This window comes from Mytilus galloprovincialis, chromosome 10 (genome assembly GCF_965363235.1).
Source record: "Mytilus galloprovincialis chromosome 10, xbMytGall1.hap1.1, whole genome shotgun sequence".
NCBI classification, from domain to species: Eukaryota; Metazoa; Mollusca; class Bivalvia; order Mytilida; family Mytilidae; genus Mytilus; species Mytilus galloprovincialis.
The window spans coordinates 40,384,257-40,528,435 of record NC_134847.1 but is presented as its reverse complement, the minus strand read 5'-3'; the positions used below and the strand labels follow the sequence as shown (position 1 = coordinate 40,528,435).

The 144,179-nt window shown below is 31.9% G+C and overlaps 4 protein-coding genes across 6 annotated transcripts; 2 read left to right on the top strand and 2 right to left on the bottom strand.

Moving 5' to 3' along the window:
• The first annotated feature begins 42,472 nt into the window (after window positions 1-42,472).
• LOC143047560 (uncharacterized) lies at window positions 42,473-56,931 on the top strand. 3 transcript variants are annotated; one of them, XM_076220640.1, is made up of 9 exons: window positions 42,473-42,904; window positions 43,964-44,000; window positions 46,563-46,982; window positions 48,017-48,124; window positions 49,426-49,533; window positions 50,799-50,909; window positions 52,453-52,563; window positions 52,949-53,100; window positions 55,479-56,931. In XM_076220640.1, the coding sequence occupies exons 3-9, from the start codon at window positions 46,652-46,654 to the stop codon at window positions 55,644-55,646; spliced, it is 1,089 nt and encodes a 362-aa protein (XP_076076755.1). In that variant the 5' UTR covers window positions 42,473-42,904; window positions 43,964-44,000; window positions 46,563-46,651; the 3' UTR covers window positions 55,647-56,931. The 3 variants fall into 3 exon arrangements, with proteins under 3 accessions (XP_076076755.1, XP_076076756.1, XP_076076754.1); XM_076220641.1 differs by lacking the exon at window positions 43,964-44,000; XM_076220639.1 differs by lacking the exons at window positions 42,473-42,904; window positions 43,964-44,000 and adding an exon at window positions 44,701-45,031.
• A 28,752-nt stretch (window positions 56,932-85,683) lies between these two features.
• Window positions 85,684-101,988, bottom strand: LOC143049153 (perlucin-like). The gene is made up of 5 exons (XM_076222899.1): window positions 101,874-101,988; window positions 100,842-100,945; window positions 98,758-98,878; window positions 93,069-93,297; window positions 85,684-85,770 (listed from the first exon to the last, which is right to left on the bottom strand). The coding sequence occupies exons 1-5, from the start codon at window positions 101,908-101,910 to the stop codon at window positions 85,737-85,739; spliced, it is 525 nt and encodes a 174-aa protein (XP_076079014.1). The 5' UTR covers window positions 101,911-101,988; the 3' UTR covers window positions 85,684-85,736.
• Window positions 101,989-105,916: 3,928 nt separating this feature from the next.
• Window positions 105,917-121,765, top strand: LOC143049482 (uncharacterized). The gene is made up of 11 exons (XM_076223099.1): window positions 105,917-105,932; window positions 106,897-106,947; window positions 107,293-107,403; window positions 109,385-109,510; window positions 109,864-109,914; window positions 110,953-111,009; window positions 113,252-113,362; window positions 115,917-116,039; window positions 117,086-117,196; window positions 119,803-120,028; window positions 121,694-121,765. The coding sequence occupies exons 1-11, from the start codon at window positions 105,917-105,919 to the stop codon at window positions 121,725-121,727; spliced, it is 1,017 nt and encodes a 338-aa protein (XP_076079214.1). The 3' UTR covers window positions 121,728-121,765.
• Window positions 121,766-124,718: 2,953 nt separating this feature from the next.
• On the bottom strand, window positions 124,719-131,844 carry LOC143049151 (uncharacterized). The gene is made up of 2 exons (XM_076222898.1): window positions 130,704-131,844; window positions 124,719-126,639 (listed from the first exon to the last, which is right to left on the bottom strand). The coding sequence occupies exons 1-2, from the start codon at window positions 131,718-131,720 to the stop codon at window positions 125,227-125,229; spliced, it is 2,430 nt and encodes an 809-aa protein (XP_076079013.1). The 5' UTR covers window positions 131,721-131,844; the 3' UTR covers window positions 124,719-125,226.
• Between the last annotated feature and the right edge of the window lie 12,335 nt (window positions 131,845-144,179).

The window sequence follows — 144,179 nt, the reverse complement described above, 5'->3', positions numbered from 1 at the left end:
ACTTGATGGAAAATCTGGACCTTTGATTCTCTTTTTTTTACAATACAAGATGGAGGAAGACACCCATACCACCTTAACTTGACATATCAACGATATAAGGATTCGGCCCGAAACGGGGAAAAGCTCGACAGAGCCTTGCATTTCCCCGTTTCTAAGCCTCATCCTTATATCGTTGATATGTCAAGTCAATGCACTATTATTGTCTATTTAGTCTGCTTTTAATTTACTGAAAACGAAATCAATATAAATATCAATGAAACAATAATCAAAGATCATACTCATAGATTATTTAACAGTACAAAAACAAATATGCTATTAAAGTGGCGCAATAGACAACTTTCGAGTTAATCCGTTCCGTTGATTCTTTTGTACTGAGTCACGTGATATCAATGAATGTGGGGGCATGTCTATTTCCGGTTTGTATTATTTACATTGAATACCCGAGAAATTTGCATTTATAAAATACATGTATGTCAAAGTCTTAATATGAAACGGAAGGCTTCAATACCGACGACAGGAAACGCGGAAAATACGAATTTATGGTAGGCATACGTTTCGTCCAATTCCCTTCACCTACAAACCAAAAAAGGAATGGACTTGATTAGGCGAGAGAATTTTGTTCCGGGTAAGCTCTACCGTCTGTGTTCTCGTTATTTTATTGATGGAGAATCAAGTGTGATGCACCCCTAACCAAAACTTTTCGCCTACAACAACTACAAGGAAGTCAACGATCAGAGAAGGACATCTTCCATCTTGAAACGAGAAAACAGCACATTTACACCCAATTTACCCAGCAGTGATACTGATATTGAGATTTGAGAGGCACCCAATAAACAGACAACATCAAGATCATACCTGGTAACTACTTCCTTTAAGGTTTTAAAATTTTTGGTACAATTTGATTTTTCTTTCAACACTTTGAAACTAAGACACCAGGTAGAAATATTTATTAGTTTCTTATCTTTTTGGGGCCTATTATTATAACTTTCTATTTGTAATGGGTTCATTACTACATGTAACGTCTTTTATCTATGTATGTCAATCTCAAAAGCGATCATTTTCTTGATTATTGTTGAATTCTGGAAAAGTCAACCTAAATTGTTATCATTTAACATACATCATACAGAAACGCTCCATTGGATGTATTTGCAACTAATAATTCATTGGTAGACGTGTCATAATATAGAGCCTGTGGGTACATTAGTCCATCTTTACTTGATAAGAGTTGTCTGCAAATTTGTCCATTAGGAGATATTACGACCACATTGTGAGTATAATTCCCCGCTACATAAATGTTGCCATCAATGTCTACAGAGATACCTCGTGAAGACAGCAGAACATTTTTATCACAGAACGTCCACATTATGTTACCATGGTAATCACAGCAGGTTACGCTATCATTATCCCAGTTTGAGTAGAGCAATATGTAATCGAATGTTGTAACGTACGCAAAATCTTGAAATTTGGTGTTGCTAACAGTGGTAATGGTTTCGTCATTCAAACTGATCATCTGTATTCCTTTCTCCCCGGCACAATAAATCAAATGTCCATCCTCGTAAACTACTCCAGCAGTGAATGAATCAACTTTTGTTGATTTTTTCAGTTTCTGCTTCCCTATGTCGATTAAGCTAATCTGATTTGCCTCGCCGGATGTTACAGCAAAAGAATCATCACCAATAAATACCACATCAATCGTTGGACCAATGTTCTTTATTGCGAAATATTTTAATGCGTCAGGCGTGAGTACTCTTATTCTATTGTCCCTATAAGAGAAAATACCATCCTATCACCTGGAAGCCGGATGCAGCGAACAACAAAAGACATACGAAAACTTTGTATTGATACATTTCCGTAATGTCACAGTAATGGAGTCAATATTTCTGGTTACCAAAATCTGGGCTTGTTTGTCCTTGCGTTTTAGGATAGAAAAATGACATGGATCAGACTTGACATGAATGTCTCCAAACTTTTGCACGCTGTCCGTTATTTGCTGTAAAGACTTGTTAATCTGACAAGAAATATTGACTTGATTTGTGGAGTCACTTGTAGCAATCGATTGAATAAATTTTTCATCGACTGCAATATCTTTTTGGATATCTTTCATGTTTAAAAATGTTTGAAGTTCGGATGCATTCTGTTTAATACTAGCAAAATATTCTTGTAATTCAGTAATCTCGTTTTGCTTCTTTTTCAGAGTAGTCAGCAGTTTTTCTATTTTGTTTTTTTTCTTTTTGTTCAACTGTCAATAATTCTTTAATTAAGTCCTCCTGAAGTTTATCAAGGTAATGATTAACATTTGTCCTTGTTTGTTTTATTTCTCTTCAATTTCTCTTTTCTTGTATGATAGCGATTTTTAATTTTCTTTCCTGTTAGTGCTGATTCGTTTAATATTCTCGACGACTTCCAGCAAGTTTTGCTCAATTTCATGAAAGGCGTGTGAAGTTTAAATGTTTTTAATGATGTCATTTATGTCTGTAAAACCTTTACAATCGTTGTGAGATTTTAAAGATTTCTTTACTGACAAATTCTAGTTTAACATTGGTCTTCTTTTCATCAAAAGGAAAATGTCAGTTTTTATGCATGTTCAAGTCTAGCACAAACTAAAAAAATATAGGACAATTGTGGGACCTATAATGTTGATGGATAGGGATTACCAGCCAATAATTGAATGTATAATTTACTTTGTAAAATAACTTATGTTTTATACAATGTCATATTACTTATGTTTGTATTGCTGATTTTGTGAGATGTATAAAACACATGACTTTAAAACTATTTGTAATATGATAATTCAAATTATGTTAAAAAAATATTCTTGACATGGACGTACAGTCAAAGTTGCCATGACTTATGCAATGCCAAATACAAGTATCGACAAGCAGAAGTATAGTTAGGTTATGTTGTACATGCACCGTTGATTGTGAGTTATCTCATATGTTATTTTATTTTGCTATTTAAGTGAAATATTACATGAAATGAAATATTCTGAGTGAACTAAGTCTCCAAAACACATTTAATGAAACATTTTTCTTGAAATGACTCTACCATGATTATAAGTAGAAAGAAGAAGCCATACTTAGTGTTTTGGGGTGCTGTTTCTCCTTATTTCTTATATTCTGTAAATTATTTCTAAAGCCGTCACAACAAATTACACAGTGAAAGAGAAGATCTGTATGTCCTTCTCTAGAAGGTGGCGTAAATTAAAGTTTTATGTAAGAACTAACTAAAACCTCTTGAGACCTTAAACTTTTATATATATAGTTCATTCAGCTTGAATACTTCATCTACTTATTTATCATATCAGCTCTATCATAAATAACTGAAATTTATCTTAAATTTGTATTTATTGGCCTAAAACATTGAATTTAGAGAAAATGAGAGGTATAAATGGTGCAAAGAGATCTTATAAGGAAGACAGAGAGATCCATTAGTGGGGTTTATCTTCTTGAAGTCATCTTATGTATCATATTCAACTGTTAGTAGGCCGATGAGATAAATTTGTGATTATTGGCCCACACTATAGTCTATCATGATGCGGCTTGGTTTGGATTTTTCGAAGAAATTTTGCTGGAATCGCTGAAGATGTTGTCTCACATTCTTCTTGATTTTTCTCAAAGTATTGACCTGATCATGACAAAACTTGAAGCTTGTAAACAGAAAACAAAAGAGGTGAACATTTGATTTATTCATTTCCAGTGATGGTTATTTTCTTATATGCAATAAAATGTTATGTGAATTTTTTTCTATAGTGCTGGGCAGGATAAAACTATATTCATGCCAAGTATTTTTTTTTATTATTAAAACACAGATAAATTCTTCACAATATTTTGAAAAGTGAAAATTTAACAATGACTAATAAGGGAATATCGATGGTGGTTTTACACATTAAAGATCTTTTACAACCTTAATAAGATCAACTTTACGAATAAGTTTGTTTAAAGGTTCGATGAGTTGCATACACGTAAAACATAGTGATTATCGCTCTATAAGTATAAAAAATAAAATCACAAAAACACTGAACTTAGAGGAAAATCAATTCGGAAAGTCCATAATCACATGGCAAAATCAAATAACAAAACGCTTCAAAAACGAATGGACAAGAACAAAATAACCGTAACATTGAGGAAGTGAAATATCATTTTTAATAGAATTTCTACAGGTTCAACCAAATGTACGTATCTTTGAAAGATGTTATTATTTAGTGTTTTAAATAATTTAATAATTTATATATAGATCAATATTTTTGATGCAAGAAGGTTTATAATATCTTTCAAAATCTCTTTTTTTAGACGGTGCATGCAAAATATTGTTATGTACCTAACGTCAAATGAAAAATATTTCATGCTTTTTTTTTGGCCACTTAAATCATGCAATAAATCAAATAGGTCAATTCTATTTGGACGAAGGGTGGTAATTTGATTTTCCACTAGAACCTGTATTTGTCACGAACTGTTAATACAAGAGTTCTTGTGCGTACAGCGAGATTGCTATCTTGTTTTTTTAAACTTAAACCTAAACGAGATTGCTATCTTGTTTTTTTAAACTTAAACCTAAACGAAATTGCTATCTAGGATTTTTTGCAAATAAGTCACTTCCAATGTCCTGCAGTTTAAATTTTAACTTAAACAATAATATCTGAAGCTATTTTTGATGTGAAATAGAAATATTCTGATGAGAAAGGAGTAGGTCCGGTAAGGACAGATTTTGGCCTCAAATTTCAGATTCATCTGATGAAAGATGTTGTCCACTTTTTAAACACTTAAGTGTCTATTTTATTTGAATCAATTAGTTTATGTGGGAGATTTTAACTGATTTAGTCATAAAAAACGCACCGATTCAAGCTGAAATATGAAAAATCTATCAAATATGCCGAAAAATGTCACTTTCCAGATGGTTTTTGTCAAAAATGAAAGTGGCCGCATCCGTGTTCATCCTTAACCTTTATATATGTTATGTATTATAATAAAATACAACTTACATTTCAATATTAAGGATGAACACGAATGCGGCCAATTTCGTTTTACACGAAAACCGTCTAAAATTTAACTAAAATGCTAGAATTGTGAAGATTTAAGTAATTTAGCATGACTTAATGGTGCTGGTATCCGATATATGTGCATTATATTGACAAAAACAGCACATATTTATGTAGCAGAAGCATATTACTGTCCAATTAATAACTAAAAGTTTACATTTTAACAATTTTGTAAAACTGCTATATTTTGGGGCCAAAAAGGGGTCTTACTGGACCTACTCCTTTATTTTTGAAGTATAACTCCTGTTCTGTTTTCATTCAAATTCTTATGCTTTTTTGTGTACTATTATAATGCTCAATAAGAAAATTTAATCTTTAAATGCAAAATAGACAAAAGTCCTCAAAATTGTAGGAAAGGCATCACTTTTGTTTTTTATAAAATCTTATATATGTTGTGGTCTTACAGCATTGGTACAGATAAGTTAAAGCTGCCACCATGTGAGATAAGCGTAGGTTAAAATAACGTTGCTAGTGTCTATTTGCAAATATAATATCATAAGGCTTAAGTTTAAACGAAGATTGTGTGATTTCCGGTGTTAGACCTGTATGTCAGTTATAAAGCTGACAATATCAAGACGTATTCAATTAACTCCTTATATAATCAGTTATTTTGATAGGCAGAAATCAGTTCTCAATCCATCCAACCATTGTCAATACCGTGTTGGTTCCTTTTCCTAGAATAACCTCTCCTTTATCTGTTTCCAAAAAGGAACTAATTATTTCATACTCAATTGTTTCCTTTCTTTGCTTTACTTTTTTGGAGTTAACTGTATTGTATTTTAAGCTTGACATTCGTAAATCGTAGATTTCAATGGAGCAAATTCGGTTCACTCAGCGACGCGTATTTGCGCAGTAAAATCAGGTTTTACTAAGAACGAGCAGCTTAAAATACATTACAGTGAACGTATTCTAATGCCACATATTAAAATAAATTTCGTTTGATAGATATATGGGCTCTAAAATTCCATAGATGAAAAGTCGTCGAATCTTATGAATCGTCTTTACGTGTCAACCTGGACGAGAATATATACTGTAAACGAATTTAATTTCGCGAGCGATTTATTTTCGCGACTTTCGTGAGGAGATAAGAATATAAATCGTCGCGAAAGTTGGATTATTTCTTATTTAACTACATCAAATAAATTTGAGAATCACGAAATTTAATAGCCCCAAAATTGACTAGAAAGGGCTAAACGCGAAAATAAAGTATCCGCGAAAATAAGTTGGTTTACAGTATATATATGAGATATGAATACGAACACTGCTTTGTAATGGTTTGCTACAGATTTAACAAATATTATTCTGTATTAATTTGTTTTACTTATCAACTTCATACGCCTTTATTCTTTTTAAATGGTAATCGATATATGAATAAATTATGTTTATCTGAAGTATCAAACTAAAGTAGATGGAACGCCCAGATCAAAGGAAATGAATACACTTGTGAAAATTTTACTTATAACAAATGAAAAACACTTATCTATAGTACAAACGGAAGAAAATGACCGAATATTGACTCTCTTCCTATTTCTACAATTATAACCAGAAAAATATGAAATATATTATACATATATAAAATTAAATATGGAACTTCATAAAAGTTTCCTGTTTGGGTTTTACACTCTGGCATAAACTGTTAAAAAAAATAAATAAACTGGAATACAATATCAGCAGTCGACCAGATGTACTGCACAAAACGTTGAGCTAAATTAGCCAAATCATTGTTGTAAGTAAGTTATTTCTTATATTTTATATTGTTAAAGTACTTCGATGGATATTGTGGAACTTATAGAAACAAGTAATTTTGTTTTCGAGTGCATTTATTTAAAAATCAGTTTAATTTGTCAATATGACTTAATTATGGAATATATAAATACGCAGTCACGTACTGTTTATTTCCAAAACTGCAATCATGCAAAAATTCATTCATTTAAAACTACTTTTTTTTTAAATCGACAAGGAAGCAACCTCCGTATCAAACCTGACTTGACATTAATCCATCAATCTTTAAGTTCCTGTCCAAAGACAGGAGCCTTTAATTCAGTGGTTTTTAATAATAGTTTTTGTCTGCTGTGTTAGTTTTCATATTAATGTTTTGTCATAAATCAGGTCATTGTTTTGTTTGCTTAAGGTAGATCATAAGTGTATACTTTTTGAGACAGAATTTTCTTATAATTTTCCAAAATTAAGATTTTAATATGCTTTTTTCAAAAATATAATAAAAAGTATGGGTCACCGTGCTATTTTTCATGCTATGAGTCGTTGGAAATTGCCTAAATTTGGTTAGATTGTTCATGAAAAAACACGTTTGTGTGAATAAAAAAATTCCATGACATAGAATTTTGAAATAAATTTTGAGAATATAGGTTTTATTACATGTTTTAAGAAAATAAAATGAAAAAAGGGGGCCACCGAACTCGTTTTCTTGCTACAATTAAAAATAAAAATTTTCCCTATTAGTCCAGTATAATTTTTTTACAAAAGAGTAATCTCCCCTTAAATGGCTCATTTTGAAAAAAAATAATTCTAAATACAAAAGAAAATGATGTTTGTTTAGATATTTTGGATAATACAATAACTCACCAAGTTTTCCATATATAAATAAACAGTCTAACTATTAAATTGCAAATATGTCTCAAAATTTGTAGATTTGGGCAAATAACTAGACCGATTTTGTACTGTGATTGTACAATCCAAAATGGCGGTATACCATGTATCTATCTTAAACTGTTTACATTTTGTCTTGTCGGAGGCTTTTAAGTAAACTATACAGCATGAATTTTGTTTTTTTAAGGCCAACCAGTGACAAATATTTGATATGTTATAGAGATTCATTGACATTCATACCATACTTATCATGTTAGTTAGAAGATACTAATATAATTATTTATCTTTGTACATGCTGCATGTCAAGGAGTTCGGTTGTGACGTCACTTTAAAGGTGTTGCATTTCAATTGTGTTAAAAGGCCTCAATAATTTCACAAATATAATAATTTTACTTTTATGGCAATACAAAATTATAATAATATTCATTTGTCTGAATGTTAAACAACGGGATCGTCAATGATTAGTTAAAGTTTAATTTTGTTATAGTATTTACAAGGCTTAATAAGTCCAAAAGTAACTTGTACATGTTTAAAACAGGAAAAACTACAGAAGGTTATTATCAATCGTAATAGGTCAATTGTATTCAGTCTAACTATGAACCATTAAGAAGTATTTTTGAATTTGTATGCTTCAAATATATTCGAACCGGACGTGCGCTCACCATGCTTACGGTATTGAGAGTATTGTTTCAGGATCTACGACTGCATTCATTTAGGTTAGACTTACCTGTCATCCCTTTAATTACCCATAACAAGTAAAGGTTGTCATCTGTATCCCAAGACCACTTTAATTCCAAATTAGTTAACTTAGGGATTCATTTATTTTTGTGAAGGCCATTTTCCCAAGATTGAAGAAAATGTATTCCTATTTATGTTTGGATCTCGTAAATGAAGTTGTACCGTGTGCGTACGGTGTCTTCTTGTAATGGCTACATTTTGTATTTTATTATTCTGGCTATCCTACCTGGGAAATTGTAAGAAGAACACTAGGTGTTGTTGTAGCAAAATGTGTTGTTCTTCATTTGTGTCTGATTAGTTCATAGGTATATTTACCTGAGGGAATTAAATTAAAAATCATTATTTATATGAAAGGTAAAAGTTTGTCTTTTATTTGGTTTGGAAACATGTATCAAGCGTTATAACTAGTAATTTCTAATATGGAATTACTTGATTTTTTTTTATTTAAATGAACGTACCAAACTTTAACTTCAATAATTAATCACATTTGAATACATTATGAGTTACAACAAATACATAGGCAATAAAACGTACGTACACAATTCCAATGATATTTTTCATAAATCTTGGTGAACCTTTTTTAAATGGTTGATTGCTAGAGATAATTGCCCTTACATTTGTGGTTTACCTGCACCCACCAAAAAAAAAAACCAACACAATATATAAAAAAAACTAGACTTGCTATGATTTCAAATGAGACAACTATCCAACTGAAGATGAAATGCATAATATGAACCAATAATAAGCAACTGTACAGTTACTGACGAAAATTAATGACTCCATATCAATTGGCATATGCTAAATTTTTGACATAAGACAGTCCAGTAATCAATTAAAAAATTGAGAAGACTTCAACAGTGTGTTTCCTTATGCAATGAACGCCTATTGCAAAACATTCATGTATTATGATATATGACAATAATAAAACATTTACTTATGCCCTCTCTACAAGGAGTATAGACCGGATAAGATGACATACACATTGTTGCATTCGGAAATATAAAGACAACCTGAAAAAGGGTTGTCTAAGAGAACATTACTCATGGATTTGTTTTCATTCCTTCGAACATTCATTCAATGCAGCCTGAACAGCCCTACATGTACTATCATGAAGAGGTAAACGATACCTCTTTTTAAAGTAATGCCAATTTTAAGTGAACCAGAATATTAAGAAAATTTGGTTTGTAAGTGAAGCATAAGTTGAAACATGAAATGAATGTAACGAATAAAAGAAATGATACCAAAGATACGCTAAAAATCCCACATCGAAAATGTAAACTACTGATCAACACGAACTCAATTTGAAACGGGAGTTGAATAGACGTACGTCAGAAGAGGCACCCTATCTTATCTCACCAGTTGCATTGCTACCCATGGGTTGTGGTCTGTAGAAATATGGTGAAATGTCTCATCAATGTGTGATTACAAGGGAAAGAGTATATAAGTTATGAAAATGTCTGTGGGAAATAAAGAGAATTCGGAAGTTTAATGATTTTTCAAAATCTTCTGACGGTTTTTAGAAATTAAACAACAAATTTAAAATTCTGACTTTTTGTTAAGACTGCAGTATGTAGAAACTATTATTTAAGTGTATAAAGTATACATACACATTATATAATGATTAAACCCATAGCTTATAAGTTTACAAATATTGGTGACCGTTTATGGTGAGGTTAGGGTCATGTCTCATTGCCGATTTTAACAAACACTTAGTCATGTTAGTATTCATATAATTATATAATTTTATATGTTAATCTTTATATCGAAATTATTGTTATTTTAGTAATAAACAAGAATAGATTGAACAAAAGGCGTCTGTCTCCTTTTTAAACAACATGTGTTTAGCTTTGTATTAAACAGAAACTGTCCGAGATGTCGACAGCAAATCTAAATGTATATGTCAACAATATCGTCGATGAAGAATCAACACATAATGATGTAGTGTACATGGAATGTGTTGATGCTGAAGGTCAATATGCAGCTTATGAAAAAATGCCCCCGAACGCTGAAGAAACGTCACATATTGATGTAGAGTACACGGAATGTGTTGATGCTGAAGGTCAATCCGCTCATATAGAAATGTTCCCGGATGCCGAAGAAACGTCACATATTGTTGTAGTGTAAACGGAATGTTTTGATGCTAAAGGTCAATCCAATAATATAGAAATGTTCCCGGATGCTGAAGAAACGACATATATTGATGTAGTGTACAAGGAATGTTTTGATTCTGAGGGTCAATCCGCTTATATAGAAATGTTCCCGGATGCTAAAGAAACGTCATATATTGATGAAGTGTAAACAGAATGTTTTGATGCTGAAGGTCAATCCGCTTCTGCAGAAATTTTCCTAGGTACAATTACAAATCCGGAATATACAGAGCTCAATATTGCACATAATAGTCGAGATAATCAGTCCATTCAAACCCATTATAGCCGGAGTCAAAGAAAACACGTTCAATATCGGTTTACTGGTTTTCATAAGTTGCTTTTTGACCACATTAGTTGTAACAAATATCGTGACATTCATTACAACAAAAAATATATTTTCTGCAATAAAAAAAAATTGTAAGTACAAGTAAGAATATTTATTTTGTTTAATCAAATTTATCTAATTTTAATTAAGTGAGATATATACTTAACTTTAGTGTCAACGACCACGGGCTCAAACATAAACAAACATTACTCTAAATGCTAGCCAAAAACATCTGCACGGATATTCATGGAAATACAAAACATTGACATCTTTTTACCAAATGAACAATTCTTAAATATCAATATAAAAGGAACATCATTGTTGTTCAAAGCAGTGACTACCGGGTCATTGAAAATGTAGCCATTTTGCGTTTATCAGTCGAAAGTGTAGTTTTAATCATGTATAAGGCGTCTAACTTATCAATGAGTTTATTAATATTTCAAAAAATATACTTCAGAATCAGTTATAGCTTGTTTAGTGTTTAATACAATGTTTCAATGTTCATGCGATTCTGGCAATTCTGTGCGTCTTTGTGAAGGAAGAGGTGAAAGATATAGGAGGTACATTCAAGCTCTTAGGTCCAAAATAAAAAAAAAAAGAAAAATACCAATAAAAACATGAAAAGTCAACAGTACACAAAACACAACATAGAAAACTAAAGACGAAGCAACACAAACCTTACCATAAACTGGGGATGATCGCAATTGCTCCTGAAGGGTTAGAAAATCCTACTCCACATTTGACACCCGTCGTGTTGCTCATGTTAGTACAAACCCGTTAACAAGTCTAATTTTGTATGTCACATTCATGAAAAGGGTCTTGATCTTAGTCCAGACATGTGAAGGTTATCCTTTAAAAATTAACGCGAAAATGAATAGATAGTTTAAAAGAATTCATAAAAAAATACACTGACGGCAACAGATCATTATTATCGCTGAAACTAAATATTTCGCACAAATTGCGTTTTGTAAAAGAAAAATAACAGAACTATTTATTTTCAGACAAATTACAGCACACAATAACACTTTAGAAATAATGTTAAAAATAAACATGTTTAAGCATTCTTGAGCAAAATGTATTTCAGAGCTTCATTGAATCTAATTACGTTTTATCAGCGTTCCGTTATGAAATTCATAATAATAAATACTTTTCCTTTTTGACTTGAAATATGTATAACATCTCTATGAAAGGGTAGCTACTATATTTTAATAGATGTACTATATACCACGCGACGGTATGTGGCGGTAAGATTTCAGTTCAGCATATACCGTGACCTTCTTCACGGTTTAACCAAAGATTGAGTCCAGAAATGTATATTTTGTCATGATATCAATATAGATGTTAACTTAATTGTAATGGAATACTTAAGACTTGAAATATAAGCTGTTTTTTTTATTTCTTTTTTTATTATAATGACGACCCTTTTAAATTTTAGTGACACCTTGTACTGAACGTTACTGTTTGAACGGAGGATCAGGTAGAGTGTTGGATGGCTTGTTTTACTGTTCATGCGATTCTGGGTTTTCAGGACGTCTGTGCGAAGAAGGTATGCCTTTGAAAAAGATAGTTGTAGAAAAAAAAAATACAGTGAGATTTAAAGAAATTAAATATCATTATTGTTACTTCGGGCTTCTGAGAAACCAATTTTGATAGAAATTTCAAGGAATCATGGTAGTATTTCTAATTAATAACTATTTAGAAGACTTTCAGCTGATCATAATTTTGAAATAATGATAATAACAATCTTTACATTACGCATACATTCGAATGCATATAAAAATGGTGCATTCTTAAAACAATTGTTAAAAAAATGCAACATTTCATATTGTACCAAGAAGAAGTATAAACCATGATACTTCGTTATTTATCTATCTAACTTAATATTACTGAGGCAATGATTATAAAAGCAAGGCATGGTGAATTAATTATTGAAACAAAAATTACAAATCCCACACACCTGACATAACTTGTGTAAAAAAAAATCCAAAACAATTTTCTGCTGTTCTTCATCGTAAAGTTATAGTGAGGCTTTCATCAAAAAGGAAAACTTTCATCTCACAGCAGGTTTAAGACGGTGTTTAGCACCGGTTTCAGCGGATACATTTGCCTGATATCTACCACGAATACGGTATATCAGTGCATTGGAGAAACATAATATAGTGCAGGTGGTAGTATCAGCAAATACTTTAAATAATAACGACGGGTGCCAGATGTGGAGCGGGATCTGCTTACCCTTCCGGAGCATCTGAGATCACCCCTAGTTTTTGGTTCGTGTTGTTTATTCTTTAGTTTTCGATGAATGGTGTGTCATATGTACTATAGTCTGTGTGTTTGTCCTTTTCATTTTTAGACATGGCGTTGTCAGTTAATTTTCGATTTATGAGTTTGACTGTCCCTGTGGTATCTTTCGTCCCTCTTTTAAACATAGATAACGTAGAAAATTAAATATAGATAGCTGGGTTGTATAATTGTAAAGGATATATTATTGTTATACTTTTTTGCAACGCTATTTCAAATTTAAATCAATCTGGTGGTCACGGAGCTTTTTTTAGTTAAAAAACATTTAAATTAATGAAACTATTGATATATTATAGACTGATGTTATTGTAGGTAAAATGTCAATGAAATAATTACTTTTCGTGATTATTTCTGAAATACCGATTAAAAATAAAGGATCATGGACATTGTTTTCTTTAAAATGATAAAGAAAATGTAAAACCAACTTTCCCACCAAATTTAATATCATATTTTCTGCTTTTGATTTTGAAATAATTCTCCTAACGACACTTACTTGTTTTATCTTTAAGATTCCAGTTTAAGATGTTTTTGTTATATATTGACTGATACATGTTAAAATATTATAACCGAAAAAGTATGTTTGCAACATGACCAGACGAAATTTTTAGAAAAAGACAATCCACCTTAATGTCATAACAATGCCACTTCAATATTTCCGCTTTACATTATTCAAGGTTAAACAAGGAACATATATCTTCTATTTGAAGAGATCATGCTACAACATCCTATTTTTTTGATTATAAATTACTTTGTATTAGGTGAAGTGTTATCAAGGCAAATATTTAATAAACGGCAATAAAGGTTATAACGACAATTGTTTTTTTTTTTCTTCTTCTGATAACAAAATTCCAGAGTGGAAGGACAAATAATAAATTATAATATTGAAATTTACATATACTTCTTTAATTTACATGATGTTCCGGAAGCTGGACCATGCTTTTCAAATCCTTGTTTCAATTCTGGCTCTTGTACAGTATTAGGCAAAAATTACACCTGTAATTGTCAAAAGGGAACAGATGGCGAGCATTGTCAAGGTGAGATAAATTAAATGAAAAAAAAAAAAGATTGATCGTCGAAAGGTTTCAATACTATTATAATAAAAAGAAAGCAAAATCACTTCAACTTGTTTGTGAATATTGTTGAGGAATTTTATAAATACATATTGAACTGGTATGTTTTTTTTTACTTATACTCTCTCACAAATTAAGCCCAGCAATGGTTAATCTGATTTTTGTCGGATTAGAACCCTTGCTCTTCTATAACCTAGTTGGTCAAGTTGTAGAAGGCTCTGGACATATTACAACCGCGATGTTTACGAAGCAGGTGCTCGACTACATATAATATGTACCCCATTACCTTGAACATAAAGTTCTTAGAAAATCAAACATAGATCGATTTGTTTCTTTACTTACCTTTCAACCTGGACTTTGACCTGTATTTTCACTTATGATATCTACAGCAACACCGTTCATAATTGTATGTATGTACTACATCATTTTGTAATGTTTTGTCACTGCAGCAAGTTTATGAAATTTTTACAATTTTTAACTTAACTCATTACCCCTTCAATCTGTATATTTCCAAATGAATAGTTGGTTAGAGCAGAAACATTACTAAAATTAGTCCCGTTAGGTAGCTTGACGTTGCAATTTTGTCCTTTAGATTATACTGAAAACAGTTCAATCTTATTTTAATGGACCTTGAGCATTGGTTTTCAAATATGACAATATCGATTGAGAGTACATTTATTTCACACCCTGTCATATTTGTGATCATAACTAGATAAAAATGAATTGGCTTAGAGGACGAGCGCGAATCATAAGTATATTATAACATTGTTTCAAATCTTATAATATTTCAAAATATATTAAATTTACAGATGTTTTCAATGGAAAAATAACAATATCCGGATACCCGTCAAACTACAGAAACAACATTTATGACAAATGGACGATTGATGCTGGTCTTGGAAACACAGTTAGACTTAAGTTTACTCTTTTTGAACTTCAGGAAGATCATGATTATGTAAAGGTATGGTTATAACGATATAAAGTTAAAAATAATTGTTATGTCAAAATAGGAATGCATCTCTGCATAACATGTACAAAAACCTGAGTATGATTACAATTAAATCGAGTTAAACCGAAAACAAATATTATGTCAATACAACAGAACTGTAATATAGTACAAATCAACACAGCTGTTCTACGAAAAAATGACGTCGTGATTAGATTAAGAACATTAACCTGAAGATAAGGTAGAACAAAATATTTGTTTTACTGCAACATTCAATCTTTGTATATGAGGAATTCAACTCCCAAAGTTGTTAAAATAAGGAGAAATAACGAGACATCTGCGAATATATCATCCATAGGACTTCTTATTAGTTAATAGAAGGGTTGTATACTATTCTTTCACATGACTCGTTTGTAAATAGTGTGTCAAATGTTACAATACCGTTTTAAATATTTGGAAGACAATAGTAACAAAACACCAGGTATTTCACTTTACTAATATATTTTCTTTTTCTAAAGTACTGTGAATTCTAATGCTATCATATGAACATGAATTTTGCATTTGTATAACTATACAAATAATCGAATGGAAATCTAGTTATTTTACTCTTAAAACTAGTCAATTGAAACACGCCTGAACGGAAATGGATGAACCCAACTTTCTTATTTCGATAAGATTATTGCCAATGATTTAAATGTTTCCCCAATAAACCTTTTCCGGGGACAAAGCTGCAAACCAAAACTCAAAAGAGATAAAAAAAAATTTAGCTTTGAGTATATTTTTTTTCGGTGGAATTGATGGTCATGCATATTAAGATTAAAAATTATTTGCAAGTACAAATCATTTCCATTTCTTTTGCTGGATACCAGTTTAATTGTTTTGAGCATTACTATCATTTTCCTTATCAGAGTGTTTGCTTCATCCATATAGTTTAAATTTAGTAGCTTTTCTCACACAACATGTATTTAATTATAGATTTAGTGTTTCAAAGATTTATTTAATAAATAACACACAATAAAACACTATTAAATGGAGTAGTTTAAGGGTCTTAGTAAAAACACACAATGGTTAACTGCTTAATGGAGTGTTTAAAGATTAATGTCAATGAAATAGAAGGACACACTATTAAATGAAGTAGTTGAGAATGAGAGTTAATAACACACAAAAAAAACCCCTATTCAATGGAGTAGATTAGGATATAAGTAAATAACACACATTGAAAACCTGGTAAATTTAGTATTTAAAAGATTTAACGATTTTTTACACACACTGAAAACTGATTAATGGATTAGTTAAAATGTCTTATAGTTATCAAAGGTATCAGGATTATAACTTAATACGTCAGACGCGCGTTTCATCTTAGTAAAACTCATCAGTGAAGCTCAGATAAAAAGGTAAGAAAGCCAAACAAGAACAAAGTGAAGGAGATTGGAGGACCAAAAGTTCCAAAGAGTTGTGCCACATATGGCGAAGGTAATCTATTCCTGGGATAAGAAAATCCTTAGTTTTTCGAAAAATTAAAAATTTTTGTACACAGGAAATTTATAAAAATTACCATATAATTGATATTATATCTAAGTTAATAACAAACAATGAGAAACTATTTGTTGGAGTAGTTTAGAATTTAAGTTAATAACACACAATGAAAACCTATTTGTTGGAGTAGTTTGGAATTCAAGTTAATCATGTTAAAAACAAACGATGAAAAACTATTTGTTGGAGTAGTTTAGAATTTAAGTTACTAACACACAATAAAAACTATTTGTTGTAGTAGTTTAGAATTTAAGTTAATAAAACACGATGAAAAACTATTTGTTGGAATAGTTTAAAATTTAAGTTAATAACACACAATGAAAAACTATTTGTTGGAGTAGTTTAGAATTTAAGTTAATAACACACAATGAAAACCTATTTGTTGGGGTAGTTTATAATTTAAGTTAATAACACACGATGAAAAACTATTTGTTGGAGTAGTTTAGAATTTAAGTTAATAACACACAATGAAAATCTATTTGTTGGAATGGTTTAGAATTTGAATTTATAACACACAATGAAAAACTATTTGTTGGAGTAGTTTAGAATTCCAGTTAATCATGTTAATAACAAACGATGAAAAACAATTTGTTGGAGTAGTTTATAATTTAAATTAATAACACACAATGAAAAACTATTTGTTGGAGTAGTTTAGAATTTAAGTTAATAACACACAATAAAAACTATTTGTTGTAATAGTTTAGAATTTAAGTTAATAAAACACGGTGAAAAACTATTTGTTGGAGTAGTTTAGAATTTAAGTTAATAACACACAATGAAAAAAAATTTGTTGGAGTAGTCTAGAGTTGAAGTTAATAACACACAATGCAAATCTATGTGTGGGAGTAGTTTAGAATTCAAGTTAATCATGTTAATAACAAACAATGAAAAACTATTTGTTGGAGTAGTTTAAAATTTAAGTTAATAACACACAATGAAAAACTATTTGTTGGAATAGTTTAAAATTTAAGTTAAAAACACACAATAAAAACCATTTGTTGTAGTAGTTTAGAATTTAAGTTAATAAAACACGATGAAAAACTATTTGTTGGAGTAGTTTAGAATTTAAGTTAATAACATACAATAAAAAACTATTTAATGGATTTGATTCAGGATTTAGATAAATTTTCAAAGTGAGTTGTTTCAAGATTTAAGTCAATACATACGTATATATTTCAATGATATTTTCTTTTCATGTCAGATATATGATGGACGTTCAATAACGCGCGCTAGTTCTATAAAAAGTTTTACTGGAAATATTCTACCAAAAGATGTGACATCAACAGGAAGATATATGTTAATTGTAATTACTTCAGTCGGATCTAAAACAGGGCGGGGATTTCGAGTAGTTATTTATAAAAGACAATCAATTTAAACTTCTGAACTAACTTACTTTGTTGTGTTGGACAGGAGAGGATGCAATGAATGTTTATGGTCAAATGTGTTGAGACATTATACAATTCAAACTAGATTTTTATTGTACTATTTTTTTTTTGTATAGATGCTATTTGAAAATGGGTTTGGATTTTAGTTATTGTTTTGTTATAAAAGCTGATTAATGAATGTAAGTTACAGCGTTGATATGTGTAAATATAATCTACTAAAAAATTGGATATGCCTTCCTTAAAAGAGGGACGAAAGATACCAAAGGGACAGTCAAACTCATAAATCTAAAACAAACTGACAACGCCATGGCTAATATGAAAAAGACAAACAAACAACAGCACACATGACACAACATAGAAAACTAAAGAATAAGCAACACGAACCCCATAAAAAAACTAGGGGTGATCTCAGGTGCTCCGGAAGGGTAGGCAGATCCTGCTCCACATGTGGCACCCGTCGTGTTGCTTATGTGATAACAAATCCGGTAAATAGTCTATTTCGGTAGGTCAAATTCATGAAAGGGAAGGGGATTGTAGTTACGACGTAAAGAACATATCCGATATCATTTGTGAAACGGTTATTCCATAACGGTCAACCAACTCGTGATGGCGTCCGTAAAATTTACGAAGGGATGATTTCAACTTCACCGTTTTGAACTCTTGGTTTAATAGCTTCCTTGTGAGCAGCAACACTCTATCAAGAAAATCATGATAGAAAATGCAAGCACGGGAATATCGTATCAATTGGGAGATATATACCCCGTATGCAGGTGCTGCTTGAATGTTGCTACTTAGAAATGGAAAGTTCACAATTGGAAAGCTGAAATCATCTCTTTTGTCGTAAAGTTTTGTTTTCAACCAACCCTCATTGTCAATTTCTAGATGTAAGTCAAAATATGAGGCCGACTTAACTGTATCTGTAGTATCCTTTATCTCTTGCTCTAAGGGATAGATGCGTTCCAATAGTCACCAAATTTTGAATTATTTAGTGAAAGCACATCATCTATATAGCGGAAAGTAGAGTTAAAGGATATTACGAACTTCTTATCTTTCTTCCTAAGAAGTTTCTGCATGAAGTCATCCTCATAATAATAAAGAAACAAGTCGGCAAGTAGAGGGGCACAGTTTGTTCTCATTAGAATGCCGACAGTCTGTTGAAAAACACGTCCTCCGAACGTAACAAATATTTTGTCAATCAAGAAATCAAGCATCTTGATAATATCAGTTTCAGAGAATTTTATGTTTGAATCAGAGTGATCCTTTACAAAGTAGGATTTATCCCTCCCTAAGACAAGATACTTGTATCTACGTTTGCAATTCTTTTTTATGAAGCAAAGCAATACCAACTTTTTCAATTTGTCTCTTAGTTTGGAATGTGGAATACTTTTGTAAAGAGTAGAAACATGAAATGTTTTTAATACTGTTACGTATACAAGATTAAAGAGAGTTAGATTGTATGAACTCTAAAAGATCTTTGGAATTTTTAAGTATCCACATCTGATTCACGCCCCCTCTAGAATAGGCAGTTTCACAATAACATTGAAGTCATAAACTAAAGTAATAAACTTACAATTACCATAATCATAAAATGAGTATTAATATAAACGGTACCAATTTTCTGAACCATTTGCGCATTTCGAAAATCAATGTCTCTTCAATTACGCCCGAGGACTGAAAAGTGAAAGTCAGAGATTATAAAACAATTACGTGCTATAAAACAAAAACGATAAAATGTTTGAATACGCCGGGCAAGGAATCAGAACTTTGCATGAGGGAGTTACATACCTTATTCTTACAAAAATTCCAAAACTTTTAAAAACAAAGATTTATAGCACAAAATCCGTATCTGACGTAATACCAAAATATAATGGTGTCTGGGCTCGAAATACCCCCGGGACTACTAGTACAGCAGCAGAGACATATATCCAGTTGTCGCTATAACATTAACGGGACCAAAATGAAACTTCTGCAAACATAAGCGGTTGAGTTAAATGATTATTTCTTCGAATAAAAACTGCAAAAACGAAGAAAGATGGCTATATAAAAATCAAGTCAATAAAACACTTCTTAAGCAACATAAATCCTATAAAAAGCTTATATGATCTCGGGTATTCTGAAATAAAGTCTCAGTGACATTAAACCACCATCGCACAACGCTTACTGCGATCTAAACTAAATTAAGATCGTGGTGAGACCGCAGTATGAGCGGCATGAAAATGCAAACTTTCGTTTCAATCACGTTGCTACTACTTCCTCATTCCGCTTCTACTTCGATTCTCTACTATTATACCACGTTCTCACCACGCTTATTCTGCGACCTCACTACAATTATCACGATCTTTTTACGCTCGTCACATCCTCACTTAAACCATACTACGATGTATCGGATTGTAAAGGATCTTAACACGCGTCTACTGCGATTATAGCACGCTCTTACCATGACCATACTACGATCATACCACGTTCATGCTGCGATTTTACTACGCTCCCAGCAAAAACGTCAACATCGTGTTCCATATAATTACTGTATCATTCCTTCTTTATCTCATTGATACGTAGAGTTTCTCGGAAACAACGCAGTCATGCAAACAAAATATACGTAAGGGTAAGTGTAAAGGTAGAGGCAGTGGGAGATTTGACAGTAACGAATTATGTTCCAGTAGATATAAGTCGGACCGACCAATCCAACCTGAATCACAATCTATCACGATCAAATGCCAATACTTTAGTAGTGAACGATAGTAGGGATTACACAGATGATTGAGCCGTTAGAGATAAAGGAAAAGAGGTCCAAATTACATACAGACAAACAAAAGGTGGTGAGCTTTTATAAATTTTATATGACAATGAGCATGATTGTAGTACGTATGAACGTAGTCAAGTCGTAAGAAGAGCGTGTTGAGGACGACATGGGCGTGCTAAAATCGTACTATGGTCTTGAACAGCGTTGTATACACATAATATAAGTCAAAGATGTCCACGCAGATCACGATCACGAAGACCTCACCACGACTGTAGCACGAACTGCACGATCGCACAACAATTGTCATTATTTTCACTGATCGTAGTGCGATCGTGGCCTAGTGGGACTGTGGTATACGCAGATTATGAGGCTGACTTCATGCAGGAACTTCTTAGGAAGAAAGATAAGAAGTTAGCAATATCCTTTAACTCTACTTTTCGCTATATAGATGATGTTCTTTCACTAAATAATTCAAAATTTGGTGACTATGTGGAACGCATCTATCCAATCAAGCTAGAGATAAAGGATACTACAGATAAAGTTAAGTCGGCCTCATATCTTGACTTACATCTAGAAATTGACAATGAGGGTCGGTTGAAAACAAAACTTTACAACAAAAGAGATGATTTCAGCTTTCCAATTGTGAACTTTCCATTTCTAAGTAGCAACATTCCAGCAGCACCTGCATACGGGGTATATATCTCCCAATTGATACGATATTCCCGTGCGTGCACTTCCTATCATGATTTTCTTGATAGAGGTTTGCTGCTCACCAGGAAGCTATTAAACCAAGAGTTCCAAATGGTGAAGTTGAAATCATCCCTTCGTAAATTTTACGGACGCCATCACGAGTTGGTTGACTGTTATGGTATAACCGTTTCACAAATGATATCGGATATGTTCCTTACGTCGTAACTACAATCCCCTTCCCTTTCATGAATGTGACCTACCGAATAAGACTATTTACCGGATTTGTCATCACATAAGCAACACGACGGGTGCCGCATGTGGAGCAGGAGCTGCTTACCCTTCCGGAGCACCTGAGATCACCCCTAGTTTTTTTGTGGGGTTCGTGTTGTTTATTCTTTAGTTTTCTATGTTGTGTCGTGTGTGCTGTTGTTTGTTTGTCTTTTTCATTTTTAGCCATGGCGTTGTCAGTTTGTTTTAGATTTATGAGTTTGACTGTCCCTTTGGTATCTTTCGTCCCTCTTTTCCTACTCCACATGTGACACCTATGCGTTGCTAATATTTAGTCAATAAATCATGTGATAAGTTTCATTCGAGGAAAACAAGACAGGATTAGGTGTACAACTTTTTGAAAATATACATTGTTATCTGTGACAAAGATATCCCATAACGATCAATCATTTAATGGAAGACCCTCTTAAATCTTACTGCGTTTAATATATAACTACTAATTTATTTATAGTAGTTTTCCTAATCTTTTAATTACCAAACGTGACTTATTCCCGATTGTGACCGTTTTGCTGAATGTGAATTCGCATTACTATAAGACGTGTTTCTGTACTTGTTTATCCCAAGTTCATGTATTTAGTTTACATGTTTAATGTTATATTTGTAATTCTCATCAGATTTTGTCAAATGTGTTGACGTCTTCTTATTATATATTTAGGTATGACGTATAGAAAAATTAACCACCTCCTCTTTATTAATTATATTAAATTTTGTACGATTATTTACGTTTGAAGTTGGATTTATAACAAACTGGACATATATATATTACAGTTAATTGCTATTAATAAGTATTGCAATATGCATTTTGTTTAAATGAATTATCAGTATTTAGTTCTAAATCAATCCTAATTCTATCTCATTTTTGAATGATAGTTTTTCATATGTGACGTCATGCTGTTTCTAAATTTCATAAATTCAAATGTGACATAACGTTTCTGCCTTTTCGCCATCGTATGTGACGTCACAATTTTTTTAATTACGTTGACGCTTGGACTGATTCGGATGTGTGTCTATTTTGTGATAAACTTGGGTTTAGTTTTCTGTAATTAGTTAATATTTCAGTTTCATTATGTATATCTCTTTCATATTCATTTGTTAACATTTACTGTTTGCAATAGCATTAAGTATTCTATATAATAAGGATGTTCTTATCCCGTGCATAAAAACAATGCCGTATTTGTCAAAACCTTTTCAACTTTTAATCTTCAGTGCTGTACAACTTTGTACCTTTTTCACGTTCGATCTTTTATATCTAGGCGTTATGTATTCAGGTTTAGTTTTCTGTAATTAGTTAATACTTTAGTTCCTTTGTGTATATCTCTTTCATATTCATTTGATAAAATTTACTGTTTGCAATAGCATGAATTGTTCTATATAATAAGAATGTTCTTATCCCGGGCATAAAAGCAATGCCGTATTTTGCGAAACCTTTTCAACTTTTGATCTTCAGTGCTGTACAACTTTGTACTTTTTTCACTTTCGATCTTTTATATCTGGGCGTCACTGGTGAGTCTTGTGTGGGCAAGGCGCGTTTTTGGCGTATTGAATTTTAAACCTGATGCTTTTTGTTATCTATTAATCATGTTTTTCTGTGTCTAATATGTTCTCCTATTTATTTGTATTGTAGTCCTGTAATATTATGTTGTCATTTCAATGTTATATTTAACTTTGCCATTAAAGTGCGAGGTTTGGCATGCCTTAAAACCAGGTTCAACCCACCACTTTTATTCCCCTTTAAAAGTGTCCTGTACCAAGTCAGGAAGATGGTCATTGTTATATAGTGTTCGTTTCTCTTTGTGTTGCATTTTAACGTTGAGTCGTTTGTGTTTTCTCTTATTTTTGAGATATTGAGATAAGACGTGGCACGGTACTTGTCTATCCCAAATTCATGTATTTGGTTTTCATGTTACATTTGTTATTCTCGTGGTGTTTTGTCTGATGATTGGTCTGTTTCTGTGTGTGTTGCGTTTCGATGTTGTGTCGTTGTTCTCCTCTTATATTTAATGCGTTTCGCTCGGTTTTGGTTTGTTACCCCGATTTTGTTTTTTGTCCATGGATTTATGAGTTTTGAACAGCGGTATACTACTGTTGCCTTTATTTATTCAGCAGTACTATTAAGACTATTATTTTTTTAGTTAAGTAATTAAAATCTGTAAAATGAAACAAAAATACTTGACTAAGAGTGCATTAACATGTCGTTTCAGCAAAACAAAATGCTAGAAAAATTGTATTCACTTTTTTTCTGCATAATTGCTGTGCCCTGGGAATTTTTATTGCAGGTCATTGGTTCCACAGATAGAAAATGAGCTCAAGGTCAAAGTTTTTTATTTTGGCTTTTTTTCGGTCCTCCTAAATAACTATAAGATATCGACCAAATCTTTTTACTAAACTGTTAGTTTCGACATCTCGTTACACTTTCAAAAATTTGATTGAAACAGTTCGTTGACTTTAAATTTCTCTCCACCTTATAGCTACAACAAACTGTATGGTGATGGTACTCATAACCCATATGGTCCTAGCTTATCATATGTGCAATACACTAGAACTTTATATAGTTGGATTCAGTGTGAACTGGAAGTGAAATATTGAAACCGCAAGTGCCTACATTATTTTGTATAAATTTCTATGTAGAACATCCATTGTCTGATATTGCCAATATTGAACAAAAAATAATAAATGGTTCATAGTAAACTGTTAATGAGTCAAGAGGGATGAAGCGACCGTGCATACCTCTTACCAATTCACTTTCTACTTAATATACTTAATCTGACTTGGGATCGAGATGAACTAATTTTCAACAGGTCAATTTTCACCTCGTAGATCATGTGAAAAATAAACAGAAGAACCAAGGTAAGCAATTTAGTAGTTATCTTGTTGGTAGCTGAAATGTGTTACGGATGTAAAATGGAGTAAGTCCAGCAAAACGAGTGGCTACACAAAATAAGCCATCAGGTTGCAGGCGTGACCTGTTTTTAAAATATTAAACATTTTCATTCATATATGTATTATATCAATTATAGCAGAATAGATGGTTTTTAAATAATAGTTGAAAAACCGCTGCATTGGCCGAAATCTTTGACCACTTTCTTTCGCATGACAGGAAGAGAAAATGAATGTTGTCCTAAAAGTAAAACACACAAAGGAAATCCTTCCAAGTCTTGCTGTCATAATTGATATATTACATGCGTTTCTTGCAAGCAAGTTTTTATTGTCGCCAAGTTATTATGTCTTTAAAGAATAAAACAATCAAATTCAATCAAATAGTTTTATTAAATCTAAAGTCTAAACATTGGACTTCTGTCAATTAAGAATACATTCAGAGCACACAGACAAAAAATAACATGATGATATATAAAGACAAAGTGTTAACACGTATTTATAAGCAATTTCTGAATACAATAATGATAAGTGGTGTCATAACTGACACTTTTATTAGTGTTCACATGACCCTCACATTATATAAATTCCTCAAACATGTTGTAATACCTGACGCGTATCGAATGCAGTACAGACAAAGAAAAGGACAATTAAACATCAAGTTAACACTTTTTTACAAATTCTTTGTTCAATTTGCAGGCGTCAATAGCTTGCTCTCTCAAGTTTCTAAAACATTTCTAATATCAAAATTGTAAATTTGAACTTTTGAAAGGAAATACTTTTTCACACACATGCAAAATACGACATTCTTGTTGATAAAGTAGGAGAAGAACATTTTTGATATCATTTCATACTGGATAGGTTGTTATAAAAGAACTAGGTCTTTGTCAAACGCATCAATGCATATTCGCATAGCTCATATGCTAAAAATAAGTAAATTCATTAAGTACCATTTAAAAATTTTTACTCGATTCAAAAAACTGTTTTACAGATTTTTTGTTTGTTTTTAAAATTTCTCTCTATTTGTTATCCTTTTTTAATATGATAGCGAAAAAAAAAGTGTCAAGCGGATTAACAAATCGTCCTTAAAGGACAATCATTCGTACACAAAAGTAAAATCACTAAAATACTGAACTCTGAGGAAAATTCTAAATCAAAAGCTCAAACACATCAAATGAATGGACAATTATGGTCATATTCCTTACTTGGTACAGGCATTTTCTTAAGAAGAAATATATATATATATTGACAACGATATGTGAACTAAACAAACATAAATAATTGGTGAAAATGTCAAAAATAGGGGAACAGCAGTCAACATTATGTTATAATCTAATCACAATAAAAACAAACAAATGTGTAACAAAGAAGCACGAAATGGTATATAGACCATACATACCAGCAAAAAATAAGACAAGAATACACAAATTTACCATAGTACAATAACACGTTGACGAAATGTAAAAGAACACAGCCGCGTCATATCTATATCAAAGAAACATAAACAAGGCATATAAACAAATCACATTAGCGAAAATGAACGTCCTGTATTATGGTAATCTTGTCATGTCGACTTTTCTATCACAGTCAATCATTTAATGAATCAAACAGAACCCTACTCAGAACCATGAATGCTAACATTAGTCATAGGAATCTACATTTCATATGAAGTGTTGTCCCTTATATACTAGAAGTATTAGAAGGAGGGTTGAGATCTCACTATACATATTTAGCCTCGCCGCGTTTTTGTGCCTGTTCCAAGTTAGGAGCTTCTGGCCTTTGTTAGTATTGTATGCTTTTTTAATTTCAATTCATTTTATCAGATGTATATGTTTGGAGTATAACGTCCATTTTCACGTGGACCTAGTACATAGTTTTGTTTAGGGGCCAGCTGAAGTCACTTGTTCTCTCGCTGTGTTAAATACCTATTGATGGCCTTCAGCTATGTTTTTTTACTCTGCGTCTCTTATATAATACATGTTGTTTTTTCATAAACAGATAGTATATATTATTACCTAAGATATTGTATGATTGTAAATAAGTATTTAAATGTCATATTCGCATTAAAAACTATCGTCGAATATTTATATTGGATACAAAATAAATTCACAAGGAAAAAGAAATAAGCCTTTAAAATATCACTTTTATTCAGTTATTTGCAATTTGATAGATAATTTCTTAGATAATATCAATAGTAACACTAAGTAAACAAGTATTTTAATTTCAGTCTATTTTCTGAATGAACCCTTTATCTACAAAATATTGATACAAAGTGTAATTCTAATGAAATTATTTTGTATCAATGGTTCCGATTGGATGACAGTTAGCGTAAAACTCTCTGTCTTCTTGTCTGTAACTAAGGAAGCCGACATTTTGAATTGCTGAATGTATTGACATGTAATTTCTACAATAATAAGCCAAAAAACTCACATGTTGCACCTAAAAATCTTCTTTTTATCAAATTTTATTACATTGTGAAGCGTCATAAAAGCCAGAAAACGCCCGGTGTGTGTTTGACGCCGGATGCATACCTATGACGTCACCTAGTGTAGGGACCAAAGAAGATAACATCTTTTCGCGGAATTTTCTCTAATGAAGATGATTTTACACTGATATAATGATTGAAATTTAATTATGAACTTGTTTTGCATTAGAATAAAGATAACTGTATTGTATTTGAAGCTTTGCGGACGCCCCTCGGTAGTTTTACTGTCGCAAATTTAGTTTACCCGGCGACGTGTATTAAAGCTTCAAATACAATACAGTTATCTCTTAAATCTTTGTATTTATTTCAATTTGACAATGATAAGACATGAATACTGTTTATATACAAACATCCATGTTGTAGTTTGTACCCATACAGCATCACCTGCTTTTAATTCAGTGCAAACAGTAGCTGAAGTGCTTCCCCCGTTGTCATTGCTAGTATCTCTATCATAATGTCCATATGCCAATGCTATAATTTTGCCGTTTTGGTACACCGCGTAACGAGCACCATTTGTGTGTGAAAAAATCCAAGAAGAAATCAGATAGAGTCCTTCAGTTTCAATCGTGAACTTCCCATTATTTTTGAAGTAAGATAAATTAGAAATGTTGCTATTTGTTTTAATATCATCAAATTTAACCACACCATTTACTGTTTGGTCTGAGGCTGTACAGGCTGTCATTGCCACTGAAAAATAAATAAAATAAACACTATTTTTAAGAATCTGCAAAAATAAATGGAAAGTATTTTGTCTCTTGTAAAAAAAAAAGGGCAAATAATTTAAAAAAAAAATTCTATGATGTGATATAATCAATGATATCTATTTAAATGTTAATGCGATACAAACAGAATTACTCGATTTTTAAAAAAATAATATCCATAAAAGCGTTAATGAGCTTATAATAAATTTAGAATTAGTTTACAATTCAAAAATATCTGCAAAGTATGAAAATATTATAATCGGAGATATTACTGCGAACACGAAAACATGGAACCAACTAAATAATGAACAATCTGTTAGAGGGAGACGCCAGAAAAGGAGTACAATATAGGGTGTAAGGGTGTTATATTTGACTGTTTGTCGTATATATAGGAACAAAATTTGTAATGATATTCTAAAACCAAGATATAAAAATCCATTTGTTAATATGAATGTGTGATTGAATGTTTATGTCATCTTTAGAGTAAATGCATTGGTTTTGTTTTAATAATTGCAATTGGCTTTTAACTAGCTTTCAGAAACTGATAGTATTTTTATATCTTGGATTCTAATATGACATGCTTCTTTCGCTTTCACAACACTGTGATAAAATTCTTGATATATCTAAACATAGCGCAGACTCAGAGATATACATAATAATGGCTGTTACAATATACTTCCCACGTAAATCTACATGTATTGGAACGTATTTGCAGACCCTTTTCCGATTTTATTTATTTAAAAGTGCAATTGAAAAAAGACAAAATAACTGTTATTCTTATTCGGATGCATAATAAAAAGCAGTAATGCGCAAGAGCTCGGAGAAATCAACAAAATAAAAATAACATAAAATTCCGCGAAAGCCTTTTATTTGTTTTGGCGCATTTAAATCCTTTCAAAACATGACGTCATACAAATGAAACCGCTAAAGTTCAAAGTTTTCTGTTACGTGAACCATCGAAATTAGTATGATATTGTATTAAAACTGATTTTTGAGGTAGGTTTTGTTTTATTTTAGTTTTTATTGTATTATTTTATTATTTCAATATTTACTAACTTCAGCAAGTCAACATGGCGGCTCCTTAGTTACGAAATGTCAACTTTGGATTTGACGGAAGCTTACGACAAAAAATCATGTGAAATAAAAATGGCAAATGTTGGGTTTGAGAATTAGAAGAATCAAACATTTTTTTCTAGTAGTTATTCACAAATTAACCCATGCAAGCTACGGATTTATTAAGGTATTTGAGATTTATCTAACGGGGATTAAAAAGATCAGCCACACACACACCAAACCAACCCTCGCTTCAGTATTTTAATGACCGTATTTGTCCTATTAGAATCGAAATAATTCATGGAAGCCATAGATTGTTGGAAATTTACACATGGTCTGGGCTGTGATATTCGTTAATAGTATCACTCGCTAACGCTCAGGATCAAATTCGAATATCACTGCCCAGGCCATGTGTAAATTTCCAACAATCTATGGCTTCCGTGAATTATTTCATAATTTGTATCTATTGTTTGTTATATTTTTTTTATTGCCCCGAATCGATCAACTAGTACTAAGGTGATGTTAAAACAAATGTCTCAAAACGGAAAGGGTAACGGAGTGATGATTTGAAGTAATTAGTGACTGGAGCAAATACAAAATTTTAATCCGTGTTTCTATGATGAGTTTATTGTCATCTTCATAAATACAAATAATTTGTATTTTCTAAGAAGATAAGTATGACGCATACTAATTAAACACATTCCTTTTGAATTCGAAGATAGGTGAAATAAGACACAGAACGGGAACAAGCTATCATTTTGTTTGAAGCTTAAACTTTACCCTTTTGGAAAAACATGTTTTAGTTAATAATGTTAGATCACTCTTCAGTTTTCCGACTACATAACGATGATAGGATTGTATGAAATGGAATTTATGAAAAAGTGAGGAATCCGAGGAGGAGCCAAATACCTAGCTCAATTTATTCTTGGGAACTACCATACCAGTTTTGGTAATTATGTGTATAACATATTATAAAGAGTAACAATTCAGAAAGTTACAAACCTCGAGCACTGTAACTAACAATCTTCTGTTGCATCTTAGCAATAGTTGTCTTAAAATGTTTGGTTTGATTGTTCAGGTTCATGTTTTGTTGTCGTACGGAATACTTGAAGGTTTCCCCAATCTCTGCAAAAGAAACGTTACGATTGGTTTGTTTTTTTACAAACTCTTGGTTCCACAAATATAGGTTAAGAAAAAGTAAATACCAAACATTATGAACATCGTGTGCATATTTATCCAGGAAAATAATGACATCACACAGGTCATTATTTTATGCCTTGGAACATATTTCATTGAAACATGGTATCGTCCGGGTTGATTCTTTGAAAGAATGACCTATCGTTCTGAAAGAAAAAACCTCCTTATAGGTATATAAATAATATAATATTTTCCTGAATCTATTTAAAAAAAAAATTGACAGGAGAAACAAGGTAACTGTATGAATGGGACTAATAGTTTTCTGCTTGCATAATTCTGACTTCACGTTAGGGAAATCGTGATTACAAAATTTGAATGTTAAAAATGATGGAAATGCCATGTCTTATTTGACTATTGAAAAGATACTTATAAATCGCTTATGTCGGCTCAAGTGAAAGGAAATCGATCGGGAATTAATTCAAATGTAAACATGTATGTGACACTACGTTTTGTTTTTTCCTGAGCTTTAATATTGATATGATAGATCTTTTCAAAACTCTGATAGGGCCATGCAGAATATTTAACCACGTGGCTATCGCCAGAAGCCTCAGTAATTTTTTTTACTTCAATTGTATAATATATTTCACAAAGGCTTTTCATATGATACAATTGCTTAGTCTCATTGTTATATTATAGTTCGTTTCTGTGTGTATTACATTATAACGTTGTGTCGTTTGTTTTCTCTTATTTTTGAGTGTAAATTCACATTGCGATTAGACGTGTCACGGTACTTGTCTATCCCAAATTCATGTATTTGGTTTTGATGTTATATATATATATGTTATATTTGTTATTCTCGTGGGATTTTGTCTATATGTGTTACATTTTAGTGTTATGTCGTTGTTCTCCTCTTATATTTAATGCGTTTCCCTCGGTTTTAGTTTGTTATCCCGATTTTGTTTTTTGTCCATGGATTTATGAGTTTTGAACAGCGGTATACTACTGTTGCCTTTATTTAGTCTACATGTTTGCCTCTGGGGACCTACAAATGTCGGTCAATGTTAATTTGTTTTGATCCAAATACGCTTCTATAGGATTCAGTCCATTCACATGGATCAAAATATTAATTTGGAATGATTTTGGCAAACTCAGCAACATTTAAAAGATATTTTTTTTCAAAATATTTAATGGTTTGTTAAAAAGTTCAAACTTCCTGTAAATAATTGTCTTGGTCGGTACAAATTTTTTGAAAAAACCCATTTTTTTTTATAATTATAAATCATTATTTAATATTAATAACTAAGGAATAAATTCCACATCGGCTTGCCATACATGCATCATATTCCGGAATATGATTGTTATACCGGATATGCATTTGCATTTCTATTCGACGTGTCTCAGTATTTTGGACATACATCTTTCATGTATTTAGTTTGATGTTTCTGGTATGGTTTCGGTTGGATAATCTGGTATGCCTAATCGTTTGGAGTCCAAATAATTATAAAATGATCTTGCATAACATCATTTTTCATGATAATTGTTTGGACGATTATTGTGAAATAATTGTAAACATTTTGAGACTGCATGTTAATTACGGAAGCTAGTCATTTTTGTTTATCCTATGGTGTTTGTCGTTGATGGGATATGCTCGTTGTTGTTCGGTGGTTGGCATGTAATGTCGACTATTATACGATTTGTTTGTGTATTTCTATGTGATGAATGTTTTGTGTGTGTTTATGTGATATTTCAGTCACGTAGTGTTGTCATTTTAGCGATATATATATTTTTAACATTGTAATAAAGAGGGAGGTTTGGTTAGCCATTCCACTAATTCAACCCACCATTTTTTTTTCTAAAAATGTAATGTACCAAGTTAGGACAATAGCAACTGTTATCAAATAGTTGTTTATATGTCAGTTGGCATTTGTTTTTGCTGCATGTCAGTGTTCCTGTTGTTCGTCAATATTCCTCTTATAGTTGATGTGTTTATTTTCTTCGTTTGTATTGTAAGCTGAATTTGGTTTCTCTTATCGATTGATGACTTTTGAACACCGGTATGCTAATGTTGAATATTTATTTAAATGGGTAGTTTTTACAAAAAATATCTACGTTTTAATATAAACATAAAATATTGTATGCTTGCCAAAAAAAAAAACCAGCTATATCCCAAGATGAAAAAAAAAATACAAGAATCAGTACGGATCAATCACTAGAAAAACTCATACTGTTTGGACGGCTATAAAATGCCCCGATATGAAAAATATTAAATATTTCAACTGAAAAAAAGTAACGGTGAAAGTTATAACAAAACAATTTAGGAAAAACAAAAACAGACACGAACCAATGACAACCACTAAACTATTAATTAATAACTATAGATATGAACAATATGATGGTACTAAACATGTTCAGACGCGCAATCCCTCCATGACACAGGAACAAACTGTAAAAAAATATACTGATCAACAAATTGAGAAACAGAAATAAACGACAACCACTCATTTACAGGCCCTCGATCAAGACAGGCACATATAGAATGTGGCGGGGTTAAACATGTTTGATGGTGCAAATCATCCCCATAACCTAAGACCGTGGTGTTACCGTACAACATAAGAACAAATGAGATTCAGTCGATATTGCTTAACTCATCAGATTAATACAAAGGAAAAACAAACTATTTAAATAACACAGATCTGACAGTACACTTATTATATATTGTTATTAAAAGCTTGTTTAAAGCCAATAACTATACGTTTTAGTAATTTGTGAAAACGAAATCCCTGAATTATTAATTTGCCAGTAATACATGATTTAACGCTTATTGACACAAGCATAGCGAACGAGCTGGGATATATAAACAACGTTAGATGGTGCCAAAAGAACTTCGCCGTCCCAAAAAAGAGAATAACCAATAGGGAAATAAACATCCTGCTTTTTGTCGTCAATATTTTAGTATATTTTCTCGTGTAAAACATAAATATTTTAATCTAGGAGAAAACAGTACTTGTTGTTTATATTTTATCTATTTAAAGTCAATTCCTTTATATCAGTTAATTTCGGCAGTATATTCAGATAATTCTTGATTATTTTACGAATACCGCTGCTTTCTTACATGACTGTGAGGTTAATGATAAGCTTTTTGCTAGAAGCCAAAAAAACATGAAACAATAGCGACAATTTTATATAAGCCGTCGTACTAAAAATAAACAAAATATGCAATGGCAATAAACTTATGAAAAGACATTAAAGTCAAGGAACAGTAAATTGGCTATCTCGCAGATTTGGTTAAAATTTTGCATACAACCTTGGCTCGATGAACTACAACTGAAAATCCCCAAAAATAATGCATTTATCTTTTTTCTTATCAGAAATATTTTTAGATTGAAATCTTTAAATATAGGTGAACATTTGAATAGAAAGCACATAAAAACGGCGAATTAAACATATAAAAGTTGTCTTAAAATCGCCAAATCTCTAATTCTACTCCATAGATATTCTTGAAAAACTATATGTTGTTGCCACATTCATTTCTGTTTTAATGAAATGAAATAACAGAATTCGTTTTTTGTCTAATAATCAATCTGTTTCATTGTTGGTAGTGAAAAACGTCAAAAATCAACGTTTTACAACCTGCATCGCAGCGACTTTATAATCATTTCGACGTTTAATTGGAATTTTTCACCAAAAATTGATGTATACCGTAAAAACGAAGTCGGTGACCCTATCTTTATTTTGCATCATATAACGGAAACTTATGTATCAACAACATTTAGTTTTGTAAGAAAACTCTAAGGAGTAGAATTAGATATTTGATGATTTGAAGACAAATGTTGGAAAGTTTTATGCCGATCGGATATACTTTCTTTAAAATGTTTATCAATTTTGTAAGAATTCAATCAGTAATATTTTAAAAGATAAATGAAATTGATTTTCAGTTGAAGTTCATCGAGCTAGAGTTGTATGCAAAATTTTACTGACATATTTGACGTAGTCCATTTACTGTTACTTAGCCTTACGTTGTGAGCTTACCTGAGGTAAAACATGTAAGAAAACTAAAATTCCGAGTGTAAGAAGATTGAACCGTTTCGTGGTTTTTTATAGGTAATGTGCCATAGCAAATGTAAAATTGAAAGACAGGTTGAAAATTCGTACAAATTTCAATGAATCTTACCTTTCTGCTGCGTTGCAATCACTTCATTAAATGTGTTATTAGAAGCAAGTCTAAAGTTTTCCAAGATAAGATCAAATGAATTGTTAAATCTCTGTTGCTCTTGGTTAAGAGTATACCGCATTAATTTTAAAGGTTTTTGTCTATTCTTTTCAGCCTCACTGGACTCTTGCATTTGCGAAGACATGGAATCTAAACTGGTTTTCATCTGTTCTCCATCAAAGTTTGTTACATTCTTTAATTGAATATAAACGCGTTTGACAATTTCTTGGTACGAATCATTAAGGCGTACTTGTTCCTGTGCATGATTTATTCGAACTGAATCTACAAATTCTGTTGTTTGCCTAATGACTGAATCCATTTTATCCAATTTAGAAGAAAATGAATCTTCCCACTTTTTCATCTTTTCTTCCGTTAATTCCATTTTATGTTCTAAGCGTACAAGTTTTTCGAGCACTTTTTCTTCAAAATGAAACTTTGAACACATCAATAGAGATTCAGAGTTAGATCCTATTGAAATTGACAGAGTCGCAACAAAAGACAAACACAAGAAAAACGATTTAACATACATTTTGTATACTTTTTGGCTGTTGCGTTTTATAATACAGAATTCATGTATCAGTTGCAGTCAAATCAACATATTCTCAAAGACAAGAATATTCTGAACTAAGATACAAACTACTCTATACATTTTCGTCAATGTCAGCATAGAATCATAACAACTTACGTTATATGAATATGAGGCTGCCAAAATGTAGAAGGTTATATTCCATAACAACATCTCTTTTTAGAATACATACGAAGTGTGGGTCAGAACAATTTTGCAATAACTAATGAGCCAGGAGAGATTCACATGCTTAATAAAAGCCACAAGTTTAATAAAAAAAAGACAGAACTATGGCAAAAAATAAACGACAAATATTTAATAAAAAATTACATAACACTACATAAAAAGCTTTAGCAACAGGAACAACAATACAAACGGCGGGGAACACAGTGTAAACTCCTGGTTGACATGTGATTCACATCGTGTTACAATACAGCATTAAATCATATCCAGTGTTAAACATGTTAAATAGGGATTCTAAATAGGGATTGTGATAACTACATGTCAAAAAACCCCAATGTCAATTGTGCTACTTTTTTTTTATATATTTCTCTTACTAGAATTGACAAAGATTGGTAGTAATATTAAATACTTGTTGACTAATTTGAGGATAATCAATTTTGGCGTAATTTTGGTTTAGTTTTATTATACGCATTACAACCTTTTTTGAGATTTCACCGATAATTTTTCGTGTTTATCCAATTGCATAATCTGTTATTATTGTTATTGTTTTGTGGAATGTTTTTGTTTTGTTTTTTTCTTCTTTGGTCATGGTTACGTTAGGTTTTATAAGAAGTTCATATCCTTACAATTTCAATTTGAACAATAATTAACATGCATAGATGAATAATTTAAGTAATTTGCACATACATTGTAGTTCTTTTTCATTAAATAAATTACATAGCTACTTTTGCATAGGGACTATTTCTGTAACAAAATATTTAGGTACCTGTATTTTACAGTACTTGATTTTTACTTGATATTTAAGTACTAACGATTTTTTGTTACACGGTTACATTTTCAGCATTTTGAATGTTTGTCTTTTTACAAATCACATAAAATTATGATGTTCTAACATGGAATACTGTGCTCAATGTTTGTATTATATTTGTTCCAATATTTTACGTACGAATTAAGTTCTAGAAAACACAAGTACCCAAATATTACATTATTTTAGAATAAAGAAATTGTTCAAAATATTCAAAGAAAATTTCCAGTACTACAGATTTTAAGTACATAACTAGTACCTATGCAAAAGTAGATGTGTATCGTCTTTTGATTTTGTAAGAATAAACTTGAAAGAATTTAAAATATTGCTTCCCAATAAAATGTTTCTTAAAGTTCTTTTATTAAGGAATAAGCTCACAAATTGTCGACATTAGCCCTATTTTTGTTTAAATTTAAATTCCGTAATAAAAGTAAATAACTGAAAACAAAATATTATCTGAAGTAGAAAAAATCAACAATTTCTGGCATATTGGAACACTGATGATGTTTTTTTAGCTAACTTTGTTTTAATATAAATTGGGTGTATGTCTCGGGGTGTGTTCTACGACAAGAAAAACTTTAAAATATGCATTATCTATAACGTAATACGGCTTGAAAATACATTCATCATAGATGCCAAGACCCATTATCAATCTAAAATAAACAGATATAAACATTGTTATGAAGGTATAATTCAGAAGATATTATAATAATGATATATCTTTAAATGACAGAAAAGCTTGCTATTTATAAATAGAGTGAAATTCCTTTAAAAATCGGAGGCATATTGCGTTCATACTAGGAATGAAATTATGTATTTCATAGACGGTGTCAAAACTATCGGATTCGTTTCGCTATTCCCATTGTCACAATTCTTGATATATATGTTCCACTTAGTTCGATTGTGTTATTTGATTGATGGCTTATAAAATTTGTTGTATCCTTTTCTATATTATTTTTAAATTAACCTCTATTAACATTTTGTATGGTGTTTGAAACCTCGCCTTCCATCAGAATTTGGAGAAAAAATCCTAAATTGTAAAAAAAATATGATTTCGAAACATAACGGTAAGACAGATGCAGAATATACCAGAGGGACATTCAAACTAATCAGACAAAATAAAATCACTTAACATTTAATACCGCAATTCCGCAAGACTCCGGATAACTAAAAATTCTTTGTCTTTTATAATATAAATAACCTGTTTTTGACCCTTTTGACAAGTTAACAGTTATCCGTAAGAACCGTTTTGTTTCAAATATGTACTACTTTCTTGTATGTTCTTTCCGAACGGGCCCGAATTAGTGGTTCTATACCATAACTAGGAATATAAGTAAAACTATTAATAAGATAAAAAAAAATATTTTATCATTTTGTAAATCAATTAAATTCAGAGTAATACAAATGATAAAAACGTTCAAAGCTTTAACGTTCGATGTTCAGAAGGTGATCGATGATATGACGTCATTGCTAAGAAGGATAATGACGCAGCAGAATACTATTCCAGTTGAATAATATAATATAGATCAAATAATGGAGAAAACATTTTTTTCCAAGGATCCAAATACAGAAGCTTTCTTTGTGAATATTACGAAGATATAAACACTTTGCAGACTACTGGCACTACAGTATATAGCACCGAGGGCACTACTGTCTCACAGACTACTGGAACTATAACTAAGACAACAACAGGCACGATTGCAACGTAATGAAGACCATCCAAATAGATGTACCAAAATAATTCTAAGATGAACTGAAGGTTGCATTCTTTGACAGAATTGTAAAACAATCTTGTTATGTTTGTTTGTATGATACAATGTATATAGATAATCAAAAGAAATGTTTGAATACTCATCACAAAATAAGTTTGGACAAAGAATAAATCATTCGAATCAAGCTGTGTACTATTGCTTTAGAAGTTAAATACTCCCGATAATTGTAGAAAAGATTAAGCGTATTTTTAGTTAAAATGCACGCACACTGATATTGTTGCAAACACAAAAATATATATAAAAAACTACCGTACAATGCTTCATTTCTGAAACCTGCAAGCTTTGTGGGACAATATATCCTAAGAAAAACCATACATACAAGGTTTTATGCTATAATATCATGGACTGTTCTCGTCTAGCTTTAGGTGTGTTGCTGAATTTGAAACAAGCCAAAAATGTTGTTGATATGACAAAGCGATAACATCGAATAATTTTAAATGTTGATTTTGCATTACCCATGGAGATATTTGAGACTCGACATTAAAACATACGTCCATAGACTTATACATTATTTCAAAAATAAAATATACTTTAGTGAAAGAATGGACCTCCAAATTGATAGAATTGTGTGATAGTTGAAGTTGACTTCAAAGAGGTAATGCACCTTTTGCAATAGTTTTACTTTATGATTTTGACCTTCGAGAAACCTGTTAATTATCAGGTAAAATACATAACATATTATTCAGAAGTTAAACATTTTTGTACTGAAATTAGTTAAAATGATAATTATATTGCAAGAGTAATAATAAAAATGCTGAAATCAATTTAGAGAACAAATTATTTTTAACACTAGTTTCATGTTTAGTAATTTCTGCAACTCATGTGATAGTTATGATAGTTTTCCTAAATATCTTTTTATCAACATTAATCACGATACACTGTACATGTAATATGCATTGAATTCAAGAAACGAGCAAATTGATGTAAATGAATTGAAACACATAAAAAGCTTATGAACCGAACGTGAATAAAGAATAAAAGCCAAATTCATCTAAGGTAAATACAAACTCTTGATGACGTTTGAATCTATCTTCATATGTTATGTATAAACATAAAGTTTAAGGATGAATTTTATCAAACTTGTCAAAAGCAAAGCACTGACTATAACTAAGCTGATGATTTAATGGTCCACAACTAAAAGCGAGATGTGTGCATACATCGATTTTTATATTGCTTTAATTTGTAAATATATCCAAGTTTGAAAACAAGTTAAACTTAAAAGTACTTCCCTTTGTCGTCCTCACAGAGGATGAGAGGAAATGCCTTACAAAGGAACGCTTTGATTAAGTTATTTATGTTTAAAACATTGATAAAATGATCATTGAATTTGTTAAAATGAACGTGTAGACGTTAGAAATATTCTGAACACAGACGAAGACACATTTGGTAGTGACATGAGTCTTATCGGAATAAGCAGCTGAAGTATTCAAACATTTGATGGATATAAACAAGATTTTACGCAGAATCATTTACATCATCTCCAATAATTCTACAACAATAATGGATTGTATTTAAAATCCAGTGTCAACTAGTACATGTCAATCAGGAAAATAACAGATACCTCAATGTATGAATATGATCCCCGATTTGTACTAGAAATACAAATGGATTTACTTTGCACTCTTCCGATATTGTTTGAAAATAAGATCAAGGAAAACTTTGTTTCTGATTTATTTTACTGATTAACTATATACGCTTTTTAATATTATTACTGTATAATGGCTAAATATAACTTATCTTTACTATATATATATATATATATCAAAAGTAACATAGTAGTGGAAACATCCCGTTTAACTACAGTACAAACGGACTTTAACGGACGGATCTGAAACTTGAAAACAAAGTTTTTTTTTTCCTTATTAAACAAGTATACCTAAAAATAAAGAGAATATATTATACACTGAATTTGATAAAAATAAAAGATGCATCTATGATATATTGACCGTGATTGTTCCCACAAGTGATGTGAACTAATGTACCAACCAGTAAACTGAAATACACCAGCAGATCAGTAGATGTGATGCTCACAGCTATGAACTTAATAAGCCAAGTTATTTTGTAAGTTCTTGAAATTGGTTGATACTGTACAAATGTATGTCACAAGGAACCCGGAAGTTCAAACAAAAAAGATGATTAATGACTTATCATAACGTGACATTTTGTAGTCTTATACTGGTAACAGTAGGTAAAATAACAATTGATTTTGCTTCTTTGAATGCACTTACTTATATTTCGTTTGAAAAATAAGTCTAACATGTCGATATGGCTTTGATAAATTAATGACAAAACAATTCAAATATTAATGCTCATTGGTTTCACTTGGTTACAGAAGTTGACTTAATAAATATGCTATATTTAAAAGTATCTTTCAAGTACATTTTTGTGTAACAATGAGAATAAGTCAAATACAATTGGTAATGCAGTGAGGTTTGATATCATAAACACATTATTACTTTTCCCTTTGTTGTCCACGCAAAGGATGAGAGAAAATGCCTTACAAAAGTACACTTAGATTGAGATATTTATGATTAAATAAAAAATGATTTCATGATACATGAACTAGAACGCTAAGAAAATGAACATGTAGATGTCCAAAATATTCGGAACACCGAAATGCAATATGAAGCAGCTTACCCGTATCAATAAAGGCAACAGTAGTATACCGCTGTTCAAAATTCATAAATCGATAGACAAAAAACAAATCCGGGTTACAAACTAAAACTGAGGGAAACGTATCAAATATAAGAGAACTACGAAATGTAACAAATACAAAAACGAACTATAATGTAACAATGGCCATTTTCCTGACTTGGTGGGTTGAACCTGGTTTTGTGGCATGCCAAACCTCCCGCTTTAATGGCAGTGTTAATTATAACATTAAAATGACATCATTACACGACAGAAAATCTGACAAAATCTAAGATGACAATCATGATGAAAAGTTGACCTATTAGTAAACTAAGGTATTTATAAATATTTTCATCCCTTGTTAGCCCTACGACTGAACACTCGGAAACCCAACAACTTGGTACTCAAAGAACATTAACGAATCCTAAGTAGTAAAATTTTTTATTTACAAAATTCTTCACATTAAACAGAAATCCAGCAATTTGTTCAATACATAATTGACTGCAATTTTATTTGTGCTTAACGCTGTATTGAAAAAACTTCGTGTATATATGGATAAGCATTTTCCGCAAAGAGGGTAGGCTGGGAGGAATTGCGAGATATTTAAATGGTCTTTTCGAAAATTAGATCATATATTTAGCTTATATACAGGTAGATGCAACAAACAAGGGGTATTATACTTGAATAAGGCTCACAGTTTCAAATTTCCCCCAATCCAATCGGACATTTATCAAATGCAACCAACATAGACAACGTTCGTAGCAGTTTTTTTTACCAGTCCGTAGAAGTAGACGGTAAGAAGATAGCGAAAACAACTCAATGCATAACGAATTTAACTGCGAAATAAATTGATATAAAGTTTATGAATAAGCAACACTCGAAGCTGTATTAGAAAATTAATGCTTGTTTTAGCTGAATTATATTTAAATCTACAGATATTTGGTTGAAATGTGTGGTTAGGTTAAAAATTTACAACCATTTGAACAAAAATACATATATTATTTCATATTTGATATCGTTATTATTGAAACGTTAGATTTTAACAAGAAAAGATTAAGGGAAGATATGATTTTTACTTTTAAACCAACATGGATATAACAGCTTTGTAAAATTGTTTAATTGAACAAGATTTAGAAAACAGAACCAAACATATATGATAACAATATCTTCGTTGACAGAAGGAACAACAGATGATAATGTGTACGAGGAATGTTTCGATACAGAAAATCAATATTCATTTTTATACTGAAATTAGTTAAAATGATAATTATATTGTAAGAGTAATAATAAAAATGCTGAAATCAATTTAGAGAACAAATTATTTTTAACACTAGTTTCATGTTAAGTAATTTCTGCAACTCATGTGATAGTTATGATAGTTTTCTTAAATATCTTTTTATCAACATTAATCACGATACACTGTACATGTAATATGCATTGAATTCAAGAAACGAGCAAATTGATGTAAATGAATTGAAACACATAAAAAGCAATATGAACCGAACGTGAATTAAGAATAAAAGACAAATTCATCTAAGGTAAATACAAACTCTTGATGACGTTTGAATCTATCTTCATATGTAATTTATAAACATAAAGTTTCAGAATGAAATTTATCAAACTTGTCAAAAGCAAAGCACTGACTACAACCAAGCTGATGATTTAATGGTCCACAACTAAAAGCGAGATGTGTGCATACACCGATTTTTATATTGCTTTAATTTGTAAATATATCCAAGTTTGAAAACAAGTTAAACTTAAAAGTACTTCCCTTTGTCGTCCTCACAGAGGATGAGAGGAAATGCCTTACAAAGGAACATTTTGATTTAGGTATTTACGATTAAAACATTGATGAAATGATAATTGAATTTGTTAAAATGAACGTGTAGACGTTAAAAATATTCTGAACACAGACGAAGACACATTTGGTAGTGACATGAGTCTTATCGGAATAAGCAGCTGACTCTGAAGTATTCAAACATTTGATGGATATAAACAAGATTTTACGCAGAATCATTTACATCATCCCTAATAATTCTACAAAAATAATGGATTGTATTTAAAATCCAGTGTCAACTATTACATGTCAATCAGGAAAAGAACATATACCTCAATGTATGAATATGATCCCCGATTTGTACTAGAAATACAAATGGATTTACTTTGCATTCTTCCGATATTGTTTGAAAATAAGATCAAGGAAAACTTTGTTTCTGATTTATTTTACTGATTAACTATATACGCTTTTTAATATTATTACTGTATAATGGCTAAATATAACTTATCTTTAGTATATATATATCAAAAGTAACATGGTAGTGGAAACATCCCGTTTAAAAGAAGGAAAACACTTGTTAAAATCTTTCCCTACTTATGGTCACATGAAAAGAGGTGGGAAATTACTGCTAAAACACTTGTTTACAGTACAAACGGACTTTAACGGACGGATCTGAAACTTGAATACAAAGCTTTTTTGTTCCTTATTAAACAAGTATACCTAAAAAAACAGAGAATATATTATACACTGAATTTTTAGAAAAATAAAAGGTGCATCTATGATATATTAAACGTGATTGTTCCCACAAGTGATGTGAATTAATGTACCAACCAGTAAACTGAAATACACCAGCAGATCAGTAGATGTGATGCTCACAGCTATGAACTTAATAAGCCAAGTTATTTTGTAAGTTCTTTATTTTTATTTTTACATCATAAGAGAAATTGGTTGATACTGTAAAAATGTATGTCACAAGGAACCCGGAAGTTCAAACAAAAAAGATGATTAATGACTTATCACAACGTGACATTTTGTAGTCTTATACTGGTAACAGTAGGTAAAATAACAATTGATTTTGCTTCTTTGAATGCACTTACTTATATTTCGTTTGAAAAATTAGTCTAACACGTCGATATGGCTTTGATAAATTAATGACAAAACAATTCAAATATTAATGCTCATTTGTTTCACTTGGTTACAGAAGTTGACTTAATAAATATGCTATATTTAAAAGTATCTTTCAAGTACATCACCTAACATTTAATACCGCAATTCCGCAAGACTCCGGATAACTAAAAATTCTTTGTCTTTTATAATATAAATTTCCTGTTAACAAAACTTTTAATTTTTCGAAAAACTAAGGATTTTCTTATCCCAGGCATAGATTACCTTAGCCGTATTTGGCAAAAATTTTTGGAATTGTGAATCCTCAATGCTCTTCAACTTTGTACTTGTTTGGCTTTATAACTTTATAACTATTTTCATATGAGCGTCACTGATGAGTCTGATAAAGACGAAACACGCGTCTGGCGTCCTACATTTTAAGTCTGGTACCTTTGATAACTAAATATAATAACTCTGACTACTAGTATACTTACTTAAAACATATTTTATTTCATGAAATCATGTACATGAAATACAGTGATACATAAGGATTCGGAAACAATATACTTGATTAACAAAATAATGAATATATTTTTTTCTCATCAATAGTTTTACTTATGGTCCTATAAGTCAGAATTAATTGCCTTCCCTGAATAAGAAATTATATATGTCACAAGTTTTGAAAAATTACACACATAGCCGGATGGCTTCCTGTGTTAAATTACACTTTCAAGCATTAATGGCTACTTTGTTTTTAAGTTCAAATAAAGTGGCAGTCATGTTATGTTAAAATTATACCTTATCCTGACTGCTGCTGAACATACTTCATACATTCAACATACCTTTAATTGCATATTACAGCAAACTGGGCCCCGGAAGTAAGATAGTACAAAAACAGGTACGTCCGATCTAAACAACAGGGAAAATGTGTCTTTCTATCATAATTTTGTATATTATTTTTATTATTTAAAAGAATCTTTCAACAATACAAGGGTTTACGAGTGATTGCAAGTCCCCACGCTGTCATTTGATACCAGCACTGCCAAATAATTGACCCTTTTGACAAGTTAACAGTTATGCGTAGGAACCGTTTTGTTTCAAATATGTACTACTTTCTTGTATGTTCTTTCCAAACGGGTCCTTATTAGTGGTTCTATACCATGACTAGGAATATAAGTAAAACTATGAGTCTTATCGGAATAAGCAGCTGACTCTGAAGTGTTCAAACATTTGATGGATATAAACAAGATTTTACGCAGAATCATTTACATCATCTCCAATAATTCTACAAAAATAATGGAGTGTATTTAAAATCCAGTGTCAACTATTACATGTCACTCAGGAAAAGAACAGATACCTCAATGTATGAATATGATCCCCGATTTGTACTAGAAATACAAATGGATTTACTTTGCACTCTTCCGATATTGTTTGAAAATAAGATCAAGGAAAACTTTGTTTCTGATTTATTTTACTGATTAACTATATACGCTTTTTAATATTATTACTGTATAATGGCTAAATATAACTTATCTTTAGTATATATATATCAAAAGTAACAGAGTAGTGGAAACATCCCGTTTAAAAGAAGGAAAACACTTGTTAAAATCTGCCCCTACTTATGGTCACATGAAAAGAGGTGGTAAATTACTGCTAAAACACTTGTCAACAGTACAAACGGACTTTAACGGACGGATCTGAAACTTGAATACAAGGCTTTCTTTTCCTAATCAAACAAGTATACCTAAAAAACAGAGAATATATTATACACTGAATGTTTTGAAAAATAAAGGATGCATCTATGATATATTGACCGTGATTGTTCCCACAAGTGATGTGAATTAATGTACCAACCAGTAAACTGAAATACATCAGCAGATAAGTAGATGTGATGCTCACAGCTATGAACTTAATAAGCCAAGTTATTTTGTACGTTCGTTATTTTTATTTTTACATCATAAGAGAAATTGGTTGATACTGTAAAAATGTATGTCACAAGGAACCCGGAAGTTCAAACAAAAAAGATGATTAATGACTTATCACAACGTGACATTTTGTAGTCTTATACTGGTAACAGTAGGTAAAATAACAATTGATTTTGCTTCTTTGAATGCCTTTACTTATATTTCGTTTGAAAAATTAGTCTAACACGTCGATATGGCTTTGATAAATTAATGACAAAACAATTCAAATCTTAATGCTCATTGGTTTCACTTGGTTACAGAAGTTGACTTAATAAATATGCTATATTCAAAAGTATCTTTCAAGTACATTTTTGTGTAACAATAAGAATAAGTCAAATACAATTGGTAATGCAGTGAGGTTTGATATCATTAACACATTATTACTTTTCCCTTTGTTGTCCACGCAAAGGATGAGAGAAAATGCCTTACAAAAGTACACTTAGATTACGATATTTATGATTAAATAAAAAATGATTACATGATACATGAATTAGAACGTTATGAAAATGAACGTGAAGATGTTCAAAATATTCGGAACACCGAAATGCAATATGAACCAGCTTACCCGTATCAATAAAGGCAACAGTAGTATACCGCTGTTCAAAATTCATAAATCGATAGACAAAAATCAAATCCGGGTTACAAACTAAAACTGAGGAAAACATATCAAATATAAGAGAACTACGAAATATAACAAACACAGAAACGAACTATAATGTAACAATGGCCATTTTCCTGACTTGGTGGGTTGAACCTGGTTTTGTGGCATGCCAAACCTCCCGCTTTAATGGCAGTGTTAATTATGACATTAAAATGACAACATTACACGACAGAAAATCTGACAAAATCTAAGGTGACAATCATGATGAAAAGTTGACCTATTGGTAAACTAAGGTATTTATAAATATTTTCATCCCTTGACAGCTCTACGACTGAACACTCGGAAACCTAACAACTTGGTACTCAAGTAGTAAAATTTGCTATTTCCGAAATTCTTAACATTAAACAGAAATCCAGCAATTTGTTGAATACATAAATGACTGCAATTTTATTTGTGCTTAACGCTCTATTGAAAATACTTCGTGTATATATGGATAAGAATTTTCCGCAAAGAGGGTAGGCTGGGAGGAATTGCGAGATATTTAAATGGTCTTTTCGAAAATTCCAATCGGACATTCATCAAATGCAACCAACATAGACAACGTTCGTAACAGTTTTTTTTTTTACCAGCCCGTAGAAGTAGACGGCAGGAAGATAGCGAAAACAACTCAATGCATAACGAATTTGACTGCGAAATAAATTGATATAAAGTTTATGAATAAGAAACACTCGAAGCTGTATTAGAAATTAATGCTTATTTTAGCTGTTGTTTTAGAATTATATTTTAATCTTCAGATTTTTGGTTTAAATGTGTGGTTAGGTTGATAATTTATAACCATTTGAACAAAAATACTTATATTATTTCATCTTTGATATCGTTATTATTGAAATTGTAGATTTTAACAAGAGAAGATTGAAGGAAGATATGATATTTCCTTTTAAACCAACATAATAACAGCTTTGTAAAATTGTTTAATTGAACAAGATGTCGAAAACAGAACCAAACATATATCATAACAATATCTTCGTTGACGGGACAACAGATGATGATGTGTACATTGAATGTTTCGATACAGGAAATCAATATGATTATGAGGAAGTTTCCGCGATCGCCAATACAAAACAACCTGATGTCAAAATACCAGATAATATTCCAAAGATTCAGTCAATAAAAGAGGATAATAGTCGGAGTAAAAAGAAGCACGCGCATTTGCGGTTTATGTTTTTAATAAGTGGCTTCGTGATCATATTAGTAGCATCAAATGGCGTGACATTCATTATCACAAAAGATATATTGTCTGAAAACAAATCAAATAGTGAGTATGATTAAATATGTACTAGTATGCTGTCATCCCTGTTTTCAGAACTGATTTTCGTGTCAATGATATCAACTGTACTATATAGCTGAACTGTTCGTAAAAATTGTGAAGGTGGTTCAAAATGTTAGCTGCAGTAGTAGTACTTGTTTTAGTTCCCATTTATTTATTTTGGAAAAAGTTAGTTCCTATAACATTGATCGGCGGTGATTTTATCGCATACATATTGTATGTTATAAATTTGAGAAATATATATTTTGATGAACACTGAGCTGATTTGATTTAAAACTTGAGCAGTTTGAAATTCTTTGTATGTACTAAAATTCTGGCTATCACCTTGTATTTTATAGTTCTAAAAATTAATCTCTATTGAAAATTAAATAATTCATATAACCTCTAATTGATTTAATATTCTTATGCACGATAAACAACATACCGGCTAGGACGCATCCCGGGTACCAAGATTCTTTATTGTTACACAAAACACGGTAGCACTCGGTTTAATTTGCGTGTTCCATCTAACTCCTTTTCTTACCTTCTAAGTTTGATATTTTCATTATTCATTTTTCCATGTCAGGAACATGTGTTTATTCTAAATAATCTTTACATCTTTACTTTATCATCAATGTATACCCCTACATCAGGATCATGTAATAATGTCTCTATTGTAGCGATAAATTAACAAAAATTCACACTATTTGATTTCTAAAATTAAAATGCAGGCAATGACGATTTTATTAACACATATTATAGATTGAACTTAAAAAAATAAATTTCCAAATCGTCAACAAAACAATATCAGACGAATATAATTTAGAGGTGAATTTTAGTTTGCCTTTGTTTCAGGGAAAATAATGACCTCACACAGGTCATTATTTTATGCCTTAGAGCATATTTCTATGAAACATGTTATCGCATGAATTGATTCTTCGAAAGAATAACCTATCGTTCTGAAAGAAAAAAAAAACGCCATATAGGTATATTATGTTCAGAATAACTATTATGTCAATTAATTTGTGTTGCGCAAATTTCAGTGACACCTTGTACTGGACTGAAGTGTTTGAACGGAGGCTCATGTGGGGTGTTAAATGGCACATTTCACTGTTTATGCGAATCCGGCTTTTCTGGAAGTCTCTGTGAAGGTAAGCATCAAACATCATTAAAGTCATATGAAACGATGTCAGGTAAAAATTGATGGTAATGCAATTCTTGAATTGATGCATGTATATATTATAAACCTCTGTGTACGATTTTATCTTTTTATACGTATCTATTTTGTATAATCGTAAACAAGTATTCACTTGTTCAGTGTTGTGAAAATATGTCAGCTCAAAAATGGTCGTGTTTAAAGCCGAAGTTTACCGATTGTCACCTTTGTAAACAATCAACAAAGAAACATGTATATTCAGATAAGCACGTATACAATAAAATATAGTTTAGTTCGGTGACGGAGCGATGTTTACGTTTCTTGACTTTTTCTGCCAATTTTGTTTTCCACTTTGCACTTGCGTAACTGCGATCCCCGGATAATTATGAGAATGGTCAGACCTAGCTAGGTAACTGAATACGAAAAACATGTAGGCGAATTGTTGTCTGGAAGCCAACAAGTAAAAAAGGAAATGTCTTATAAGTTTGAACTAATGTAAGACTTTAAAAAAAAAGTGTTTGTACACGAGTCATGGTTAGTTTTACAATTAAAAAACTAGCCATTTAGTTATAAAAACAAAAACATATGCATATTTTTTTTCAATTTGAAGTTTCATATCGCTTTAACGTTAGAATATTATATTGCTATATTAGTGTAAAATAATAGAGAAAAAACAAACAAGCTTATAGAATACCGGAATCGGCTGAAACAAAACATTTTGCGTTCTAAATTAAACATAAATTAGTTGGTTTTGATAATGTGTAAAAATTAAAGAAAACCTTAAAGGGGATGCAATGGTGTTTGTGTTTTCTTCGTTATTGAACAATACCTATAAATATATTAAACTACGGTAAAACAATACAGTTTCTCCCAAGTATCTTCAAAAGTTCGTGCTACTAAACATGAATTCTAGTAATCTTTTGTTGAACTGAAATATTATCTTTATCACATCATTCAACCTAACTTCGGTTTTTGAAGGGGTAGCGACTGTGTTGTCATAGATGTTATATATCTTGCGTCACTACGCTCCTTGGCTATAAATGCCATCAACCTTTGTCCACCTATGACATAATCTGCGATAGACAACAAACTATGTAACGGTCTTATATGATATCAGCATATTGACCATTACTTTCAAAACAATTAAACCAAACTTCAATTTTAAAATGTAAGCTGATGTCATAATATCAAATTTTTAAGTCTTTGTTTTTCCAGTTTAATGAAATAAATATTCAATCGAATCTGTTTTTAATTTTTCCAGTAAATTAATAATATGAAAAACATTTTGAATTTCAGTGACACCTTGTACTGGACGTACTTGTTTGAACGGAGGCTCATGTGAAGTGTTGGATGAAATGTTTCACTGCTCATGCAAACCTGGGTTTTCTGGACATCTGTGTGAAGGTAAACATTAGATATCATTAAGGAAGATAAAATGTAGTGTTAATTTAAAAGAATCTTGAGAAAGAGTAGTTACTATACATTCATTAATTTTATACATATCGCGTCGATGGGCTCCTCGGATACAAAGTTCACACACATATTGTCTCCATGGCAGAATCTTCGAATGACAACGAACAATGTAACGGCCTGATATCATATCAGCATATTTACCAATACTTTCTAGACTGGCGTGTTTTAAAATGTAAACTGATGTGATGATATAATTTTCTTAATTCTACGGTTTTTTTTTTTAAATTAATGAAATACTAGAAATGATCAATAACAATCTGTTTTTGATTTTTATTTAAATCTATGACAAACATTTTGAATTGAAGTGACACCTTGTACTGGAATTAACTGTTTGAACGGAGGCTCATGTGAGATGTTGAATGCAATGTTTCACTGTTCATGCGAATCTGGACGTCTCTGTGAAATCCTTTTTGTTTTTATTCTTTGTTTAAAGGAATATTAATGAAATACAAAGAAACAAGAGAATACTGCAAAAACAACCCGTACTATTATTGAAACGAAACATTTTGGTAGAACTATCTTGAATTAGGTTGTTAGCATGTTTTCGCAGCGATACCATTCTTGAGCAATATCCAATTGAAAGCTACACCATAGGATTTCATCTAGTTTACGTTTTATCCTTAAATAATACACACGTAAGTAAAGCCACGTTTTCCATGGTTCGCCTGATCTAATGCAACTTCCTGTAATCTAGTGTTTTGATTAATCTATCTGACTTGCAATATGTATAGCATCCAACGACGAATCTTCGATGTTTGAAAGTGTAGCTACTAAATTTTCATTGATGTTATGTCTCACGTTGGTGCGCTCATCGGGATGAAAAAAGTAAAATCACAAAAATACCGAATTCCGAAAAAAATTCAAAACGGAAAGTCAAACACATCAATCGGAGAAATAAAAAGCTGTCATAATCCTGACTTGTCACAAATGTAACAAAACTTTATACCTACACGTGATGGAATATTCGATAAATAACGAAATATGTGACGACATGGATTTTTATCAGTACTCTAAGCATTATTTTCAAGACAATTGAACCAAACGTTCATATCAAAAATGTGTACTGAGTCATGATACCAAATTTTTTATTCTATGTTATTTTTAAATTTAATTAAATACTACAAATGTTATAAATTAACATAATGAAATCTGTTTTAATATTTTTCTATAAATATGACAAACACTTGAAATTTCAGTCACACCTTGTACTGGATTTAACTGCTTGAACAGAGGCTCGTGTGAGGTGTTGAATGGCACATTTCACTGTGCATGTGATTCTGGGTTTTCCGGACGCCGGTGTGAAAACGGTAAAAGTTTCTGAAGCGATAAAACGTGTAAAGGTTTCAGAAGCAATATCTCAGACAAGCTTGTTAAAATGTGCAAATAAGGTTTTTTAAAAGAAGTTCTGAACTTGCTTATGTCTATACGCCCATCTGTCAGTCCTTGTAAGCTCTCCCATGGGTACAATTCTTTCCAGAATTATTATCATGAACATACCAAACGTTAATTTCTGCAATGTGTCGAATGATTCCAAAAATCATTGCCGATCAACCATTTTTAAGCAGTTATTCCTTTTAGAAATTTAGATTATTTTGAAAAAAAGCTTTATTAGAGCTTTCAATAGATATAAGAAGATATGATAAGAGAGCCAATGAGACATTTATCCATCCAAATCTCAATATGTAAAAGTAAACGATTTTAGATTAAAGTCCTTTCTTACCACGAAGCATTGGCTCACACGGAACAGCACGCTTTGAAAGGCCAAACAAAAACAATTACTAGTGGTATAAATCATTCAAACGGGAAAACAAACGGTCTATTCTAAATAAAAACGAGAAACGAGAAATACTTCTCAAACACATCAACAAACGACAACTACTAAACATATGACACTGGCAGGTGAAAAAAATGCATCGGGTTTAAACTTTTTATTAGGTACCAACTCCCATCTGAAACAAGAGTGTAAGATCACAACATAGAAGGACACACTATTAAATATCAAATGAAATGGCTCTGAAAAATGTGGATTCAGCGCTGATTACAAATTTTTAAATGAAATATTTATTCGAAAATCAGCTATTTAGTTTAAAGGAATCATTTCGCATTGAATTTGAAAGATTGTAAATTTGACGATTCAAATGAAATTTCTGTTTCACAGATGACTAAAGATATGTTCCAATTGAAGTTACTAAAATACATTTCCCCCCATTTAACTGACAAACAGAATTAGCCAGATAATAAATTTTGTACTTACATGATCGACTCTCTAGAAAGTAGAGACCAGAGATCACTGTTTTGGGTGGTGTTGCTAAGTTTTCTTTTCGAGGTTACGTCTTAAAGACTTTTTTGTCTTTTTGTTGTTTTTCGTTTTTTTGCAATGGCATTGTAAGTTTTATTTTTAATTTCAGAGTTTGGTATATTCCGCATTTTCTTATACATAAAATAAAGTTGTCAATAAACTAATCTAAAGAGTCATTAATGTTGAAAGGATGATATATGTACATTTTGATTTTTTTTTTATAAATGTCCACGCAGTTCTTTAAAAGAGGGACGGAAGATACTAGAGAGACCGTACAACTCATAGATCGAATATACAATGACAACGCTATGGTTAATAATTATAAAGACAACCAGACAAATAATAGTACACATGAAACAACATAGAAAACTTAAGACTAGGCAATACGAACCCCACCTAAAGCTGGGGGTTATCCAGAAGGGTAAGCAGATCCTACTCCACATGTGGCAATCGTTAATAACAATTATAACTTGACATCACAGACAAAAAAAAAGTATCTTGCAGATAATATGGAGATTTATTTTGGATATTATATATTCGTAAAATTTCAGAAATTGGACCATGCTTTTCAAATCCCTGTTTCAATTTGGGTTCATGTAGAGCATCTTGTAATACTTATACCTGTTACTGTTCAAATAAAACCAAAGGAAGTCGTTGTCAAGGTGAGTAGAACACAAAAAATAATAATTAAAAAAGAAAGATAGAAGTAGAAATGCATACGAAACCAAAAAAACACCGATTAATGAAAACGAAGATTAAAGTGATCTACACTATCAACTTTAAGAACAATATCAACATTATCTTGAGTGGAATTAACGCCAAAAACATCCACAGCGGTATAAATATGTATAATATATGACCGTATGATGAACCGTCATTCATGTATGATGTTTCAGCTGCGATGCCCTTTTTTCAGGAAAAAAAAGCCATAAAAATACTGATTGCAAATAAAAAAAAAAACACTCCTTAAGACTAGAGAATATGTTTTTTTCCCTCTAGTATACGTCAGCGTTGTGTCTATTAACACCTTATATTTTTCACATACAGATGTATTACATCAAATAATAACATCTCCTGGATATCCGTCAAACTACGATGACAACTTGCGTAGACAATGGAATATTGATGTTGGACTTTCAAACACTGTCCGAATAACGTTTACTCAGTTTGAACTTGAGAATACATATGATTTTGTAAAAGTAAGTTACTTGCTCTATAATACATCTTTCCACAATATAACGATAGTATTATCAATCTTAACATGCATCTTTTCATAACACCATTCAACACAGTATTAAAATGAAGGGAACAATGAATACAATGTGTTTTTGCAAAACCAACTCAATAGTTTAAATAATATGCATGAAACTTACGTTTACCGGTTACCGGTATCATCAAAGCTTTTAAAGTACTGAAAGGAACAACCTCATCTTTTTTTGTTACTTTATCCGTCAAACGTTTTGTTTTTAATGCAAAATATATTATATATGTAAGATTTAATGTAGGTTTGGTCATCGATGAAATCGTAACAGATGGATGATTTGAAATATATCCTGCTTTTTAAAATACGAAAATAAAATAGGAAAAACAATCGCTGAATATTTTTCCCATATCTAAAATCAATCATTAACAAAATATGAAAAAACTTTAAAAAAACATTTGACATCGAACAACTCTCTTTCTCAGTAAAAACATATACATAAAAAAATGAAAAGTGTAATGCAAGTTATATAATTAAGAAACAAAGATGTATCTTAAGTATTCACTGACATCTTCGTCTGTGTGAGAAATGTTTCCGCACATGTTTTCTTTTAAATTTATCCGATATGTGTATTTTATTGTTTTTCTAATGCTAGATAACATTGATTTTCATTTCTTCGGTCGTTGATACTCAGAATGTCTATCATAAAGGATTAAAACATGATATAATTTAACGATGTTACAAAATAAAACCGAGCTTAACACACCAACTATTAAAGGGAATAAACGAAACAACAGAACACTGAAGTGCACAAAAAACAAACAACAATGCAACGAATATATACATGAATTATTAGATAACAACTACCATATTGCTGACATGGTACATGACATTTTAACAAAAAGGTGGGTTGATCCTGGTTATGTGGCTAGCCAAACCGCCGTGCTTTTTGGCTATGTTTAATATACCGTTAAAATGACAACATCTCATGACGGGAATACAGAACAAATAAATGCAAGAACTCGGAAGACAGCTAGATACACTAATAAATAAGATAATAGTACATTTCGACATGATAACCGCAGAATAACAACGAATAACTAAAATGAATTTAAGGACAGTACACAAAACAGCTTAATAGAATTACGAACTGTGTCTGTGTAAAAACGTTATTCAGCTAGTAAAAGATATTCGTGATCCGAAATATCGTTTGATTTGTAAATACCTACAGATCATCGTACGACCTTCAAGGATGAGCCAAACATTTCCTGTATGATTATCTTTTACGTATAATTAGTCCCTAGAGAACAGAGAGTGAGACAATTAAAAAAAAGTTTTGGTTTAAGTAAATAAGATATACATGGATATGTAACAAAACACATATGACAATAAAAAGTAAAATAACTGTCATATTCCTGAATTGATGCATGCATTTCATTATGTAGAAACTGATGGACTAAACCTGCTTTTATATCAAGTGTAACTTTTCTTTTGTATGACAGTCGTATGCATATTAATATCACAAAATAACTACAACAAATGGACTTTATTATCTTTGCTGCATTAGCTATTTTTATTTTTATTTTATTTTTTTTTTAAAAACTAAGGATTTTCTTATTCCAGGCAAAGATTACCTTAGCCGTATTTGGCACAACTTTTCGGAATTTTGGATCCTCAATGCTCTTCAACTTTGTACTTGTTTGGCTTTATAAATATTTTGATATGAGCGTCACTGATGAGTCTTATGTGGACGAAACGCGCGTCTGGCGTACAAAATTATAATCCTGGTACCTTTGATAACTATTTAATCTGTTTCACTGGATTTTGATTAAATTACAAAAAGTAAAATTCACAAAAATACTGAACTCAGAGGAAATCAATTCGGAAAGTCCATAATCACATGGCAAAATCAAATAAAAAAACACATCAAAAACAAATGGACAAGAACTGTCATATTCCTGACTTGGTACAGGCATTTTCAAATGTAGAAAATGGTGGATTAAACCTGGTTTTAAAGCGCTAACCCTCTCACTTTGATGACAGTCTCATCAAATTCCGTTGTATTTACAATGATGCGTGAACTAAACAGACACATAAATAAAATAGTCAAAATATGGGTACAGCAGTCGTCATCGTGTAACAATTTTAGAAGGGACAATTTAACAGAACTCAAAAACATCTATCTACAAACACATTCATTGATTCGCGAGTCTGACGTCAGAAAATTTTGTACGTCACATATATTTGTCGTTCAATGTACATACAAACAATTTTAAAATTTCACATAGACAATTTTAGCATAAAGGGTTAAAAAATCAAAAATGAAATCAAATGATAACGTTTACTGGTCCTCGTATATATTTTTTTTCATTCAAGATATATAATGGACAGTCAACTACATGTGGTTCTTTAGCTAACTACACAGGAACAATTTATCCGTTGGAATTAACATCCACAGGCAGATATATGACAATATTATTTACTACTGATGGTTCTGGTACCAAATCAGGATTTCGTGCAGTTATATATAAAATAACTAACTAGATGTTAATGTACTGCTTTTTCCCCAGATCAGACAAACACACGAATTGTTCAATTCATTGATCATGTTGATGCTTAGAGTTAGACATTCTATTATTCATCTTCTAACAACAAATGAGGGTTTAAGCATAACATAAATTGTAAAGTGTATATATTTATATCCAACTTTCATTTTGTATTTCTCATGATGGGACTTCTAAATGACTAAATGTGTCAATAAGTCAAAAAAAAAAAAAAAAATTGATACAGATTTCAGAAATACAGTTTCCTTTTTTTAAACAAAATAGCAGAAATGAAAAGTTTCACAGTCGGATAAGATCATAACATCTTTCTATCAGAGTAATCATTTTCATATTCCTAACAATATTTTAAATCAAAACTTACCTGTGCTCGTGTTTATATTTAACGCTGTTTTGCCCCCTATTTTATTGTTTATAATGAATTTATATTGTGTTATAGATTTTATTTATTCGTTCACTGTTTTCACTTGTTTTGGTAAATATGTCTTTTTGTAAGCAACTTCATTTGGTATTTTATAGCGTGTTTTTCTATGTTGTATTGTTGCACTACTGTATCAAGTAAGGATGAATGGAAGGCGCCTGTAAACATGTTTAAACCCGCTACATTCTTTTGCACCGGTCCTTAATAAGGATCCTGTTTCTCAGTAGTTTTTATCAGTTGATGTGCTAAATATGTGTTTCACGTTTCTCGTTTGTGTGTCATATAGATTATACCGTTATTGTTTTACACTGTTTTTTTTTAGTCCCCTTTATAGTTTGCTTTTCGTTGTAATTTGACCTACAATTGTTTAATTTTTACACATTGTGACATGGATTAAAAGTCGTACCCCTGACACCCATATCACATCTTGTTCTTTGAATTAGCCAGTTGTAGGTGGATGAGCATGGGCATAAATGATTGAGTCCGAGTCCGAGACCAAGTTATATATATTATGTTGTATGCTCTTCGGTTGCATACACTAGTACATATAATTCATGAATATAAAGACATTCTGATGAGCGTTGTAAATTTTTTTATATATGTTATATATTCATGAAACATTTTAATAGAAAAAACAATTGATCATTTAGGCGCATGCCGCCATACATATGTAATAGGATGTTGTTAAGAAACTTTTGCTATTTATCGCATTTTTAATACAAACAGATATAATATGCCTCTAAAACTTGATGCAATTCTAGGGTTATTCTGTTGTTTTACAAATGCCCTGTTCTGAAAGACTTGCTGGTAATTGGGAAGTTTCCTTAAATTAAATAACCTATTGTTGTTTAAGTCTTATATTGTTTTACTTTTGATGTAACTAGTATATCTTTAAGTTTGTTGAGTCTGTGGTCATCAATTACAGAAGATGATGAAAAATGAATTTTTTTAAAATTGATCAATTCAACAAAAGATGAAAAAAAGTCTGACTTTTAAAAATACAATCCACGTATTCCTAAAAAAAAAATACCAGCTGTTCTGTTGTTGAGCAATCTAAAACAATGTTCTTAGTCTATTTGTCCATCTTCTGTGATCTTATTGCAGGTAAAACAAATCGAAACTTGAAATACTTTTACTTTTACAATTTACTTTTATTTTTCCAGTTTCTGTAGTGTATATTTGTCCACTATTTCTTATGAACCTTAGCACATGCCTTTCTTCAATAATTATCGTAACATGAGTATAAGAACATGTTGTATGAATGCCAATTAAACAACAATCATCTAGGGAACAATCGAGTGAATGTTAGCAACAAATGGTCTTTACAACAATGATATCGGACTTTGTTTTCCCTTTCGAACCTCAATAGGTGAAATGGATATATGGAAAGATCTCGAACGGTATCATTTGTTCGAAAAAGAGATGTAATTAGCATGCAGCCGAATCAATTGCTTCGATGCGGTTATAAATAAAATGATGAATACTACTCATAATTTTTAAAAACGTTCTGGTAACATCTGTTCGAAGTTCAAATTACTGTTCTACACCAAATAACACTTTATTATCATTTAAGGGCTTTTTTCAGCTCTTCATCCTATTAGAACCGCTTGTAACTACCTTCATATTTAATTATCATTGATGTATCACAATGCTTTGAATAATTGAAACATGATATAAATTAAGCAATAATGATTTTATAAACTATGTAAGTTGATTAGCTTGGCCATACTTAACAATTTTATTTTCATTGTCGGTTCTTCAAATTTGCATAAGATTTAGCTTCCGCCTAATATTATTTATTCTATTATCGGTAGCAAGCTAAGGTTATCTTGCGCGGCTGAAAATTAAACAAATCTTGCCGTTGCTGACAAGAACAATCTGCCCGATCACATTCGGATTATGTTCAAAATGAAAATGAAAATTCGTGCAAGATTTTCAATCAAGATAACTTTAATGAGAAATCAGCAGATATAAAAAGATATTCCATTCCTAACATACATCAATTGGTCGCCAAATGTTGCATAATAACTGTTTATGTTTCTTGTATATATTATATTTTATTTTTGTTTGCATATATATCATTGTACGTTCTGTTCTATCATTCACATTTTATTGTTTTTATATAATTCATGCTTGCTAAATTATTCTTAATATTTTATGAACCGAGTGGTCATTTCAAGCTGGTTAGTCTTTGAAATGCAAATTATAGGACACAGTTAAAGCAAGATTGTTCAAAAGAAAATGAAAAAAATCTCAGAATAGATTTATCATAAAACTGTAGTGGAAAGAACTATCAAGAGGAAGGAATTGTCTGAGAATTTTTCATAAATTTTAACTTATGAAAATGCAAACGCTAAACCTTGCAAAAATTATGAATAGTTGGATAAACATAAAAACCATCTTTGATTCATATCACAAAGAAGCGGAAAGCATAAATAACATACTTTAGTTTTACCCTAAAGTGAAAATTGGTTAGGGAAACTATTTTTATAGTAAAAAGTCAGGTGAAAAACTGAACTTGGACCGAAACAAACCGTTATGTTGCTTTTAATCGTAAAAACATTTATTTTAAATAAGTTGAACCACTTGTCGCTTAAACTTGAAGAAAGTGGATCATGTATATGATTATAAATGATGATAAATGTCTTCAAGTTATTGCTAGGAACGGCGATCTGATACTTTTATGTTCACTTTACCAATTGGACATCCTATGCAAGCGTGTATCAATGGTTTAGATAGCCTAAATCAAAGTAACTCATCCTTAGACATATTGTCAGTAACCTGTTACGGCAGTTTAAGAAAATATGTGATAACTACATTTCCATTTCATCCGAATGTGACTAGCTGGATAAGACTCATCGGGTTTGTACAAACATGAGTGACACAATGGATGCCACATGTGGTGCAGTAATTACATACCTTTCTGGAGCAACCAGTTTTATGTGGGATTCGTGTTGCTTAGTCTTTAGTTTAAATGTTTTTTGTTTGTGTAAATGTTGTTTGTCTATTATGCCTTTTCTTTTCATCCCATGGTGTTGTTACTTTATTTCTGACTTTTAAGTTTGAATGTCTCTTTGGTATCTTCTGTCTCTTTTTAACAATACTTGTTTTTAAAATTCTATGGCTACATGTATTGATATTTTAATGAACTTCTGAATGCCTCAAGGTTTATTGCATTTAAGCAAAAGAAACATTCAGATAGAATTCTATTTAACCTAAAATGAGTTGCATTTGTTATCAAAAATAGAATCGCAGGTTGAATTTCACGTCCGAATGTTGCAACCAGTACAGCATTAAAGTTTGAACTAAATAATTCGAGTTTCATGATTAGTATATCAAACTGATCTTTAATTAAGGATATAACAGATACAATCAAGTTTGTCCCTAGTCTTGACTTAAATCTAGAAATTGACAATAAGAGTCGGTAAATAACAACATTGTGTGACAACAGATGTAAATACAGCTTCCGAATCCTGCAGCGCCTTCATATGCATTAAAATACACCAAGTGCATAGGATATTCCAATTCTTTAATTTTTATCACGATTTTATTGCTACATGTTACTGCCTACGAGGAAGCTTTATACCCAAGAGTTAAAAATTGGTAAATAAAGGCAACAGTATTATACCGCTGTTCGAAATTCATAAAATCAATTGAGAAAAATAACAAATCCGAGTTACAAACTAAAACGAACTATGACACAACAGAATCACAACATCAAAATGTTACACACACAGACACGAACTATAATATAACTAGCCATTTTCCTGACTTGGTACAGGACATTTTAAGCAAAAATAATGGTGGGTTGAAACTGGTTTTGTAGCATGCCAAACCTCCCGCTTTAATGGCAATGTTAAAATAACATTAAAATGACAACATTACATTACAAGACTACAATTCAAATAAATGGGACAAAATTAGGACAGAGAAAGACACGAATAATAGCTAACAAAAGGTATCAGGTTTTAAAAAAAATGATACGCCAGGCGTGCATTTCGTCCACACAAGACTAACCAGGGACGCTCAGATGAAAAAAGTTCAAAGGTGAAGAGCACTGAAGACCAAAAGTTCCAAACAATTTTGACCAATATGGCTGAGGTTTTTGCCTGGGATAAGAACATCCTTATTATTCAGAATAATTCATACTTTTGCAAACTGTAAATTTTATAAAATGTTTATATAGTAGACATACATGATAAAACCGAAGTGGTGACAAACTACATAATAAAAAACGGATACATTACATGAAACAACTTAAACCAGCACATCAGCCGAGTTAGTCAAAGTGATCAACGCACTTAACTTAGTGACGTCACTTTTGAATTGACTAATAAGATTTCCCAAAAATAAGATAGAATTAGGATAGAATTTAAGATTAGTTTTATAAGACTGATAAAAGTGAAAAAAGTAAAATTAATACTCATAAATACAAATATAAGAACAACACGTTATTAAGATCATAAAAAACGTCAGCACCCAGAATCTATACTTCAAGGCCATCGTATATTTTTTGCGGAGTTGAAACAGAATATTTTATCAAAAAGGTATATGTAGAAAAAAGACGAGAGGTGCTTTGACATATCCCAGGTTCATCAACTATCTACTCAGACAATTGAAACGTTTTACAAAGTTTGAGTAAGAGCTGCAAGCTCTTAAATACCAAATAAGTTGATAATTGCAAAATTGAAATTGTTTCGTTTGTCATAGTATCTGTTAATGAGATGACCGAATATGTCAAATTTGAGGTATAGTCTAGAAACTAGGTGGAGGAAGCCGTGTCTGTTGTTTCTTTTGGAAAATTCATAATCAAGTTACAAAGGCAAAAACAAGAAACATAGCAAGTTAACAATTGAACAGACATTTTTTTAAATGTAGAGACATCACTAGAACATTTGCGCAAGACATCAATGTATGGTTAAGCGTGAGAATGTCATTTTCAGTTCACCGGGATATATGAGATGTAAGTACTCCTTGAAATATTTGTTATTGGGTGAAAAGGCATCATTGATATTACAAATTATAGGTCAGAGTACACCCTTCAAACGTGGCCTTTGCTCACATCGAACAGCAAGTTGCAACGGGCTCCAAAAAGACATGTGTAAACAATAGAAACTGGAAAACCAACGGTCTAATTTTTATATAAAAAAAAACGAGCATTGAGAAATATTTATAAACAACACCAACTGAATAATAGGTTCCTAACGTATGAGAGGTTCAAACAAATGCAGCGGTGTTAACATATTAAAGACATCAACCTTCGCTATAACCTAAGACTGTAGCGAACCATTACAACATAAATTGACATATTATCAAATATCGATTGAAATGGCTGAACCCGGTCAAAATGTTTTTGACATTTAAACAAAAACATGGAAACATGCAATGAATGATTAAGTTTAATCTATCATGATACAATATAAATACAATATTAATAAAAAAAAAAAGACATTAAAACAGTGTAAAAAAGACAGCCTTTTCCTGTGATAATATGGTGTTGAATAAAATAACGTACACACGTATATAATGTTGTGCAAATGAACAAAACTATCATATTGGAGAGAAGAAGACTTTGGTTACCCTTCCGGGGTTCCTGAGATTGCGGAATTCTTGTTTTTAAGTCTTTAGTAATAAACGTTGTATTTTGTGTACTGTAATTTGTCTTTTCGTCGTCCTCGTTTTTGCCATAGCATGGTCAGTTTGCACTCAATTCCGAATATATTTTAGTATTTTTCGTCTCCATTGTAAATTGGCTTTTTTTTTTTTTTTTTTTTAACTTTTCCGAATTTACAGTATTTAATTATCGACTTCGTAATGAATATGGCCTTCCAAATACAATCTAATGTAGAAGAAACACTTGCCTGGTGTTTCAAGTTTTGAAAATGGTATCTTGTTTCAGTTTTTTATTATCCACTTGGGTTAAGATTAATTCCAAATCCTTTCCGTTTTACATTTAAATCGATGTTATGTGTACATTCTTGAGATTTTGTATTTGACAAATTTGGACAGCAGAAAACTTTCAAGTTTGATTTAAAATACTAAGTAGTTGGTTTTGTAAATTTATTTAAGGTAACATTTGTCTATTGAATTCCATTTCTCCTTTCGCGGTAGTTCCTACTTTCGTTTTTACTTGAAGATATCTGCAAAAATAGTCATTACGGTACGTTTCACCTTGATAATTTAATTTGCACGACTATACATTACTTTGTATTATTTCCTTTTCAAATAACTTTGCATAATAATCTAAAGTGTTTTCTGTAATGTAGGTCTTGTAAAGGTAGATAAATTTACCTTAAATAAATTTCAAAAAATTAGCTTGCTGAAACACTATATGGGTTTTTAATGAGTGTATTTTAATCGGCTTTGAACAAAAACAAAATATCAAATATGTTTTTAAATGACTCTTCATGGTCCGTTATTATGACATGGTTAAAGAGTATAATTATACACAAATTGTGCACTGCATATATTTATAATTTTACTTTATAACTGATGAAGAATTGAAATAGTTGTATTAGATTACTTAAACTGAAAATTTATTTTAAAGACGAAAAGGTAAAACTTATATGATCAATATTTTGTGTTTTATTTTTTATTATCCATTACCGATGGGCTGGCTTATATTTGTTATCACATTAAAATTTGTTTAAAGCAAACCAATGAAGAGAGCTACGACATTAGAAACTATCCTCGAAGTAGAGAAATGAATGCCTTACATGCATGAAGACGCATTCTTTATTTGGCTTTTTAGACAATTTTTGATTCGAGCGTCACTGATGAGTTTTGTTCTTTCATTTGTCTTTGTTCTATTATTAATATTACTTTTACTGTTGGAGTGTTTTTATGTGATATCCATTTAACGTGGCTTGGTACTTAAAAGTCCCGTCAATGTGTTTGTATTATCTTTCATTTTTTGTTGGTGTGCTTTGTATATGCGACTTTTTGTGTTTCTTTGGTTCTTATAACGTAACTCTGTACTCTAAAAGGTCCTGTCAATATGATATTGTTCTATTATATGTCTTTATGATATACTTCTATTATGAATTAGTAAACACGTTGCACCACAAACGTCAAAATTATTCAATCGGACTGTTTGACTATTTTAAATCTTTTTCTGAAATTAATTCTTACGTACTTTGATTTTTTAACCCTGTATGCTAACATTGCCCATGTGAAGTTTTTAAATTGTTTGTATATACATATATTGAACGACAAATTTATGTGACGTATACAATTTTCTGACCTATAATGCGTTTATTTGCAACCATTGGGTCGATGCAAATGCTGGTGGAGATTTATTTCCCCGAGGGTATCACCAGCCCAGTAGTCAGCACTGTCACTGTGTTGACTTGAGTTATCATTGATATGTTCGTAATTATAAATTAACTGTTAACAAAATATTGAATATAAAAAACTTAGGATTTTCTACATCAGGAATAGATTAACTTAGCTGTATTTGGCAAAACTTTAAGGAATTTTTGGTCCTCAATGTTCTTCTACTTCGAACTTTATTTGGCCTTTTAAACATTTTGGGATTTGAGCGTCCTTGATGACTATTTCGTAAAAGAAACGCGCATCTGGCGTAAATATAAAATTTTAATCATGGTATCTATGATGAGTTTCCTGCACTCTTTGCAAATTATTACTAAATATCATACAAATAGAAATTAGCTACTCATGTTCTTTAGAATTAGCTACTAATTAGACCCTAAAATTATGTCTCTTTTATTTTTTCAATATTTATGAAAGCACATATAGAAATACTCTTTTTCAATTTATGTCAAATTGTTAAAATCATCGCTGATGTATAATTGACTTGCAAGTCAATTAGTTAACTGATTTGAATCAATATGCATGCAGTCTTTTGATTTGACAAAGATAGAGAAAAATAGTGTACACATGTTCAATATTTGGTTCATTCATACAAAAATGTTTATATTGAGAAGAAAAACAAGAAGGCAACTCTGAAATGGCAATACGTTTATACGTCCGGGCCACAAACAAATCATTCTTATATAGCTTTGACGAAGATTAACATTATATTTAACCAAAAAAGATATGAAATCAATCAATCCTAGAAAATATGTTCCCTCTTCACGCATCTGTTTAAATCTATTATGTTATATGATCATTGGCAATCTTTGTAGGTCATCTTGATGAGTATTGAGAAGACTTTTTCTTCTAAAAAATGATACCTTATAAAGTGTCCATTCATTGTTACATGTTTCATTTGGGCTTTCGTAGTTAAGATATAAGTTTTTGTATTTACCTAATTAAATATTTGAACTTGGTTAAATCGGTGAATATAAATCTGATAGCTGATATCCCTTTAATGACTTTGTCCCAATTTGTTAATTCCTTTGAATGAACGAGACATTTTAAATTTTCTTGACATTTATAAATTGTAGTTTTTATTTTGCAAAAACTTTTATACTTTACTGCATATTACTAGACAGGGAAATTAATCTTGATTGCACTGTATTATTATTAGCTTCATTGTGTGTCAGAATCTTAATTCTACATTTAGGCGGAAATACGCAAATATGGATTTACAGCCAACAGTTATTCACCACTGCCGAAAAGTCTTCATTAATTTGGATATATCTGCAAGCTAGAAAAACCCTGACGGAGATCTCAAACAGTTAACGAAAGGATATTTTGACAGGGTATGTGTTATTCATTCGTTTGATCTTTCGATTTAACCATTTGATTAGGAACTGTCCTTTTTGACTTTTTCTCGGAGTTCAGTATTTTTGTTATTTTACTATTTGCTAAACAACGTTAACCACGTAACTCGTTTTAAACTTTTCCTTACTAATGATTCAAAACGGCAATCGGCTTTGTTAGTATCAATTGAAAATATAATTGATCTACAGTGTTTGAGACTTCGGTTGTTTATTTTTCATAAAGGTCGTTTTAGCTTGTATTACTGTGTTTTCATATATGTATCATGTTTATAGTATATAATATAGCAATGCTTTCAAATACTTACGAATATTAAAGGATTGATAATATGTATTCAATTATTGGTACGGAATTCTCTCTTAGATGTCAATTTGTGCCCGAAGTTCAAATCTAACTTTTTAATAATTTGTTATCTGATTTTTTTTATCCGGAGCAAGGTCGTTTTAGATTTGTCTATTTGATTTAATATTCATCAAAGCAAACGTCAAATCACCATTTATTATTTACAAGGATTATTGAATAAGAAGTCCTTTGAATGTACAATTAACTATACACTTTGGGAACGACATTGTTATTTGTTAAATTACTAATAATATAAACGGTTATTTAACGATAAAGTATGACAAATTTACACGTCTCAGTGAATGTGAGCATTTAAAGTTTTTTTTAACCTTAAAGGGGGATTTTTTTTTCTATTTATTTATTTTAATCTTTTTTATTTTTTTTTTGTTGGTAGTATTTTGTGATCGAATGTTCAAATGTACCGAAATAGATTGCTGCCCTCTGCCACTTAAATATATCCTCATTGTATTTTTGCAAAATTTAATTTTAATTATTTTATCAGTTTTGAGAAACAATGCAAGAATGAATTGATAAACTCAGTGGCTCACTTTTCAGACCTTTAAATGTCTGTTTTTACCACTATCCTACTCGGATATCCACTCGAAAATTGTTCAGTTTTTGTTGTTTTTGGGCAACACATTTGCTTTGTACAGCCATTTGCCGACCCTTAAAGCTTTTTATACTTGACACACTCCGAATACGTGGATATCGATTTAGAACAACATACCTACCGGACATTGTTTTATACGTTTTCAAAATACTGTACATTCAAATGCCATATTGTTTTCTATTTTCACCACATGTCTCATGGGCAGCAAGGGGAGTCATAATACCATAGAGAGTTTTCATTTCTTGAAGTCAACTTGAAAATAACAAAAAAATGTGGTTTGTAAGTCGAACATTTTTTTCAATTAGATAATTCCTGTACCAAGGCAGTTCTCATCCTGTCCTTTGATGCGTTGAGCTTTTGGATTTGCCATTTTGCGAAAGAACTTTCTGTTTAGAATTTTCCACCGAATGTTTTGTTATTTTACTTTTTATATACTGAATGACTATACGTATTGGGTGTACATTAAATAGTTGTCTTTATGGAGCTAACTAAATGAATTGTAAACCTCATTTATTGCAGAAATGCTGATATTTGCATTATATGACCTTTTAGTTACATTAAAAAATAAAATGGAAATATTTTCATGCGTTTATGCAAATTGGAATTTTTATGGCAAGCAATACCATAAATGTTTTAAACTACTATACTTGTAGAAAAGTAGGATATTTTATTCAGAGCATTTATGGTTCCTATAAAGATTATATAAATTAACGGCAATTAAACCTTTAGGCATACATGTACCAATTTCAAAATTAATATAATTTTAAAATATCGCAATTCTCGAAAAAAAACATTTATAATTATGATTTGCTAAAATTAAATTTTCTAATTTCGTTTTGTTTGCAATTTTTATTATTGTCAATTGGTGTTTTTAAGCCTCGTTTTGAGAGTATCTCTAAGTAATAAAAATAAAAATAAATCTGAAAAACCCTACTGTTTTAGATAGGGATGATCATTTACATTTAAATAAAGGGTTCATCGCATTTCTTTAACAAAGAAGGAAACGTTATTATATAAAAGAAGATGTGGTATGATTGCCAATGAGAAAACTCTCCACAAGAGACCAAACTGACACAGAAATTAACAACTATAGGTAACCGTACGGCCTTCAACAATGAGCAAAGCCCATACCGCATAGTCAGCTATAAAAGGCCACAAAATTGCAATGTAAAACAATTCAAACGAGAAAACTAACAGCCTTATTTATATAAAAAAGGAACGAAAAACAAATATGTAACATATAAACAAACGAATTAGTATTCTAAAGGTCTTTACGTTTTTAATAGGGCTGATCTTATTCATATTTACAAAAAAAGTGTTCCGAGCATTTTTTTAACCAAGGAGATGAAACAACTTCCAATCAATGAACTCGGATGACTACACTATGACCTTTAGTGAGAAGAATACCCCATATCGTTAACTAAGAGGTGGAGACACATACACAAATTATGACGGGAAAATATATACGTGATATCTTGTTTAAAACTCACATCGAAGCTAAAAAGCGCCCTAAAATTAGAAGTGTTAACAATTCAATCAGGAAACCCAACGGTGATATATATATACAAAACGAGAAACGAGAAACGCTTATGAACCCCACCAACAATCAACTGATTACGACAGGTGGAAACAATGGTAGCGGGCTTAAACGTTTTAATAAATGCCAACCTAACCCTTACCTATAATAATAATGAAACATCACAATATAGAAATTTCATAATTAGTCTTTCAACTGATATGACAAGAAGCTCTAACAATGTAATTAAGATTTTAAAAAAGTGACAATAATCATACATATAATATAAAATTAAGTTACTACAGGTTTTGTTATTATTGACACTTTTTCATTTTTTTTATGTTATATTATATTAGACGATTCATAATCTCAGTTAATTAAAAACATTTATTGATATTTTTTTTACAATAAGGAAATTAAACACGGACAATACTTTTGGAAATTATACTCACTTTTTAATTTATTTCATATTTTAACAATTTTAGGTGGCTTTCAGTTTCAGAACATTAATAATGTTAAATTTATACTCTTATAAGTCTGAAAGGGTGTTTGCAATTTTGATTACGAGAATATTTTACATAAACTGTAGGTTAGTAAAAATTTCAGAATAAAAACAAGAAATATTTTTCTTCATGGGGAGAATAATGAATTTATATATATTTAATGAGAAAAAAAACTATAACTGACGATATTATCAAAAAATATTTTTTTGTTGAAAACCATAAGTGTGTATGAACTATGGTTGAAGCAAATTAACTGGATAACACTGGTTTCATAATTGTATAACAACAGATTACCTTAAAAATAGGATACATTCAATATTTCGTATGACGAATAGAAACATTGGTTGATGAATTGATTTTTGTTTTTCACAGCGAAAGCACATCGCGATTTCAGTTATTGAACCTCATTTATTTTAATTTACATATTTTGAGTGTTCGTGTTAAGACTTATATCTTATTCAACAATTTTCTGGATGATAAGATTCACCATCGTCTGAACATTTACATGCAAATCATAATAGTCATAAGAGATTTATAAATAAGCATTGATGATTAAACTTTTCAGTTTTCATTTCCGTTTTCCAGAATATTTTGTTTTGTTTTTACTTCTTTTAGAGTTAGATCATAACCTGTTTCCAAAACTATTGTTATTGTGCAATCAATCTTTTTTTCATTTTTTAGAAACACGAATAACGGCCATTGCAAGGATGTCAAGAGCACAACAGAACATGTATGTTAATAATATCTTCGATGCAGGAAAAACAGAACCGGAAAATATTTTAGAATACGAAGAATGTCTTGCTCCTGTTGACAAATCCATTTATGATGAACTATCTTCAACGCAAGAGAAAGGTGCCCCAAGTAATGATTCAGTCATTATCAACTCAATGGATAGTGAGCAGTCTAAACAATCGCACAATTCAATTCTTCAAAAGAAATTAGCTCTACTCAGGCCAATGTTTCTTATACTATTTTGCATTCTGATTACAGCTTTAGTTACAGCCATTGCCACTTTCTTTGCAACAAAAAATAATCTCTCTGATAAAAGAGGCATGCGTAAGTATATAACATTATTTGTTTTATCCCCATAAGGGTAGAAAAACTTGTGCTTCCAAAAGGTCATATAAACAATAAATTTAAATAGTCAATCATAGTTTGTGTCAAAACAGGCATGCTGACTACTCTACTGATCATAAAACAAACAAAAGTTGGAATGAAAATGATTACAATCAAGGAAATTCAAAACGTTTTTGAAACTGAGTGTTGAAACGGTTACTGCTATACATGCTTCATTGAACATAACCAAAACTTTAAGGATTAAACATCAGGTTCACAAAATACATCATCAAAATACAAGCAACATTTAAAAGATTGTTAAACATAGCTAGGAATCTCAGGTTCAAAATCACTGTGGCAAATTTAACACTAGATGAATTCGGATATTCTATTTACATCATTTACCTTTTTCCAAAGTTAAATTTCAACGTGTCTACGGAATGTACATCTTTAGCAATAAAACTATGATGTATATAAACAAACGAAAACCATGGAATTGCAGGCGCCGCAATATTCAAATGTGACGTCATTGTGGGCTGTTTTAGAATTTCAAGTGTGACTTCATTTTTTGTGCCTTTTCACCAATCCGTTTGTGACGTCACTTTTTTCCCTTTTTCCGCTGAGGCTTTGACTAAGTCGGGTGTGTCTATTTTTTGTGTTGGTTTATGTTATGTATCCGGTTTTTGTTTTCTCTAATTAGTTGATATTTCAGTTTTGTCATGTATATCTTTTATATTCATTTGATAAAATTTACTGTTTGCAATAGCATTAATTGTTCTAAATAATAAGGATGTTCTTATCCCAAGCAGAAATGCTAGCCGTATTTGGCACAAACTTTTTGAAAACTTTTGATATTCAGTGCTGTACAACTTCGTACTTTTATATCTGGGCGTCACTGGTAAGTCTTGTATGGACGAGGCTCGCTTCTGGCGTATTGAATTTTAAACCTGGTGCCTTTTGTTAGCTATTATTCATGAGTTTCATTGTCTAATATGTTCTCCTATCTATTTGTTTTGTAGTCCTGATATGTTATGTTGTCATTTTAATGTTAAATTTACCAATGTCATTAAAGCGGGAGGTTTTGTATGCCACAAAACCAGGTTCAACCCACTATTTTTTCTTTAAAAAATGTCCTGTACCAAGTCAGGAATATGGCCATTGTTATATTATAGTTCGTTTCTGTGTGTGTTACATTTTAACGTTGTGTCCTTTGTTTTCTCTTATATTTGAGTGTGAATTCAAATTACTATAAGACGTGTCACGGTACTTTTCTATCCCAAATTCATGTATTTGGTTTTGATGTTATATTTGTTGTTCTCATCGGATTTTGTCTAGTACTGAGTCCGTTTCTGTGTGTGTTACATTTTAATGTTTTTTGTCCATCGATTTACGAGTTTTGAACAGAGGTATACTACTGTTGCCTTTATTCCGCACTTAGGACAGGCACATATAGAATATGGCGGGTTTAAAATAGTTTGAAAGCGCCAACCAAAACGATTTATTTCATTGCATAGCACTAGTCGATAAAGCAACTGTAAGTAAGTGAGTAAGTAATTTTTTTATTTAATTACGACTGTTAATATACCTTTAAACATAATCTTTGATGAGGTATTCAAGTGCAGGTGCCCAAAGGTATCATCACTTCAAAAGTTAAGGTTTATGTACTGACATTATTTATATCATATACTAATTTACTATTTAACGTTGCAAAGTCTTTACGTATTCCTAAACTTTAGATATTTAGCTTTGTGGGTTTAAGGCATACCAAGACGACAATTGGTTATCGATGTATATATACAATCTGAAAATCAATAAGTAAGATACACAACAAGGTGACAAACAGAAACTGAAGGAGCTGCATGGACACCAAAAAGGAACAAGATAGGTGCGTTGATAGGACAAGCACGTCCGACGTATCAAAATTATGAAGTCAGTTTTTATTTTACATACAGTAATATTAAATTGTGTATTTAAAGTTTTACCTACATTTTTAATACAGAATGCAGTAGTGCTTGTAGCAACGATACAGAAGGCAGAGTCCAACAAGAACTAGATAAGGCAATGATTTGTAGATACAATGAAACAACGGACAGTCCGGCTTGTTCTTCGGCATTCTGCCCTGGTATGTTTGTATGACTGACACAAAAGATAAGCGTATGCAGAGTTACTTTACCATCCTATAATAATTTGTTGAAATATTTCGTCCGTTTTGTACGTAGCATATCCTTCAACATAGATGGATATCGAAGATACAGCGGCTATAAAATATCTAGGTGCTTTGAGTACTAATGATCGTTGGAAGAAAACATAATTTAATCGCACCATTTCCAACTGCCCCGATCATTTTGTTTATGCATTGTGTATTTACCCCATCTCGTGTAGTATAGATCTTTCCCATTTACAATTTAGTGTTTCAAAAATTTAGGAAACATGGTGTCTTGTTTAAGATTGTTTTTTTTTTAAATAGAGGTGCCATAACCATCTTACTACGTAAATGTATATTCGTTAATACTCGATGGAATTGCTAAGGAACTTTTTTATTCTTTTCCTTTAATTTATAAATACACTCATCAGAATTACCAGGATTGAAATTTTGTAATTGCCTCAGACGTGCGTTCCGTCATAAAAGACTCATCAGTCACTAAATTAAAAAAGGAAAACAGGCCAAATAAAGTACCAAGTCAAAGAGCATTCAGTATAAAAACTTAATTGTTTTTATTTCCATCAGAACCCTTACAGGGTTCACAATACATTTAATGTAAAGAAATAAAAATATAAATCAATTTAGATAACGAAAACGATTGGTTTTTTTCTTCAAACTTTGACGGAAAAGATCACTTTTTTGACATTCCTTCACGATAGTTTGATAACAGCTATTGTCAGAAGAGAAATTAAACTAAACCGGAAATTTATAATGAGACAATCATAAATTAAATGACAGCGATGAGGTAGGTCACAGACATTTACTCATTATAGACCTTTCAAGACGGTTTTCCCGGTAATCTTTTGTCTTCGATATGTACAAATAACCAAATGTGTCATTTGATTTATTATGTTACTGTCAGTAACATTTGGATTAGAGATAACATGCAAACGATTACAATGAAGTAATCATTTTCATATGTGACAATGGTAGGATTTTCAGATAATGCATTTTCATAATAAAAAATTTGTTGAAAAAAACAGAATTGTTAATACTTCTGAGTGGATAAAAGGCGAAACATATATAGTGCCGTAACGTTTGTAAGGGTACTCCGTGGTGTTAGAACAGGGGCGGTTAGCAATTTTCTAAAGAGGGAATTCCTTACCCAGAAGCAAGAAGGGGTTCTAACCATATGTCACCATTGAATGCATTGGTCGTCCAAAAAAGAGGGAGTTGCAACCCCCTGAACCATTCCCTTGATCCGTCACTGTGGACGTTAAGATATAGTTTGAATAAAGAACACCCTTGCTTAATTTTGTAAAGAAAATTATTCTAAAAAAAAGTTTCCTCCAACTTTCTTTCTATTTTTGCCATTATAGCCGACATATGCATTTATTTCTAACTATTTCTATTTTTTTTAACGAAGCAACTGTAAACATCTAACTTTTATCTTGGATGTAATCACTCGGTGGCGCCGCTTTCTTTTTTTTTAAATTAGACTAAGATCACTATTTTTTTTATTCAATATCAGCTGTGGAAACGTATTTTTGCATGCGGCCATAAAGCAACGATGTTTATCTATGTCAGAAGGTACATCGCGTTAAAGATTCATGTCACAAGTTTGAGAGTTTATTGCCTAGGCAGAGCATATCAAGTTTTTGTTTAGCTTCCAATGTGACACTATTGAGTAATCATGTCCTTTTGTGTTAGTCTCCGCCTATTTTGTTCAGCCTATTTGAATCTCGCAAATAGCTATGAGACTCTAATAAATTTTAGGACTAAAAAACTCTTATCGGAAAACATAGGATGATTATTTGCGTTTACATTTTAATTTTAAAGCAAGATTATTTAAATGTTAAAAAAAAGTAATGTATCATTCAAGAGGCAATAACTACGAGATTTATAAAAATTCTAAAGTATGATTTTTTGTTTGTTCAATCATTAATGAAAGTGATATAATGAAATAATAATTCGCTTTTAGAAGCCATGGTTCAATTTTGTCAAATAAAGCCAATAAACAAGGATGATAAATTATTCACTTGAAAGTGAATAATCCGACCTCATATATATGCATTGAATCCGTATTCGTGTTAACTTCAATTTTACCCTTTAGCTAAAGATGGATAACGCATTCATATCATCGTGCGTGTTCGGTTATTTAAAGGAAAGGAATGTCAACATTGAATCGAAAGTGAAACAAAGGGTTTGACTGACTGATTCGATCCACAAAAAATCATGCTTATTCAGGTAAAAACGATGATTAACACATACTTTATCGGTGGAATTGATCAGACATAGAAAAATACAATTGCACGAGTTTTGCATTCTATTTATATCTATATTAATGTTTGTATCGCTTATGTGACCACCGGCAGTGTCCAGATGTCAACTCGAAGTCGGTCTCAAGATTAAAATACACACACAACGAAACTACACATTATCGAGTCCATAGCATGTAAATTGTGTGTTTCAGTCTTTTATAATTTGAATAAATGTTTTACATGGTTAAGGATTCAATATGAGTTGCAATGACATTACATCACTTATATTCCCCGGATTTTGTGTTTTAGGGAGGCCCCTAACTGCAATTTTGGTATATTATACAAAAATAGGCTGTTCATAACCTATTTTAAACAGATTTGCAAATCCTATTTGTGTACTTTTCTTACGTTTTAAGACATTACTCATAACTGCAAAACTACTCAAGCAAAGTTATCAAAAATAACAAGTATAATTACTTGTCATCAAGTTTTTGCGGTACAACTGCCTTAAAATAATATTAAATAAACTTTAGAACGGGAATGGGGAAATTGTCAAACCGACAACAACCAAACAAAAGAGCAGAAAACCACAGAAGGACACCAACGGGTCTTCACAGCGAGAAAATTCTGCACCCGGAGGCGTGCCGCAGCTTTTCCCTAAAAAAACATGTGTACTAGCTATATAGGTCAGTAAAAATGGCCGACACACTTAACTTCAAAACATATAAATAAACTAAAATTCAAAAACATATGACACTATAAAGGCCAGACATGTTTTGTGTGATCTCAACCCTTCGCTATATATCTAGTCACTGTAGAATAAACAAAACACATCAATACGCTCAGTAAAACTCAGTTTTAATGAAGTCCGAGTCCGATGTCAGAATAGATAACCAAAATAATAATACATACATTAACAAAGGACTATCAGCAGTTACTGACATGCCATCTTTAGTCGTCAATTTAACTGATTGACAGATTATGTCTTTATCATATGAAAATTAAACACAATCCCTTCCGTAAGGGATTTAGTACTATCATTAAGTTTATTAGAAGAACACAACACATTGCATTCCAACAACTGGTTTTAATATAAATGTGTTCATTTCTGATGCAAAGACACTTTGAGTGAATCAATATCAATACCAACAATCATTTATATATGCTATCTGTAATGACCTGACAATGGTATCGAAACTAACCCTGTTGGCCTACATTTCCCATTTGAAAATATAAGATTGTTTTGTTTAAACATCATGAACATTAATCAACATCTTTTTTCCTATGTGACGTATAAATTTTCTGACGTTAGACACGCGAAGTAATGAATATGTTTTTAATTTGATAGATGCTTGTGTGCTCTTTTGTAAAATTGTTTGTTTCAAGATTGTAACACAATGATGACCGCTGTACCCATATTTTGACTATGTTATTTATTACGTCTATTTTGTTCACGCATCGTTGTAAATATAACAGAATTTGATGAGACTGTTGTAAAAGTGAGAGGTTTAGCGCTATAAAACAAGGTTCAATCCAACATTTTCTACATTTGAAAATCCCTGTACCAAGTCAGGAATATGACAGTTGTCGTCCATTCGTTCGATGTGTTTTGTCATTAGATTTTGCCATGTGATTTGGTCTTTCCGATTGAATTTTCCTCGGAGTTCAGTATTTTTGTGATTTTACTTCTTTCTAGTATCGCTTCTGAATAAGTTGTTTCAATGTTTGGTTAGCTTTTGACGTAGATGCCGACTTTTTGTGCTTTGTATTGATATTTTAAAAAAAGATGTGAAATACCTGAACGTATTTATATATTTATAAGATGTCTGCATGTTGATAGATATTAACGAATGATTTCCTTGTACTGATGATAAAATAGTAAATGTTTTAACCTGTTTCTGATATCGAGAACCCTACTCTACAATATTTACTATTTTTTTTTAATGAAAAGTCAAATTATATAGGAATTCAGTGATAAATTATATATAACCATACCGACGATAAAGGTTAACATTACTGAAAAAATATAAGTGGCAATACAATTTACTCTTATAGAAATTTGATCGAGAAAAAACATTCCCAAATAAATTAGAGGTCTAGAGCGTTGATAAGACCTTTTCCATAGATTTTTAATTTGTAGGAACTCTTATAAAGCGCAATAGCAATATTTTACCAAGTATAGAAGACCTAACTAAAAACATAAAGTCGTGTTTTCGTTCAAAGATTAAGTTGCTTTATTGGGTAATCTCCCTACAGAAATGTAGTAGTCTTATTTATAAATCAGGTCAATCAGTTTTAACATATAACTCTATGATATCTTTTATAGAAAGCTGTTTTACATGATACAGAGCTAAGATAAGACCAGATCGAAATATTAAACCTTTGATAAAACTTCATTCGAAAACGTTCACATTAAGTTTTGTTAATTTTTGCAGGGCACTATAAAAAAAAAAACGAGCATTCTGGAAATATAGATATTTGACTTAAAGAAGCATTTATTTTGAGGTGTGATACATGTGCCACCAAACTTCAGTCACATCCGGTTGCATACGAAATAGGTGGAACAAATTTCCCTTGAAATTGACAGTTGTAGGTAACTTATCCTACATTTCATTACAGTAAAACATTTATTGGTCAAAAAGATATATCGTTGGTATTTCAAAGCACCATATATGCATTATTTTATATTTGGCGTTTCTAAAGAATATTTTGGAAACTTGAGGTGACATGGTTACTTAAGCTTGAACAATGGTTAAAAAAGGGGATGTAATGAAATGTTATGTTAATTGTTTTCTATAGTACTTGACAGGAAAAACTTTACTCATGCCAAATATTTCTTTATTTGAAACAAAGATGAATACTGCAAAATTTGTCGAAAAGTGGAAGTTTGACTAATAAGGGGGAAATCAATGGTAGTTTAACACATTGACAAAACTGCATTATACTTATTATTGGAATACATATAATAAAAATATTTCACCCAACCCAGAGCTTTAAGATTAAATAAACAATTGTAGGGACTATAATAATATAAACTCTTTTAAAACCCTTGCAAAAGTATAAAATTATTATTCAAAAAAGAATAAATAGTTATGATAAAATGGTAAAATATTACTTCATAAAAAAATTAATAAACAATGACCATAGCCCATACTGCATAGTCAGCTAAAAAAGGACAAACAATGACAAATGAAGAACATTTTAGGCCAGAAAACTAACGGCCTAATGTATGTAAAAAACATTAACGAACGAAAAACAATATATTACACAGCAACAAACGACAACCCTTGAATTACAGGTTTCTAACTAGGAACAGTAACAAACATACAGATTATGACGTGGTTAAACATGTTACAAAGATCCCAACCTCCCCTAACCTTGGACAGCACAATATAATGTTCTTTTTTTCTTTGTTTTACTGTGGATCCATAATTATTTGCTGAATACCAATTTTCGTGGGTTTCATTGGTACAGGTAAACCGCGAATTCAAATGTTCAACGAATAACATATTTTCAATAGATCCACGAATATGCAAGTTTTCCGCAATCCACGAAAATTGATACCAACGAAAATAAATGAATCCACAGTATATGACAATAAAGATGTATAATTAATTATTAAAGCAATACAAAAATAGTTAAATGCAGTAATATATCAAACATTGATTCAATTTCAGGTAATGGTAATTATTTAAGATTGCGCTTCAGTCGAAAAGATTTGTACTATTCATACTACATGTCAGATGATGAAACAACCTTAAGTAATTTTAAAACAGTTGATACCTCATTAAGTGTCACAGCACGATTATCGACTTACAGGGGGACGATTTCTGACTCATGTTTAGGTGAAGATGCTTTGATTTATTATGAAGTTAACTATACATATTCCATAATCTCTGAACTTGCCGCTTTTAGTACAAAAGATATATTGGAAGTTGGCATTGCTGAACGCTCAAATGTTGATAAATATAGCGATGCTGGTGCTTCAGGAAGTGGATGGTCATTCAAAATGTTTTATGGAGGAGTATGGTTGTCTCATACGCAAGTTGTATACATAAGTCCAAGGCATAACGGAAGTAGCACAACAAGTCAAAGACTGCTTTCAACTTATGCAGGTGAACAATTACACGGGCAATTAAAAATTTTCATTAATACCCGTAGAAATGAGTTTACTGTTATGCATGATGATTTAAAAGTTTATGTATTTAAAGATGTAAAATCAGACGAAATGCTTTGTCCGGTATTTGGAGTATACAATCCTGACCATGTTAACGTTCAACTAAAGATACTAAATTCTTTTAATTTTTCTATGTATCCCTGGTGATCACGGGTATAATCTTTCTAATTTTGTAATCTTTTGTCCGAGTCGAAACTGACAGTTTCTTAGAATAGACCAATAACACCAAAGTTTGTAAGTGTGTTTTTGTTTAATGTGTAATAATTTAAGTTTGCTTGTTAGTTTCAAAACTGCTTTTTTATGCAATGTTTGGACTATTCAAACTTTATCTAATTACCATGATTAAGATTCATAAGGAAAGTATTATTTATACATGCGGTTCATATTTGTCACCCGCTGTGACATTTACAGGCGCATGGTGGAAAACGTCATTGTTAAGTCACGTAACGTAATCGGTGCACCTGTTAATGAATGTCCTTTTATATCGTGCGGTAAATTGAAGTTCATTTTTTTCAGAATCTTGAGGAAATTAAAATTTTATATTATAATACAAAAAACAAATAAATCTTTTACATTAAATTATTTATTTAAATGAACATCCTGTTTAAAATCGCGTTGTAAATTCACAGTTTCTCCTGAATCGTTAATATTAATTTGATTATACAAAAAAGTAATAATAATACCACGATTTATATTAAAAGACAATATTTAAAAAATCAAAGTACCGAAAAATTATAACTTTACCGAATAGATTCCACCATTAACACCATGCTTATCAACAAAGTAGTCGTTAATTAAGCTATCAATAACCTGTTGTAGATTTTTTATATTTTATCATTTTATCTATATAATGAACCAAAGAAGGAATAGAACAGAGAGACAATCTGACTTAAACTTATTTATAATTTTAATAAATGATATCCTTGTTAATTTTGTATGATCCAGTCGTTGTTAACTCTCGACCAGTCCATTGTTATTATGTGCTGATAATATTATCATTTATGTCTACCGCAGCTAAACGACGTCGGAGTAAACTTGATTGATTAAGTACTAATATTTTTAATATTGTCTTTTGACAATTAACGTTCGTAAACGTTCGTCTATGTAACAAGACAGGCAAGTATATCAAACATAATTTTTAGTTTAACGACATTCTTAACGATTTTGCTCAACATTGTTAATGTTGAGAATCACCTCAAGTGCATCTGATTCTTTTTTTGTTTTTTTTTGTTCAAAGAGAATTGTATAGCAAGGCACTTACACCCATCACATGGTACTCGTAATTCCAAAATTAATAAACATCAATCATGTAATACTATTTGATTATTATATTAGACCTATTATTTTGTAAATATCATAAATTTGTGAATATTGAAAACCCTTTTACAGAAAGATAATCTTAGACTTCAACTGTAGATCAGGCAAATCATTAATAAAGGCAACAGTAGTATATAGATGTTTAAAAGTCATAAATCATTTGAGAGAAAGTACTGAACTCAAATTCAAAACGGAAAGTCTAGAATCAAATGGCAAAATTAAAAGCTCAAACACACTAACAGAATTGATAACAACTGTCATACTCCTGACTTGGTACGGGCATTTTCTTATGTAGAAAATAGTGGATTGAACTGAAAGTTTTATAGCTAGCCAAACCTCTCACTTGTATGACAGTCGCATCAAATTCCAGTTCAGTCGAACATCTAAGTTTATTTACTTAATCTTTTATTTTAAAGAAGCGAGCAGCAGTTTTATATTACTTCGGTACATAAGGTATCCACAGATTACACTACTTAGAAAAACATCACTGTCTACACGCTATCCATTTTGAGTTTTCTTTTTCACGGTTAAAGATAACTTTTTGAGTGTCACATGATAACCACATGATGATTTGAGAATGTTATTTTTGAAAACGAAAGCTCATATTGTCAACATACTAGCAAAACCACAAAATATAGCAAATTAAACTATTAAAGAGTAAAAAAAGTCTGTTTATCAAAAGTTGAAATTGAGTATCATTTTCTCATTATTTTGAAAATATAGTATTAACCTACCCGCGTATATTAAAAAACTCATGTGTTCTTTCATGGTACTTTCATGGTAAGATAGTATTCATTCGCCATTTTTAATTGGTTGTAATGACCCAACCTACTTCGTCCGAGGTTAGTCATTTGACGTTGAAGAAAATATCAATAGAAATACCTGCAAAACAGAACAACTACATGCTTATATACTGACAAAAAAAGTTAATTGGCTACGTTTCCTTCTGGATGTGGTTTTTTTTTGTAAGGGTCGAATGAAAGCTTGCGTAATACAACATTTATCACAAATACATTTGTACATTCGTTTATAAAATAAAACCTTTATCGATTGTTAGGTGAGAATGTTTCATTGTTCTATGCATAGACTCCGTGTTTCAGACCGTCCCTTGACCTATATTAGTTTACTTTTATAAATTATGACTTGGATGGAGAGTTGTCTCATTGGCACTCATCCACATCTTTCTATATCTAGCATCAATATTGACGACTTCAATTTACGATCGTGATTTATTTCGTTTTCTTCTTTTGTGTGAATCGCACATTTAAAAAATGTTATTGTTATAGAATAAGCATTAACTTATAACTCTTCATAATGTTCTCCCATATATAATAAGGGAAATTGCGAATTGAAAAAAAAAAAAGAAAACAAAACTTGTACCTTAGCCTAGCATGGATATTTTCATCATGAGAATCAGTTAATAATCATAGATCCTCATTTAATTTAAAAAAAAACATGTCTATTAGCAAGAACATATCAAAGGGTATGGTAATACATGTACGTATACAATTTTTGTTAAATTTCATAGATTTTCATTTAATCATTTTGTTTACATGAAACAATATACATTGTATATGAAATACGTTTTTCTAATATCATACCAACACCAGAGCAAGCATGCATTGCTATTGATAAAACGAAAACCTTTTATTTCTGTGAGGAATCTTTGTACATATATCATTGATAGCAAGTGTACTGAACCATTGTAAACCCTTTTACTGATCATTTGAAACATTTCTGCTTGAATTTCATCAGAGAAATAAATTAATTAATAAAAAAGTCTCTTGTTATATTTTCATCAGCAATTTAATAACAATAACGGTACTAATTGTTCTGCACCAGATGCGCATATCAACAATACATGTCTCTTCGGTGATGCTTGTGGCCAAAATATTTGAAATCCAAAGCTTATATAAAAGATGAAGAGCTATAATCCAAACGTTCCAAAAAGTATAGCCAAATCCGTGAAAGGAATACTCTTGAACTGAGGCTAACATTATCAAGATGCTCGATTTCATGATTCACAACATATTTGTTATCAAAATGACAAGGACAGTATCAAAAGGCTTTTGAACATTTCAAATGGCCTTGTCTATATTAAAGTATTCTTTTATAGGAAATGTAAATTTATTTGAAATTACATCAATTGAAACAACTACTATGGGAGATAAAAATGGTTGATATATGCAGTACCTTTATCATTTACTCACCGAAAACCAAAAAATGTTTTACAAATGCTGCACTTATATCATTTACTCACCCAAAACCAAAAAATGTTTTACATATGCTGCACACATATCATTTACTTACCGAAGACAAAAATATGTTTTATATATGCTGTACCTTTATCATTTACTCACCGAAAACCAAAAAATGTTTGATATATGCTGCACCTTTATCATTAACTCACCGAAAACCAAAAACATGTTTCATACATGCTACACTTTTATCACTTACTCACCGAAAACCAAAACATGTTTTACATATGTTGCACACATATCATTTACTCACCGAAAACCTCAAAATGTTTTATATATGCTGCACCTTTATCATTTACTCACCGAAAACCGAAAACTGTTTTATATATGCTGCAACTTTATCATTTACTCACCAAAAACCAAAAATTGTTTTATATATCCTGCACATTTATCATTTACTCACCGAAAACCAAAAAATGTTTTAAATATTCTGCACACATATTATTTACTTACCAAAAACCAAAAAAAATGTTTTATATATGCTGTACATTTATCATTTACTCACCGAAAACCAAAAAATGTTTGATATATGCAGCACCTTTATCATTTACTCACCGAATACCTAAAACGAAACAAAATCATTTAGAAATTTGATTTTCAGGTTGGTCAGTTGAGAACAAAACTTAATGACAAAAGAGATGATTTCAGCTTCTCAATTCTAAACTTATTTTCATTTCTTTGTTCCAACATTCAAGCAGTGTCTGCATTTAGATTATGTATCAAGTTGAAACATTATTCTAGGCCTTGTATTTCCAATTCGACTTTTCAGAATCTAAAGAATCATGGGTAATTGCATTGTTCGTACCCAATTATGAAAATAACGTCACTTTATTGGTTGAATTTCCATTGTTCATGATATTTTTAACCAATCACGACGTTTTGTTGTACACTTTTGAAAATATTATCCAGGATGCGTTACATTCTGAATCGGCAAATTATGACTTTCTTGATAGAAGGTTGTGGTAACAAGGAAGCAATTAAACCAAGAGAGCCAAGTATTGATGTAGTAATAATCCCTTTTAAACTGTACGAACGCCATTACGAGTTGGGTGACCATTAATGAATATCCGTTTCCCAGATGACGACGGATATGCTACAATTGACGTTACCATAATCCCGTCATCTTTTTTTTCCTGAATAATATCTAAAAAATTAAATTATTCATCAGGTTTGTAATGTAATGAACAACATGATAGGTGCCATATGTGGCGCAGTAAATGTTCATCTGTTCTGAGCACATACGATAACCTCCCAATTGTGTTGATGTTCACGTTGCTCAGTTTTTAATCCTCTATGTTGCGTCTTGTATACTGTTGTCTTTTTGTGTTTTTTTTTCCTTTTTGCCATGTTGTTGTTGACTCATTTCTGACTCATGAGTTTGAATATCCCTTTGCAATCTTTCGCCTCTCTTTTTTAAAAGTAAAAGAATAACTTGTCTCGATAACTGATACAGTTGGAGATTTTTCTTCGTAACGTGTAAAAACATTGGGCCACTGATACTTTTTATCTGAAAGCATCTTATACTATCGTATATAGACAGCTACTAACAATCAATGTTGATTTACATTTATTGAGATGCATATAATTTGTGAATTTTGATAGCTGTATATATAAATGTGCATATGGTCTCTTCATTTGAAAAATGTATGGGAACTTTATACCCGTAAAGATGTTTATATTCCGTAAACAAATGTGTATCTTTATTTGTTTCTTAAAACATGTACCTAATAAACTCATCATAGATACCAGGATTGAAATTTCTTATTTACGACAGACGTGCGTTTTTTCTATAAAAGACTCATCAGTGGAGCTCGAATAAACAAAAGTTAAAAAGGTACAAAGTTGAAGAGCATTGAGGACCAAAAATTCCTAAAATGTCTGACAAATACAGCTAAGGTAATCTATTTCCAATTACAGATGCATTATCAGTTTATACGCATTTCAACTGATTTCTATTCTTCAATTTCGTTTTCCCTTCAATAGTACTCTCTAAGTTCCACCTTCTGTGTCCCTGCAATTTCTTCGTATACCAATCTTGGTGAATGTTTATCATAAATAGGACCATGCAGCATCTTCAGATGTGCAGTTAAACCTTGAAATTATCCTAACACCAATATAAGTGTATTCGAACTTCATACCAAGTTATGTGCATGTGTGTACAGTGTACAAGTTTTGAAAAAATATGTGATCATGTCATTTATATGTAGATGTAACATCCAAAATTACTGTCATTGCCACGGTAACTTGGAAATAATTTAACATTGGTGCCTATATGATAAAACAAATTAAAGTAGATATTTTTTAATTCATCAACTTCTATTTTGTCTGTTAGAAAATAGGTCGCAGTTTTTTTTTATATTATGGCATTCTTCTCAGTTCTACATATACATGTGAAACTTTAAGATTGTATGTATAAACATTGAACGACCACTATATGTGACGTATAAATTTTCTGACGTCAGACACGCTAAATTATTTCTTTTGAAATTGTAACACGATGATGACTGCTGTACCCATATTTTGACTTTTTTTATTTATCATGACTTGTGAGTTCACGCATCATTGTAAATATAACGGAATTTGATGAGACTGTCCTACAAAGTGAGAGGTTTAGCGCTATAAAACCAGGTTTAAACTTCCATTTTTCTACATTTGAAAATGCCTGTACCAAGTCAGGAATATGACAACTGTTGTCCATTCGTTTTTTACCTGTTTTGTCATTTGATTTTGCCACGTGATTATGGACTTTCCGATTTGATTTTCCTCTGAGTTCAGTATTTTTGTGATTTTACTTTTTTCATATGATCTACGATTTAAAGGTATACAGATTCTCATTATAGCCCAAAGCAAAACATTTTGATCGACCAATAACCAGTAAAACGAACAAATAGCAAATAGTTATCAAAGGTACCAGGCTTATGATTAAATACGTCAGTGACGCTCATATCAAAATAGTTATAAAGCCAAAACAGATTTCCAAGGTATATTAAAACGAAAAGTCCTTTTTCAAACGTCAAAATCAAAGGTTCAAAAACATCAAACGAATAGAAAAAATAGTGTAAAATTATTATCTAGGTACAGCTTCATGTATATCCTCCTTTTAGAAATTGATGAATTAAACGTCTGGTTGTATTACTGGCTTAACCTTTCACTTGTATGACAGTAGATACAATTATTGTTCTGCATTTCGTTTGGTGAATATGCATATAATGTTTTACTGTTGTAATTTGTGACTTGGTTGGAAATTTGTCACATGAGCACACATAACCCATCTTCTTACATCTATTTGTAATTATGAAAAAAATATTTTCAATTAAATGTTAATGTTTTTGAAAATGAATTCTAGTAGCAGGATCTGCCTACCATTCCGAAGCACATGGAATTACCCTACCCCCAGTTTTTGTTGAGGTTCGTGTTGCTATAGTCTATAGTTTTCTATGTTGTGTCTTGTGTCGAATTTTACACTTTTAATAAAAGTATTTTTACACAAGGTTCTGTTGAAATTTAGGATTTAAAAGTTGTATTTGATCTCAGTTTATCTGCACTTCATTTATCTTTGAAATCATCTTCAAATTTACTATTGACTGTTTGACAATTTCTTTTACTAGCACTTAAATTGTATAAATGATGTCGCCACTGTAGTTAATCAAAATGCGTCAGGATAAAAGTATTTAAAACTGTAAAACCAGGTATTTTTGTAGCATTACGATGTGTCAACGTTCTAAGGAATTTTTAACGGTAAAGACTACCGCTTGCATTTTCATGAGGCTAACCCATATGCTAATCGTATTTCACTGTGTATGAATATAATCATTTATGTTCCTATCCCTTTTACCATAAGACAGAAGGAATCGAAGCACATTTGCTAATGACAAGGAATGTCTTTATTGCTCTGTATTATAGTCTCTCACATGAGTCATATAGCGCTTGGCATAATTGATAACTTATCGTGTTGTCGTGTATCTCTATGAATATTTCAAAGTCTGTATTCCCATATGCAAGAACTTGGATGTTAACCATCCCAATGGTCTGTCAGCTATTGCTCATAAACAAAAAAGTCAAAAGGTTTTCGGAAAGTGTCAGGACTGCACATTGTTGAAAATATCTGTACCAAGTAATGAATATGACAGTTGATTTACATGCGTTTGATCTGTTTTAGCATTTGTTTTTGACATTTGATAAATGATTTCCTGTTTTGAAATTTTCTATTATCTATTCTATTATGTAGTAACTTAAACACTGTTTAACCTAAAAGAGGCTAGGAAGATGGCACTAAATTTGTATTCACCAATCCTTAGTCGGGAGCTTGTTGTTCGATGCTTGTAGTTTGGTATTGTGGTTCATGCTTTTTGATCGTTTCTCGTATTTTACATAGATGAGCCATTCAATTTTCATTTTTTGGGCACTTTATAGCACGTGTTCGGTTTTAACCAAGGCTCCGTGTTGAAGGCCGAACCTTGACCCATTATTTTTTTACTTTTTATACATTGTAAATTGGACAAAGAATTGTCTCATTGGCACTCACACCTCATCTACTTATTCATATTTGTTATAAGTTAACTGATTTTTATAGTACGTTCTTATCTTGTACTGTCTAAAAAGATGAGAGTGTAAGTGGGCCACAAATTAGTTTGGCAATTCTGTATGGACCTATCAGAAGTAAGGAGCCTCTAATTCAGTGGTTGTCGTTTGTTGCTGTATATCATATTTGTTCTGTTGATCCAGTCAAAATTTTAAAGGCAAAAACTAAAATATATTTCTATAATGATTTGAGCGGTTGGTGTTTATCCCAAAATACCTCCTCCAGATGCTGGAAATCTGTAAAAGAAAAAAGAAATATACACCTCACTACCTGTAAAGAACACAGGAGATCCACCCTGTTTTTGGTGGAGGTTGTGTGCCGCAGTCTTTAGTTTTCTTTGTTGTGTGTGTCTTTTCGTCGTTTCTCGTTAGTTTTTTTTTTTTTTTTTTGCAATTGTTTTTTTTTTCGACTTCCAAATTGAGTAGTACAAATCTGGTATCTTTCGCCACTCTTTGGGGTTTATCGGGTAAGGTCAAACGTTTGTGATAAAAGTTATTTGGGTTGCATTTAACAAACCATCTACCTACCCTTTCTTTATATATTATATTTGTGTAGTCATATAGTTATGCGTCATTTTTTTAACTATAATTTACAAACTTGTATTTTACAGTTACTCTTTCTTTTAACTATGTTTAAACGAAAAATTTGAGAACAAGGACTTTGGAATAAAGGAGCTAGGAAAAGGAAATTGTAAAAGCTACTATTTCATATTTTTTTTATTATTCTTACGCTATGTATTTCGTTGTTAATTTGTTAGACTATCATTCAGAAAATGTCGACCAACTATAAAGTGATATATCGTTTCAATCCAAGGCTTTGAATGTTTGCATGTTTGTATGGAAATTTTGACAATGATGTCCGACGAATATATTTGGACCCTAGGAAATAATTAACGTTTTAATTATCTATGTATAGTTTGCTAAAATGAAATCATTATCAATAATTTATTAATTTTATTTTTTCGAAAAAAGTTTGTAGACAATGTGATAAAAACTTGTTTAATTGACATGTAAACATTCCTTCAAAATTAGTATATTCACATGATGCAACAGCTTTGCAATATTAAGAATACAAGATGTCACCTTTATATTATTTCAACTTTCTCTGGATATATACCAATGTATGTAGCTAAAGTCTCTATATTCAAATATCCATAACATTATGCATACCTACTCACAGTGTTAAAACACGGCCGACACTCGGCTTACCGAGAGATTGGTCGGTTAATCTATATTGAGTATGCGGCTATATCGGCGTTTGGTCTGTTAATCGGGTTGGCTAATGTCTGTTAATCAGGTGTTATCGAGAAAATCATTGAAAGTTCTGCATGTTTCATTGTATACCTTTTTAAATATATTTTTATCATAAAAATTATTCATGTCTAACAAATCAATTTAATGTACTGAATCCAGTGGTGCAATTATTATTTTTCTAGCTTCGATGTACGATCTATAAAATGAAAAGGCGTGTTACTCATCAATAAATTTATACACATTTTACACACACAAAATGTACACAAAACGACACGTTGGTTGAATTAACTTGCATGCAATATTTTGAACATCGAAAAAATACAGGCATTATGTTTGTTTACTATATTGATATCATTGTGTGAAAAATCTACACGAAAATCTGTATTTTGGTGACATAAATCAATCTTTATCTAAAACCTGGTCTGTTAATGGGTCGGATGTATAAAACCCGGTCTGTTAATTGGTCTGTTAAGAGTTATGAATGGCAATAAAAGAAAAATGTTATTGCTATATGGGGTGTTATCGGATCAAATGGGTAGGCTCAAGACGAGCGGCTAAAATATACGGAAACAACACATGAGCAATGAAATATAAAATATACGGAAACAACACATGAACAACGAACAATTTAGACAATGGAAATTGAAAATTGATCAAAATAGTTTCAAAAAGGGTAGTAATAAAGTAATAATAATTTCATCCAATAATGGTCGCATATATCATGTGGATTCTGTTTAATTGTCATGAATGATGAATGACACCAATTTGTCATCTTTATTGGTAACCAGTATATTAATCAGACATAAACGTCGTAATGTAAATAAACATCAGTAAGTAAAATATATTGGGATGCTAACATATAAAGAATAGAGAAAGAATAATGAGTAAGATAAATAAAATGTAGAGAAAAGTGACGTAACAATTTGAAGAATACAGAAATACACACCACCCCAATCCGGACCCTAGTGGTATACACGAGAATCTGGATGGAGACGCAGAATATAGAATAATAGATAAGGACAGTAGAGATTGATGCACTGCTAAAATAGAGAAAGAAAACACTTTGGTGTTGAAACAGTAACGGATTGCGATGTACTCATATTGTTGACAAATGCTAGAAGTTTACATGCGGACAACTACAGTTAATCTCTGCGCTTATGTAGAAAGGAACTAAACGGAATTAAATGAATTAAAACTTAAGATAACAAAATGTAGCTGTATTCGCTCCTTTCAATTTACTTCTTTAGAATTATTTGTAAACAACATATGATTAATTTATAGAAAAAAAGAATCAACTGGATGATGCTGACGAATTAGGGTTTAACGTCCAGTGACACATATCATGTGCATATGAGAACGACAACACGTTATATATGTACCCTGTGTTGTATTAGAAAGTCACTTTCAGTCGGATTTGAGAACGTGCTTCTTTGAACAGACGCAAAAATTAAGGCTGATTGGAAACGTTAATAAAAAATTTATGCATATTCCAGCATATACTGAAGTGGCACACCCTTCAATAAAATGCAAAGAGAGTCAAAATAAAAATGCTCTTACTAGAAGGATACTGTTTCACCGTATCGTCATTTTTTTAATCATGAACATCTCATTCTTTACTTTTTCAATGGGAAAATATAAAGGTAGAAAAACTATTGTCGTGGCTAAATAACTCTTAACTGACACAATTTCAATTGTCCAACCCATTAACAGACTTTATTACCATAATTTCAATAAAAACGTGGTATTATTCACGTTATATTACAATTATGAAATTTTTACTAATGTCATTTTATTTTTTAGAACCAAAGTACTATTTTGTGTCCTTTAAATGATATCTAAAATGTTTGTTTCGCCTTCTATTAAAAAACAATGCTATGCGTATAAGCCTAAATACTACATACTTGCGCGACGCCTTTTAGTTTTACTGAAAACTGTGCAGACTATAATATGTTTTTTAAGTGTGGAAAATGTTCTATGATAAATATCATTTTGTCAGACACTTTTCTTGTTTTTGATTTGTTTTTATAATATGCCAAAAATCTGTATATTTGATAGTGTTTAACATTAAATTGTGCGTTTTACTCTTAACAGACATTAGCCAAACCCGATTAACAGACCAAACGCCGATATAGCCGCATACTCAATATACATTAACCGACCAATCTCTCGGTTAGCCGAGTGTCGGCCGTGTAAAAGGACAAGTGATTTTAAAAATTATAATTTAAAGTATGTATAAGAGTATGTATAAAAGACTTTTAAACCATAAAAAATTGTATTTATGACCCACAATATCAATGTCTCCTAAATAGTTCATAAGCGGTCTATTGCTACAAAAATTAATAACACATCTCTAACATGTCTAAGGTATACATGGAACTCGTATTCGTTTACAAATTAACCATTATGGAATATATTCTAAAGATATGACCATCGTAAATCAATCTCAAGACACCTTAATAGGTGTAATAAAAGTAAGGGTGATTCCAACAATTTTTCCTTCGTTAAGACATGTTTGATAAACATACAGAGGACATGGATGTGTCCAGATATGATCGTATGACATGCCCTATAGTTCTAAAAGCGCGGCGAAAAAAGGTCACAGCCACCAAGTAGGGGTCATAAGGTCTGTCATACGACATGTCTGAGCATGCACATCGTTGCTCACTTATGATTATTTAACCTTATACCTCAGTCACACTATGTCACGATCTCTAAAAAAGGAAATGTTGGCGACCGTAGTGCGATCGTGTGGATCGCAGTAAGGTCGTGATAGGGTTGTTGTGAAGTATTCGTGATCGTGATGAGCGTGGCCAACTTTGAACATGTTTGAAAACAAAATCAGGGCGTAAAAGAAGCATATCGAGAGCTCAGTAAGATCTTGGTATGATCGCAAATGTCGCTATACCATCGTAGCCAGATCGTAGCGAAAGCGCGATTCTTATCGGAGATGATTCGCTACTATCTTACAGCGACGTAACTACGACCTCAATACGGTCATCACGTTCCCCCCGCGACCAAACAACGATTCTTTTACGACCATACCACGTTTACACTATGCTGTTCAAGACCATAGTACGATTCTAACATGCTCATGTCGTCCGCATCACTCTCGTCTTACGACCTGACTACGTTCATACTACGACCATCTCGAGTTCTAGCGATGTTCATTGTCATTGTCACATGCAATATTGAAAAGAACGTCTAAAAGATCTCCAGGTTTTGTTTTGTCTATATGTAATTTGGACTTCATGTCAATAATTTCCATCACATCAATCATGCTAGACACATCTGTATCATTCCCGATGGTTCAATTAAATATCGTTATTTCATCTTGATGGATCAGCAATACGTAGTGATTCATTTTGGATTGGTAGATCCAACATCTCTACTGTATCATGATTCGCACCAGAGGCCTCTCTGACTCTACCTGTACCCGTACCATCACGTCTATGAGTTCTGATAGATTTTGGTGTTATTCCTGTGTTGTTTTCGAGAATTCTACGTATTTATGACAATAAGAAGGAATGGAACAGTATTTATATAGAACACGATGTTGAAGTTATTGTTGAGAGCATAGTTAGATTGCGATAGGAACGTGGTAAGATCGTAAAATGATCGTGGTATGCGTGTGCTATAATCGCGGAGGAAGCATGAAAAGATCGTGTTGCAATCGGATAAATCGTGGTATGGTCGTGTGAGAACTTGATGAGCGTAGTAAGATCGTGATAATCGTAGTGAGGTCGCAGATAAAGAGTTGTGAGAGAGTGGTAAAATCGCAGCGGAATCGCCGTACAAACGTACTGGTGACGTAGTAGCTACGTGAAAACAACGAAAATCTACATTTTCATGCCGTACATACTGCAATCTCACCCCGATCTGATATTTTTTTAGATCGCGGTGAGCGTGGTGCAATCATGGTCTAGTGTGACTAGAACAAATTTTGTTGGTGTGCTTTGTACTCTGTGGTTTTTAACATACCGTGATTTTGTTTTTTGTTCTATTAAAAGGGCATTATCTTAATGTTTTATTATGACTTTGAAAATACTTTGAACTACAAAATTATTTTATATCAATGTGTTGTTAATATCTTTCATTTTTGCTGGTGTGCTTTGCACGTGCTACTTTTTGTGTTTCTCTGTACAGATGACGTAGTTTTGTACTCTTAACATTCCACCATATGTTTTATTGTTCTATTATAATGATATTTTATATCTCTTCCTGTGAGACGTAACATTCTAACATCAAACGCGCGGAATCTCGCCAAACAGTCATTTGGATTGATTTTGAATGCACATATAAGTGGTAATGCATGTGGTTGTATAATTTTATATTTCCTTTTCTTTTATATATTTGTTTGCTTTGTTCTGATAGAGATTGTGACACTGTATTATTGATGGGTCCCTATTTTGACAATTTTACTTATTATGTCTGTTTTGATGACGCATCGTTATAAATATAATGGAATTCGATACGACCGTCATACAGTAAGAGGTTTAGCGCTAATAAACCAGCTTCAATCCATCATTTTCTACAGTTGAGAATGCCTGTACCAAGTCAGGAATATGACAGTTGTCCATTCGTTTGATGTGTTTTATCATTTGATTTTGCCATTTGATTAGTGACCTTCCGTTTTAAATTTTCCTCGGAGTTCAGTATTTTTGTATTTCTCTTTTTAGGTACCATTACCGCTATAAGAGTTAAATTTTCCAAAAAAAATAGATTTCATCATACTGATTAAATAAATAAATGTTTCTATTTACTTTTGCCTGAAATTAGGGAGATAACTATCAACTTCTGGTTTAAAATATGTCACTTCTGGTCTTAGTTGATAACTTTATACAATGAATCACAAAATATAGGTTATTATATACTATTGCCTGTAATCAGGAAGACGTTTGGTACTTCCGGTTTAGTGTAGGTCACTTAAGGTTGATATTTTTCAAGGTCATATGTCAACAGTTTGCAAAAAACCTATTGTTTTATTATGCACTAAGTTGAAGTAATAATCAATTAACCTTAAATTAAATTATTTCAAGCGGGAAAAAATACTTTAAGGTGTCAGTTGATTGTTACAGACCAATTGTATCATATCTAAATCACAATAAGGCAAACATTTTGCAGTAGTTACATAAGTGTCCATATATATTACAAACAAAGTTATAGCATGGGTTCTTTCAACAAAAAACTCTTTCTTATTTATTAAAATCAGTTCTTTTAGCAATGAAAGAAGAGCTTTAAAGATGCACTCACAAGGAAAACAGTGATCAGGGAGATAACTCCTACAAAGAGAAGCATTCCAAGGCGCATTAACTGTTCAATAACATATGCCAAAAATCTAAGCGACATCTTGCGAAACAAAATTGAAAAAAAATAAACGTAGCCAAGATGAAAATGATAAAAATCAGAAGAATATCAATAGGTCTTTTCACAGAAAAGTGTAAAGACCTTATACTAATAAATAGATCAAATACTAAAGGTCTTTACATAGAAAAGTAAATAAATATATCAGCCTATCTTAACGCGGCACAAAAATAGAGTTCAAAGATGATTCGCCATCATCCTTCATGTGAAGACAAAACAGAAAATTTCCACTGTTGCATCCAAATGTATTTAAAAAAGTATTTGAGATAGATATTAAGTATCATATTATACAAATGAATATCCAAAGTAATCGTTAGACATAAACACTAGTATCTTTTTAGGACAATTACTAAATTATGACACGTTTGATTAACCAACTTAGGGGAACAATATGCCATACGATATTCTGAGGACATGTCCTTGTCCTTAATAGATATAAGAAGATGTAGTGTGAGTGTCAATGAGACAACTCTCCATCGAAGTCACAATTTGAAAGAGTAAACAATAATAGGTCAAAGTACTGCCTAGGATCACACAGGACAGCAAGCTGTAAGTGGTCCCAAAAAGACTATTGACAAATCATGCAAACGGGAAAATGAACGGTCTAATTTTTATAACTATTGAAAACCACATCAACAAACGATAACTACTGAACATAAGATTCCTGGACAGGTGCAAACAAATGCAGAGGGTATAAACGTTTTAATAGTTACCACAATTCACCCTAGTCTGAAACAATAGTGTAACATCTCAACATAGAAAAACACTATAAAATCTCAATTGACTGCTATGATCAACACAGATAGGAACACCAAACAGCGAAATTATTTGTATACAATATTTACTTCACAAAAACGGGCTAGCTGATGTTTTTGTTGTTCATTTAAAGTATTAAATTTTCTACAGTACGCTATACATACTCCATTTCACAAATAAAGTGCGATTCGTCCAAACAGTTGTCATCATTCCATTTGCCCACTTTGCCTGTCCACTGGACAATCTCGAGACAGTTTTGACCGTCAGGGTTATTTTGAACTAAATTATCCGGTGCATTATCATGGAAATTACTGTAGGTTATGGCTTTTCCACTCGCTGCCCAGATCCATAAACCCTCAATTACTGCATCTGTTCCACCTATCCAAAAATCTGCTGTAAACAAATGCAGAAACATCGTGTAAGTTTGTATATGGTTTGATTTTTTTTAATCAGTTTAAAGCAAATATATATTTGATAGAAAATATATTATTTCTTATAATGTCTTATACATGTTTATTGTTCAAACGTAGGGGAAGAATTATATTTTCAAGTTCGATAGATTTTTTTTAGACAAGGCGCAAATATCTTTTATGCCGTGGTTTATAATAAGGAACCACGCACCCTTGTGTCATCAATCAAATAAAATCTGTAGAGTCGACATATTAAATGAAAACCTCATTGCTGTTGTAAGGTAAGACGTCTGAAATTTCTGAGAGTCAACATAATTATTATGGTTGAAAAATTGAATAGCTTGTTTGCCTGTCATGTATATGCAACTGTTGTAAAGAACAGAAATACAAAACCTAAAGTTTACATTACAAGCAAAGGCAGATGTCATATTTATATGGCTATTGGCATGGTTTCACAATCCATTTTAAATTTAAAAGTCAAATCGCACATCTTCACGTTCATTAAATTTCAGCACTGATATTTGTTTCTCATTTTTGCTGTCGTGGTTACGGTGATCATGTTGAAAATTCAAACGACAAATTCCTCATTGGTATTCGAAAAATAGCATACATATAAAATTGTACTAGATTGGATTTGATATTCTTTTGGAAAATGCTACATTTATTTGTTTTTTCCAAAGGAACAATGTCATATCAATTTCAAATTTCATCGAAATTTCTTCACTATACTATGTCAAAAAGTTACATTACAAAAACACTGAACTCTGGGGAAAATTCAAAACACAAGGTTCCTAATAAAATGGCAAATTCAAAATCCTAAACAGATCTCACGAACAGTCATCAATTGTCATATATCTGACTCAGCTTTGTACTGACATATAAAATAATTGATTAATGCTGGTTATACACATTTTTCACACATTTATCTAGTCTTGCATTATTGATTTTTCTTTTTGAAAATAAACATCAAAATTGTATTGATTCAATCTGACAAAAAAAAAAAAAAAGAAAAATTCTACACGTTTTGGCATGGCAATGATAGCCATTTTTGAAAAGTTGATGCCGAATTCAAATCTTTGCATGCCAGATAATAGCTACGTACAATTTTTCAGCTTTAAAGCATTAAGAAACTTTCTTTGTTGTTTCTTTGACAACCGTGGCAATTTTGTAAATTTTCTAAACTAGTTCAACATCTATGCATTTTAGATAATGACATTTAAAGAGGGACGAAAGATACCAAAGGTACATTCAAACTTATAAAACGAAAATATTTAACTGACAACGCCATGGCTAAAAAAAGACAAACAGGCAAACAATAGCACACAAAACACAACATAGAAAAAAGACTAAGCAACACGAACACAACCAAAAACTTTAGGTGATCACCGGAAGAATAACTGATCCAATTTTACTGTATTAGATCAAAATTTAGACAAATTATGTCTCTTCAGAGATGTCCAGACCCAAACCAATAGCAATATGCTACTTGTGTTTAATCCATATGATTCTAAGTAGATTCCAGGAAAATCCATTACGGCTTAGTTCCAAAATTTTAACTGTAATTGTGGGCAACAATATTGTATAAAATGTCATAATATTTTTGTAAAGAGTATTCATTTTAGTGATCAAAAACCAAAGCTTTTATTTTCCCCATTATTGATGTCACGATTATATCAGCCATTAAAACATTTAAGGCCTAACTGCACATCTTTCGACAAGGATGTCCAATTTTTAGCTCACCTGGTCCAAAGAGCCAAGTGAGGTCTTCTCATCACTTGGAGTCCGTCGTCCGTCGTCGTCCGTCGTCGTCCTCGTCGTCCGTCGTCCGTCGTCGTTAACTTTTACAAAAATCTTCTCCTCTGAAACTAATAGGCCAAATTTAACCAAACTTGGCCACAATCCTCATTGGGGTATTTAGTTTTAAAAAATGTGTCCGGTGACCCGGCCAACCAACCAAGATGGCCGCCATGGCTAAAAATAAAACATAGAGGTAAAGTACAGTTTTTGGCTTATAACTAAAAAAAATAAGCATTTAGAGCAAATCTGACAAGGGTAAAATTATTGATTAGGTCAAGATCTATCTGCCCTGACATTTTCAGATGAATCAGACAACCCGTTGTTAGGTTGCTGCCCCGGAATTGGTAATTTTAAGGAAATTTTGCTGCTTTTGGTTATTATCTTGAATATTATTATAGATAGAAATAAACTGTAACAGCAATAATGTTCAACAAAGTAAGATTTACAAATAAGTCAACATGACCAAAATGGTCAGTTGACCCCCTTAGGAGTTATTCCATTTATAGTCAATTTTTAACCATTTTTCGTAAATCTTAGTAATCTTTTAGAGAAATCTTCTCCTCTGAAACTACTGGCCCAAATTAAACCAAAGTTGGCCACAATCATCATTGGGGTATCTTGTTTGAAAAATGTGTCTGGTAACTCGGCCAACTAACCAAGATGGCCGCAATGGCTAAAAATACAACATAGGAGTAAAATGCAGTTTTTGGCTTGTAACTCAAAAACCAAAGTATCAAGAGCAAATCTGACATGTAGTAAAATTGTTGATCAGGTCAAAATCTATCTGCCCTGGAATTTTCAGATGAATCGTATAACCGGTTGTTAGGTTGCTTCTCCTGAATTAGTAATTTTAAGGAAATTTTGCTGTTTTTTGTTATTATCTTGAATATTATTATAGATAGAGATAAACTGTAAACAGCAATAATGCACCGCAGAGTAAGACCTAAAAAAGAGTCCATATGACAAAAATGGTCAATTGACCCCCTAAGGAGTTATTGCCCTTCATAGTCAATTTTTAACAATTCTCATAAAATTTGTAGATTTTCACTAGCAATTTCCACTGAAACTACTGGTCCAAATTCATCATAGATTGAGATAATTGTAAGCAGCAAGAATGTTTAGTAAAGTTAGATCTACAACTGCATCACCATCACCAAAACACAATTTTGTCATGAATCCATCTGTGTCCTTTGTTTAATATTCACATAGACCAAGGTGAGCGACACAGGCTCTTTAGAGCCTTTAGTTTCGTTAGCCTTCATATTGGTAGTTGAAATTATGGCAATTAAACTAAAAGAAGATAATAATCTCAAAGGTTTAGAGGTGAAACTAGATGGTAGAAATTGCTCACTAAAAATATGTCAACTTGCAGATGATACAACACTATTTCTTTAATCACCAAAAGATGTTAGATTAGCAATGAATATTATTGAAACTTTTGGAAGTTTATCAGGATGACAACTAAACAGAAATAAAACAGAGGGATTTTGGTTGGGAAAACTTAAACATAGCAGAGACAAATTGGAAAACATAATCGGAAAACAGATAATATTAAAAGTCTTGGCTTTTACTTTGGTTATAACAATCAAGACTGTCAAAAACTTAACACTGATAATCAGCTAAAAAGATGTGAAAAAATAATATCAAACTGGATGAAAATAAATTTAACATTAATAGGTAAACTAATAGTAATAAAATCATTAATTTTTCCAAATTTAACTTATATTGCATCAAACATGTACATACCAAAAGAAATAATACAAAAGTTTAAAACTCTAGTATATAATTGTATATGGAACGGGAAAAAAGATAAAGATAAACGCGCAACTCTTTGTAAAGACTATCTAGAAGGTGGGTTAAAAATGATCGACATAGACTTGTATCTCAAAGCTCTTCAATTATGTTGGATTTTAAAACGTAAACAAAATTCTGCTGATAATTGGTCAATCATACTCCAAGCTTATTTAAACAAATTTGGGAAAAACCTCTTGATATTTCAAATGAACATTAAAAATGTTAATATGTTAGACAAAAAAATCCCTTCCTGAGTTCTATCTGCAATTTATTAAAACTTGGATTAATGTTAAGAGAGGACAGACAAAGATACCTCAATCGTTTCTAGATATAAGAAAGCAGATTTTATTGGGCAATCATAACCAACAAAAAAAGGAAAATACTTATTCTTTACTAAATGGATCGAACATAATATTCTGTATGTAAATGACATACTTGGTGAATGAGGTCATATATCAGATAATAAAATATTAATTAAATTAAAAGATTAACGCGATTGGATTAGAGAATTAGTATTATTAAAGAAAGCTATTCCAAAACATTGGCAGAATATTTTAAAGCAAGAAAGCTCATTTAAAACAAAAGTAAATATAAAGAATACAAAAAATCTGCAAATACTAATAAATCATAATATCTATCCAGAAATGGGTAATAAAGAAATATATTCCATTCTAATTGTCCCTTATAAACAAGAAAAACCTGTAGGTATTCTGAAGTGGGAAAGAATTTTTGAAGAAAATTTAAATATAAAATTTAAAAGCACTCTTAATTTTTAACAACAAATTTAAAATGTCTAAATGGAAATTTCTCAACTTCATCCTTCCATGCATCGACTTATTAGTACAGTGGAGTGTATTAGAAAAACAATTCTTACAATGTTTGCAAAGAAATTGACAACTATAAACATTTTTTATTGCATGCCCTTATAATAATACTTACTGGCAAGAAATATATAAGTTATTACTTTATCTTTAAATAGATTGACATATTTTAAGGCTACAAAATTTAATAACTGGCTATAAAATAGCAGATGTAAAATATTCTGATATAAACACCCTGATAACAATTATATTTTTCTCAATATATAAGGCACATTTTGTTTCAAACATTATTTTATTAATAAATGAATCAATTCATATTGATGTTAATTTAAATTATATTTAATGTTTAATTTTATTATACTAACATTATATAATATTTTATTATATATTCTCCCTGGATGTATAATAACTGATATACAGGTATAATTATCTAATGATGTAAGCTAGGTAAATGGTTAAACAGCATTTAGTGCAATAAAGATGATTTAATTGTTTAAAAATAATCTTTAGATGCTGATCCTCGTTATATCAAACAAATATCAAGATTTGGTCATAAATCCCCGAAAAATCGATCGACCAAATAAAGTGAAATTGAAAATTAACAATGATAAGATAAAACAAAACAGACGAATTTCATTTTTCCCCTTTGGGAAATTTTGGATTATTGTCATTATTCCCCTTCGTATTTTTCATATGAAATGATCAATTCCTGGAATGTTAAAATAATCTGTCGTTCGGCTTGGGCTGCACATAAAAAATGGCGTGCTCAAATGCAAAAATTATGACGTGAATATCTTACAACATCTAAAATTGTCACCTAGCAAATTTCATATTCACAAATCGGTTTATAAAATTTTTTTTTTATGAATTTTGAACCAAATAATCAGTCTTTCAAGGGTACTCAAATGAATAACTTTCAAATTTCTCCTTAATATCATGCTGATATAATATGTCGATATTTGATTATCAGCAGGTTTGCTGAAATATGAAATATGTTTGCCTGTTATGAGATAACAAAATATAATATTTACGATCAGAGTTTCGCTTTTTGGATAATCCATTTTTTATACGATTTATAGTGTCTGTCATGAAGTCGTTTTCTGCTCTAGTCTCTACTGATGCTAATTCCGAATGGTACGCTCTACAGAAAGTCTGAAAATATTTCGTTTCTTTAAATAGACATTGCGAATCAAATTTCTTCGTTCATAGTGTGTTAATTTACGTTTTTTGATTGAGTTAAGCCACCAATTGATATGTGTGTTTTTCTATGTTGTGATGTTATACTACTGTTTCAGAAAAAGGGAGAAGGTTTCGTATCATTAAAACGTTTAATCCCGCTGCAAATGTTTGCACCTCTCCTAAGTCAGAAATCTGATGTACAGTAGTAGTCGTTTGTTTATGTAATTTATACGTGTTTCTCGTTTCTCGTTTTTTATATAGGTTAGACCGTTGGTTTTCCTGTTTGAATGGTTTTACACTAGTAGTCTTTGGGCCCTTTACAGCTTGTTATTCGGTGTGAGCCAAGGCTCCTGTTGAAGGCCGTACCTTGACCTATAATGGTTTACTTTTATAAATTGTTATTTGGATGGAGAGTTGTCTCATTGGCACTCATACCACATTTTCCTGTATCTATCTTTTTATAAGTTCAGAAATTATTATGTCTATTTCATGTTTTCACTCTTCTATAACTAACACATCTTATAATCGTTTGCAATGATTTTGTGTACCAAGTCTGATGGCAGAAATAAAAAGGCATGGCCACTGTTGATAATTGAAGACATTATGTTTAATAACAGCACTATAATATAACAAAAATTACCAATTTTTTTTTAATATAATTGTGCATTGAAAAGGAATGAGGTTTAATCATCAAGAGGAGTATGTTAGGCGGCATGATAGCCATATAATCTATCTTTTTTTTAAACCACATTGTATCAACATGTTTATGAAACATTTTTATTTGAGTTATATCTCGACGTTCAGGAGTAGATTACCTTAGCCATATTTGGCACAACTTTTAGGAATTTTTGATCCTCAATGCTCTTCAACTTTGTATTTATTTGGCTTTTTAACTATTTTGATCTGAGCGTCACTGATGAGTCTTATGTAGACGAAACGCGCGTCTGGCGTATAAAATTATAATCCTGGTACTTTTGATAACTATTATCATAAGAGTCTTTGTGTTTACCTTCACTGAAATTTAAAACACCCTGTTTTTAATGTGTAGGAAAAATGAAAACACGTTATAAATGTTATGCGTCCGATTGTTGTGTAAATAGTTGTTTTACACTTACATCGGAAAAATAACAACAAGTAATCCTTTTTCTTATTTAATACGACACTTGAACATCAACATACGTATCAAGAATAATACAATGATAATTTGAAATTGCTTTTATAGTCAAATATAAAACTGGTTGCATGAAATTCACATGAAGTGCCTGATAATTTTACATTATAATACAATTACCGGAGTCAAATTCACAAAAAAACGGAGAAAATATCTAAAGACAATTAGCGGAGTAAAATACTATTTAGCGGAGATTAATAAATCCATAAAGTCCATAGACTTGAATAATAAAGTTTTCGCTATTCGCGACACCGATTCGCTTTCCTGAATTTGCCTTCATAAGAACACTTCCAACCAAATATTTTAAAGCCAAGCATATCTATAATTTAAATAAGATACGGTTAAAACTCAGATTAATTCATTAAAAATAGGAATTGGACTTCATCGTGTTTTTATCTGATTCCTTGACTAAGTTGAACAGTTCTTTTGGTCTCGTTCAATTATATATCTTTTTCAACGTTTCAAATGGTTTAATGTTTTCAAAATACGTTGGCATCGACCATCAATGAAGATATAAGAATAATCGAAATATGCATTTAACTTTAGACTTATGTTTAGTACTGAAAAAGTAAACCATCCTTTTGGCTTTCTGAATGTGCACCATATGCACATATGTAGTATAATTGTAAAGTATGTGCAGCAGGGTGTAGTAGAATTGTAAAATAAGATTATCTTTGCATCTATGCTTATAACTAAATATTAACAAACAGTTGCGAATAACTAATAAGTATCATTAATTTTTTTTTTTTTAAGTATGCAACTTACCGCTGCATCCAACCATGACTTATGTCTAGTACTGAAAAAGTAGCAAGAATTTCCAAAGTGCACCCAGCCTCTTTGACATTCTGACTTTGCAGCAGACATTATAACTGTAAAACGAATATAAAAATGAATATACTGGCGAGTTTAAAGACTCATTTCAGGATTATTATAAATTTGATATCCAGATGTAAAGAGAAATCATATAAACATGTTAATCAGCACATATGTGAATAATTTAATGATATTATGTATTTCATGTATCTTTAATTATTTGACAGATAAAGATTGAAAAACACTTTATCAGAATGATTTTCCAGTCATATTTCACGATAAAGATAGAAGGAAAGTTTTAACACAGAAGTTTATGAAGAAAAATGGAAAACATATATGTATCCACTGGGTTTGAAATGTACTATGGAAAGCAAACTTCAATCTTTCCAATATAAATGTTTATGGAGAGAAAATTATCAATATATCTGAATGTGAAATTTATTGAGCTGGCTTCTGTGACTTTTCTGTTTAAACAAGTGTCTGAATAAAACTCAACTAATGTGAAAACAAAAATAAAACGACAAGGTGAGGCGCACAGTTTGTTCGTATTGGTATGCTGACAATTGTTGAAAAATTCTACCTCTAAATGCATCAAATATGTTCTCAATAAGAGAGTCCAGCATTCTGATCACTTGTTCCTCGATGTGGTATGTTCAACGATTATAAACAGATTGTAAACGACGACACAAAACAGATGTTCACTCTTAACTTAGAATTAAAGGCATATGAACAAATACTAAATATATTTTTATTTTATACAAATGCCGATAACACTTGAAAAACAAAACCTCAGTTTTAGTTATTATGTATAAAGTTCATTGAAAAGTTGAAAATTACATGCCATTATTAAACTTTGATAAACAATTCGTGTGTTTTCCTTCGCACGATATTATGCGCTCCTCATTAATAAATGGTGATAATTGGACCAACTATGTAATCCAATATTTGTCTTTAAACGTAGAAAAAAATATATGCAATACATACCAAATAAAATAGCTACAGCATATTGTAGAAACGCCATGCTTGTACTTATGGTCTATGCAATGAAACAAATAACTATAGATAAGATAAACACTGTATTAGAATATTTAGAAAATGTACTTGTGTGAGTTCAACATAAATATAGAAATGAGACGGAACATTTGAGAAAAGTTCAGATACGACTTCTTGTTACTTTTAATAACGTCCAATAAAATTATTTTCTTATTTCCTTGATGCTTATCTTACATATTTGAATAACTATTTCCTTGTTAAAAGTGTTTCGTTAAAATGTTCTTATGCCTTGAAGGTTAGTCTGGTGGTTCAGTCAACCAATATTATTAGAACTATGCCATATTCGTTTCTGACAAACATTTTTATTGTTTAAAATGTGTAGATTCGATGTTTTGGCTGAAATATGAATATAATTATGAATATAATTTTTGATTTTGACGTGTAATTTTATAATTCCTGTTTTTATTTTCATTTCTTTATCTTTTTTATGGTAATGCTATCATATTATATAATGTTCGGAAAGTAATAACTATCTTATTATTAAAATTGTATCTTTTATCTATTGTAGCCATGGCGTTGTCAGTTTGTTTTCGATCTATGAGTTTGAATGTCCTTTTGGTATCTTTCACCACTCTTTTAATAGTAGTTTACCAATTTGTTATAATTGATTCTGATGAACAACCATTCTTTCTCAATTTACATGTGAGAAGTTGTTAAATCTGTGAATGATCAGACAAGTAACATATTTCATGTGTAGAAAAATATAGAATAAGGGACAGATGACTATAGTAGCATAATAAATACTACTCAATTCTTAGTTTTGAAGAATACATAAATCTGTGCCTTGGGCATATGTTGTTGATTTTTTAGGATTTTCATCCATTGAATAATTTTGAGCTAATATAGTCTCGCAACCAAAAGTTTTGATTAACTACCCTGTTATTTGCTAAATATGATAAGAACTGCCTATGCAATATTAAGTGTCAACTCGGCCAATGCAAAATAACTCGACCATTAATTATTTTTTTCCGTATCGGAAGAGTATTGATCAGTTCAATACAGGATTTCGGACGTCTCTAGTTTTTGCCCCATACGCTCGACAGAGGGATAGTGATCCGGCGTCGGCAGCGGATACGGTGGCGGCGGCGTTAGCTAGCTTCTTAAAAACTCGCCAAACGATTCTATTTGTGTTTCGCAGATGTTATTTTACGATATAAATGTGTAGAAAAAAATAGCAATCTATTCTTATTTGTCAGATCTTCCACTCTAATATATGTCAGAATTTTTAGAATAACCTCTTGATACTTTGGATTCGATAAAGCCTGGGTAAGTTCATTTAATTACTTGTACTAGTACCCGGCACACACTTTTCTAAGAAGCATGATATCGAAACAAATAAGTTCCATATATGTTTCAATCTAAAGTTCCATCTGATTTACGTTGATCTATATTTAACTCACTGAATTATGATATTTAATGCAGTGCTTATCTTATCTATAGTGATTTGTTTCATTGCAAATATCATTGGGACAAACATGGCGTTTCTACATTATGTTGTGTTTATTTTGTTTGGTATGTATTTGATTTATATTTTTCTCTCCTATAAAAGACCAATGTTGGACAAATATAATCTGTTCCATTATCACCAATGGCAATGGTTAAAGTATAAAATCGCACGACAAATCCAACTATCTCTGTCATCACGTGACTTTTAAACTTAAGCTGTATATCACGTAATGGCCGATTGGTTATCAATAAAAGTGAACGGGGTACATATATTAAACGGTCTTAACTTTTTTGTTATATTGTCTATTTTACCTCCCAATCCCGCGTTTTACAGTATACACATTTTTACAATGTTTTGTTTCAGTTCAGATATATGATTTCGTGCTTCGAAATAAGTTTGAAATTTGAGGTGACATAACTACACAGCCTCCGTTGACTTCTTCGTTAAAACTCGATAAAGTTGTAATGGGACCTTTTTGTATTATCAATTTTCTAATCTTATTTATTGTTACTTATATCCTCCCAACCCCGAAAAAGATCGACAACATATTCATATAAATGAAATAGAAAAACCATATCAGTTTAGGTATCGAACATTTTGCTTCAAAATTTGATTGAAAAATTCATATTTTGGCATTCGTCAGCAATATTTTCAAAATGGCGGCCACTGTTGGAAGGTTACAACGACACGAAATGCCGATATTCATTTAAGTATAAATCAAAAAGTATTATTTCAAATATTTATCGGAGTGTGTCTTTTTAAATTTAAGAAATTTCTTTTTTCAAATGTTCTTTAATATATTTATTATAAACATTCTCTCAAACTAAAAATGTGAATATATATTTGTTTTTAAAGATTTGTACGATGAAAATCGAAAAATTGTTAGATGCATGTTTTTTCAATAATTGTCTTACCTTGAAGTAGCATAGAATTAAACACTGTTTCTCTCTGTTAAAGGGAATACCTGCTTTTTGTTTTGATAAAATAATTTTCAAACATAGACGATGTTCGACACTGATTTTGCCAATGCAAATAATTTAATATGATTTAACTGTTTATATTGCAATTACATATGACACGTTATTGTTACTTGTATGATAATCAAAGATATAGCTAGATTGTGGAGATAATAATTAAGTCATCAACGTGACCAAAGAAAACAAACATGGCAACATGGCCCAATCACGATGTTTTGACAAGACCTATATATATTTGTATTAATTGAACGATTGTTTATGAAATCATATTATAATAATTTTTATTTTAACAAAACAAAACCTCGAATGGATGGTAACAAAATTGAAATATCTATATATTTTTTTAAATCATCACACGGGTAACCAGTACATTTTTCTTAATCTTAATTAAACCAGTCACATGCAGAGTTATCGAACGTTATTATGACTGGAATAGTTGCATATGAGAAAGGACGCGCAAATGTTTTATCAAAATTACAAAATGGCATGCAACGTTTATCTTTTCAAAAAAAATATAAAATTATAATTAGTATGAAGAAAAAGTAAAAATCACAAAAATACTGAACTCCGAGGAAAATTCAAAACGGAAAGTCCCTAATCAAATGGCAAGATCAAATGATAAAACACATCAAACGAATGGACAACAACTGTAATATTCCTACTAAGGATTTTCTTATCCTAGGCACAGATCATCTGAGCCGTTTTTGGCACAACTTTTTGGAATTCTGGGTCCTCAATGCTCTTCGAATTTGCATTTGTTTGGCTTTCTAATGTTGTTTCCCTGAGCGGTAGTGATGAGTCTTATGTAAACGAAACGCGCGTCTGGTGTATTAAATAATAAGCCTGGTACCTTTGATACCTATTTGACACGGGTTGGCGGTTTTGAAGCGGGGAACTTACAGTTCTCATCAATGCAATTTAGCTACTGGAACTGATCTTGACCGATTTTTCTCCGCTTCAACCCCCCCCCCCCCCCCCCCACACACACACACTCTGTAGCAAACTTGTTGCGTTCTACACAGAGATCTATTTCAATTTGAGTTTCAAACAAAATTAGCAAAATTTAATAAAAAGATAATTGAAGTTAATTTAATCCTTGTATTTACACATTAACTGATTTAATTGTTAATCTATAATTCAATAACGCGCATAGCGGGTTACTTTACAGTGTGCAAAACATTTGTTATGTTGGTTCTAATAGACAAAAAAAAAAAATTACAAGCATTCCTAATAATTTTATTTTATATTTTCAAGGAGCAATCATGAAAAAAATATTGATGACATCACGGTCACATGGCAAAATTTTTGTATAGAAGCTATTAATCAAAATTATTTCAGCCAACCAGATGATGTGTTAAATTCAAAATAAAATTATATATATTCAATTCATGGTATTCCTTAAATTAGTATTTACATTTGTCATAACGTTGTTTTTTTGGTTTTTTTTGTAATCATTGAATAGTTTTGATATCTGATACACAGTCAGAATGTCAAAGAGGCTGGTTTCACTTTGGAAATTCCTGCTACTTTATAAGTAATAGCCATAAGTCATGGGCGAATGCAGCGGTAAGTTGAACCCTTTTTTAAGATGCAATGATAGTTTTTGATGTGGTTCGTATTGCTTATTATTTCGTTTTCTGTTGTTTGTAAGTGTTTTGGACTTTTCTTTTTTTACCTGGCGAAGACAGTATACATGTACTATCGACTTATTAGTTAAAATCTTTCTTTGTCATTCTTTGCCTCTATTTTATACTTAAAAAACATTGAAAAACTAAAACATTAAATGACTGTAGAAAATGATTGAACGATGTCGAACGAATGTAGGGATTTACAGGAAAACGCACGAAAGTCGTCAAAACATGAATTCATAAACAAACGATGGTAAGGATTTGTATAATGTCAATATCTTCATAAATGAAAGGTAAATAATCAATCTAATTCATCCAAAACTCTCTATATATCATAAAAACAAAGATGTGGTATGCTTGTCAGTGAGACAACTCTCCACAACAGACCAAATGACACAAAAATTTACAACTATAGGTCATCGTGTGGCCTTTGGCCTTTAACAATGAACAGAGACCATACCGCATAGTTAGCCATAAAAGGCCCCGAAATGACAAAGTTTAAACGATTCGAACGAGAAAACTAACGGTCTTATTTTTGGTACAAAAAATGAACGAAAAACGAATATGTAACTCATCAACAAACGACAAACACTGGATTACAGGCTAAGTATGATATTGAATATCGTTTAAAATGTCACCTATTCAATTGTCATTTTTGACGTCAATATGAATTGTGTTTTCAATTAGAGAGCAGCAAACATTTCCCTTTATATAGAAAAAACGACATCATATATTTTAATAACAGAAGAAAGAAGACGTGACATTCACATGATAGTTGCTGAAACTAAAAGCATTTTACATATGTCTATTCAAAGCATCATTATATTTTCAGAGTTTCTGTAGAGCGTATCATTCGGAACTCGCATCAGTAGAGACTTAAGCAGAAAACGACTTCATAACAGATACCATAACACGTATAAAGAATGGATTCACAAAACAGCGAAGACTTGAACGTACATTTTAAACATAATTTTATTTTCTGTAATATATAAATTTATGTTTTACTACAATGACACACAATGTCTAGACAAATAAACACCATTGGTTTATGTATTTACCGATGGATTCATATTTGACTGTAAGATATCAAAAAGTGATATCACAAAAAATACTGAATTCAAATGAAAATTGGATTTAACCTTCTTTTATAGTTAGCTATACCTCTCACTTTTATCACAGTCGCATCAAATTCCATTATATTAAAAATATGCAAAATCAAAAACAGACTAACAGTAGAAATATTTCTTATGCTAAGAGATAAATGCCAATGTGTATATTTCATATAATACGTATTTCAGAATGTGGTGATAAACTAGATAACTGTTTCAACTACGACGACAATCAATGTGTAGGCAAATATGCACCTTGGGCAAAGATAAATTGTGCTTACAGATGTGGTTATTGTCCAGGTAACAAATAATTATTGCCGATCATTATAACTATGTGATTGGTTTATATATGCTTGTTCGATATTCATTATTAGATTCAATGACTTTATTCTATTTTCTTCTTAAAGGTTTTCAATTGTGAAAAATAAATAAACATTTTTACAGTTTCCTAGACAATGATCATTATCAAACACAAACATTTAGTTCATGCAAACATCTATTGTTTTAGCTGTTAGTTTATGTCATATTTTAAATACTTGACCCCTATCTTTTATACATATTTTAAATTTAGCACATTGCATTGTTCTTTTATCATACACGTATTTATTATATATAATATCATTTTAGTCTACACCAGCAAGTTAATATCACATCCTTTCTTTTTAACGAAGTTGTTGTTTGATTTTGATGTCTAAGTATAATACATTGTACAATATATATCAATGATAATAAAATAACGAGGTCGAACTTGATAGCCGCCATTGGGTAAAAACGAGAAATCAAAGAATTCAACTTGATATATAGCTAATATAGGACAATGGTGTTGTTTAACAATTACACCATTCCATACCAATTTGTTTTCCACATAATTTATATTGCCAATAATTAACAAGTTACTGGTCGAATCCGATACCGATACCAATTGTATATATACCCTTGTTTTCTATTACCTTATCTGTACGTTCCGCATCTAACAGACGCACCACCGAACGATAAATTTTGGATTTACTATATACATGATATAAACGGGTCATTATCAAAGGGATGACACTGCTTATTTCAATCACTGTCACATTGTTTCCTATTGTAGTATTTTAATCAGCTTTATAAGATGACAATACGAATATTAAAATCTAGACTTAAAATAAGGCGTAAATGTACAGTTTTAAATCTGTTAGCCAGCATGACGTAAAAACAGCGAATCAAAGAATTCAACTTTATCTATAACTTATATAGGACAATGCTGTGGATTAAAAATTCCTCCATTCCAGGCCCTTTTGTTTTCCAAATAATTAATATCATTGCATAGCAATATAATATTTTCCACGGAAAGTAACAAAAGTTAGCGTGCAAAAAATTCTAATATTGCACTAGTGCAATTAATCTTCAAAATGCATGACGACATCAACGACAAAATCTTAGTTTAAATCAAGTTTTACTTTCAAATATCATATTACTAAACAATAAAAGGGTTATTGCAGGAATATTGGGTAATATTGTCCCTCGTAGAACATATATTGCACTCGCAGGCTTGTGCAATATACAATTCTACTCGGGGAAAATATTCCCTTTTATTTATGCAATAACCCTATATTACCAATAATTGATAAGATCCAGGTTGACGGGTGCAAACAGAAAGATTTTGAAAGCAGAGAAACAAAAGACTGTCCATCTTATAATCAGCAAGACTTCATCAGATGATAATACCAATACTAAAAATCCACATAGTTATCTATTTTAATGCAGTCACAGGTGTGTTCTAGTATATATATATATAGAGAGAGAGAGAGTGAGAGAGAAAGAGAGGCAGTTGTCACTGGTTCAGATGTACTTATAAACATAATTATTTCTGTGACTCTATCTTGCATTAATTTGTAGGATCCTTTACAACAGATATTTTAGCTGATCTGTAACAATTCCATCTTCATGCATTATAAATAATGAAACTGTATTACGACGCTGGATTAAAACTAACGAGGAGAGGTAACACCCAGTCGCCGAAAGCTTTATTATATGTGAAGGCCAGGTGGTCGAGTGGTCTAGCGCATTGGATACAGTGCCGGCGATTTGGTGTCACGATATATCAGTAGCATGAGTTCAAATCCCGGCGAGGGAAGAACAAACAATATGCGAAAGCAAATTTACAGATCTAACATTGTTGGGCTGATGTTTTGACGAATTGTATAAATATATATATTTATAAGATGTAAAAATAATTGACCGTACATGGATTTTTTGTTTTGTCTTTGATGTCGAACGTAGTATTTTGTTTTGGTTGCAGGAAACTTTCCACCTTGTCAAGACAAAATAGATTACTGTAAACTACTTGGTAGTGATGCCTGCTCCGACAATCAATATAGTGGATTTGTTCGTTTGAATTGTAGAAAGACTTGCAATAAATGCACAGGTGTGTTAGAGAATGAAAAATATGCTCTCTATAATGTATTATACCACCTTACAAACAAACAACAGTGAATTGGGATTTAAAAAAAAATAATGGTTACATTGGGAGGACATGTTAAATTATTGTTGTTCGTGTATAAATACATTCATATATCTGCTAGTTTCGAATATATATTAAATGTATTTATTTGTGAAAGCAAGTAAAATCTAGGTTACCAAAATATTTTGAGTTTGATATATGAATAAAAAAATTGCACTTATGTATTTTTTCATATAACTCTATCCTCAATTATATATGACTGACATATGCTTTTTAATACAAATAAAGTTCTTATGCTAAATTATTATATTTTTCAGTTCCTGCCTTAAGTTTTATTAACAACAACAGCACACGAGTACCGTCAACAGGTATGTTATATTGCAGTCCATAATTATACCAGTATTAAGATGTTGAATATTCATATAAACAATAGAAAGGTTAACATTATAACACCAGAGAATATAAGAGTGGAAGATAATTTCATTCCTTGACAATTTAATGTACGATTAATAAATTCTGCGGCGTTTTAGGCATGGTTTATCAAAACTTTAGAAAGTTATATAAAATCATAAACCTATCTGTTCTAACATAGAGATAAAATCTGAAGAAACAAAGAAAGCAATGAAAATTTGATGCAAATACGTTATTTGTTTTGTGTAACAGTTGTTTGGTTGTTCCCATTTGAGTTTATCTCAGTTAACTAATTGTGCTTGAAATGTTTGTTGTTATTTTTTGTTTACTAGTTCTCAAACTTTCCGCTAATTGTTTACTTTGTTTTACTTTAATTTTTGCTTGTTTGAAAGCTGCTTTGTAGTTTTGCTTGATTTGAAGCTGATGGATTTAAACGTTGGATATTAGTAATTAATTACAGTCTCTTTCTAAATATATCCCAACTTGTAAACAATTATATTCCAATTCAAAAATACTTCAAATAAAAATGGCTTTACCTTATCCTTGGTAATATATTTATTTTTCTTGACATCTACAAGATTACCTGGAGACTATGCTGAAGTGGGGATGTAAAAAGCATACCAACAAAATGAATTTCATATAGCGAAGTTTATTTTTGTGCCACCATTTTTATAAAAAGATATGGTGGGTGCAAGATTTTCAAGAAAGAAAGATAAATCGCAATTTTCTTTTAACTTATTGACTTTAACGTTCATTTTGTAACTCACTTAAATCATTTCGACTTCCAAATGTTTCACTTATGAATGATTTGTTACAAAGTCGGCTTTAAAATTAAATCTGACCTGTATGCTCTTCAACTTCGTACTTTATTTGGCCTATTAAACTTTTTTTGGATTCGAGCGTCACTGATGAGTCTTTAGTAGACGAAATACGCGTCTGGCGTAAATACAAAATTTAATCCTAGTATCTATGACGAGTTTTATTTATCCTTCCAGACTTGAACCCAACAAAGACAAATGCACAAAATACAGCAGAACAGACTAATGTAACGGGTATTGTATATTACTGTATGTAACAAATTAGTGCAAAAAGTGTCAGTGCATACATTTAATTTCGTAACAAAGCGCCGAAGATATATTCGTCATCGGAACAAGGTAACATCACGGTACCCAAATTGCACTTATTTACAAAAAAATCTTAAGAGATTTCCTAGAGACTAAACAATTTGTCTTCCATGACTTGATACTACGTACGTATGTCAACTTAGGTATATATATAAGACATACACAAAACGTTCACAGTATTTATCAACAGATGAAGTGTTTACTGAAAAAGCAAAACGTATGAAAACGTCGGCACAAAAATAGCAAATACAATATGTAACAAGTATCCGTTTCTTAAAAAATGAACAAACAGTAAGCATGGAATAATATCCAATTGTTCAAAATATTTGAAGAAATTAAAAGAAAACTCTGTTATCCGACTTTTGACGATGCGAATGTAAGCATGGGTGCGATTTGGGTACTCCACATTACAGAGTCATTGATGGTGTAGAAGTCAGTTCAGACCAACTTTTATGGCCCCACAACGAAGTTGTCGGTGCCATATAGTTTTATCCTTATCCGTCATTCCGTAATTCCGTAATTCCGTTATTCCGTTATTCCGTCATTCTGTCATTCAGTAAAAAAACCATTATACGGCGTTTTTTTCTAAAAGCTTTCAGATATGGGGCTGATTTTTGGTATGTGAGTTTACCAAGATAAGTTACAGTTCACGTTTAAGTTTTGTTGCGCTCAGTTAATTTTTGGCGAAATAATAGGCTATGGACCTTGATAAATTATTGAAAAACACAGTTATACAGAGTTTTTTTCTAAACGCTTTCAGATATTGGGCTGATTTTTTGGTATGTGAGTTACTCATGATGAGTTACAGATCAAGTTTAAGTTCGGCTAATTTTTGCTGTAATTTCGAGCTTTTGACTTTGATAATTTTTTGAAAATCACAGTTAATACGGACCTTTTTTTTTAATGCTTTCAGATTTTGGGCTGATTTTTGGTATGTGAGCTAACCATGAAGGGTTACAGGTCAAGTTTAAGATTCTTTCCGCTCCGCTAATTTTGTTTGCCAAAATTAAGGGTTTACAACTTTAAAAATTGTTGAAAATGACAGTTATATGGACATTTTTCTATACTCAACTAATTGACTATTTTTTCAACTTTTTGAGACGGGGCCATTCCTGTCGCTTTGACATATCTAGTTTTTATGATTTCATTTGGAATTTAAAAATAAATTGGTGAAACCATATTGTGAATAATGATACATCTACAAAATAAATACATAATGCACGCTTTTGTCTGAAGCATAAATAAACGTAGTTTAAAAACTGTCAAAATATGTGGAGAGTGGTAAAGGAAGGTACTGAACACGGAAACACGTAATATAAAAATCGTAAAAACGTTGCACGAAAAATTTAAATTTAGGAAAAACGAAGCACGAGAAATAAAATCTTAAATATTAAGGAAAACAAAATCAGAAGTTATTACTATGCCGTTCTTGGAGATTATGTAGCTATTATTAATGGACAATGAAAACTTTGCGGTCACCTTTTAGCAACCGCTACTTGCATCTTATTTGGGGGAGATGTTATTCATAGTAATTTGAAGGACTTCATAATATCGTACATATGGCAAAAGTAGAATGGTTACAATATACGTCAACTTCTATTAGATAACATAAATTTCTGAAGGTATTATAACACACTGAATTTTCAATTAAATGCGGGACATTCACGATCAATTAAATAAACTCATTATAGATACCTGGACTAAATTTTATATATACGCCAGACGCGCGTTTCGTCTACAAAAGACTCATCAGTGACACTCGAATCCAAAAAAAGGTAAAAAAGCAAAATAAAGTACGAAGTTGAAGAGCATTGAGATCCAAAATTCCTAAAAGTGTTGCCAAATACAGCTAAGGTAATCTATGCCTGAGGTAGAAAAGCCTTAGTATTTCAAAAAATTCAAACTTTTGTAAACAGTTAATTTATAAATATAACAATATCAATGATAATTCATGTCAGCACAAAAAGTGCTGACTACTGGGCTTGGGATATTAAGAGCGACTACAAAAAAAACACGGAAAATGAATAAGTGAAAACACGATGCCCGCAAATCGAGCAAAACACGAAAAAACGAGAAATAAAAAGACCAAAAACGTTACACGAAATAACCCTTTACCACCCTCTATGTGTAATTTGGGTACCCTGACGTTATATATTAAGTAATATTTCAGGATGTGTGGATGAAAAGGACAACTGTTGGAACTATGGTGACGAGAAATGCTTGGGAATCTATTCACCTTGGGCTAAAGCAAAGTGTCCATCTAGATGTGGCTATTGTCCTGGTAAGTACATATTTCCAATATTTATCTTGAAGTCCGACCAACTAATAACATTACTATACCATAAAAAGAGATTAACAATTACTGTTACTGTCGAGCACTTGTAGAAAGTGCAACTGCTAAACTAGACAATGCAGCAATTATATACTTGTATTACTTTATAAAGTTCAGCTATTCAATTATGTAGACTACGTTTCAAAACTAAATATAAATCTATGAATTATATATGAATATATATACTGTTTTACTTAAACACAGTACGCTGACTTCACACATTGTATTATATTATCTAAATTGATCACTTTTTAAGTTTTTGTTTTTTCAAAAAGACTACAATCTGATTTATTATTTTGTCTTAAACTTCTTCTCTTGACACTTTGATCATTGTTGATAAAGGACTGCGTAATCGTTAGGTCTAATTGCAAAAGTTTTAAATACAATAAACAGAATAACTATTGTTTTACATTTAAAAATAATGTTAGACATTTATTATTGCAAACTGGGTCAAATATCATTAATCTTTTTCTTGTCACGATATCATATTTTCCCGCTCTTACAAGCATGAATTCGAAGATCATTAACAACATTTCTACAAGTAAAGTATATAAACCAGAGGTATTGAACTAGATATAGGAAGATGTGGTGTGAGTGCAAATGAGAAAACTCTTCATCCAAATAACAATTTAAAAAAAGTTAAACCATTATCGGTCAATGTACGGCCTTCAACAAGGAGCCTTGACTCACACCGAATAACAAGCTATAAAGGGCCCCAAAATTACTAGTGTAAAACCATCCAAACGGGAAAACCAACGGTCTAATCTATATAAAAAAACGAGAAACGAGAAACACGTATAAATTACATAAACAAACGACAACTACTGTACATCAGATTGCTGACTTAGGACAGGTGCAAACATTTGCAGCGGGATTAAACGTTTTAATGGATCCAAACCTTCGCCCGTTTTCTGAAACAATAGCATAACATCACAACATAGAAAAACACACGATAAAATATTAATTGGCAGGCTTAACTCAATCAAAAAACGTAAATCAATATTTCATTTTTTAATTTACTAGTTAATAACTCAGTGGTTCAAATCTTTAAAGTTCCTATTTGGATAAAAGAACGACCTACTGTTTCTTACAATAGAATTTTTTTGTTTGGTAAACAATGGACGTCCAACATGAGACTTTGACTATGTAATTTCCTGAACCTGAATATTGTCAGAAGCAAGTGGTTAAAACATTTCAGTAAAACGCACTGACATCTTTCCCACCATAAAATTTTGGAAGAAATGTCGTTGGGTCAATGAAATGCTATATTATCCTATTTTTAACCAGTTCATTCATTCCTATTTGTATAACCTAAGGAATATCGACTGGTTATTTGGTTCTTTAATAAGCACCGTTTTTTTTTATAAAACTTGTTCCTATGTTTTGATGGATTCATGTTTTGAGATGTTGTCTATAACGTCCATACAATGCAAATGTGAAGGAGTAAGTGTAACGTATTACCTAAAAGATATTTATCCAAATTGACACAGGGTTATGAACTGCTTAGACATGGGAAGTTGACAGTTAATATAATCACGTTTGACACTGAATCTAGTTTGAAGTCATCCATTTGTGTATAATTAGGAATATAGACTAAGATAAGAAAAAGAACAATACAATATTTGAAGTATCACGTGTCCACTGGGATATATAAAGGCAACAGTAGTGTACCGCTGTTCGAATTCATATATCGATGGAGAGAAAAACAAAACAAAGCCGGGTTACAAACTAAAACTGAGGGAAATACATCAAATATAAGATGAGAAGTACGACACACCAGAAACAAAACACTAAAATGTAACACACACAGAAACAAACTATACGATAACAATTGCAATTTTCTTGACTAGGTACAGGACATTTAATTACAACAAATATGGTTGGTTGAACCTGATTTCGTGGCTAGCCAAACCTCATGCTTGTATGGCAATGATAAATATAACATTTAAATGACAACATAACATGACATGACTGCAATACATATAAATGGGAGAACATATAGGACAGAGAAAAGCACACACAATAGCTATCAAAAGGTACCAGGTCCATAACCCAACAATGAAGACGCGCGTGTCGTCTACACAAGACTAACCCTTGACGCTCAGATAAAAAAAATCGAGAGCCAAAACAAGTACAAATTTTAAGAGCACTGAGAGCCAAAATTCCAAAAAGTTGTGACCAATACGGTCAAGATTTTCTGCCTGGTATAAGAATATTCTTAGTATTTGGAATAACTCATACTTTGCAAACATAAATTTATAAAATTGACTATATAATAGATATACATGATAACACCAAAGTTGATATACATGTATGAGATGTAAGCACTCATTGAAATGTGAATAATTGATAATAATTATAACTGAAGCGAGACAGAATGACAAGCCTTTTTTTTTACAACTCAAAATGACAAATTAAATACTGCTTCAAAACAACAGTAAGATTTTACAGTTGTGTAATTCATAGAATTGTTTTTGTTCCTTGCAAACATTCGTCTCTCAAGATAAACCCCCGTGTGTAGACAAACTACCTAACTGTGATGAATATGGAGATAGTGTTTGTACTGACACATTTTATGCTGGTTGGTCTAGGACTAACTGTAGAAAATACTGTAATAAATGCGACGGTATGTATAACATATTAAGTGATGAAAATAAATCTGGTTTACGTAAAAGTATATATAACATGTAAAGGGACGAGGAAAACATTTGATAAATGTAAGGGTACGTTTAAAATGAAAAGGGTCGAGGAATAACTATGATTATCAAGAGGGTATCTATAACATGTAAAACTATGATGAATAAATCATGTAACTATGAGGGCATGTATAACGTCTTAAAAGATTAATCAAAAACACACGACAACAACGTATATACAGGTCCCTTATACTATAATATGGCGGGGTTGCATATGTTTTCTGGTGTCAAACCCTTCCAACTAGGAAATGTTACAACAGTACAACATAACTATAAAAATCAGTTAAATTAAAAACTTTTCAGATCGATACAAAGCACACTACAAAAATAACAAACACAGAAAGGACAATAAGTACATATTCGAAGGTACTTTCAGTTACTTTCAGATAGTTCAAAGCCAATAACAATTAAATCGATAAGCATGTATCATGTGTATATAAGATTATAATATCTTTAAGTACACATCTAACACGGTGACCCAAGATATTTTAAAGACGTCCGTAACAGTCAAGGTAATCAGATGATCAATTACATTACCAAAACATATAGGTATCGATAGATTATAGGACCGTGATTGGACAAATCAATGATATAAATTCGTGGATGTTATTGAAGTTATCACATAATACCTTTATATTGATTCTATTTGTTTCGAATACTCATATTTAACATATTCATGCCGCTAAATAAACATGATTATGTAGTACTTTTAATTTACACACCGGGGTTGTTCTACCTGTATAACCCATTGGTAATTCATGTATTTTGGGACCTTTGTAATTTCGATTTGTTTTTTAAGTTTTCTTCATTTCATATATAAATAACAGATAGGTCATTTAAAATTGAAATTGTTTTTTCTCAGTCTAACTTGTATTGTTATAACAATATTTACTATATTCGTTAATTTTCATAAACGGGGTAAACGGAAAGTTGGCCTTGTTGAATCGTCTAATAATATAATATCTTTTTAATAAAGTGCCTTACCATGCTAATATAACAGAGTCACATATAACAACAACGACACGAACTGTTACACAGAAAACATCATCACCAGATTTGTCGCTTCCTATATTATCTAATGGTGAGGGTAGGTATATAGTCGTATAGAAATTTTTATTAATTTAGGTTCATAATTTATGTGTACAATTTTACATAAGAGTGTATACATTTGAATGCTGTAGCTATGAGTCGCTTGAAGAAGGAAGATGGAAATTTCAACAAGCAATGTTGTGATTTCTTGATTGACAACATATTTGTTACGTTCGGAGGACATGTTTTTCAACAGACTGTCGGCATTCCAATGGGAACAAACTGTGCCCCTCTACTTGCCGACTTGTTTCTTTATTATTATGAGGCTGACTTCTTGCAGGAACTTCTTAGGAAGAGAAGATAAAGGATACTACAGATACAGTTAAGTCGGCCTCATATCTTGACTTACATCTAGAAATTGACAATGAATGTCGGTTTAAAACAAAACTTTACGACAAAAGAGATGATTTTAGCTTTCCAATTGTGAACTTTCCATTTCTAAGTAGCAACATTCAAGCAGCACCTGCATACGGGGTATATATCTCCCAAATAATACGATATTCCCGTGCTTGCATTTCCTATCATGATTTTCTTGATAGAGGGTTGCTGCTCACAAGGAAGCTATTAAACCAAGAGTTCCAAATGGTGAAGTTGAAATCATCCCTTTCGTAAATTTTACGGACGCCATCACGAGTTGATTGACCGTTATAGAATAACCGTTTCACAAATGATATCGGATATGTTCCTTACGTCGTAACTACTATCCCCTTCCCTTTCATGAATGTGACCTACCGAATTATACTATTTACCGGATTTGTTATCACATAAGCAACACGACGGGTGGCACATGTGGAGCAGGATCTGCTTACCCTTCCGGAGCACCTGAGATCACCCCTAGTGTTTGGTGGGGTTCGTGTTGTTTATTCTTTAGTTTTCTATGTTGTGTCATGTGTACTATTGTTTGTCTGTTTGTCTTTTTCGTTTTAAGCCATGGCGTTGTCAGTTTGTTTTAGATTTATGAGTTTGACTGTCCCTTTGGTATCTTTCGTCCCTCTTTTGGTATCGTTCGTCCCCTTTTGTGAAAATGGTTTGAACACCACTTTTAAAAGTTCTCAGCACCCTACAAGATTTGGCTAATAGTATTGACAATGGGAAATAAGAATTTGTCATAGAGATTACAACCCTGCTTGACCTCAATATTGTTTTCATGAAATTGGGAATCAAAACATTTGTTTGCGGAAATAAACCATACCCCCAACCCACTTTGTTTTAAGTTTAGGTCGTTCCCTAAAGAAAAAATTCACTTTGTCGTTACCTTTTTTGATATATCAACCTTTCTTGTGAAAAACATGATACACGCATTTATTAACCAATCAATACGATCTCCAAAGAATTCAGTAAATCTACCTATTATAATAAACATCCCGTTTATCCCCGACACAAATGGTTCCTGAAAGAGGGACGAAAGATACCAAAGGGACAGTCAAACTCATAAATCTAAAACAAACTGACAACTCCATGGCTAAAAATGAAAAAGACAAACAGAAAAACAATAGTGACTTTGACGCGTTCATAACGATAATCAGAGCAATATTTGAGATGGCAACAATTTTGAATGCCTATCTAGAACTTACTCTAGTGTACATGAATATGGTAGTCTATTCTATCAATTATTAAAAAAAGTTTCAGATTTTGAAGACAAAAAACGAAAGATAGAAAAGCTAAATGCAAAACATCTTTTTGAAATTGATGTTTCAAAAGATACGAGGCTAGGTAAACTTGAAATTGAAAACTACTAAATATAGTGATCATGCTTTTATCAGTTGGCAGTCGTGCGTTCTTTTATATTTGCGTATAAAGAAATGAAATATTCAAAAAGCCATAAAGTAAAAGATGAGTAATACCACAGAGATTATATTGACGTAAAATATCCGGTAAAAAGTATTGAAATTTTCCTTGAAATTATAAATTCTGCTGGCAAGCCAATAATACATCAACGATGTTTTTAAGCTAACATGGATAAAATTGTACGTAAAATGACTCTTAGAAGAGAAATATTATTTGCTGATTCCCCTTTTGTTAATTTCCAATCCCCACAAATATCCTGTTTGATTTTTTGGTACCGGCATATTCAATTAGGTCAGTTGAAAACAAAACTACTACAACACAGATGATTTAAGCTTGCTTCCCAATTGTGAACTTTCCATTTTATGTAGAATTGTCGATATCGCCTGAAATCGTTGAATATATCTCTAAGTTGACATAATATTCCATGGATTGTATTTACTATCATGATTTTTTTTTAAAGGAAATTGCTTATCATAAGCAATCCTTTAAACAAAGAGTTTCAAGTAATGTAATCATCCATCCGTAAACTGGGTGAAAAATACTTCATATTAAGATGACCTGTAAGAAAGTTGCGTCATAAAAATTGATATAGGATAGTTTTTGTCATATAAATGTGAAACTCGTGTATGAACTTTCTTCACAGAGCAGAGATCCTATTTAGTTTCTTATTAAAAAAAAAATGCACGAACATGATTTGTTCGTCCTTGTTTTTCATTTCCTACGCTTTATAGTATTGTTGAATTCAAATTATTTTCTTCATAAAACTGAGAAAAAGAGGAACCATAGAAATAAAATGATATTACCCTTTTGTTGAAGGTTTTTGGATAGGCGGAACAGATGAAGTAATTGAGGGTGTATGGGTTTGGGCAGCTAGTGGAAAACCCTTAACATACAGTAATTTTTACAAATCTGTCCAAAACATAGACAAAAATGCAAACCCATATGGTGAAAACTGTCTCGAGATAGTCCAGTGGACAGGAAACGTTGGAAAATGGAATGATAACAACTGTTCAGAAGAATCGCACTTTATTTGTGAAATGGAGTATGTATAACAAACTTAAAATAAATCTTAAACAAATATTTAGAATTTTAAAATTGCCTATAGTTCAAATTTCACAAAAAGTAATATCACGATGATACAATACCTGGTTAAAGTCTTATTGAATAACTTTGATCATAATATATTGTTGACCTCATTAATACGTTATGAACATTTACACGACTGCTTTCACTTGGTATTTATTTAACATGTTTAAGTCACAATAGTTCATTCATAATACACTATAATTTAATATCTATTTTCGTCTTTTAGAGAGTATAATTAAATCACTTTCTGACTTCTAATTGGTGATTTAATTCATGACCTTTTCAACATCCATATGTTTGCTGCAAACATATATAATTTTGACTTATACAACACAGTTGTAGTGAAATCATTGACCCATATCTAGGGACAAATGTTTGTCACTATTATTACCCGACATTACTGTATTCATTTTATTTATTTTTACGGCAGCTGTTTTGTACTCCCTTTGACTGCCGCTTGACAAATTCAGGTTCTGTCATTATTTTTCATACTTACCATGCTTACCTTGCATTCATTTCGATGAAAACTTGATGGTGAAGTAAGAATATCTTCATTATCAAATAGAAATCAGAATAAATGGTATGATCTGATCGATAATAAGACAAGTCTTCATCAGAGACCAAATTACGTTGAAGTTAACATCTGCAGGCAACCGAACGGAATATTCCCTCAACGATTGAAATCCACTGAGTTTTGACAGGAAGGTGGACAAAGGCTTTTGAAAACGGGATAAAACATGAAACACTGAAGCATCAATTAGGCGATTCAGAAATATATCACCCATGAAAGGGAAGTCACTTTTTGAAAGAATGAAGTTCTTACGTTTAATATATTTATGTTCAGTTTTCTGATTATTGGTTAAATGTGAAGTAGTAACTTTAAAGATAAAGAAGAATTGGACAATTACGTTTTCCTGTGTGCATAAACTTTTTTTATACCTTTGCTTTGCAAATGCTAGATTTAACTTCGCGAGATGAAATCTTTTAAAATTTAAACATAAAGTTAAGAATGTTAAGATTGATTGATTGTTGATTGCTAAATCCACATTAGCATAAAATAGCTATTAATATCGCGGGGAAGGAGAATTAAGATACAGGAAGATTTCGAAACAACGATTCAAGAGTAATTTCCCATTAGTTTTCTTATTTCGTGAGTTTCTAGATAATAATACATATATACTGCGACATGTTGTTGTACACCTTTACCTTATGTCATTGAATTACAGGCAAATGTTTATTTAAATGGTTCTGTCGCTTAGCGTTTAAGAGTTTATCATAGTTTTTCCGTTCCTTTGAAACTTTTTATAGTCAACGTGCAGAACGTTTGATCTCAACTTCTAAGATATAAGTATGACGTCATGAACATAGAAACCATCCATATGTTAAAAAAACGAGCACATATGATGAGGCAGAACTGGTATAAGATTAAAAATCATGATATAGAGTACAATGTCTCTTTTGTATTATCCAATTAAAATCTGCAAACGAACCTTAAAACGCCATTTAGATCTATCCAAAACTAACCTTTCAATCAACAAAAGAAAAATTATGTAACGAACGCTAGATGTTATACATGAAAAAACAAAGCAGAATATAATATTTTGAATGGTTTTTTTTACAGATATCCAGCGTCAGTAGCAGGCATTTTTGGATAAACTTCGGCCGATAGAATCGCAATAAAATATTTGCTATATTACTGCCTGAAAATGGTTCGATGGATATGTTAGAGTTGGTGTTTAACTTTTATTTAAAAACATAACAAGCATATCTTGACGTGAACGTGTTGTATTGGTATTAGTATGAACCTTGCTTTTTACAAGATCAAAATGCTGATTTTTCATGTGTTTTTATCCTTAGTAACATGAGATAAGCGGAAAACAACGAAACAACAGAAAATGAAGTGCAACAAAAACCAAACGCAATGCAACACACATAGAATAAACTTTAAGATAACAACTGCCATTTTTCTGACTTGGTACAGGAAATTTTAAGAACAAATGGTGGTTTAAACCTGGTTTTGTGGCTAGCAAAACCTCGCACTTTTATGGCATGCCAGCATACCCTGTTACATTCTTATGCCGAACAGTATTCGCTCTAACGACTACATTCCACGTACAAAGAGTATTAAAAAAAGCAAATACCGGTTTTTAGTTAAATGTTTGAACAGGTGGTGAGTTAAATTAACGATAGCCTCTCTTCAATGTGAGCTGCAACATAACCAACTGGAGGTTATAAAAAGTTTGATCAATACTAGTAATTAGTGTCATTTAAATCATCATCCCTGTCAAGTTAGGTTGCAATTGTTTTTCTGATTTTGCCAGTGTACAAAAACAATTCTAACAAAAAACCAAACCACGCTTCAAGATCTTTAACCTTTCAGTTTTGCAGGTTGGATTTTTTTCGAATAAGCTACTCTTCAAACAATTTTAAAAAGAAAGCATACATTTGAAATCAAACGATACTAACGGTGACTGACGCAAAATGTTGGCTAAGTAGATTTAAATAAAATAGGCAAAAAGAAAGAAAGAATCAAAACGCTGAACTGAGTAGTGTGTGAAATGAACATTGATAGGATATGGAGATGGGTGTAGCTTCAGGGAGGAAAATACTTTATTTGATATTATATAGCAATATTTTTTAAATTCTATTTCTGAAACCGTGCATTTAAAAAGGAATAAGTTTTAGTTTTCTCATTTGGTTGCTTTACATATGTCATTTTGGAACGTTTTTAAGCTTACTATGAGGTAAGATGTTTGCTTATTGTTAAAGTCTGTACGCAGACCTACACATGTTTTAGTTTTAAACCTCAAAATCATTTGGTATCAGGTGAAAAGTTGTCTTGTTGGAAATATAACCAAATTTTGTTTTATGATTGTTTGCCTGTTCGTAAGTTGTTCGTTATAAATACAAGAACGACTAAACAAAATTAAACACATATATACAATCGAAAACTTTTGCTTTAATGGAGCTAAAAAAAACTTTTCAATTAGTATAAAATTATAAAAGCACAATGTTTTCAATATTTTAATTAATTGTTTTGAAACAGCCCCAGTAATTAAAACTGTCTAACTTTGACTCGTAGTATGAGTCGGAGTCAGACAGTTATTGACTAAAATAGTAACAACAGCATATCTGGGGGTTGATCTCATGTTTTTTAAAAGTTAATATAAACGTTATGTTTGATTAAATTCCCCTTTTAAAAGATAGAGGGACTTTATCATCTTGTATCTAACATTTCAATAAAAAGATTTGTACTTTATTGCTGAATGACTGCAGCTAGCTTGGTTTAAATTCATGATTTACATAAATATATAAAGTATTTTGTTGATTTTAAAACTAAATACACTGCACACATATGAGCGATCGTTGAAAAGATTTGTTTCTTTTTAAACTAAAAATTGTTATCAATGACTGAAACCTTAATAATTTGTCATGAATTCAGACATTGTTAAGGTCTAGACGTTAACACAAAGTTATAATAAACGAAGTAAAAGATGAAACAGTTGATAGATGTAAAATATTGTTAAGTGTCGTGCTATTGATTAAGGATTGAGACAGATCTCTTTGTTTTACTTATTCCCCAGGAATCAATGCGACAAATAACACTCTGGTCACATTTTGTCAGTTGTGGAACTGACCCCTTTCTGTGATTAGCAATACACAACATACGCTTAAACTTTTTTTTTTCTGACATTTGCAGATAATTTGACTTTTTTTGCTTATAATTGTTTTCATTGTTGAGGAACAATGAACATCATACACATAATTTAATCTGAATTTTATGGTGAATATAAATACATAAAAAATATCATCTTTGGCGACTTCTATCTTCCATGGTAATTAATATAAAATATTTACCTAATAGACTTAAGGTGAATTTGGATATCCTTTTAAGATCCACTTTGTTCATATAACTCATAGCGTTTCTACGTATTTATGCATTTACCAACGCTCTTATATAAATATAATATCACCAGTCCAGTAGTCTAGTCAGCAGTTCTGAGTTAACATGAACTTTCATTGATATGGTCAATTGATATTCTTATGTTGTACTGTGATACCACTGTCCCAGGTGAGGGGATGGTTGGGATCCCGCTAACATGTTTAACCCCGCCACATTATTTATGTATGTGCCTGTCCCAAGTCAGGAGCCTGTAATTCAGTGGTTGTCGTTTGTTTATGTTTTACATATTTGTTTTTCGTTCATATTTTTACATAAATAAGGCCGTTAGTTTTCTCGTTTGAATTGTTTTACATTGTCTTATCGGGGCCTTTTATAGCTCACTATGCGGTATGAGCTTTGCTCATTGTTGAAGGCCGTACGGTGACCTATAGTTGTTAATGTCTGTGTTATTTTGGTCTTTTGTGGATAGTTGTCTCATTGGTAATCATACCACATCTTCTTTTTTACATCATAATTATAAATTAACTGTTTACAAAACTTTGAATTTTTGAAATACTAAGGCTTTTTTTACCTCAGGGATAGATTGCTTTAACTGTATTTGGCAAATATTTTTGGAATTTTTGTCTTCAGTGCTCTTCAACTTCGTACTTTATTTGACCTTTTTACCTTTTTAAGATTCGAGCGTCACTGATGAGTCTTTGTAGGAAAAACGCGCACATGGCGAAAATACTAAACTTCAAACTTGTATCCATGATGAGTTTATTTAAAAGCAGACATGTACGACTTATCTTGAAACACATAGCCACCAAAACACCAAAAGTTATGGATGTAAACTACCTCCTTCAAAAGTCCGTATCGTGAGCCATAAAGAAACGGGATACCAAAACGGTTTACTATTCAATACAGAAAAAATATCAACAAAGTTACAAAACAACAATGACAGACAATAGTTAACGAGAATTAAAACTACAAGATCGTTGCTTATGAAAGGTAGTAGTACATAAATAAAGTCGGGTGAAACATTTTCTAACATTTGATAATTGTGTAACAATACAGCATTAATACAAGCAGTAAAAATGTGTTAAAAAGGACTTAACTGGTCATATAATACCTAAAACAAACAAAACCAAAAAGGCATAAAAGATTTAAGACTATACTAGCAATAACTTTTTTAGTCGAACTTCGACTGAAAAATTGACCTAATTGATGGTCAAAATAATATTTTGAAACTTCATCCTGTTCAAAATGAGTCATGAAGTAGACGACTTTCCATGGTTCAACAAAGCACGATAAACACGTTTTGTTGTCAAGTTTGCAATGCTTATTAACAGACCTTGAAAACTACAACAAACTACAAACAAGTATTCCATGAATTCAGTTTGAACGATGGCCCCTATAAGTCCAGTTGTCCATAGCATACCAGTTACGACACTAATTCGAGCAAACACTGGAATGTGCTTAAAAGAATTAGATTGTCTAACATGTTTCAGTTCAAATGACTGTTTTGCAATGAATCCTGCAATACAAATGAGACATGTAATGTTTATAAAAACTGATAAGCCAATCGGAATGGAAACAAAGATCAAGTTAGCAGGATAGCCGGTAGGAAAGCAAATAGACCCACTGTAATCAAGGTTAAATTCTGAAAACTTCCCCAAATCAATTACAACTGCTGGTGCAACAATCATGATCGGTAGGAAAAGACCAAGAAATGATAATTTACGTTTTTTGTTTTGCGTCTCCCTGTTTGCGTATGAAATGTTTGTAGACATTTGTGTTATAGTGTAACGCATATCGATTAATGCAATGGATTTGAATGAAAAAACAAGCAACCAAAGATAATGCAGGATGACACCAACACCATAACATACTAAATAATAGTCATTAGCACCTACTCCTATCAAGAATGCTATGTCTGCTAATAACAAGGCAACTGACAAATTTTCCACATTTGAACCAGGGATACTTATGTGCATTCCCAACCTTCTGTGCATAATTACTGAAACAGATAAGGCAATAACAGAAATTCCCATACCAGTATATGTGATAACCTTCATGCTAACATCCATCACGTTAGAAGTTGTTGATGATCTTTGGGTGAAGTCAATGCATGTAATCTCTTTTACAGTAAGTTCTTGGTCTCTATTTCCATCGATTATATTACATACAATAACAGTTTTATCACATAACCTCGAAGTGAAGTTGCCTTTTATATCAACATTCAAGTTTTCTGTCTTTGTCTCGATTGCCTGTTCGTTCAATTGCTTTTTAGGGAATACTAGAGTTGAAAGACTATTATCCTCTACTATATTTACCTCCGCAAGTCCGTTTGAACCATTAATTGTTATTGACCAAACAGCATTCTTGTATTTAGTTTCAAAATCTAGCATAGCGTTTGCAGTTAGTTTTTTCTGAATTCGCGCAGTCATGTGAATTTGATTGATAACATACGAACTATAGTTGTTTTTTCCCACTCCATTGACACCATCAATATTGTAATATCTAATATACACTGCTTTTATCTCTGCATGAATGGACCATGACATAATCTGGACTAATTGCTCCACCATGCTCCATGTAATAAAAGTAGAGGATATAAGCGAAAATATTTTGTTTGTTTCATAGTTCACATAGAGTTCGTTGTCGATACATAAGCCATTTACCTATTAAAACAAAAAAGTGCTTGAAAATAACAAAACATCACAAATCAGAAATATTTGAATACATTATATTTATACATAATATTTCTCCATATTATAAAAACTCATGAAAGATACAAGACTTATAATTTGTACGCAAGGCCAGCATAATTTAATTTTGTATCTACATCAGACTCATCAGTAGCGCTCGAATCTATTCAATCTAGCAATTATATGAAAACTAAGGATTTTCTTATCCCAGGAATAGATTACCTTAGCCGTATACGTATTTGGCAATTTGGAATTTTGGGTCCTCAATGCTCTTCACTTTGGTACTTGTTTGCCTTTATAACTATTTTGATCTGAGCGTAATAAATGAGTCTTATGTAGACGAAACGCGCATCTGGTAACTCAAATCATAACTCTGTAATCTTTGATAAGTTTTTTAAGTTCCTTTTGGTCATGAAGATCCTTTAGATTACCAATATTTATAAATTCTGGGCATGACATTTTTGGGTTTTAGCGTTCTAATGTAGTCAGACGCAGCAAATTGATATATTGTTTTTTTTTGTTTTTTTTTCATTTTCACTATATTAATTGTGTGTAATTATTCTTAAACATGTGTTGCAAAAGCCTCATGCAATGGCGTTTGGCAATTATGGGCGGCCAAAGAGAGGCGAAAAATACAAAAAGGATATAAATTATCAATCTTGATGTTACAGTTTGGGCGAATACCAATTGCTACAATAAGTTCTGATATAAAGGGTAGTTGATATCAGAGTTAAACCTCAAAAGGGGGTTTTTGCAGGGGGTCGGGCCCACCCTTTTGTGGGGAAAATAGGGAATCACTGAAGCATGACTGGAGTGATTAACAAATTGAAAAGCATGATAAATATAAAAAAAATATCTTGGCTCTTTTAATTCACTTATTTGTCACGTGCTCCACTTGATCGGTGTCCATTGTTTATCAATGTAACGATCTGGTAACTTCGCCAACGAACTCGAAAGTTAATTGCAATTAACACAATGTTTGTAGCACCATCTACATAACTGATACTGAAAAGCCATTGTTCCACTTCTAAATTGTCTATTCTACTTACTAGTTCACTTGGTTCAATCAAAAACCTGATAATAAATTGTTCAAATAAGGCATTTGAAAATAGTGAAATTAAATAATTACTTTTGGAGTGTCAAAAAACTCGTTGGAAGTAAGAAATTGAAATCGTTGAGAAATTGCATGCATATTTTGGTGATTTTGAATCTGTTCAAAGTTTAGATTTTTCTATATACCACTTTGCCTCATATTCTTATTAAGAAAAAAATCAATCACCTAATTAAATGGGCATTTAAAAAGCCAGCATGTGAAAACTTATGTTCAAACACTTTTAGAAGATTTTTAGTAGCAACAAACAAAAGAACTATGTCAATTGGACATGCTTTGATACTATATATCTGCGCTTGAATTTTTACTTGATAACATTTTTTTTCGCTTTGGAGATTCCGTATATCGTCAATTAATTGGAATTGCAATGGGGACTAACTGTGCACCACTTACTTTGGATCTTTTTTGTATTGTTATGAGTTATAATTTAAGATGCTTAAAGAACTTTTGTGCTACATGTTTACATACTGATATGAACTCTTGCTTTATATGTTTAAAGTTGTGTGCATGACTCGATATGTATGTTTTGTTTTACATTACTTGTTGTTATGTCGGTTTTAAAAGCTCTTCAGAGCTTATGTTTGTAATTGCTTGCTTAAACCGATTCTAATTAAAGCTTTATGTCTTATGTCTTATTGAAGGCCCATTGGTAGCCTTCGGCTATTGTCTGCTTTATGGTCGGTTTGTTGTCTCTTTGATACATTCCCCATTTCTATTCTCAATTTGATATGATTAATTTTTTTTTGCACCTGTATAACCGATAGATTTTATCACTGGTAACTTTTCTTTTAGTAGTAAGTATCGACCTGGCTCATCATGTGTCGATGATGTTGGATTACTAGGTTTCCATACACTTATGAGAACAAGCAGGATATTGTGATTTCATTCGATTCATCTCAATTAATATGTAAACCTGTCATTGTAAAACGTTATAAAGATAGTCTGCCAATGTCAGCAGAGTTAGTAGATGAAAGCCAAAGCCAGGAGACATGAATAGATACTGGTCGCGGCGAACGCTTCAATGAGACGTCACCTGATATTTGTCATCAGAGTTTGTAGATGAAAGCTAAAGCCAGAAGACATGAAAAGATACTGGTCGCGGCGAATGCTTCAATGAGACGTTATCTGGAATATTGGGTACTCTTCGACCAAGTAGATTTGAAAAGCCATGTTGGAAGCGTTGTCCAGGCATGCACCAAGCACTTAAATATCTGAGCCCCACTGCTTTCCTTGATGTTAGGTCGAGGGTCTCTTTTACCAATATATTTGACAATTGAAATAGATCTCAACTTCAAGAAACAGTCTTAACAAAAGCATATTGAAAAGCTAAGTGATCGATTAAAGACATCTTATGAATTCACTTTAACGGTAAGCAAACATTTTATGAACAAAGACAGGCAAACTATGATATTACTGGCTTATAAGTAGAAATACGTCCATATGGTGTAGTCAGACAGTCAATCCCAAAGATACCATTATGTGATTGACCACCTTCCAATAAAAAAACAGAGCAACAACCTTTGCAAAAGCAAATAAAGCAGAAATGGTCAGAAAACGAAAAATTTAGATATGTTCCATTAAAAAGAAGAATACGCTTTGCACTTTATTCACCAACAAGCGCCAATGTTTGTTTCAGAGTCTGAAAATCAAGATATTTTTATATAAAAAAGGAGATGTCGTATGATTATTCATGAGACAAATATCAATCAAAGTTCTAATTAAATAGATTTCATTAATTATGAGCCACCGTACGGAAACAATGAGAAAGCCATACCGCATATAGTCGGCTATAAAAGACATATGAAGGACATGAATGAATGTGTTGCGACCAAAATAGTTGAATTTTATTATTCTTACAGATCAAGAAACTTCGTCCAGCAGTGTAAATATTCGATATGAAGGGAGCTTGACGATAAAAGGGACTCTCCTCCTCTTGCTGATGATGCAGGAGCTTCAGAACCTGATACCCTTAACTATAAAGAAAAACAGGTAGTTGAACAGACCGCTAAAACAGAAAAAAAAACAGGAAGTTACAGTTGATAATGACAGTTAAGATTGAAATCGAATTCTTCTGAGGCGTTTTGATTGTAATTTAAAATTATTTGCAACTTGTCTATTCGGAAATTTATTTTGCCTTGAACGACATGGTTAGAAATCATTTGATGTGTAAACCCATATCATTGAAAATACATAAGGATCAATACATTAGAAATACGTAGCTGATTGTACTGCTAAATACATTTGTATTGGTTTTACTTCTGGGTTCACATAGCGCACAATGTGTATTATACAGAACTTTATTGTGATTTTTTTGCAAGGAATTGGCACCATTATACTAAAGTAGTTATTAAAGGTACCAGGATTATAATTTAGTACGCCAGATGCGCGTTTCGTCAACATAAGACTCATCAGTGACGTTCATATCAAAATATTTATAAAGCCAAACATATACAAAGTTGAAGAGCATTGAAGAGTACAACGTCTGAAGGATATTTTATTGTTTAATAATTAAATTAAAGTTATTATTGTTATGTTATGGATTTTAGAATTGCTGTCAAAAAAAGACTAATGCTCCCTAGATGGACTAAAAAAAGACTAATGCTCCCTAGATGGACTAAATTAAGGCCAGAGTAGTTTGCCGGTTTTAAAGCTATACTAGCCTTGAAGTCCTGTTACATTTGAACTGAAGTCCATCTTTGACTTACTATTATTTCTGTGAAAAAGTTTTTAAAAAACACGAAAAAACGAAACAAAACGAAATAAATAAAACTTGTCATAAAAAAAACATACATTAAAAATAGAGAAGAACCGGATATTTCTATCCCTCTATATGCCATCATATGCTTTACATTTTTTAAATGATATCAGGCATTGTACTCTTTTTTAAAAGTTTACATGGGGTGATTTTAATAAGTATATAACTTACCTCATTTTCACATCGATGATTTCTTCGTTTAAAAGGGAACATCACTGACAGTGGAAATAGAGAATGCATCTGTTCAAAAGGTACTATGCTATTCTTATACTTGCCGAGACATTCAAAAGAATGGTTTGTCGGTACGCAAAACTGATTCCGATAAACGGGATTTCTGTTAGGAAAGTTATGAGGTCCTATGTCAATAACAGGATTCAATTTATAGTCCAAACAATAGTCATCTCTATCCTCTGGTGGTTGATCGATCATTAAGCAAAATCTAATATCGATATTTTCTGGTGGTATTAACTGTCTTTTCATCATATGCTTCCATGGATCTGTTAATGAAGCGATTAGCTTACCAATAGTGGTAGAATTGATTTGTTCCAAGAAAAAATCTAGAGGAATTGCTGAAATATTTATGGTAAATGGTTTGTAGGAGTCCACATTATAACATGCAGCACAGAAACGATTTTGAAAAACTAAATTGGTCTCACTTGCAACCCATGGCCCCGCTTCAAGTAAATCGTCTGTACGACACTTCATATCAATAGCAGTATCTCTTAAATGTTTAGGACAACTGTTAATAACAAATATTCCGTAATCTCTACGCTTGTCATTTGATTGTACCACATCTGAGATACATTCAAACTGAGGATCACCGGTATCATTCAAATCAATAATATTAGCGTCAATACAACAATCTTTGTAACGATTACATATTTCATCACAGTGACAAATTGGAATTTGCATATCTGAAATATATTCGCACGTACCATACATTGAGCAAGAGTCAGAGAGGACATCCACTTTGCCGTTTGTCTCAGAAGAGGTGCTATTAAGAGAGGTAACAATATGTGTCTGATCTTGAATTGCGTCAGTATAACCTAATAAATCGGCGTATTGTTCAGTCGTTTCCAGTAGTCCATCATTTGAGTCATGACAACAAACGAAAGCGAACTGACTTAAAAAGACTATTATTGAAAATTTTAGACATGATTCTAAAAGAAACATCTTGCAGACAATCATTGTTATATCTACAGTTATTTAAAAAAAAAACTGTTTCACATCTAGAAGCATCTCATTTTAATTACTTCAGCGTCTACTGCTGTATCAATATATGTTTCTGTTGTAGATTGTCTTTGTATGTTTTAAATCTGAAAAATTAAAAAAAAATCATATTTTCTCTTGTATTATTTTTCGTCCATCGTAAAACCATTTGTATAGTAGTAAACCTTCATGAAAAGAATGAAATTTTGCTGTTGATTTTGAAAGTTGTTTATTACTTGTAGAATTTGAGAGGCAGCAAAATCTTTAGACCGATGATTGTTTCTCTAATTATTTGATGTCTTCCTTTTTGTCTTTCCTGTAGATGTCAACAGTCTCCAGTTTAATGGTATTTGCGAAACTTCAACCACGATATCAATATCTTAGACGTGATTCTAAAAGAAAGTTTAGTCATTCTTCTATTTATATTTATTATTTCTGCAACGACTTATTGGTACTAATTGATAACCTGTTGAGCTTTGTTCTAAGATCTTCGAATTTATCCAATTTAATCCGGAATTTCTTATCGTTCATTTGAATTTTGATTGTAAGGAGTCTGGCAAATATAACGCACCTGTGAAAAACATTTATTTGTTGTTACAAGATGGCCGCAGAAAGAAATCAAATGGTGTAAAATAAAATTGAAAATTGGACAAAAAACAGTTAACTACAACTACAACATGATAGCTTGTAGCGTGTTTTTTTTTTTTTTTTAATATTCTTGGTACATGTATTTACTGTTAGTTTTAACTATTCTATCCAGAAGATGACGATTGGATTGTAGTCAAAAGAACATGATATTAGTTTTCTGTCATAAATATTTTTTTCATTGATTTTTTGGGTGGTCCAAAATGTTTACAAAATGAATAGAGTTGAAAGTGGGTGTCGTGTTTTCTTCTTTCACATAAAACCAACGAATATTGTTTTATATCACAGAGGGGTAATGACCAGTGTAGTTTATCATGTGTTTATTCGAAGATATTTTGGGGGTATTTATTTGGGGGTTAAAATTGAGGGGAAAGTCAGTTCGGATCGACTGTCCTCCACGACGTTCGGCTCTGAAACTTAATGCTCTGTACAGGTATTTTCCGCCGTTATTTGTCGGAGCACTCCCACTTGGGATAAATGGGATAAATGGGTTAATACTTTATCTAATATTAAAACAGATATTTAGAGTTTGATGGGGCGCTTAAGTGCATAAAAACTTTATATATAGGTAAGACTGTGAATTTGAGAAACAAGTGTTTATAATTATGTGGTATCATTTCAGTCATTGCACGCCTGTCCGAGCAAAATATTGTTCTGCGGAGCATGTTGCAAAACATTTTGGAGTAAATTAGCAAAAATTTACGTTCTCTCATCATTTCTACTATGTCTACAAGTATTATGGTCTGCTCAGCAAAAAGAATACCTTATAGAGTGATGGGTTACTTCGGTTTTCGGTTAAAAATGGGTACAGGAGTGCGGCTGGAATGTGAAACCCGTTCATATATTAATGCATAAAATTGTCAGCCCACTCAAATATGGGGATATTTCTGAGCACGAAAACACCTGAAATCAGATGCGGATTGACCTTACATTGAAACACTTCGTGATACACATTCCACTGACGCTCACGGCAATTTAAAAGATTTTTACACGTCAAGAGCTTGTCCTTCCAGGGAACCAAAGCAATTCAACACGAAAAGCGTCGAGGGATTATTTCGGTTTTCGGTTTAAAATTGGTACATATCTTATTCATGTCATATTGAGTGGTGGTATTTTGTCTGTGACGCGCTTCAAAAAGATTAAAGTTCTTAATTTCGCCATACATCAAAGGATACAATTGCAAAAAACAGTAAGTTTATATTGTGTTTTTCATACAAAGTTAAACAACAGTATGCGTTCATGGCAACCAATTATTAAAAAAATTCTATAAAATAAGGCTTACCTTTAATCCTTCAAAAATTGAACAGGCTGTGAAGAGTGTCTTTTTTTTATATCTGTTTTAGATAATGTATGCGTCAATAGTAAGTAAAGTAAGTAAGTAAATTGTTAATTATATTGACATGTGTAAATCAGGATGAATATATGAATTTGTACAAAATATAATTACATATATAATACACCCACCCCAATGGACCAATAAGTCAATAGGTGGACATAACTGATAATTGTATGATATAGTAACTGCGGAAAACAAACTAGTATATTTCTTTACACCCTTTTCATCTCTATGCTATATTGAATTGGCTATGATAGTATCATACAATTGGAAGAAACACCTAATCACGAATATATCCTTTTGTTATTGAATATATCATTTGATCAAAGTAATCATTTCATATAAATTACCAAAATGTCAGAATCGCCATTGTTGACTTGATTTGTATATCACTACAATAAATGACAAACACTGACTGTGTTTGAATATTGAATTATTTGTCAATCAATAAAATCTTGATGAAGATTGAACTAATCACTGTTTCACAGCTGGGCGCTCCGCAGCTGATGTACTGAAGGGTGGTCCATTCAGCAATATTTCAGAACTAGCAGCTGGGCTATCCATAGTCTGCATAAAATTTAGTACATTTTGCCAAAATTATCATTCGGGAAGTAAAGAATGATTATTCGCCACCAAATCAGGCTCAAGCTAGCAACCACTCGCTAGCAGCCACTTCGCTAGCAGCCAGTTTTCAGATATGTCTAAAAACCCAAAAGTTGCATAAGATTCAAACGTACTAAAAAATGTTTTTATTAATATATAATCACAAAATAATCTGTTTTAATATATGATTGAGCAGCCAAAGACACTATTCAATGTTTTTTTTTAATTTACATGTTATTTCCTGTTCATTAATTCAGAGACAATAGTATTCGCTTTCCGTATACCAAACAGCGTGTTGCACGCATTAAATTTTTAACAGTGCTTGTAGAATCGTAAATAGCTATGAAATTATTTAAATGCATGCAAAATTGTTGTTACATGGTATCGAATTTTCCGTAAGAAATTAATTTGTGATATTGTAAGAAATAGCTTTCCATAGTCTCGGCATCCTGTCAAGTAGTTCCTAAAAAGTATCAATAGTTTTGCATTACAAGAATAGAAAATTGCACTCGTGCTTTGCTATTTTTTTGTCAGACAAATTTGTTTTGACAAAAGACAGGATCTACAACGTACGTAACGAGTCACGTGATATTTGTAAGTTTCCAGCCACCATTTCTGGAATTTCAAAGCGAACAAGGTAAGAAATCTATGATTAATTTGCCATGAAAGCATGTATAGATAAACCTATATAGACAAGCACATAACAGGGGTCAATACTGACATGGTTTAGTATAACCGTTTCATGTAAAACGTCATAACTTTACAAACACTCTCAAAAACCGTGAGCGGATAATGTACCGTCTGCAATGTGTAAACACAACATTGACATTTGTAGAACGTTCTTTCTTTTCTTCCGTTATAGAAAGATAAATGATAACATAGAGTAACACGAGGCGAGACAATATACAACAACTTCCAGAATAATCGTTTCAGTCTAAGGAAGAAGCGATTCGATAAAAGCTTTTCTTATATCAACGAGCGATATTGTCTTATATCAACGAGTTGCATTGTGGGAAATTTCAGACGAATGTTAGCATTTGTACGAAGAAAGGCAGATTTCTCGGTATAAAGTAATGACTCTTTTCTTAAAACAGGGTGACATTTAACACGACATACGTCTGGCGTATAATTTTCATGAGTAATTTTATGTAATAACAAGCAAGGTGTATTTAAACGAGAAAATTGAATTATTGAATAAATGAAACATAAATGCACGATTTATGATTTGTAGATGTACACATTCTATAAATATCATGTAGCAAATTCAGTGGAATGCAATTGAGATGAATTCAATTGTTTGCTACGCCAAAATCACCTATAAGTCAACGATACTGCTATATTTTAAAATATCAATGCGATATTTGACTTATATCATAGCGATAATTTTTTAATATCAAAAATGTATGAATGCGATACTTTTCTAATATAACTGCTATAGTTTTCTAATATAGAATTAATACGATGACACGTCACAATGCATGTCAAGAAAACTGCAAACATAATTCACAAACTTAGATCATGACCGGTTCGATGTTTTAGGATAAACATCACTAAAATTTCGTAACTGTAATACAATTAACGCTTACATGAACTTATCATTCCGAAAATGTTGCTTGACCCTTTTGATAGTTGAAAGTGTTAACATACTGTTCAGTCTATTGTTTTCAATCACATGGTTTAACCGACTAACTAACATGTTTAACCCCGCCACATTATTTATGTATGTGCCTGTCCCAAGTCAGGAGCCTGTAATTCAGTGGTTGTCGTTTGTTTATGTGCTACATATTTGTTTTTCGTTCATTAGTCTTTTATATAAATAAGGCCGTTATTTTCTCGTTTGAATTGTTTTACATTGTCTTATCGGGGCCTTTTATAGCTGACTATGCGGTATGGGCTTTGCTCATTGTTGAAGGCCGTACGGCGACCTATAGTTGTTAATGTCTGCGTTATTTTGGTCTCTTGTGGACAGTTGTCTCATTGGCAATCTTACCACATCTTCTTTTTTATAATTCTATTTGAAGTGATGATGCAATGGCGGAATTTAAAAGCGGTTGCAAATATGCCCCCCCCCCCAAAAGGCACCTTTGCTAATCGCATGTGAGTCGTTTTGTCTCCCTACTTTGTGAAAAGGTGCGTTTTTTACCAGCTGTACCAGGCCTGTATATCATATCTAACTCAAAACACCAAAACGTGACACACCCATCTTCGAAGACCAAAGTGCAAATTAATATGAATCTAAATTCAAAATGATTTTAAGATGTGTCCCCCGCGCGACGCGTTGATGGGGACATTGAAATATCGGGCGTCCGTCCTTCCGTCCGGTCTTGTTAGCTCATGCACAATTCTTGCCAGATTTTTATAAAACTTATATATCAGGTATATATCAGGCTTGTTGCTGACAAGTTTCAAAAATCAGTGCCGACAAACTGCTTATTGCATTGAGTAAAAACAAAAAGCGACTCAAAGACAAACACCAGTTTACAAGTATACGACATAAACATGAGACAGTAAACCGGATTTATTTTACATTTATTAATGACTTGATATTTTTATTACCGGATTTCCAGTCCCGTTATTGATTTATTGTTGTACTGCGGACGAGCAGGCGGACTGCTCCAGTCGTTTCCGTGCGATGACTTATGAACCTTTCATCCAAAGGTTTTCAAATTTTAAGATGTTGTAACTGGTGAGAAAATGGAGGTAGAGGTCGATATTGACGATTAACTTTACATCATTCAGCAACAACATTATTTTGATTTGAAATGAAATGCTATTGCTAAGAAATGTTTTAAAAATTTTGAGCCTTCGATTAGAACAAATACATGTAGTGTGATTTTTTTTTATATCATTATACCTTTAAATAGGATAAAGTCAAGATCGGGAAACCAAAGGGCACCAAGATATTTTATTAAAATTTGAATTGATTGAATACTACCATATATATCTTTAGAATAAAACTGATACAGGAGCAGGAAGGTTATTGAAATTGATGTAGTTTTTTTTTTCATTAATGTTGGTCATTTTTATTCTTGTTAAAACACGAAATACAGAGATTATACCCGATTCAAAAATTAAATTACTTGCTTTGCATCGAATCTATTATATCTGCTACATGTATGAGAAGCGGGGAAACGAGAATGTTCTTTTTTTTATATACAAAAGATAATTGTTTAAAAACAGTTTTACTGTATATAATTTCAACATATTTTTAGATACAATGTTACAGTAACTGTCCTTATTTCTCTTTTAATTTTCTAGCATATAAACTCTAAAATTATCTGCGTTTTTCAAAGTAGTAACACGTTTTCACGAATACAAACTACATGTTTAATGATTTCGTTATCTGGCAACTCTTGGCTTGCGTAATTGATTTAATCTGTTTACAACGTCTGGCTTTTGTTATACACAATTAGCGTTACATTGTATTTGATCAATTTTGGTAATTAACACATACGGTTTTCCTTTTAAAGTACCCTGTAGTGTTAAAAGATGAACCATTTCACAGTCAGGAAAATCCCTTCATTTACATACAAGTGACACATTTACCACCTATTAAGGGATAATTAAAGCATGCTCTTTCTTCACAGAATAGCCAGTCGAGGTCGTTAAAAACTCCCATCATCATCATCTCTTTCTTCATTGTATTATTAGACATTTTCAATTGTAAACATAAACCATGGAAGTGTTATATTGATTAATTTATTATATTAATATAATACTTCCATGCATAAACATTCTGACAACATTCTGATAAAATACATGTATGTGCATACTCGTGTATTTTCAAATTATAGGATCATGCAAAACACACGCCTTGGCTCAAGTTATATTGAAATAATTATTTTGTATTCTCTTGTTTAAAATGAAAAAAAGATCACAAATAAGCAGGATGGTACCCCATCAATCTCCGCGGCGAACACCTCACTATCCATTTTCATCTTCTAAGGGAAAAAATAAATGACTTATCACGAACATGGTTTGAACTTGACAAAAGGTCAAGTTAATAAACTACAATGGGCTGCCAAGAAAAGTTGTCAAGTCTTCGTTCGTTTGTCCCATGCAAACCTGCAACGCAAACACAAGATGTGGCTCACCTCTCGGCAGGTTCAAAAGATTACGAAGCTTCTCCAAAAATGTACTAGTGGTATGAATCTGGAGCTGAGTACCACGCAGATAAAGAAAAACATGCAAAAAGTAGGTGGATACCCCGGGTGGATACCTACCCAAGTTTGGAGGGTTAGCAATGAGGGCACTTCACTTGGTAGCTAAAACCATTCTACCTGCCTTGGGTATTGGAGCCTTGATTGCTTTGGGTGGTGTACCCGTCAACAAGGTATTGGGATCTGGATTGTACCTGAAATGTGGTGGATGCGTTAAAAATTTTAAGATATTTTAATTCTGGTATCTATGGTGAGTTTATTTGCACAGTGAATCCCAGTGGTAACGATCTCTACCTCAAACCCTCAAACGCCCGGATCACCTATTGTGATGGACTTTACTTGAGGCGTGCACGTGGTCAGCAATTCAACGACGAAGCCGGTCTGATCTTGGGTGCTACCAGCACCTTCAAAGACACCCCATCTCGGTACGCTACTATAAATAAATGGATGATTTAGATTCTGGGACCGGCAAACTAGAGATTTTAAGCTCCTGAGACTTATTCTCTCTCTGATTAGACATATTTGTAAACTTACTTGTGTTTATAATATGTTTTTTCTTTCTTTTCTTCTACAAAGGCACATTGATAGGTAATGATTTAAGGTCAAATTGGCCAAATGCCTAGGTGGGACAACTCACGGTTTGTCTTCAACATAGGTCAAAAGTAAGATTAAAAAAAAATGCCTAATCTCAATTTTTTAAAGAATGTAAAAAATTCCTTACGGCAAAACTTGTTTAGCCACTAGATGGAAATGGTAGATAACAGTCTAGGGTCCAATGGGTCAAAAGGTCCAGGTGGGACAACTCATGGTTTGTCTTCACCATGGGTCCAAAGTTAGATTTTAAAAATGCTTAAAATACCCTCAATTTTTAAAAGAGTAAAAAATTCCCTACAGCAATACTTTTTTAGCCACTAGGTGGAAATGGTAAGTAATGGTCTAGGGTCCAACGGGTCAAAAGGCCAAGGTGAGACAAGTCGTGGTTTGTCTTCACCATGGGTCCAAAGTTAGATTAAAAAAAATACCTTACCCCAATTTTTAAAAGAGTGTAACAAATTCCCTACGGCAATACTTTTTTAGCCACTAGGTGGAAATGGTAGGTAATTGGCTAGGGTCCAATGGGCCAAAAGGTCCAGGTGGGACAACTCATAGTTTGTCTTCACCATAGGTCCGAACTTAGGTCTAAAGGGTCTAACATGCCTATCCCAAATTTTCAAAAGTCTGTCAAAAATTCCCTACGGCAATACTTTTTTACCCACTAGGTCCAAATGATAGGTAATGGTCTAAGGTCCAATGGGCCAAATGGCTTAGGTGGGACAACTCATGCTTTGTCTTCACCATGGGTCCAAAGTTAGATTTAAAAAATACCTTACCCAAATTTTTAAAAGAGTGTAAAAAATTCCCTACGGCAATATTTTTTTAGCCACTAGGTTGAAATGGTAGGTAATGGGCTAGGGTCCAATGGGCCAAAAGGTCCAGGTGGGACAACTCATAGTTTGTCTTCACCATAGGTCCGAACTTAGGTCTAAAGGGTCTAACATGCCTACCCCAAATTTTCAAAAGTCTGTCAAAAATTCCTTACGGCAATACTTTTTTACCCACTAGGTGCAAATGATAGGTAATGGTCTAAGGTCCAATGGGCCAAATGGCTTAGGTGGGACAACTCATGGTTTGTCTTCACCATGGGTCCAAAGTTAGATTTAAAAAAATACCTTACCCCAATTTTTAAAAGAGTGTACAAAATTCCCTACGGCAATACTTTTTTAGCCACTAGGTGGAAATGGTAGGTAATGGGCTAGGGTCCAATAGACCAAAAGGTCCAGTTGGGACAACTCATAGTTTGTCTTCACCATAGGTCCGAACTTAGGTCTAAAGGGTCTAACATGCCTACCCCAAATTTTCAAAAGTCTGTCAAAAATTCCCTACGGCAATACTTTTTTACCAAATAGGTGCAAATGATAGGTAATGGTCTAAGGTCCAATGGGCTAAATGGCTTAGGTGGGACAACTCATGGTTTGTCTTCACCATGGGTCCAAAGTTAGATTTAAAAAAATACCTTACTCCAATTTTTAAAAGAGTGTAAAAAATTTCCTACGGCAATACTTTTTTAGCCACTAGGTGGAAATGGTAGGTAATGGGCTAGGGTCCAATGGGCCAAAAGGTCCAGGTGGGACAACTCATAGTTTGTCTTCACCATAGGTCCGAACTTAGGTCTGAAGGGTCTAACATGCCTACCCCAAACTTTCAAAAGTCTGTCAAAAATTCCCTAGTGCAATACTTTTTACCCACTAGGTGCAAATGATAGGTAATGGTCTAAGGCCCAATGGGCCAAAAGGCTTAGTGAAACAACTCATGGTTTGTCCTCACCATGGGTCCAAAGTTAGATTTAAAAAAAAATGCCTTTCCCCAATTTCTAAAAGAGTGTAAAAAATTCCCTACGGCAATATTTTTTTAGCCACTAGGTGGAAATGGTAGGTAATGGGCTAGGGTCTAATGGGCTAAAAGGTCCAGGTGGAACAACTCATAGTTTGTCTTCACCATAGGTCCGAACTTAGGTCTAAAGGGTCTAACATGCCTACCCCAAATTTTCAAAAGTCTGTCAAAAAGTCCCTACGGCAATACTTTTTTACCAAATAGGTGCAAATGATAGTTAATGGTCTAAGGTCCAATGGGTCAAAAGGCTTAGGTGGGACAACTCATGGTTTGTCCTCACCATGGGTCCAAAGTTAGATTTATAAAAAATGCCTTTCCCTATTTTTTGAAAGAGTGTAAAAAACTTCCTACGGCAATACTTTTTTAGCCACTAGATGGAAATGGCAGGTAATGGGCTAGGGTCCAATGGGCCAAAAGGTCCAGGTGGGACAACTCATAGTTTGTCTTCACCATAGGTCCGAACTTAGGTCAAAAGGGTCTAACATGCCTACCCCAAATTTTCAAAAGTCTGTCAAAAATTCCCTACTGCAAAACTTTTTTACCAAATAGGTGCAAATGATAGTTAATGGTCTAAGGTCCAATGGGTCAAAAGGCTTAGGTGGGACAACTCATAGTTTGTCTTCACCATAGGTCCGAACTTAGGTCAAAAGGGTCTTACATGCCTACCCCAAATTTTCAAAAGTCTGTCAAAAATTCCCTACAGCAAAACTTGTTTACCAAATGGGTGCAAATGATAGTTAATGGTATAAGGTCCAATGGCTCAAAAGGCTTAGGTGGGACAACTCATGGTTTGTCCTCACCATGGGTCCAAAGTTAGATTAAAAAAAAAATACCTTACCCCAATTTTTAAAAGAGTGTTAAAAATTCCCTACGGCAATGCTTTTTTACCCACTAGGTGCAAATGATAGGTAATGGTCTAAGGTCCAATGGACCAAAAGGCTTAGGTGGGACAACTCATGGTTTGTCCTCACAATGGGTCCAAAAGTTAGATTTATAAAAAATACCTTTCCCCATTTTTTGAAAGAGTGTAAAAAACTTCCTACGGCAATACTTTTTTAGCCACTAAATGGAAATGGTAGGTAATGGGCTAGGGTCCAATTGGCCAAAAGGTCAAGGTGGGACAACTCATAGTTTGTCTTCACCATAGGTCCGAACTTAGGTCAAAAGGGTCTAACATGCCTACCCCAAATTTTCAAAAGTCTGTCAAAAATTCCCTACAGCAAAACTTTTTTACCAAATAGGTGCAAATAATAGGTACTGGGCCCAATAGATCAAAAAGGCTTAGGTGAGAAAACTCATGGTTTGTCCTCACCATGGGTCCAAAGTTAGATTTAAAAAAATGCCTTTCCCCAATTTTTAAAAAAGTGTAAAAAATTTCCTACGGCAACATTTTTTTAGCCACTAGAAGGAAATGGTAGGTAATGGCCTAGGGTCCAATGGGCTAAAAGGTCCAGGTGGGACAACTCATAGTTTGTCTTCACCATAGGTCCGAACTTAGGTCAAAAGGGTCTTACATGCCTACCCCAAATTTTCAAAAGTCTGTCAAAAATTCCCTACAGCAAAACTTGTTTACCAAATGGGTGCAAATGATAGTTAATGGTATAAGGTCCAATGGCTCAAAAGGCTTAGGTGGGACAGCTCATGGTTTGTCCTCACCATGGGTCCAAAGTTAGATTTAAAAAAAAATACCTTACCCCAATTTTTAAAAGAGTGTTAAAAATTCCCTACGGCAATACTTTTTTACCCACTAGGTGCAAATGATAGGTAATGGTCTAAGGTCCAATAAACCAAAAGGCTTAGGTGGGACAATTCATGGTTTGTCCTCACCATGGGTCCAAAGTTAGATTTATAAAAAATGCCAATTCCCCATTTTTTGAAAGAGTGTAAAAAACTTCCTACGGCAATACTTTTTTAGCCACTAGATGGAAATGGTAGGTACATGTAATGGGCTAGGGTCCAATGGGCCAAAAAGTCCAGGTGGGACAACTCATAGTTTGTCTTCACCATAGGTCCGAACTTAGGTCAAAAGGGTCTAACATGCCTACTCCAAATTTTCAAAAGTCTGTCAAAAATTCCCTACAGCAAAACTTTTTTACCAAATAGGTGCAAATGATAGTTAATGGTCTAAGGTCCAATGGGTCAAAAGGCTTAGGTGGGACAACTCATCGTTTGTCCTCACCATGGGTCCAAAATTAGATTTATAAAAAATGCCTTTCCCTATTTTTTGAAAGAGTGTACAAAACTTCCTACGGCAATACTTTTTTAGCCACTAGATGGAAATGGCAGGTAATGGGCTAGGGTCCAATGGGCCAAAAGGTCCAGGTGGGACAACTCATAGTTTGTCTTCACCATAGGTCCGAACTTAGGTCAAAAGGGTCTAACATGCCTACCCCAAATTTTCAAAAGTCTGTCAAAAATTCCCTACAGCAAAACTTGTTTACCAAATAGGTGCAAATGATAGTTAATGGTATAAGGTCCAATGGCTCAAAAGGCTTAGGTGGGACAACTCATGGTTTGTCCTCACCATGGGTCCAAAGTAAATTTTAAAAAAAATACCTTACCCCAATTTTGAAAAGAGTGTTAAAAATTCCCTACGGCAATACTTTTTTACCCACTAGGTGCAAATGATAGGTAATGGTCTAAGGTCCAATAAACCAAAAGGCTTAGGTGGGACAATTCATGGTTTGTCCTCACCATGGGTCCAAAGTTAGATCTATAAAAAATGCCAATACCCCATTTTTTGAAAGAGTGTAAAAAACTTCCTACGGTAATACTTTTTTAGCCACTAGATGGAAATGGTAGGTACATGTAATGGGCTAGGGTCCAATGGGCCAAAAGGTCCAGGTGGGACAACTCATAGTTTGTCTTCACCATAGGTCCGAACTTGGGTCTAAAGGGTCTAACATGGCTACCCAAAAATCAAAAGTCTGTCAAAAATTCCCTACGGCAATACTTTTTTACCCTATAGGTGCAAATGATAGGTAATGGTCTAAGGCCCAAAGGGCCAAAAGGCTTAGGTGAGAAAACTCATGGTTTGTCCTCACCATGGGTCCAAAGTTAGACTTAAAAAAAATGCCTTTCCCCAATTTTTAAAAGAGTGTAAAAAACTTCCTACGGCAACATTTTTTTAGCCACTGGGAACAAATGGTAGGTAATGGCCTAGGGTCCAATGGGCTTAAAGGTCCAGGTGGGACAACTCATAGTTTGTCTTCACCATAGGTCCGAACTTAGGTCAAAAGGGTCTAACATGCCTACCCCAAATTT

What these genes read in the sequence shown, in the direction of transcription:
- LOC143047560 (XM_076220641.1), top strand. Translation starts at nt 46,652, where the DNA reads ATGTCGAAAACAGAACCAAACATATATCATAACAATATCTTCGTTGAC. An exon ending in CGGACGCCGGTGTGAAAACG is followed by an intron (nt 50,910 to 52,452) that starts GTAAAAGTTTCT and finishes GTAAAATTTCAG; the next exon opens with AAATTGGACCATGCTTTTCA. An exon ending in CAAAGGAAGTCGTTGTCAAG is followed by an intron (nt 52,564 to 52,948) that starts GTGAGTAGAACA and finishes TTTCACATACAG; the next exon opens with ATGTATTACATCAAATAATA.
- LOC143049153 (XM_076222899.1), bottom strand. Translation starts at nt 101,910, where the DNA reads ATGGCGTTTCTACAATATGCTGTAGCTATTTTATTTG. An exon ending in TGCTGTAGCTATTTTATTTG is followed by an intron (nt 100,946 to 101,873) that starts GTATGTATTGCA and finishes TTCGTTTTACAG; the next exon opens with TTATAATGTCTGCTGCAAAG. An exon ending in AGTCATGGTTGGATGCAGCG is followed by an intron (nt 98,879 to 100,841) that starts GTAAGTTGCATA and finishes AAATATTTTCAG; the next exon opens with ACTTTCTGTAGAGCGTACCA.
- LOC143049482 (XM_076223099.1), top strand. An exon ending in CACACGAGTACCGTCAACAG is followed by an intron (nt 109,915 to 110,952) that starts GTATGTTATATT and finishes TTATCCTTCCAG; the next exon opens with ACTTGAACCCAACAAAGACA. An exon ending in AGAACAGACTAATGTAACGG is followed by an intron (nt 111,010 to 113,251) that starts GTATTGTATATT and finishes GTAATATTTCAG; the next exon opens with GATGTGTGGATGAAAAGGAC.
- LOC143049151 (XM_076222898.1), bottom strand. Translation starts at nt 131,720, where the DNA reads ATGATTGTCTGCAAGATGTTTCTTTTAGAATCATGTCTAAAATTTTCA. An exon ending in ATCATCGATGTGAAAATGAG is followed by an intron (nt 126,640 to 130,703) that starts GTAAGTTATATA and finishes TTGTTTTAATAG; the next exon opens with GTAAATGGCTTATGTATCGA.